This window comes from Arachis hypogaea, chromosome 2, assembly GCF_003086295.3.
Source record: "Arachis hypogaea cultivar Tifrunner chromosome 2, arahy.Tifrunner.gnm2.J5K5, whole genome shotgun sequence".
NCBI lineage: Eukaryota > Viridiplantae > Streptophyta > Magnoliopsida > Fabales > Fabaceae > Arachis > Arachis hypogaea.
In genome coordinates this window covers 102,440,211-102,582,039 of record NC_092037.1, presented here as the reverse complement: position 1 = coordinate 102,582,039, position 141,829 = coordinate 102,440,211, and the positions used below count along the sequence as shown (strand labels likewise).

The window sequence follows — 141,829 nt, the reverse complement described above, 5'->3', positions numbered from 1 at the left end:
TTTCTTTCCATACAACAAATAAAAGTGATTTTATCCAAAAAGTAAAATTATTATTCTTCAAAAAAGTGATATATATTCTTCAGCATGTGACCCTTTCCACCTTTCAAACAGATTCTTCCCAAGTGTGTGACCATTTCCATCAAGATTCATTGATGCTTAAGTGTTATTAAGCAATCATTTCTAACTGTATATACGATTAATAAATTATATTAGTTGTGCTATTTTTATTTTATATATTAATTTAATACCTACTTTTTATTATTAGAATAATAACAAATAACTTTATACTTCATCATCTAACAACAACTAAAAAAAAAAATAGAACCAATTACATAGAAAAAAAATAAACATTCTCAAAAAAACTAAAAAGTAAATCAATCAAATAGAAATTAGCTAGTTAGCAAATTATATTATTGTTGCTTTAATTTATATCCCTTGAAGTTAGAAAACAAATTCTTTTTGCATGATCAAACTAGATAGAAAGTTCAAAACAATTTTTTTTTCCTTAAAGAAAGAAAAATCTTAAATACCTTATCTCCCTTTTTTGAGAGAAGAGTATATATACAATTACAAAAGGACAATGCATATATCTTTTGATTTCCTTTAATTTATTCCCAAGTTTCCCACTGAATCCAAGTTCTTCCCTTGATGTTTGGTTAAGGAGCACTGTCTAGTGCTTATCAATTGGTGGAGAATAAAGTTCCCACATGAAACCTACTTTAATTTCTTTTCCAAAACCTTATAATATGGCATCCTCTAGTGTATATTTTTCTTATCCTAGTAGCCATTTATTTTGTCAATCATATCAAGATATGTAGCATTCAGAGTTTAATTTTACTATAATCTAAAAAGAAAAATGTTTGAGTAGTATACTTAAAAAAATTAATCCAAGTAATTAATTAATATAAGGGTAAAGTATACTTTCTGTCTTTGAAGTTTGGTAAAAAATTATCAAAAATATCCTTAAGTTTTATTTTGTTTCAATTTTATCTCAAAAGTTTTCAATTTGCATCAAATATATACTCGATGGCTAAATTTTCAAAAAATGTAAGACCAATATAACAATAATGTTTGAAAATTATGCTTGATTTGCTTGTATTGAGGGTTGTTCTTATGAAATTGTTGTTGAATTAATTTTACATTTTTTGAAAAATTAGCCGTCATGGATATATTTGATGCAAATCGAAAATTTTTTGGACAAAATTAAAACAAAATAAAATTTAGGAATATTTTTAAAACTTTTGTCAAATTTTAGAGATAAAAAATATACTTTATCCTTAATATAATTAATCTGTCTTAGTAAGATAAAACTTTATAATTGTTATATTAAAAAAATAAAAAAATTTAGGTGGATTTGATATTTGTTAGTCCATTATTAATATTAAGAAATAATACCCACCATCACATTCTTATAGAATTTGAAACCTTAGTTAAATCAATGTTATGTTGACACATACACAACTTGCAACACTAATACCTTAAATAAAAGATTATTAGATATGCATAATAGGGAGACAATGATAGATTTAAAAACTAAAGAATAATTAAGATGTCATTGTATGTGAATAGTAATAATACATAAAACAATAATGTTCTTTTTAAAAAAAATATATATATGTCTGGCCATAAAGACAAATAATACAGCATATAGTTGTGTGTAGAAATAATATATATTAGCCAACCCATGTGTACATAACATATATTATATGCATGGTTCCAAAATAGCCTAAGTTTCCTAAGAAGCAAAAAATGGTAGAAGCAGAGATGAGAAAAATGAAGAAGTTGAGCTACCAAATTGTAACTGGGAGGTGGTTCATGATCTTTGCCTCATGCTTAATCATGTCAGTTTCAGGAGCAACATACATGTTTGGTTTATACTCCAATGAAGTCAAATCCTCATTGGGATATGACCAATCTACCCTCAACTTGATTAGCTTCTTCAAGGACCTTGGTGCAAATCTTGGCATATTCTCAGGGCTTATCAATGAACTCACACCTCCATGGGTGATTCTCTCCATTGGTGCAGCCATGAACTTCTTTGGTTACTTCATGGTTTGGCTCTCTGTCACTGGCCACATTGCAATTCCCCACGTTTGGCAAATGTGCCTATACTTCTATATTGGTGCACAAATCCTTCCATTCTATATACTTTTCTATTTGTGTTCCATATGCATCAATTTATTCTCCAAAAAAAAAAATCAAACGTTTTAAATTTATCTTTGAAAGATACAGTTGTGAATCAAATGGATCATTTCATAAGTTAGATGATAAAACATAGCATAATTATTTTGCCACATATTATCATCTAATTTATTTTATGATACGTGAGATAAGTTTAAATTTTTGAGAATCAAATTGATAAATACCTAGTCTTTTAGGTAATGTTTGTTTTCAAGACTCATAATGAGATTTAGTACTATATTTAGTAGTTAGAAATTAAAACTAAAATTTCAATCTCAAAACTCAAAATTTCAATTTTGAGATTCAAAATTTTAGTACTTTTAAAAATTGAGGATATAGAGAACTTAAATTTTTTGAGATGAAAACTGAAATTTTAATTATATTTCTTCTCAAAAATACTCTTATTTAACCTTTTAAATTTTAAATTTGTTCTTTAATCTCTATATTTATCTTAATTAAACATAATACTGAGACATAACATAATCTAGTATACTTTATACCAGATATAATACAAAAATTTAATTTAGTCTCTGTCTCCTTTTCAAATGCAGCCTTAGGAACTATTTAGGATGCGTTTGTTTACAGGGACGGGAGACTAAGATAGGGACATAGAGTTGTATTTGACAAATAAGATATGAACAGAAATATTGTATTTAGAAACACTAAATTAGTGTATTTTGTGTCTATCCTAATAAAAAAGACATAAAAATACTAATAAGTGATACAACTTATTTTTTATTTTTATTTTATTAATTTTTTATAATTATATTTTTTATTATTATATATTTTTCTTAAATTTTTAAATAAAAAAATAAAAATAAATTAATTTTTATAATTTATTCTATTTTATCATTAAATAAAATACAAAAATACTAAATTCTATATCTTTATTTTTCATGTTCTAAGAAACAAATGTAGCCTTTACGACATTATTGTACCGTATTTAATATTGGTATTTGTATTTGTATTTGTGCGACATAGGAGCTAATTCGCAATCATTTGCCAACACTGGTGCATTGGTAACGTGTGTGAAAAGCTTCCCAAGAAGCCGAGGAAGTGTTATTGGGCTTCTAAAAGGCTATGTTGGACTAAGTGGTGCAATCTTCACTCAACTCTACCATGCTTTTTATGGTGATGATTCTAAGGCTCTCATCTTGCTCATTGGATATCTTCCTGCTGTTATAAGCTTCTTGTTTCTCCCCACGGTTCGAATCCTCGACATCGTTCCGCAACGGAAGGAGCTGAGAGTTTTCTACAAGCTTCTCTATATATCACTTGGTGTTGCTGCTTTTCTTATGCTGTTGATTGTGTTACAGAACAGGTTGAGTTTCAACAGGGTTCAGTACATTGTTGATGGCATCTTTGTTCTCTTGTTGCTCCTTCTTCCACTTGTTGTTGTCTTTAAAGAAGAACTTAACATCTTCAACAATCATAATAATAACATCAATCATGCTTCTTCTTCTTCTGATTTCAAAGTTGTCACACAAGTTCCATCTCCTGCTAGTGAATTGTCCCAACTAGAATCACAGTCACAGGTAGTGTTCAAATTTCAAGTGCAAGTAATTTAGTAATACTTTTGTTATGTGGATGTTATATATTAGTTAATATGTTCAGTATCTTATTAGATTGGTAAGTAATTTAATATAAAATTTAAGAGAAAATAAGTATGTGTTTAGTAGTTAAGACAAGACAATAATGTATAAACAAAAAGAAAAAAAATACTCTTTAACAGAAGAATAGAATATAAACAAGAACTTAGTTAACATCTGTTTTAAGGTCACATGATAAAATAAGTTTATCGTTAGTGATAAGTTTTAAATTTTTTTTATTTAATAAAAAAAATTAATATATAATTTTAACATATGTCCTCTTTAGAACACACTATAAATAACCATATAAATAATTTATTTTTTGAGTATTAAATATATTTTTATCTCTTTGTTCTTTTAGTGTTAGATATTATGTCTTAACTAGTAAATATGGTCTAAGATAATAAAAAATAATAGAAATTTTGTCTCTTTGTTAATGTTTAAATAGACAGATAAAAATTGGACAAATTATTGTGTTAAAATCTTTTCTTATCAAACATATTTGTGCCTCTCCTAGTATAAACAAAACCTTAATATTTTGTATCAAAATGCAATAGATTTTTTTTTATTTTTTCCTCTTAATTAATATTATAAAGTCTAATCTTTTATTATATAAATAAAATTTACACTTGGTAATATTAATTGAACAGGTAGCACCAAATTCAAATAGTGCCATTTCACATGGTGGAACTTCATGTCTAAGCAACATATTCAAACCCCCAAGCAGGGGAGAGGACTACACAATCTTGCAAGCACTTTTCAGCATTGACATGTTAATCCTCTTCATAGCAACAACATTTGGTGTTGGTGGAACATTAACAGCACTAGACAACTTGGGACAAATTGGTAAATCACTAGGTTATCCCAAAAAGAGCCTCACAACATTTGTATCCCTAGTTAGCATATGGAACTACCTCGGACGCGCCTCTTCAGGCTTCGCGTCCGAGGTATTCCTAAAAAAATACAAGTTCCCCCGGCCGTTGATGCTCTCACTTGTCATGCTTCTATCTTGCGTCGGCCACCTTCTAATCGCTCTTGGAATCCCAAATTCACTATACTTCGCCTCCGTGATCATCGGATTCTGCTTTGGAGCCATATGGCCATTAATGTTTGCAATCATATCCGAAATTTTCGGACTCAAGTACTACTCAACATTGTACAATTTTGGAGCTGTGGCTAGCCCTGTTGGATCATTCATACTAAATGTGAAAGTAACAGGCTCTTTGTATGATAAAGAAGCTTTGAAGCAATTGGAAATGAAAGGACTAGAAAGAAAAGTTGGACAAGACTTAACTTGTTTAGGAGTACAATGTTATAGGTTGCCATTTTTCATAATCACAGCATCAACATTAGTTGCTTGTTTAGTGTCATTTATTTTGGTCTTGAGGACTAGGGAATTCTATAAAGGTGACATTTATAAGAAGTTTAGGGTGGAAATTCAGACACATGAGGCAGAAATGGGAGCTTCAAAAGGTGAAAATCTTGCAGCCACTACCACAGCCAACATAGATGTGTCACATAATAAAGACAATGTAAAGTGAAAAAAAAAATTGTATGTATTCATAGTTTTCTTGATGTATGACTTATTATATGTTCATTTCATGTTGCTTTAATGAACTCGTATAGTAGAAGAATTAATACCCTTTGTTTTCTCTCTTATGTGCTTCTTTTCTTTTCTATGATGAACCAATTATCTAAATGTTAATGTTAGTAAGTGTGAGGAATGTTGAAATTAATTTCACATCAAAGAAAGCAATGAATAGTGAGGAATTTATAAAATAAGAAATTCATTAATTTACTACTTTAAGGTTTTAAATTGAATGTGGTGTCTTTTCATTTTATGTTCTCTCACTTTCTCCCCCTAAATTTTAGAGCTGTCTCCACATGATATAGATTTTAATATGATTATGCTACGGTGACTATGTAAATATTATTAAAATTAAAGTTACGTTTTTTTCTATATTTTAGTAACTTTTTTTTAACCAACACTTTTAAAATTGCATTGTTTAACAATAAAAAAGCATTACTTTAATTTTAGTAACATTTTTTGAAATACTATAATTATTATAGTCACCATAACATAGTCATATTAAAAGGATGGTATAGATATATTTCTCTTTATAGTATCTACTACTTTTTTTTGGATTGGTAATTTCAATTTTTTTTTGGGGGGTTATGGATAGGTATATATAGGTCTGAAACAGAGTAGGGTAAAGCCCAACTAAAGCCCAAGGCCCAAACCAAGGACCAACTTTTGTTTGTCTTTTTCACTAAGAAATATACAATGATTACTCTATAAAATAGGAACTATAGTCTATGGTAAAAACACAAAATGAAAAAAAAAATTGTGAACTATATACCTAACAATAAAAAATTACTATTTTAAAGAAGATGAAAAAAAAATTCCATTGACCTTATTATGATTTAGTATTTTCGATTTGAATAGAATTATTTTAGGCAACAAACACATAATATGATTCCAAGTTTCCAACTAAAACAACTAGAGAATAAGGGTAGTCATTATCTACATGCATAACAACCATAAGAATTAAAAAAAAAGTTATTTATGAATGGTTAACCTTTTCTTTTCTCTAGTTATTTGTTTAGCTAAAAATTAGTACTATAAATAAATAAAATCTAAATGCCACCGCATTTGCAGTTCATTCTCTGAAATCTAATGTGATTCCGTTGAATGCTTCATTAAAGTGCAAAACAACAAGTATATAAAGTTGAAATCTATATTAATCTAACAAATAATAATAATAATAATAATAATAATAATAATAATAATAATAATAATAATCTCTAGCTAGGTCCCTTGTTGACCCCTAAATAACACTAGCACAGTATCACCCTTTTTTATTTTCAAACCGACAAATATATACATTATGTACTATGCTTGATTTATTCATTACTATATATAATATCATATAATTATATAAGCCCTACATATGCATCATGCATGGCATGAAAATAAGAATATCTTGTGGCTAATATTCACCAACCAATTTTGTTTCAATATTTATGTTACCCTATTTGCCAACCCGACCAGTCAACCTAACAAGCTACTATGTATACTAGGTACTAAATCTATAAATAATTGGAGTTGACTAAATTTCTTGTTAAAATTTAGTCCACAAAAGGATGCAATAAGGAACAACAGCGATGGATGGATATGGATCGTTAAATTTGAAAGAGGAATGACTAATTAAATTTAAATGTTTTCATATCATATATATATATATATAAAGTATATATATGCACGGGGCTTCATCACTTTATTGATTTTCTTGTCACGTAAATTACATTACTCATCTTTCACCTTTTTTCCCCCTCAACTTATAAAATAAAGTTGGCTAAAGTTGGTTGTTTTTTTTATTATTATTTTCATGATTCAAATTTGAATAGACAAAAATATATAGATTAATCAATATTTATCCATGCTTTGGTCAAATTGTACATGGATCTAATCTTTATATAACACATCATCTCTTGAATCAAAAAGAGATAATGCTACATTAATCAATGGTGGCCCAACAGTTGATCAAATTTTATTAAGTACTAGGATTTTAAATGTACATAATAAAAATAAATGTGAAAATAATTAAGATGTTAAAGAATTTATTTTTTGGTAAATTATATTTCGGCTAAAATTTTTATGGACACGAATTAAAAAAATTAAAAATATATACTAAATATTTTTTAATTCTTTTTATATAAAATAATATATATGACATACCTTTATTATGAAAGAAAAAATAGCTTTTTCTTTGCCAAATTAGATATCCCCACTAAATACATCAATTAACTTGATATAAGACTTAGGAATTAACCTAGAGTTAGAACATTATATGTAGATATCATTTTCACACAAAAATTGACATTAGAACTTCTACTATATGAGTTCATAATGATAATAAAATCTAATGTTAAAAGACATAACTCAGTAAAACTTTTGGTATTTAAATTAGTATTTGTTTTTAGAGATTGAATTTGAAATTAAAAAATTGAAATTTAATATTATATTTAATAATTAAAAATTGAAACTAAAATTTTAAATATATTTTATTTAATAACTAAAAATATTTTTGTAAATATTTTTATTTTATTTTTATATTTATTTTAAATTAAATATAATACAAAAAAATACAATTTTTTTCATTCTCCTTTTAAATGAACCCTAAAATAACAGAAGACGTGGCAGCTAAGTAGTGAGTGATGTATACGACAACGTGTGCCACGTGGGCAAATCTTAATTCATTATTCTTCACTTACAAGCCACGTATTACACGGACCAACTTCAACTAACACTACCCATTACTCGACACTCTTGTGGCTTTCATTCATCTCATTCACTTTAGCAAATTCATCTCTAATCTTGTGACATTCTCCATTGTGATATATTTTGTGTTATGTATTTTAATGATGAATGTTACTAAGATATGAAAAGATAGTGTAGTATTTTCTAAAAATTAATTTGTATTGATTACAAGAAATGTTAGTATAAGTAGCATTTAAAAGCAATTAATTGATTACAACAAATCTTTAAATAAAATTAACAAAAAAAACATAGCGCTTCAGGAACTACCTTGTTTTTCTAAAATACATTCGTACTCAAATTTTAAAAAATGAGTAATTTATATTTTGAAAAAATAAATTTTTACAACTGGTATTAATGTAAATCCATAATTACTTACTTTTTCGTGAATATCGCAACCTTTCTCTAATCTCTTAATCTTAATTATCCTCACTTCACTCTCTTCTCTCTCTCTCCCTCTCTCTCTCTCTCTCTCTGACTCTTCTCTGCAGACATCACTGCGGCGCTTCCGCCGCCGGGAAACACCTCAGACCTATCACAGCTCCGGCGACCACATCTCCGATGATTCCCTACTCCGATCCCTAGCTCCCTTGATCTCCACAAGCACTTTCCACCGCTATCATTCTCCATCTCCATCTTCTACTTCGTCATCATCTTCTTAGCTTTATTTCAGATCCGTTCTCCTGGGATTCGCGATGCAAAAATCGAGGAATAACGACGCATTCATGGATTACAGAACCATCTTATGAGAATCTCTTTGCCGAATCCATCGAAATCCAAATCGGAGCAGCTACTGCTACCTGTGGTGGATCGCAATCCTTAGGGTTAGGGTTCCAGCTCAAATTTCCGGCAAAATGTTGAAGAAATTCATGGGAGGAGGGAACAAGAAGCCCTCCAAGTCCGACTCCGCCGATGCTATCGCCGGCACCGGCAACAATGTCGTCGTCAACCACGCCTCCCGTGGAGCTTTACCTGCGCCGGCGCCAAATTCCGCTGGAATACCGTCTGCTCCGCCTCCACCGTCTGGTGTCATGGAGGTCCTGCCGGCGTTCCGCGACGTTCCGGTGGGGGAACGGCAGAATCTGTTCCTCCGTAAGCTTCAGGTTTGTTGCTTCGTCCTCAACTTCTCCGACACGCTGAAGAACGTTAGAGAGAAGGAGATCAAGCGGCAAACGCTGATGGAGCTCGTTGAGTTCATCCAATCTGGCTGCGGAAAATTATCGGAGAATTGCCAAGAAGAAATGATTCGAATGATTTCGGTTAACATTTTCCGGTGCCTCCCTCCGGCGTCGTACGAGAACACCGGGCAAGAAGCCACCGACCCCGAGGAGGAGGAGCCTTCTATGGATCCCGCCTGGCCTCACTTGCAACTTGTTTACGAGCTTCTCCTGCGATACGTTGTTTCTTCAGACACCGATACGAAGGTTGCGAAACGGTACATTGATCACTCTTTCGTGTTGAAATTGCTTGATTTGTTTGACACAGAGGACCCTAGGGAGCGTGAGTATCTGAAAACTATACTTCACCGTATATATGGAAAATTCATGGTTCATAGACCGTTTATTAGGAAGGCGATTAATAATATATTCTATCGGTTTATATATGAGACTGAGAGGCATAGTGGAATTGGTGAGCTTTTGGAGATTCTTGGTAGTATTATTAATGGATTTGCGTTGCCAATGAAGGAGGAGCATAAGTTGTTCCTTGTGAGGGCTTTGTTGCCTTTGCATAAGCCTAAGTCGCTCGCCATGTACCAGCAGCAGTTGTCTTACTGCATTACTCAGTTTGTTGAGAAGGATTTCAAGCTTGCAGATACCGTTATTAGGGGCTTGCTCAAGTACTGGCCTGTTACCAATTGCCAGAAGGAGGTTCTCTTCCTTGGAGAACTCGAGGAAGTGCTCGAGGCCACGCAGCCTGCCGAGTTCCAGCGCTGCATGGTTCCCCTTTTTAGACAGATTTCCCGCTGCCTCAATAGCTCTCACTTTCAGGTTTGTGGAAATTTAAGTTTCTAGTTTTCATAGTGATATGTATGTTTATGTAGAATTGAATTCTGATAAAAAGAAATTGACGTGCTCTTCTAATCATGTATTACCACATAAGTGAAATTGTTGGATTCTTACCCTTGCTATCTTAAAAGTCAAGCAAACCAGATAATATATGATTAGTTGACAGTGTAAAACAATTTGCAGAGGTACCGTTTCATATGGTTATAGATTTGAAATGTTCAGCCTCTACTTCCTATGTAAAGATACATTTTCGTTTATGGCATATATAAGTTTCAGATGGAGTAGTATAAGTATCACTGTCAAGTGTCAACTGCTTAATTAGTAATATTCCATTGTCATATTCTTTTTCTGCTTCTCTTTGCATGCCTCCAAAGTTTATCTTGATTGAATCTGATTTTGATGAAGCTATGGACTTGTAGTTGAAGTTGCTTTTTATGCCTTTTGCATCTAGTAGTGATTCACTGTTTGATAAGAAAAAATACTTCTGTATCATGTTATCCATTGATATGTGAAAAAATATGCATGATCTAATATTTCACTTAATTGGAAGCCTTTAACACACAAAAATTTAAAAATAGAGGGCAAATATGCACATATGTATTCATGTCGATCTTTCTTCTTTTCCTTAATAGTTTTGCATTTTATCTTATAATACATTTGAATTAAGTTTTTTTATATGCTCCTTGACAATATTTCATTTACCTAGTGGAAATAAGGCTTTGTTGTTGTTTATTTATTTATCTGGGGGAGGGGTACTACAATTCAATATCCTTAATATTTTCCATTTGTTCAGCCTTTTAGCTTAACTGTTGCTTTGTTCCCTTATAAATGTAGATTATTAAGCTGCAGTATCAGGTGGATATATTTGTATGGAGATAGTTATGTTGAATGTTTTTATTGCATTTTCAAGAAGCAGAATTTTGTCGCTTGAAAAATGTTGAGAAATTTCGTTCTAACCAATTGATGTGAATATTACTAAGGCTTATGTAAATTTTGAATTTACACCATTGGCTGAATATTGGTTCTTTCTTCTTTTTGGCCTTAAATATCTCCCTTACATTAGCTAAAAGAATAAAGGAACTTAAAATTTCAAAATCTTGTAGTAAAAAGTGACCTTCAATCCAACAGTGGATCAAAATCACATTGAATGTTGTTCCCTTCGAAGTCTTTGCTTAGATACATTTGCAATGCAGGTTGCCGAGCGGGCTCTCTTTTTGTGGAATAATGAGCACATCGTGAGCTTAATTGCCCAAAACAGAGCCGTAATATTACCAATATTATTTCATGCACTTGAGAAAAATATATCGAGTCATTGGAACCAGGCTGTTCACGGGCTTACTATGAATGTTCGCAAGATGTTTTTGGAAATGGACGCTGAGTTGTTCGAACAATGTCAGAGACAACATGCAGAGAAAGAGGCTAACGCGAAAGATGTTGAAGAGCAGAGGGAACTAAATTGGAAGAGAATAGCAGATGCTGCCGCACAAAATGGGGTGGATGATATGGTCACAGATTAGCTTCCATAGATTACCACTGAAACTGCAAGTGTGAATTTAATAGGTGAAGAATGATGAGTACGCCACTCTCCATAATCGTGTCATAATTTATTGGTTTTTTTCTTTTATATACATATATATAATTTCCAGCCTAATTTTTTACCACGAATATCTTATATTTCTCTCTTTTGGGATAATCAGCATTTTGAAGAGAGCAGTCATTAATGTAACTTATTGGAAATTGTTAGCAATTTTTTTTGTTTACAAGTTCTAAGCAATGTCTGCAGATTAAGGATGTTTTGTGAAACACTTTCATGTATTTTTCTCCTTTTACAAAGAGAAATACGGAAAAGGTCTTTTCTTGTTCTTTTATTGTTACCATATTAATAACAAAATCTAGTGTTTTTGTTTTATTGCATTCAGATAGGACTTGATGATTGAAGGCATTATGCAGTAAATGATTGAAGCAACTATGTATCAAAAGCTAAAAGGTGATTGTAAATTTGTAACTGAAAGTTGCTTATTCTCATATGACACAAGAGGCACCTATGCCACGAGGTTGATGGCTGAAAAAAAAATGTACATATTCTAGTATGGATAGCTTTCTTTTACATTCCTTTGAATGAGAATAGTTAAGACATGAGTTCCAATGGATACGGATCATAATCTCCATATATTCTAATTATGGGTCGCAACTGTGAGGGCATATACAAATACAATTCACAATAATTGTCTTAAGAAAAAAAAAAAAAGAGTCATGCAATTATGTAGTTTAGGGTGGGTTGATCTTTCTCTCTTTTCAAGCACGCAATATAATCAATTTTGGACAGTAGTTAAAATAGACGAGTTTAACTGCTATGTATTCCTGATGACGTGTCAATGAGAAAATTACAAAAATAAAAATAGATATGTTGTTGTTGTTTAGAGTGATGACCACCATTAATCTGCTCCCACTTTTGCTTAATTTATTAACAATATATTATCTTTTCAAATCCTTGAATTAAAATATAAGAGGATAAATGCATTTTCTCCTCACGCATAGTTGGAGGAATATTATGAAATTAAACCAAATGATGATTAAGAGATTCTATTATGAAACTAAAATTGGGGATTATTAGATAAAGTTGCATATTTCAAGTCAAGTTGAAGAAAGAAAGGCTCTAAAAATGTACTGGTTAAAGGGATGTCCTAACTTTTAAGGCTCCTTTTCATTTAACAGTCAAAGAAAGATAAGCAAACTCAATAAACAATTGTTATAGTACTAATGTTATTAGGGGAGTAATTGTGTGAGATAACAAGCAGAGCATTGTAACAAGAACAGATACAAATGTGAAAGTATGTGAAGGTGGAAACAGCATTGCAGCCTTTGACATTTCATCAGTGAATTCTGGACCGTTTGTTGAAATATAACTGCCACCATCGTTGGGTCCTCTAGTCCACATGCCAAGGTTATTGTCCCTGCTCATTCACCAACCATGTTAATTAACCTCATTACATTTTCATATATGAACTGCATATCAATTTCTTAATAAGACTAGTTTATAATATTAATGTTAATACCTAGCCACACCAAGAACTCCAGCAGACATAGTAAGCAATGAAATGCGATCCGCAGACTTAGGCTCCACACTATAAGCCTTCTCATACTTAACCTCAGCACCTTCCCCTGATGGAACAAAGAATGCTCCATTCACCATCACATCCCCTTCTGACCTCCAATTCCACCCTGTCCACTCGCCTTCCCCGACATCCAACCGCTTTGTCACTTGCTTGGCAAATGAGTTGTCCGGAGCAGTGTATCGATTCCCCTGACTATTAATAGTAGGGGATCCACTGCCCCCGATTGCATACATCTGCCAAGCAGTGAAGTCGTTATTGACTATGTGAACATATCCTAGCCTGCAACGTGGCATGCGCTGGACGAGTTTTTCGCCGAAATGGTTAAAGGCAATGGTAACCTGCAACAAGGTTGGTGGCTAGATTGTAAGAAAAGAAAAATTTTCTTCTCAATAATTTTACAGAGAGTATGTTAAAAATGAGATGAAAGTTAACTACAAATGATTAATAACTACTCATATGTAGCAATTCATTCGCTAACAACAAATTCTTAAACGAAAATTTGATCCGTAACGGATTAGTTTTTAGTTTGCTTATCGGGAAAAACTGTAAAAAAAAAAAATAATAATATCACTAACTGAATATTTATGTGAGGATGCATAATTAAATTTTAAGGTGCATGTTTGTGAGGTTGGGCTTGGGCTCAAATTGGGTAATTGGGCCAGGACTGGATTACCTGCATGGCTGAGTCAGGTAAGTAGTGGTCACTATGGCCCAAGAGCATTACGTCATTGTGATGAGAAAAGTGGTTGTTGGACACAGTGATGGCAGTTGAGCCCATAACTGCATCAATAAGCCCATCCTTGCAACGAGATAGAGTGCAGTGATCGATCCAGATGTCATGCGATCCAAATATGGATATGCCATCACCGTCCGATTCAGTGCGGTATCCATAGTGCTCTGGACTCGATCGCACCATAGCATTACCTGTAAAGAAAAAGAGTTTAATAGTATTTCATTTGATAGGATTTGTATCTTTTATGGAAGAATTTAATTTTAATACAATACAGTCGTGCAATCACAGTCGTTCTTTTAGATGACCATTCACGCGATTCATATAAAAAATAATTATTTTTATTAATATAATATTATGTAATTGGATGCATGTAAAAAACGATTTATATTGACAGTGTATTAAAATTAATTTTTTTAAAAAAAATAATATACTTTTAAAAAATGTTTATCGGACTAAATATATAATATAATGTGTTTATTATTTTCAAAATAGACAAATATATTTTAATTTTATTAATATTCAAATAACTTAATGCCACTTGTGAAAGGACACCTTTGAAAAAAAAGAAAAAAAAAGGTAACAAACAAACACAATGATAAACCTCACTTTCCTAGCAGCACAATTCAAGAAAAAGGGAGGGAGAAGAAAATATTGGTACCAGTATTATATTATTTAGATTTTAAATTTCAAGATTCTACTTTACTTTCTAGGAGTGTTAATCTAGAGCTTGGGTATCCAAAGTGAGAGATTAATATTATTTAATTACTTAAATAAGTCTATTTAAAATATATAGAGACAAAGTTTATCAATTATATCTTTGTCCATATCTGACTTTATTCAAAAAGCGGAAAATAGGTTTGGTTACTGCTTTGAAATAAGAATCAAAGACGTTGAATTGTTGAGAATAAACACATATCTAAAGAAGAAAAAATAACTTAATATTGTCCTTTTTTTAGGAGATATTTTAAGGCTTTTTCTTTTATTAAAATAAAGAAAATAATACAAATTTTGACATAAACTTAATATTATGCTTATTTAAGGCAATATATTTTGAAAATTGATATTTGCATTTTTTCTATCATTTTTTATCAATTACTTTTAATACAAAAACAATTGTGAGAAAATGGAAAAAAGGTAATGCCTCATTTTTTTTTTCAAATTTCTTAATTTTTTTTTCTTTTAAGAAAAGGACAAATGCCAATGGTTTATTCGGACAAACAAAAAGGACATAAATCTACTGTCCATGATCTATCTCCGAAAATAATTAACCTAACCTAACCATAATATTTGAAATTAATTTCTTAATTACCTGAGGGGTGACAATGGTGAATGTGAATGTTATGTATGATAACATTGCTAATATATTGAAGAGTAATGCACCCTCCACCAACAATGTGCACATCAGCACCACGCCCATCAATGGTCTTGAAGCTATTGAAGATGAGTTCTTGTGAAAGCTTAATCATCATGTTACTAGGAAACACTATCCAAAGTGGCTCATTTTGAATCACGGCATATCTTAGGGTTCCGGGTTTAGGGTTTACAGCATCATTGTCTGACGAATCGGTTACTATGTAGAACTCGCCACCTTTTCCCCCCTTTGCGTTTTGACCGAACCCAATTGCGCAATCGGCTAGCCTTTGTCTGTTTTGGGCCCAATTTGGGTCACATTTCCAGCAATCATCAATGGGGTTCCCTGTTAGGCATGATGATGATGATGCTAACATCTCCCTTCTTGCTATTGAAGCATTAATCTTACTACAAAAATAAAGTGTCATAATATAAGATACTTTAGTTATATGACTCATCTTAATTACATTAGTATTTCTAATTATTCTAATGATAGAAAAGTGCTATTAATTTAGTGCATAAAAAATATTTATTTGAAATAATATATATGAGGAGAGTTATAAATGAACATTATTAGCAACACCTACATTTTATTGTGAGTGCATTATTACACTTGAATCTCTCCCCTTAGTAACTAGCAATAATAAACTCCAAGCCAAAAAGATAATTATTTCATAAAAAAGGGAAAATAAATTTAAAAAATAAACTAAAAAAAAGAAGAAATTGAGCATGTCCTGGATTATCAAGATCTAAGTTTAAGTAATGTTGGAAGATTGAAACAGAGAGAAAGTAGTAAGAAGTAGTACCTATGAAGTTGTGTAACAAGAGCTTCAGGGTTTGGATGTTGTCCTTGGAGTGTGAGATTCACCATTGTTGCTCTTCCATGATCCACAATAATGCATCCAAATAATACATATGTTATTGTTACCACAATGCACCTTCTTTGGAACATTATTCTTCTGCTTCTTTGGAAGAGTTTCACTCTCTCTCTCTCTCTCTCACTTAGGTGCATAAATGGAGAAGCTCCGTGATCATAGGGATTAGACATAAAATAAAAGTTTTCATAGTTTTTACAAGAACAAAAATCCCTACTCAGAAGTATATTGAAAATTCTTAATCGATTTTTAATCATTTATTTAATTGTTCTGAGTAATTTGAGTAATTTTTGTTACTGATTAAAATAAAATATATAGTTAGTGCACGTGGTTATTTATCAGAAAGTGAAAATTCAGATGCAGTCGACTTCACGTGAAATCAACTGCATCTGAGTTTCCACTTTATCAGAATCGCGGAAATCAATTATTTAGATGACTAAGGATCAATTAGAGATTTTTTAATATAATATTTGAAAATTTTGAAGAAAAAGAGTGTGTAACGAATTGTTTATTGTTTAAACCTTCTTCTTTAACATTTTGTGAAACAAGGTCTTTTATTTTTTTTATTTATTACATTAACTATAGGAGTATACATTGAGTTGTTCTAAATTTCTAACTAGAGTTAACCGTTAAATAAGGACACAAAAAGGTTAATATTAGGTTTTGAGAGTTGTGAGGACTCCAAGAAAGTTATGTATGGACAATGGACACATTACACAGTACAATGTTGTTGGTACCACCATAATGGATGGTGATGGTACTCCTCATACTGACAACTTTAATTTAATATTTGTTTTATAATAATAAAAAATTAATAATGGCTCCTATTTCTTTGACTTTTTGCTTATATGGAAATAAAAATAGTGATATATTTTAATATTGTAATTTTTTTTATTTTTTTATACTATAGAAAGTACACAAATCAGATGATCCGATTTTTGAATCTCAAAATTTTTTTATTTTTTTAACACAAATCAGACGATCTAATTTTTATACTTATCACAAATTAAATAGTTCAATTTCTATACCTCTAACAAATTAAACAGTCTGATTTTTACTTTTCTAATAAAATGATTCCACCTTTAAAAATAACACCCAAACAGTCCGTATTTAAAAAAAAAACATCATCACCACTCTAATATCAAAAACAAAAACTTCTATTTCTTTCACGAATGACTATTGAATATTGACTCTTAGCAATGAAAAAAGGTAGGTGAATTTCCAACATTCTTGATTCTTGCTTGCCCCTTCATTTAATTAACTTCCTTTTGACCTTTTGGACTTCCATTGCATCTTGTCACATGTTCACCTTCATTCTCAGGATATAATTCGATTTCAAACATTAAGTTAAAAGATAAACATTATCTTATAAAAATTATTAAGATTATTTTCTTAATAAGTGTAAAATTTGTGATAGATATTAGCAAATCATACTATGTAATATATTAGAATAATATAGAGTAAAGTATCTACTTTTTCTTTTTGTGACACCCGCAAATCCGTCACAAGATGAAAAAGTAACAAAAGGCATCGTTAAATGAAAATTATTAGTTAGAACTTAGAACCATATAATCTGCCATAAAATAAATAAAAGTAATCATGCTTGCATGCTTTTGCTTGGCATCCTCGACCTTTATTAATACTATATAAGTAAAATGTTGGGAGACAATTTAGGAATGTTGAAAACACGATATAATAATATGAACTAAAAACATAAGAAATTATTAAAATACTTTGCCACATGTTTACACGATTCCTGAAGTTATATAGAGCCGCAAACCCAACTTTAAATAACAAATGTATATGTATGTTTTATTCCATTGTAATTTTTAAAATGCATAAAGTACAAAGTTAAGTCACCAAAAAAAAACCTCAAAGTTAAATATCAAAGATGGGATAAATGATCTCTATTTTACTAACAATTAATGGTGGAAACAAAAATACATAGAAACAATAAAAACTTTACCCTAATTTCTAGAGCTTTTTTACTTGGTTCAATATGAAAATGGTGCAATCCATAACAGCAATTATGACTTTTATTTGAGACTGAATGGCACATGCAACCACTGCAAGAAATGTGACACTTTTTTTCCTATGGTGTCACCGATGTAATAGTACAGTGGCTCCACCACTTTGACCAATATCCTCACATACACTTTTTTCTCATTTGTTTAGCTAATAAAATGGAAAAGATTTCGAATATTCCTAAAACATGTAATTTTAATGGATTAATAGTCAAATTAATTCTTAAAAGATAAGACATTCTTTAAAAAAAATATTTTAGGGAGTTAATATTTTTATTAAAATCTGGTCAACACTTAACTAACAAAAAAAAGTGAATAATTTCACACCATTAAAAATACTAGAAAAAAGTTTGATAACAACAAATTTTCAGTCATAATTAGCCAAAATTTTCTATAATTTATTTCATTTATATCACTTAATAACAGTTTTATTTTTTATCCCACTCTCTTATCATTTCACTTATTATATTCTTATCAACTTCACTTATTATCATACCCCTTATTATTAGCATTCTTGTAATCAATACTTAATATTCTCGTTTATAATTTAATTTTTATATTTAACAATACATTAAATAATAATAATAATAATAATAATAATAATAATAATAATAGACGTGATAATATATATTAATTGAATTAATTATACTTGATTTTTTGTTTCCCTTAAAGCATTTAATATCAACCAGTGAAGATACGAAAAAATTATTAATTCTTTGTTTCTGTTCAAGCATTTATTTGCACTTGATTCTTTGTAATATATACCTTTTATTAATTTAATTATGATCATTCAAAAATCATGACTCTAATACCATTGCAGGCACAATAGTGTATAAGTCAAGGAATTTTACAAGAAATTACGTTTATCATTGCAAATAGTATGTCATTTGAATTCGACCTTAATATAGTACCTATGGTAGAAGGTGCTGATGAAAAATTTGAACAATAGACAGACTAAGCCGACGAAGTTGTTGTCAGTCAACCAATTTTCGAGAATATAAAAAACCACACTAGCTTTGATGAGGTATGGTAATAAACTGATTTAATTTTTTTTTGTGCTTTTATGTGCATTTATAATTATATTGTACTGACTAAGTTCATACACATAACATTCATACGTACATATACATAACATCCATAATTACATACAATTAACATCTAAAAATTAAATTTATATTTATTAGATATTGCATCCATACATATCATTTTTTAGTTATTGCATAAGTAAATATAAAGTTAACACAGATATTTTAAAATTTTATCATAATTGAATTTTTAAAAAAATATAAAATTCTTAAATTAATTTATTCAATTGATAAATTTACTCATAACATCTATAAATTCACACATAACATCCATAATTTCATGTTAATAACATCCATAATTTGTATTCATAATATTCATAATTTCATACCTATAATGTTTATAATTAATAAATTTTTATAATTAATATTATCAAATTTTAAACTATACGTCTTGTTGTATTTTTCAAATTATCTCATATGTACACTAAACTAATAGACCATAATTTTAATTATTTTAATATTTTTATTTAATATTCATATGTATGCTTATTTATAGATTTTAATATGACGAGTTAATAATTATTTTTAAAAAATTATTTTTTAATTTTTGTTTATATTTTATATTTTATTTTTTATTTTGTAATAGCCTATATGTAAAATATAAGTTGTATAGTAGAAGTTGTTAAAATTTTTTAATTTAAATTTCACATTTTTTTCAGATAATTATTGCATTTTAATGGATAATAATGTGATTGAGAGATGTTAGAGATTTGATTTGTAAGAAACTGAAATTGATTTTGGAAAAAACATTAATGACTCCAAACATGCAGCAAAATAGTAGGTGATAAGAAGGTGTAAATCACTTGCTTATTAGAAGAATATGAATTTTTATGTGATATTTCTATATTGTAATTAATTTTTGGCTATCTAATATCACCCAAAATACTAATGATGGCTAGTTGATGGCATCTCTAAAGGTTTTTCAATGAAATTGGTTCTTTAAAAATTATGAATTAATCATATATGTTTTTCAGTTACTCTACTCACAATTTTCGACAATGATTGATGATGTAAAATATTAACTGATAGCACATAACATGTTCAATTCAACGTTAACTAGAGGAGTGCTAGGGGCTAGCAAGTTTTGTGATTTGTATCCATCAATTAGTTATCATTTATGTTTTTAATGGTGTGAGATTTCATCTAATGATGTGGAATTACTCACTTTTCTTTTGCTGGTTAAATGCTGATCAGATTTTAATAAAAGTGCTGGCCCCTAGACTTTCTTTTAGAAAAATGAATAAATAAAATTTCATAAACATATTTGGTCAATATCTAATTATATATGCCAATGAGATTGTTCGGTTGGTCGGATACTGGACGATTCGGGTTGATACTTTGAGGAGATGGGGTATCGCCTAGTTCCGGGTCGCTTGGAAAGAAATGGACTAGCTGATGTTCCGAGCTCTTGTTGTGGAATGAGGGGGTCACCAGTAAAGACACTCCGACGCTCTAGTCAATGAAGTGTGCAGACGAAAAAGGGTGAATGGTATGTGACGTACCTTGGGGGAGGGTAGGACCCTCCTCATATATACCATGTCAGAGGTGGGCCCCCCAAAGGCAGAGCCCACCTTCCTCGAAGCTTCTTTTCACAGCTGTAATGGAAAGGACGCGTGTCTGGGTCGGTATTTGATCGTCTCGCACCTGACCATTCAGGTCGGGTGTTTCGTGGGTCGGGTCAGCCCATGTTATACGTGGACCAGACCGTAAAAGAATTATAACTCAAATGGTATAATCTTCCATTCTCACCTAAGAGGTTACAGATTCGAGTCTTCCTCAATAAAAATAAATAAATAAATAAAATATCTACTTAAACATATAAGTTATTATATATATATTATTAATTAACGTTTTATAACATCAATCTTTAAAAAATTATTTTAGAGAAGAATTAGAAAAATGTCTTATTTTCAAAGACATTTAATTTGGTTATTAATTGAAAATTTATCTAATGATTTTAATTAATATATATATATATATAATATTTTTTTATAATATGATTCCTACGACATTCATACACTTGCAGGACTCAACACATCTTCATAATATTTGTTTATTATTTTAATCTTGAAAGTCAGAATCTAAACACAATTTTAAAGTACTCATTAGTACAATAATTCATATAATCATATAAATATATATATTTAATTATCTATCAACATATAAATTTAACAACCCAAAACAACAAGTTACATCGCGGGCAAAATAAAATACCTCTTGATGTCATTGACCAAAAAATAATGATACCTTACGTCCTTAATTTTTTTATTTTTCTCGAAAACTCGATTAGTTCATTTGTTGACTTTTGATCCAATAGAGTATCCAGATCCTCAAAACCGAAAAAAAAAATTGTTTCTCTATTATAAGAAAAGCTCTAATTAAAGGAAAATAGTTACCTGATGAGTAACGTTTTGTAGTTTTGTCTAGAAATAAAAGGCGTGTGGGGGTTCCAACCTACCCTTATAATATTTTGTAAGACTTTCTTTACAAACAAACTTGTTTGCAACACAGCTTCACCATGGTCACAAATTTAGACCAATTCAAACTTTAGCCTAAACATTCTTTTTTTTTTTCTTTTGATAATGGAAAAATTAAAATTAAAATTAGAATCGAAGTTTTTTTCTCTTATGATAATGAGAATGGAATATGGTTTGTTAAGATAGAAAGCAATAGGAAATAAGACCAAATTAAATAAATGAATAATAATATGTTGCCTATTGCCATATGTCTTCAAAATGTTATTGATAAATGGTATGGTTGAACTTTATATTTATTATTTATTTTAAAGGACATAATGAAACAAAGAAGTAGGTGATGAGATGTATCTAGATATTTTTGTTATATAAAAAATGTGAGTAAATAGTCTTTTTGGTCTCTAATTATTTATTCGATAGATTTTGTACTCTCTAATAAATATAAATATTCAAATTGATTTTTATTTACTTTGATATCTGTACGTTTCAGTCTTTGTAACTAGTTTCGAGCAGATCACTTACTGATATGTCAGTCACTTGTTTGATCATCTTTTTTATTATTGTAGGGACCAATTACTGACACATCAGCAAGTGACCTGTTCGAAATTAATTGCAGAAACTGAAACGTACATATATCAAAATAAATAGAGACCAATTTAGATATTTATATTTGTTAGAGGATACAAAATTTATCGGACAAATGATTAAAAATCGAAAAGGACATTTATTAAAAAAAAATGCAAATTTTGTTTGTGAGTTACCTAAAATATTAGAATTTACTATTTTTTGAATTGGAGATTTTTGTAGTTTTTGGTCCAATTAGATAAAAGGTAAAAAGTGACCTGTAAAACATTTCAACGATTAAATCAAAATAAATATCAAAGATAGAGGTAGTGATGTGTCGATTTAGAGGTGCTGGAATTTTGGGCTTGAGATGAATAATTCACGCTTGGTGGTCGAATTATCATTGGGCCAATGAGATCGGAATTCGGGTCCATAACAAATTTCATAATAAAATTTTTCTATGGTTAAAAATACTACTTTTTCCGTTTCAAAATAAAATTCACTAGATACATTAATTTTTTAATGAACGGAAAAAAAGTAACAGTTATTTTAAAACCAGAAGATAAAAACTAATAATTAATTAATGTCCCGCGTTTTGTGTGTGTGTGAAAAAGCTATAACTCAAAATTAATTAATCTTAATGTACCCAATTTTCCATTTTATTTGCTCTACCTAACCCTCCACCCTTTCTTTTTAGATTTTCAAGACAGCCTGTATGTCCTTCCCTTTTCAGTTTAATGTTGTCATTTTTTTGATCATTTTGTTGGTTTAGGGTTAGAAAAAAACAGTAAAACACCATAGAAGCTTAGAAAATCTAGGATTCACACCAATTGGTGTAACAAAATTTCAACAATCTAGGAACTAGGAACCTTCCTAGTTTCCCTTGACCAAATCTCAAAACCAATCTAATTAAAGTCTCGCTTTTATATATATATATATATATATATATATATATATATATATATACACACACACACGCATTCCTTCCATTATGAGAATCATCACCCTCTTTCATCAATCCATCATCTACTTTTAATTAATTAATTAATTTATTCATAGTTTTCTTTTTCTCTAGCTAGTCCCAATAATCTTCATCAACATGATGATGAAGCACCAAAGCCGGATCAAAATTTCCCAACGAATTTTGCTAATACTAGTAACCGTCTTTCTCATCCATTCAACAAAAATTCGGACTTCAGCGGAGGAAGTTGGTAAGCACAATATCAATCAACTCCAAATTACTTGTTTTTTCTAAATAATTTGAGTGATGTTGTTGTATTTTTAATTAATTAATGATGTGTGTTTGTTTGTGTAGAGAATGAGAGAGAGTTTGATTACATAAAAGGGAGTGAGAAGGGTCCTTCACATTGGGGTGAATTGAATAAAGAATGGGAAGCATGCAAGAATGGAGAAATGCAATCTCCCATTGATTTGTCAAATAAAAGGGTGACTGTGGTTCCAAACTTGGGAGTTCTAAGGAAGAATTATAAACCTCACAATGCCACTCTTGTTAATAGAGGACATGATATTTCGGTAATTAATCATCGTTACTCATCTTAATCTTCTTTGTTTTTATTTGTTTGTTTAACTAAGTGTCGAATGATCGAATTTCATCGTGTATATATAACAATCTATTGGTCAGACTTTTAAATAGAGTTCAAATCGATGACAGATTAGTCTTCAATCTGTAAGATTTGGAGATATTGTAAAAACAGAAAAAATATCTAATATTAAGATATATTAATTATTAGTAATTGAATATGATGGTTATTGATAATATAAACAGTTGGACACAGCTAATAATAAGCTTGATTAAGATCTAAAATGTTTGTTTATGGTGCAGCTGAGATGGATTGGAGATGCAGGGTCAATAGACATCAATGGCACTCAATTATTTCTAAAACAATGTCATTGGCACTCACCTTCAGAACACACCATCAATGGCAGAAGGTTCAATATTTCTTCTCGAAAAATCTTTATTTACTTATATATTATTTTGTTGAGAAAAAATTTTAAACGGCTTTTGACAATTATCTCGAAAAACAATGAAGTCATTGACAAAAAAATATCCAACATAATTTTTGAGCTTTACTTTTATGAGACTGATTAGATCCTGTATAAAAAAAATTAATGTTGTTTTTTATTGGCACAAGGACTAATTAATTCCAAAAAAAAGATTAGAGACCAGGCTGGATATTTTTTTTGTCAAAAATCTCGTAATCCTTTCGAAATAATTATCAGGACCGGTCACTCTTATTTTGTCTAAATATTTTTTGTCAAAAAATATTAAAAAGAAACTATTCTTTTTTTTTTCTTTAATTAACATATTAGATTTTTTTTTTTGGTCATGGAAATTTTAGGTATGACATGGAGCTTCACATGGTTCATGAAAGCCCAGAGTCAAATGGAAAGACCAAGGTTGCTGTTGTTGGGCTTCTGTTCAAGATTGGAAGGCCCAACCCTATACTTTCTAAGGTAAGTCAACACAAAATAATTGCTCTTGATCCAGAAAAAAAAAAAAACTTTTCTTGTGAATCTTGTCTATATTTTATTAAATAAAAAATTGAAATTGATTTTGATTAATTAAATGTGGTTGAAACTATTATTTGTAGTTGTCAAATTACATAAAATCCTTAGTGGATAAAGAAGAAGAAAAGAACATAGGAGTGTTTGATCCTTCAGATATCAAATTTGGTGGCAAGAAATATTACAGATACATGGGTTCCCTCACTGTTCCTCCTTGTACTGAAGGTGTCATTTGGACCATTAACAAAAAGGTACCATTAATTATTCATCAAAACCCTATGATTGACATTATTATATGATTCTTTATCATGTGATTAATTTGAACACTTATTTATTTCCATGATTATTAGGTAGGAACTGTGTCTAGGGAGCAAATCAATTTACTAAGAGAGGCAGTCCATGATGTAAGTATTCTTATTGCACTATTAATGCAACCCAACCAATAAATAAATAAATAAATTAAATAGTTTAATTAAGTGTATTACTTTATATTTTTTTATGATTATAATATTTTTTTATATGCTCTTTTTATGGCAGCATGCAGAGAAGAATGCCAGACCTACACAGCCACTGAATGGAAGAGGAATCCAATTTTATAACCCAAAACGCAAGGAATAGATTCACTACGTAATTGATTTGTATAAACTATTGTTCATGTTGGCATATATATAATTACTGTTGTATTCAAGGGATTAATCATTCAATACATTACTTGTAGAATTTTTTTCCTATTTTATTATTAATATATAATACATAACAAGATATTGCAAAAAGATGTTATTTGATGAATTATGAATACTAATACGTTTCGAAAAAAAAAATAAGAAATACGACACATTTGAAATTTAAATCCAAAATTTTAAATTTTAAATTTATTAAAATCCTAAATCTTATTGATATACTCTAAAATATAATAATTGAAAAACTAAAATTCACTTAATATAAAACATAATTTATTTACATCAAATTTGACATATTTGCTAAAAGAAGTCCACTAAAAAATAATAAAAAATCTTAACAATGTGTTTAATTGACTGATTTACTAGCTCACAGTGGATTAAAAAATAAGAAACACCTCCTAAATTTTAGTAACAAAAAATTTTTACCCTTCAATTTCAAAGTTTAACCATCTCTTATCCACTACCAAACCCTAGTAGCGCCGGACCCCCTTTCCCCCCCCCCCCTAGCCCCAACAGTGCCATGACCCTCCCTCTAGCAACCCTAGCAGTGCTGTCACCCACCTCCAATAACGCCATGGCTTCTCCAATTAAAATAAGGGTTAAATACTTTTTTCGTCTTTAAGGTCTGGGAGGATGAAAATCAAAATTGTCCCCATCCTTTTTTTGTTATTAAAATTATCCTCAACGTTACAAAACGTTATAAAATCATCCTTTTATTCATAAACAATATTTTTTAGATAATTTTATCCTTGAACAAAAATAAAGAATTCTCTCTACCTTCACCACTGCCTCATCATCATCACCATGAACCACCATAACAACAAAATAAATCTGTCTCATCATAATCACCATCGTTACACATAAATCTAATCATGAAATAAATTAACAATCCAGCAACAACATAAATTAAAAAAAATTAAAAAGAAAGAACTCATGCATATGTTCTTCAAAAATTAAAAAAAATGAAAAAAAGGAAGAACGAAGAAGAGAGAAAGAGAGCCATAGTGTCTTCTCCTTTCATTTTTTGTCTCTGCCATTTACTTTCCACCATCAACACTCATCCCACCTCCATCACACCACTGCCTTAACCATTTCTTTTTTTACTGCAATAAAGTCATCACAAGTCTAACCTTAACTCTGTCCAAAATCAACAATAACAACACAGACAAAAAGAAAGTAAATCAAAGAAAAATATACAGAATAAAAAAAATTAAAAAAATAAAAGAATGAATAACAAATTGAAATCCACAAACAGTACCATGCCTTAGTCAAAATCTTTTCGTTTTTTCCTCTATTGGCATCCCCTTTCTGTTCGTAACAGCCCCCTTCCAGAGTCGATCCCTCATTTCTTAATCTCGTAACATTATTTTCAAAAAACGCTTCCAATTAATTCCACCGTGGAACTGTTTTCGACAGCTACCGCATTTTTAGGCAGAATGAAGACTGGATCGGTAACAACTCATCGACGTCTCCCTCCTCCACCGCGTCGTTCGCAATGCCGCCACCATCTGTTGCGGCTCCTCCTCCGACAGTAGCAATGATCGCCTATGGTTCAAGCTTTTGAAAAAGCTTCTATTAGATGAAGTCTCTTCATTTTGTGATTCTTTAATTTGTGTATGATTCAATCTTTGTTTCTATGATAATGGTGATGGTGATGGTGATGATAAGAAGATGAATAGGGTTAGTGGTGAGGGAGAGTAAGAGTTTGGGATAAAGAGAGAGAGAAAGAGATTCGGTTATAATGATGAAGGGAATTAGGAGTTAGGAGTTAGTGATGAGGAAGAGAAGGATACTGAAAGAAAGAGAGAGAGAAAGAAGCTTGGTTATGATGATGAAGTCAGAATGGGAGTTGAGGATTAGTGGGGGAGGAAAGGATTTTTTTAGAAGGCAAAATCGTCTTAAAATTATTATTTATTGACAAAAGGATGATTTTATAATATTTTGTAAGGTTGGAAATTGAAGGTTAGTGAAAAAAGAAAGGATTTTTTTAGAAGGCAAAATCATCTTAAAAATACTGTGTTTATGAAGACTTTCTCTTGCTAAATTCTTTTTTTTTTTGGTGAGTATAGTTACTAGTAGGGGTGTTTGCGGTGCGGTTTGGATCGATTTTGAGTAAAAAACTCATCCGATCCGAATACTAATTTTACTTGCGGTGCGGTTTGGATTGGATGATGTTTTTAAAAAAATCCGATCCGATCCGATCCAATTTCAAGCAATTTGGATTGGATTGGATTTGCGATTTTGTAAATTAAAAAAATTAAATACATATAACAAGTCTCAATATCAAATTTTAAATAATTAACAATGACATAACAAATCTTAATAATATCTTCAAAAACCAACGATAACATAACATAAAAATAAAATTATAGGTTAATTAAAATAAATAATAAATAACATTTTAAATATAAAATATTTATTAAATAATAATAATACATGAATAATATATAAATGTATAATAAATTAAACATGTTATAAATATAATTATAAATATAATAATTTAAATAGTTACTAGATTCTATTACATAAAAATAAAATTATAGGTTAATTAAAATAAATAATAAATAACATTTTAAATATAAAATATTTATTAAATAATAATAATACATGAATAATATATAAATGTATAATAAATTAAACATGTTATAAATATAATTATAAATATAATAATTTAAATAGTTACTAGACTCTATTACAAAATGAAAATGTGGCTGCTGGGATTCGAGCCCAGGTCTCCACGGCCACAACGTGGAATTCTTACCACTAAACTACAGCCACAACGTTGTTAATTCTTTGCAAACTATTGTTCTCATGTATCTTAATATATAACTCTTCATCACCCTTCTTTTGAATCTAACCAATAATTGACATGACTTCCTAATCATATTTACTGTTAATAATGGAATTAAAACTACCAAATATTTATTTGCACATAATTTTTCAAGTGTCTAAATTATATATTCAACAACAAAAAAAGAAGAAAAAAAAATTAAAGCTAGCAGTGAAGAGGTTGATACTTTTCTTTGAGACACTAATACGCGCCCCTCACAACCTCTCCATTCATATAACTTAATAAATTCCTTACGCTAAGAATCTCTCATTTTCTATCCAATGATCTTTTTTATTTGCATGCTCTATGTACTCTATATTACTATATTCTATATATTATATTATGCCACTATGGAACCCTAAAACCCATGCATGATGCATCAATATATAGATACATACCCATATTCCCCAGCTTTTTTTTTATTGTATTTTCTTGAATTAATTATTATTATTGTTGGTTCCTTGTTTAACAAATTATTTCTTTTAATAATATGGCTGGTTATTCCATTGTTATTAGGCTTATAGCTTTGCCACAACTTCAACACGGTTTGCTACTTAACTTATTATGTATATTTATTTATACTAATGGGTCAAGTTACTCTAAAATGAAAAATTAAAATTAGTAAAAAAAAAAAAAGTTTCAAATCATCTTTGAGCTACTAGATACCCAAAAATGTTATTTTGAATTAAAATAGTAAAATTTACCTATAATAATAAAGTTATAAAAATGAATGATAATTAATTTTTTATTTATTATTTTACAACTTTTTTCATTAAAAAAAAACTTTTTCCATATGAATATGGGTAATTTGATTTCATAAGAAGAAAAAAATGTAATAGATAATAGTAAAGACTTATATTAATCAAATTTTCAGCACATAAAATGTGCTTTTTACCAACACCAAATGATTGGGAACAATAATAAGACTATATGATATATGAATCATGAATCAAATCAATTGGTGATGTATATGCGGCGCAATTGTTGGAGTTTTGTCCAATTAAAATTAAAATGTGAATATAATTTGCAAAATATATAAGTAGTTGGGTCAACTTCACATGAATTCCCTCATTATAGCAAGTGTGTGAACTATATGAACATAACCACTAGCACTCTATTTATAATATTTAATTAACATAGCTACTATAACTATAATTAATAATACAACATAATCTCATGTCACAAGTCATAAGGATCATGTCCAACCCATAGTTTCCACACTTGGACTTTGTTAATTGTTAATTGGATTGGGTCCAAAATTAATCAAATTAAGCTGTACTAACTAATAGCTAGCTAGCTAGCTAGCTTGGTACCACAAGCCAAGTTAGTTAAAATTTAGTGATGAAAAATAAAACCAGCAAGAAAAGCAAAACCAAATTAAACTAGATAAAAATTAGTAAATGAACATTAAAAAAAAAAGGTTTAATTTTATTAGGAAGTTGAATATTCCGTGGTTCCAGGCTTGCAAAACCAACTCTTCAAAATAGTAGATAGTACCTTAGAGGAAAAGTAACAAGTTTGCTTCAAAAACCAACCGAATCTCAGTATAATTTTACTTAACAAAATTCTCACACATACTCATCAAATTTAATAATCCTTTTCTTTTTGGACACCTACCAATTAAATTCAAGTGTATATATGTTGCGTTTGTTTACAGAGACAGGACACTGAGATATGGACGACACAAAGACACAAAATCATATTTGACAGAGGAGATATGAATAGAAACAGTGTGTCCAGAAATATTGAATTAGTGTATTTTGTGTCCATCATAATAGGAAGGACACGGAGACACTAACAAGAGACACAACTTATTTTTCATTTTTTTATTATTTTTGTTAATTTTTTATAATTATATTTTTTTATTATTATATTTTTCATCTCAAATTTTTAGAATGAAAAAAATGAGAATAAATTAGATTTTCATAATTTGTTCTAGTTTATCACCAAACAAAATATAAGAACACAAAATTTTGTATCTCTATTTATCAATGTCTTATCCTATCCTGTTCTCGTAAACAAACGCAGCCATGTGATGTATGTAACTAAATTTACCCTATAAAAATAGTGCAAGCTAGGTTTCTATTCCCTTATACACACTACACATACAATTATTAACACAACTGTATAAGACACACTATTTTCTATATATATAACTTGCAAGGTTGGAAAAGCAAGTTTGGCAAAGCTAAAACCAGGGTTTATTCTTTATTCTCATGCAATTTGCATCCACTACTTCAAACTTGAAACCCTTAGCTTCCATATATTTATTAACATCCCACTCTCTCTTCCATATTCAACAACACCAACACCCTCTTTCTCCTATTCTTCTTCTTATTCTTCTTCAAATATAATTAATATTTGTGTGATCACTCACTATACAACAAGTTTCACACATCAACAAGATGGAGGAGGTTCAATTAGAGGAACAACAACATCAACTTCTTGTTAAAGGCAAACGAAGCAAGCGGCCGCGGCCGCCTTATTCGCCTTCGCCATCACCACCACCACCACTTGAATTTGCACCAATCATCCTCAAAAGAAACAACAACAACATGATGATGATGCCACCACCAACTACTAGTAATAGTGCAACTACTAGCACAACATTAGATGATGAAAACATGGCTTATTGTCTCATTCTATTGGCACAAGGACACCACCACCATCATCATCATCATAATAAAGCATCATCATCATCATCAGCACCATCATCACATCATGATGATCATCATGAGAAAAAGAATATCTACCAATGCAAGACGTGTAACAAATCATTCCCTTCATCTCAAGCACTTGGTGGACATAGAGCTAGCCACAAGAAATTATTATTACCAAACAACAAATCAAAGAGAAATAATAATAATGCTTATGACCATGATCATGAATTAGAGGACCTCAACACAACAACAACAACAACAAAAACAACAAGCACCATGCTCTCGTTGCAAGTATCATCATCAAATACCACAATAATAACAAAAAGAATTAGTACTAATAATAATAGTGCTAATAATAGTAGAAAATGCAAGCTACATGAATGTTCTATTTGTGGTGCTGGATTCTCATCCGGCCAAGCATTAGGGGGTCATATGAGAAGGCATAGAAATTTTGATGAAGGTGACAAAAACAAGAAACCAAGGAATCATTTTTTGAAGCTGGATTTGAATCTTCCAGCATCACCGGAAGATCATGATCAAAGAGAATCATCTAAGTTCCCATTTCAAATAAGGGAGAAAGTTATTGTCTTCTCTTCTTCTGCACCTTCTTTGGTGGATTGTCATTACTGAATTTATTAGTCAATTATTTTATTTTTTATCTATTATTCTTTTTTCATTCATTCAAATTGAATCCTTTTATTCAGTGTTAGTAGCTTATAATAAATGGCTTAGATTTTAAGTTTTCTTTGTTGACATGCTCTTTATTGTTAGTATTTAAGATTCATTATTCACCACTTTGTGTAGTTACTTTTTCTCTCTAAATATTTACCTTTTTGGATATCCCCAACATTTTTCGTTGACATCTAATTGTCAATCTAATCATGGTAATAGCTTTCACCAATAATAGGGATGTTCTTATATATAGTAAGAGTAATATTCTACTTCATATGAAATCACAAAAATATTATTCTACTAGATATAATTTCACTTTTGTGTTTAACACAAAGAATATTATTAGAAGTCTAATTAACTCAATCTAAACTAACTGAAATGGTAGGAATTTATTGAGGTTTTTCGTTTTTTTTATAACTCTAACTCATTATTCGAGATCACTAATTAAGGCAATTTTTTTTTAGTAAAAGTATTTGCAAGTAATAAAAGAAAATATATTTTTTCGGCCTATTAGATTAAAAGATATTATAAATAATTAAAAAAATATTTTTTATTTTTATAATATTTTTAATTTAATAAATCAGTAATTAATTTATTATAAATTTAAATTTTATTTAAAAATTTATTACTGATTAATAGATGCTGCAAGTATAAATTAAATTTTTTTTTTTTTGGACGGGACCCAGGCCAACAGACCAGCCCGGATCCATTACAGAGATCCATGCCCTACCCAAACCGACCCGTTAACTCTCTGACCCGATCCCTAATACCTAACTGAAACCCACCCTTGCCTCTTTCTCCTTCGTGATTTCTGCTCTGCAACTAGACGAGCAGGCTTCTGCATGTTGCTGACCACCCTTCCGAAGTGCCGTCAGTCCACCTTGTCTCCGCCGAAGCGACCAGGCATCAGCAACCGCTCCCCATTATCCCTCTTGTAACTCTCCCAGTCAATTATTGTGAGAAGCTCGATGCTGGCCTTTCCTTGTCAATGATTGTCTTCCTCAGGTCTCCAAGGAGCTAAACTGACCGGTGCATGGTTACTGGTGCACCCTGAGCCACTTTCGCGGGAGATTTACCAAGCTGAGCCACTTTCGTTCTGCCTTGTCCCCGTGGCAGGAACGGGATCGATTGCTCTTCTTCCCCTCAGCAGATGAAGGCATTCAAATTTCCCCACATCAATTCCTTTTGGAGTTTCAAGTGGTATCTCAGCGTCGCCACTTTCCTTACCCTAAACCTGGATTCCTTGGTCTCCATAGATCACTGCCGCCTTTGTCTTTCTCTGCCTCATGATCTCGTAACATATACTCCGTAACAGCGTCGTCTTGGGTTGCATGTGGATCTTCTGTCTCAGATCGTTGATGATCTGGTTGAAATCTGTCATACTTGCTCCATTAACAGGTTCAAACTTCACTTCGCCTAAATTCAATCTTCCTTACTGCTTTGTGATTCTGACTTCACATTTGAATCTCTTTTTTTATGATGCCTTGTATGTCAGCAGGTGGTTTAAAGCTCCAATTCGCTTGTAATGTTCCTGCTTCTGCTGCTTTAGCTACTGCATCTGCTAGACAATTTCCATTTCTGGGGGTCCAAGTTATACCTTTCTCAGGTAAACTCTCCATCAAAATTTGAATATCCTGGATTATAGCCATAGCCTCCCCTAAATCTGTCTTAGATTTAATTGATTGAATTAGCTTCAAATTATCCGATTCTACTAGAGTTCTGCCCATTTGTAGGTTGTTTACAATAATTAGCGCTTGCCTTATTGCCTGAGCTTCTGCCACAATACTAGATTTAGCTTGAATCTTTCCTGTAAAACCTAATATAATTTTTCCTTTGTAGTCTCTGATAACCACAGCTATTGCCCCCGTTCCGGTCTCCTTCCGAAAAGCTGCATCAACATTTGCTTTCAGCCAGTTTGCAGGAGGGGGTCTCCATTTCACCAGGTTGGTATTGTTCCTTTTTGCTTCTATTTTTTGTGTTTGCTGCTTTTCTGCTAGCTTCCAATATATTGCCTCTAGTGCTGCTGCCTTGTAAATAGTCCATGTAGGATTTACATCCTGTTTTTGGAATAGCTTGTTGTTCCTTGTTTTCCATATCTCCCACATTAGAAATCCCAGCTTGCTTATTCTCCTTTCCTGGTCCTCTCCCCCTGCTGCTCTCAACTTCTTTATGCATTCAACTATCCAATTCCCGATTGAGCTAACTGTCATAGCTGTTGGAGTACACTGACATTCCGCACCGAACCATGTCGCCCTAGCCCAATCACATAGTAGTAATGCGTGTTCTGCTGTCTCTGCACTTCTTAAGCATATCTGACAAACTGGATCTGGTACCAGCTTCCTCTTATATAAGTTCGAACCTACTGGTAATATATCATGACACGCTCTCCAAAGGAACATTTTGATCTTCTGCGGGACTTCCATCCTCCACACCTCCTTCCATATCTCCTTTTTATTATCACTTGTTGATGGACCCCTGTGTTTCATGTTCTGCTCTGCCTTTCTTGCCACGTAATATCCCGTTCTAACTGAGTAAATTCCATCCTCCCTCCATGGCCAATATAGGTTGTCTTCTTTGTTCATTACACTAACCGGGGTGCTGAGAATCTCTTTACTGATTTCTTGGGAGAATTCACTTTCAATCTTCCGTTTGTTCCATCCTTCCCCATTTACAATGAGATCCCTGACCCTCGAGTTATCTGTACTATTTTTGCTGAGAGGCCCGCTCCTCCCTGCGATCCAATTATCCCTCCAGATGCTAACTTTGGATCCATCTCCTATACTCCACTTTGCCCCTTCCTTTAATAGCTCTCTTCCATGTAAAATGCTTCTCCAGACCCATGATGCGCCCTTTCTACTCGTCGCTGTCCAGAAGTTGCCGTCCGGGAAATATATCGATTTCAAGATTTTTACCCAAATTGCATTCGGGTTCTTTAATGCTCTCCATGCTTGTTTTGCAAGGTAGGCTGTATTCTGTTTTTCAAGGTCTTTAAACCCCAAACCCCCTTCACCTTTACTATCAGTAATGCTGTCCCATTTCTTCCAATGGATGCCCCGTTCCTTCCCCGATGCTGCCCACCAGAATTTAGCAACTTTTGCGCAGATTCTTCTACAAAAACTCTTAGGAAGCTTTATGACATTCATGATGTATGATGGCATTGCCTGAATTACTGACTTTATTAGTGTTTCTTTGCCTGCTTGGTTCAACAATCTTTCCTTCCAACCCTCTAGTTTATTCATGATCTTCTCTTCAATCCATGCTAAAGCTTTGTTGTGAGATCTTCCCCATATGGCTGGTAACCCCAAGTATTTCCCTGGCGTGTCCCATGTTTTCATTCCTAAAATTTCTTCAATGTTGACCCTCGTTTGTATCGGCACTTGGCTACCAAAGGAAATTCCTGACTTATTCATGTTGATCCTTTGTCCGGATGCCTCCGTGTATTCGTTGAGCACAGTTATAATCTGATATATCTCCTCCTCATTCGCCTTTGCAAATATGATGCAATCATCTGCGAACAGCAAGTGAGTGAGTGCCGGAGCTGTTGGAGCTATCTTTAGACCTGTTATATTTCCTTTTGCTTTAGCCGCCTCCATTTGGATTGTGAATACCTCAGCTGCTAAAATAAACAAGTATAAATTAAATTTAAACCTCAGACAGTATATTATACTAGAAGAAGATAGGAAGTTTGATGGGCCCAATGGGCCGTTTAAAGGCCCAATATCGGTTAGCATTTCCAAAACAAAAATCTCACTGTTAGAAAATAGAGGCGCCGCCAAAAAGGGACAGGAAGAAGAAGAAGAAGAAGAAAGAGGAGGAGGAATAAGAAGAGAGAAAGGAATCAATGGCGGTTCCGGGGAGGCGCAACGGCATAAACGAAGATGACGAAGATAACAACCTTTTCGAAGAAGAAGGACTCATCGAACATGAATCCGACACTCCTCCTCACCTCCGTGACCTCTCCGCCGCCGCCCAGCTCGGCGACCTCTCCGCCCTCCGCATCGCCCTAGGTCCTCCTCTCTCTCTCTCTCTCACTCTCTTCAATTTTATGTTTTCTTTTATACTTTCCAAATTGTTCTTTTCTGCATGTATATTGAGCTGCCTTTGCTAAAGCTCAAACCCTATTTTCAGCTGAACTTGTATGAAATTATTGTTCGTAATTTTATTCGTTAAATTTTCTGCAAGTAAATTTTTGTGGCACCTGAATCTGAATCTGATACTAGCCTAAACCTCTCAAATTCATTGTAAGAAACTTGTTTGCGGGTATATATTAGTTTATGAAAGATGCTAAAAGCTTCACCTTGATCCTTAAGAGAAGCCAAAGTTTTGGTCATATCATTATTTTAGATTATGGTTTCTTCTTGAATAATGAAATTGAGAGAAAATGTGGTTGATTCTGCCACATATATGATTGCTTCCTTACTGTGTTTGGTTATTGACTATAGTTTAAAACCATGGGAGATGGGACCAATAATCATGGTTCCTTAGAGATTGAATTTTTTTTGTGGGGGGGGGGGGGGAGGTTTCACATTCTCCGCCGTGATTATATTGTGGCCATGAAGACATGCATGTTTACTGAAAGCTATTGCACCCTGTCTGCTATGGTTTTGCACTCTTTTTTCACTAGAACATAGGGTGTTCTTTCTGCTTAATTCTTACCCTTGTACTGCATGATTTCCAGATAACTTGCAAGGTAGTATCGATGAGCCAGTCGAGGATGGGGATACAGCATTACATTTGACCTGTTTGTATGGCCATTTGGAATGCGCCCAGGTTTGTTTCCATTGCTTATTATCACTTTCATATGCTCAAATTATGCAGCATGATTATTCCCATGGATACCGGATGATTGATCTTGCTTAACAAATTGCAGCTACTTCTAGATAGAGGAGCGAACTTGGAGGCCAACGATGAAGACGGTGCGCTTCCTTTGCACGATGCTTGTGCTGGAGGTAGTTTCCGCTCGCATCTCAAAGCTAAAATGAATGTTGTTGCACAATTTGTGATTTTTTTTTTCTTTTGCATGTCGATGATCATATCAGGATATACACAGATAGTCCAACTGCTATTGAACAGAGCTGGTGATGCAGAGATCATAAAAAGGATGCTGGAATCAGTTGATTCCGAGGGTGACACGGTGAGTATTTATCGATTTCATACTCAAATTTTCGTAGTCTCAAGCCACCTATAGATTGAGATTTTTCTGATTTTTATCCTTATGAACTTCACCTGATCTTTTTCTATCATCATGATCTTGTGATTGTGACTATTTTTTGCAGCCTCTTCATCATGCAGCAAGAGGTGAGCATGTTGATGTAATTAGGTTGTTGCTGTCTCATGGTGCTTCCCCCACCAAGCAAAACTTATATGGAAAGGTATGTAAATTTTAAAGGAATCTAATACATAATAATAAACCTTTTCTAGTTTTCATCAAATTCTGAGGATTGTTTTCTTTGGTAGTGCCCGCCAGAGTTACCTGATCCAGGCACAGATGCTAGGAGGCTGTTGGAATCTACCACCATTCCCATGGAAGCTTAATATGATAGCCTTAGTATTGTGATTGGTAGAAATATTCAGTTTTCTTTTTGCCAATTTTGCTTTAGGGCCAAAACATCTGGATTATTGTATACTAATTTTATATGGCTGTTGATTGACATTCAGAAATGATTTAACAGAGAATCACTTGTGATTAACGGCTAAATAATTACCTCTTTAATGGTTGTAACATAGGCTAAATCCCCTTAAACATAAGTCAAAGAAATAAATATATACACAAGCTATTAGGTATTATTGTTTCAAATTTTCATTAGTGAACTAGTGATAGATACAAGTAATTAAGCAGCCAAAAGACATTGGCAGCAATTAGAACAAACATTTCAAGAGCAACAACCACCACTTTGTTGGGATGCTTGAGGTTCCTGTTTTTGCTTGAGAATATTCCTTTTTACTGTGCTTGATCCTTCTTCCAGAAGACTAGGAGCATCCATTATCTATGATATGTTAAATGATTTATATTAGCTATAAGGTAACAATTTATCTACAATTTGAATTTCTTCTTCTTGTCCATTAAATAAAAAGAAAATTAAAGTGAAAAATCTACCTACCTTTAGTGCAAGCTCTTCAAAACAGCTTTCCACATTTTCTCTAGTTTTGGCACTACATTCAAAAAACAAACATCCCAACTCTTTAGCAAGAGCTGAACCCTCGTCTCTGCTCACAGCCCTTTCAGAAACCTAATCATAGAGAGATACAATTATACAAAGCATCAAAGAAAATTAATATACAATATACATAACATAAATATCATGGTATGTCTTCACTATATTCAAGAACAATATTAATTATAACACAAGAACTTACTCTGTCAACTTTATTTCCAACTAGTAACTTCACACAATCCTGATTAGTAGAATAGAGTTCTACCTCCTTGGACCATACTTCTGATAAATTTGTGAAGCTTTCTCTCCTGGTGACATCATAAACTGAAAACAAATATATATAGCAAAAGAATTCTATAACTGTAACAACAAATGTCATGAGGGATTTTGTTCCACAAAGAAGTTTCAATGCAATTTGCAAATAGCAAAGACATGTCTCTAGGAGAAAAAATTAAAACAATCACATTTACATAATTTAGCATACCAAGAATGATCCCTTGAGCTCCTCTATAGTAAGAACTTGTTAGTGTTCTAAACCTTTCCTGTCCAGCTACAATAGTTGTAATGTTACTATCAAAGGGGAAAAAAAAAGAGAAGAAAAAGAGCTTGGAAGCAAATGAATTGATTATAAATTTTACCGGTATCCCAAATTGTTAGTTTCAATCTCTTCCCACCAACTATGAGCTGTTTGATCTTAAAATCAACACCTTCATAACATAAAAACAAGGGAAATTAAATGAAATACAAATTAATATGAGAAATATGATAGAATAAGCATCAATTCTAAAATTTAATGACAAATGCAATGCAATACAAGGAACAAAATAGTAAAATAGTTATTAATAAACCATAAGACACTGTCTAAGGACACCTTCTATTTTTCTTGTTTCTTTCATAAAATTATAAAAACAGACAAAATAAAAAATAAAAACAAAATAAAAATACAAAAACAATTGCATCCTTAGTATATCTCAAATGAGAGAATTACCAATTGTGGGGGCAAGTTCTTCAGTAGAGTTAGAGATGAAGCTTAGAAGTAAGCTACTTTTTCCAACAGCTGAATCACCAATCAACAAGATCTTGAATGAGAGATCATAGCTACTACTGATTTGACCTGAAGATAAACTCATCATTCTCTCAAATAAACTCTGTGAATGATCTTATGATGCTGATAATGAAGTACCTCCTCCCTCCTCTTTCTCTAATGAATGATTCTATATATATAAATAAATAAATAAATAGAAAGTACAATGCCAAAGGAACCTATTTAAGTGAAGAAAGAAAGAAAGGGAGAGAAAAAGAAAGAAGAAAAGGTATCATACAGCAATGAATGATAAAGGCTCTTAGCAATATTAATTAGAATAGAAGTTTTTGTATGTTCTTTATTTGTAGTTTATGCATACTCTAATATAAACTAAGAATGTGTAACTACGAAAGTTTTGAGAACATGTATAAATTTGTTAAAATCATTCACATTTTTTTTTCAATTAAATGTCTAACATGATTTAAAGATGAAAAGTAAGAGTTGAAATATTATGGTGGAGATTACACTAGAAATTAAAGATGATAAAATATATAAATGTTTAACAAAGAATTTTAATGTTGTTTTATAAATGTTTAACAAAGAATTTTAATGTTGTTTGTTGTTTGGTATGAGAGAGTTGAGTGAGACAGAAGCCAAAAAAAAAAAAAGGCTAACTTTGCTTGAGTTCTATTCTATTCTTTTCTTTCTCTCCTTTCCTCTGTCTCAACTTTCTTTCTTTTTTCAGCTTAGAAATTATTCGAGCAAATGCATATTTTATTTTCTAATGATGTTATTTGCATCATTGCATATGAAAAGATAACTTGCATCATATAAACCATGAAAGTACTTGACTAATAATCACCATATATATGAATTATTATACATGGAATAAGTTAATTGGCTAATATTGTAAAATCAAGGTACAAAAATTAAAACAATATATAAAAAATTAGTTACTTCATACTTTTTAATAGAGATTTTATTTTATAATAAATCAACTATAGAGGAAATGGATCCTTGTATATTTGAAGGTCATTTGATCCTTAACATACACCTAACCAAACCCAAGATAAGATGCTTGGTGTTTAAAATAAACTTGCAATAATAATAATGCACATAGCCATCATGTAACACATAATTAATTCTAACTTTGAAGTTCCTAACTTTCTGCGATATTCTCCTTAATGCCGGGTTCTTGTCCTTAATTAAGTCATTAATAATTCTAATTTTAAAAGAATCAAACGAGAATGCTATGATAATTTATTTAAACAACGAGTTTGGTGAATAATTAGCTCATTCATCTGTTAAGTAGATGTCTGAGATCTGGAATTTGAATTTCATCTTGTGTATACAGTAACTTTTTAACCAACAACAGACCCTTAAATAAAACTCAAATTGCGGTGAATTAGTCGTTGGTTTGTTGGGTTGGAAAATACGTAAAAAAAAAATCATGGAGGATAAAAATGATCCAATATTATCCATTTCATGATTCAAGCTTCAAGGCATTAGATTTGAGTCACAAAGCTATCTATGAATACAATACCTATGTGGCCACCAACCATATAAAATTTATAGACAAAATGCACAAAAACAAAATATGTGACAATGTTCAAATTTTTGGACTAAACAAACAATGACTTGGTTGAAAATCAACCAGCTAGAGTTTCATTTGGTGGGAACACTTTCTGAATGAAGTCCAAGAAGCGACGGGAGTAGAATCCGGGATCAACGGCCGAGATTGAAATCGAATCGAACTGAATCGATTTGTAGGCATGTTCAATTTTCTTGGACATGTTGTAGTCCTGTAAAATGTCAATTATGCCCAGGTAGAGCACCACATCATAAGCTTCATGAAATGTTTGCATCTCTTCCTTTCCTGGAATTTGCTCTGCCCTTGCTGGCATGTTTACTCCTAACTGGATTTGTAGTCTGCTTAACAATCAATGGTGGTGTTTCAACAATTCTAGTTTAACCATATAGTCCTAACTGTTATGTGAATAGGCGTGACGTTGCGGCCGATTCGGCTGTGCAATGATGTTAGCTGGAGAACTATAATATGAAGTTATGAAGATTAGAAGGAACCATACCTTGCTGTGCCTGGAAGAAGCAGATCCACCTCCTCATCGCCGGCAGCCGAAGCGCGCAGTCGACTACCTCTGATGTGTGATCCTACAACAACACTGTTATCATCTGATCCCCTAGGGACCAAAACAAGGCTTTGGGGATAGCTTGATACTTCATCCTCTAGAGGATCTGTCAATTCAACATTTTGAATGTTTTCAAATAAACAATTTTAGTACAAACAAGAAGAATATGTTCATCAATTTAGTCCTCGAAAGATCAAACGGCTCAAATTGATCCCTGAAACATGCAATATTAGATGATGATGTGTCGCAAAATGATTATGCCATGTGTCATATCTAACTTATGAAAGGACCAATATGATTCAATTTGAGACATTTGATCTTTCGGGACTAAATTGACTCATGTTGATCTTTTGGGAACTATTTCAGGAACTATTTTGACTATTAACTAAAAGACAAAACTCAGATATATTAATCCTTTTTAACATATCATAACTTTCAAGATCACATCTCATACTAACCTTCCTCAGCAAGACTTGCTAATCCATCAGCAGTTATGCTACGGTTGTATGATGTGAGAGGACGGAGATGCTGTGGAGCTCGATAATGAACGCCGAGTAGAAGGCTGTAATCCATTATATGCTGTGCTTCCAAGAACTTGCTGTCGATCTCAATCTGCCTGCAGAATATTTTGAGAAGATAAAAAAAATGAATGAATGAATGAACATAGGTGCAACTTCTTTCCCTTACTTTAGCAAAGACTGGCGCCAAGAAGGTTCCAAATAGAAGCAGTAGTTGAGATCCAAATCTTTCAAAGTTGTATTCTCATCGATTTCTATCTTGTCCGAAGAGCGTCCGAGGGATGAACCTTTCAAATCGAATCTCCTATGGATCCTTAGCTCTGTACAAAACATATTTCCCATCACAACAAAGCGAAACTGCAGAAACAGACAGTTATATATAAATTTTAGCCTCTCTATTAAAGGAAATGTAGATAAAGGTTCAAATATTTGATGCATTTGGCAATTCAGATCACGATACCTTTTGACCACTCGAAGGTATAATCCGGTGCAGACCGAAGAATTTCGTGATGAGGGTATTATCGTATGACTTCACGTGATGATGATAGTCCGGAAGCATTCTTAGAAGAACCTACATACCAATTTTTGATAATGATGATATGATTATTATCTTTAAGGCCTAAAACTTGTGTATGTAAGCCTATGGAAAAATGGTAATTAACAAGATATAAGTAAAATAAGCATACCTTTACTTCAGATCTTCGAAGCGTCTTGATCATGAAACGATCATCCTGAGACAGGAAAAAGACACTACCACTTTTCCCCGGAGATGATAGTTCCCTCAGAGCATCATTTCCGCAAATCGACATCATATAGTCAGCAGCATCAATCTTGAACAACTCTCTCAAGTTTCTGCATAAATTTTGATAAATAATTACATGATTATGAGGTTATGCTGAATAATCATTCCATCTTAACTAGGCATTGTAATTTTGACATGGATATATGAGATCATATGCATACAATTCAGAGTGTAAGTTTCTTTTCTATAATCAACAGAAGATTATGAAAAAGTAAGAAACACTATGATAGTGGACCAAAAATTCAGTTCCTTGGAGAAGAATATAATTGAAATTCGGATGAAATAGAAATAATCATACAAAGTAGTGAAAGTACTACTAACCTGAACACCATTGGGCAATAATCTTTCCATTTGAAGTCATCAGATTGATGAGGAGGAGTTAGCTGAGAACCTTCTTTAGGAAAATTCATCCAAAAACTTGCTCTAGGACCGAAATCCGATGCTCGAACTTCTCGCCTCTGTATCGGGGTAATCTTTCCCACAGTATACCTAGAAATATTGAAGCCAAATTTTACATTACATATAGAAATCCACTGCAGATAATTTTAGAGTAAATAATTATTATAATTTGAAGAAGGGTCATGATTATGCATTGTACCTTATTCCAAGCTGCAGACTAAGCATCAGATCATAGCTCCGGTGACCTTTAATGATGGCTTCACCGGGTCTTTTAATCTCTCTGGCGAGCTTCTTCTGCAGCCGTTTTGCCCTTCTAGACAAATTCGAAAAGCTGTTATTTAAAACTACCTCACTTATTAATACACCTTGCATATACTCGCGCTCCAAAATGGGGATCTTTTCACTACCTTCCAATATAGAATCTGTTGAATCATGGGCTATTACTTTCTCAATAGACACCTCAAGACTCCATCGCCTTTCGAGAGAGATATTCTTGCTGCGCGATTGTTCAATGTTTAATAGACTCCCTTTGGCAAGCTTATCGGACGAAACAAGGCTAGAACTCTGATTATCACCACTGACCTTGACATTTCCCATATCAACCGAAGAAGCATGATGAATATGAGCCTGTTTCTGCCTCCTCAAATCCGGCAATAGTCCTCTTTTCCTCAAGGCATTCAGATAAACCTCTTGTGCCGACGGAAGACAGCTACCTTTCGGATAAAACGTTCCTTTGCCGTCTTTCAAACCTCTCGTCCAGGTCCCAACATAGCAGCCGCCGTCACTCCAAGTATAAACTCCAAGACCATGCATCATACCATCCAACCAGCTTCCTTCAAATGAGTCTCCATTGATCCATGTCAAAGTTCCTTTCCCTGACATTTTCCCACCTTTCATATTCCCTAAATACACATTCCCATTCGCCCAAGTATACTTCCCCGGCCCCTCCGGCGTTCCTTGGATCCAAGACCCTTCAAAGATGTCTCCATTAGGATAAACTTGATAACCAAGTCCATGCTTAAGATTCAATCGCCACCGCCCTTTGTAGGTAAGACTATCCGAACCAATATATGTTCCTGTACCATGGATATAGCCACCGGAGAATTCGCCCTCATAAACCGTGCCAGAAGGCCATTGTAACCTTCCATTTCCATTCCTCATCCCCCTTCTCCACTCACCATCATATACACATCCATCTGACCATACATACTTACCCCTACCCTCCGGCATGTTGCCGAGAAGGGACCCGGAATATGACTCTCCATTAGGAAGCAAGAGTTCCCCAACTCTAAACCCAACTATCTCAGATGAATGACCACTGCTTTCGCCGTTTCTCAATAAGGACGACACGTCTACCTCGGAAATGGCATCAAGAGACTTTGTTCTCTCTGCAGAGATAACTGCTCCATCCAAATTATCAACTGTGGCCACAGGGCCAGACATGCATAATTACCAGAAAAAGGAAAAACTTTTCCTTATTCAATCAAATTATTATAAGTTACCCTAATTCTCAACAGCTACAAGAAGAGATTGACCCTTGAAATTCTTTGCCCTTTTGACTAGTGAAGCGGAATCAGAAAAATGAAACAACATCAGAAAACTTGATACAGTACTATGAACTATTAAGCTCAATTTAAGAAGAGCACTTGAACATGGTTTAAAATTGCAACTGAATTTGCTAACACACACTCAACTTCAAATCTTCAATCCCAATAACAATAACAATAACAAAATTATCTGATCAGTTCCATGGCTTTGTTTCCATCAATAGCAACAACTCTGAATACCAATCTATATAGTCAAGCATATACATTCATAAATGAATAATTGAATTTATATAAGGATTAGTGATTGCACATTATCAAGAACAGGATATCAGTAATATCATCACTAACTACATAATAATACAGAAATACAATTGAATAAGAAAGTGAGAGAAGGAGAGAGAGTACCTTGAAAGTTGAAAGAGAAAAGGAATGAGAACAAAGTCACACAAAGTGATGAATGAATGAATGAAAGGCAAGGACAAAGAATAAGAAGAAGAAGAAGGAGTGGAAATAAAACAAACAAATAAATTAAAAAAAAAGACTTATTATTCTCTCTCTCTTAAGCTTTGGTTCCAAAGTATATGGTTTTGGATGACTCAGTCTTTTTCTTCCTTCTTCTCTCTTTCTGTGTCTTTGGAATGAAAAGAGAATAATGATAATAAACACAATAATAATAATAATAATAATAATAATAATAATAATAATAATAATAATAATAATAATAATAATAATAATAATATGAGAGAAGTAGTAACAAACAGTGTCCTTGATCGGATCTAGCTAACTCTTTACTCAACTTATCTTCTATTTGTCTTCTTTAGCCCCACAATATATGTTTAATTATTTAAATTTGTTTAAATATTTTATTTTGCAAGGAAGTTAATTACACTATCAATTCGATAAACAACTTAATTAAGTTTTTTTTGAAAAAATAGTTTAAACAATAAATAACTAAATTAAAAATAACTTATAAATAAGTTATTTTATATTTGGATATTAATTTTAAAAATATTTATTTTATAAAAATATGTTAAAAAATAGTAGTATTAGGAGAGAAGTCATTTTTTTAACTTCTCCATAAACTCCTAAATAGCTTCTTAGAAAGTCACAATTTGATTTTGAAAATTACACCAGATATTAATACTACTATTTTTTATAAGTTAAAAACTAAAAAAATTACTTTTTAAATTTTTCAAACGGCCTAATTTATTCTTATTTGTATTAGGTTAAATTGTAGTCCAAAATTAGTAAAATTTTATGTTAAAAAGTCTTATGATTAGGTCAAAATTTTGTCTAGATTGAAACAAGATATGATTAGAATTATCTAGATTCTATATATGGTTAATGAAGTTAGACTAATTAACTATACTTTGGAAAAAGTGAAGGTTTAAACCTTCTAAGAGTTACCACCTAGAATAAAGTTTTCAAACTATATATTATATATTTACTCTACATAGAAGAAATTAATGTAGGGCTCAAACTTCAAATGCTGAGATAAATAATAAATATCTTAGAAAAGTGAGATATTTACAAGCAATGTTGTTGAGTCAGAATGCAATTGGTATAGACATTAAAACATGGAAGGTTACCTAAGTCATAAGTGCAATAATATGATTCCTAAATAGCCATGTTGAGACAAAAGATCCCCAACCCCAACTAACTCAAAGACTACCCTTTGAATTTTGGATTTTGGTTTGCCTTTACTTAACTCTCAATTTTGAATTTTCATTCTTTCTTCTAAGTCTAATATTAATAATCTTCCAATGCCTAACTTTACCTTCCCCTCATACGACATACTATATATGTATACTATTAAATTCCCTCTTTGTTACGCTCTTGTACACCAATTATATAAATTTACATTAAGAACAATAATCACAAAAATATTTTTAGGGTGCAATTAGATTGTGTTTCTATTTTATATTTTTTTAGTATTTTTTAAGAATTTTATGAAAATAAAAATAATAAAATTACATTTCTTGTTAATTAATTTTTTATAAAAATTTTATTCGATTTGAGCAATTCTTTTTCACTTTTTTATTTAGAAAAATATACATAATCTATATTCTATCATGTGGTTTGCACCAATAAGATATCAATATTATTGTGAGAGTAAAATGTAGTGGTAAGAAAAAAAAAATTTTAATGGTGATAAATTATTTATGTATCAATAAAGTTAAAAAGAGTTTAATTAGGGCTTCTTAAATTTTTTGTCCAATAGTTTATAAATTCATCTACTACTACTATGTGTATCAAGCATGGGAAAATCTAGCAAGAGATTTATTTCTCTTGTTAATAAATATCTTCAATATGATAATCATAAATAGAGTTGAAAATGAAATCATGGGGACCATAGACATGGCAGGGCCAAGTAGTGGGCACTATATATATATGTTTGAAAAAAGTTATTCATTTTTTTCTTTTTGGTTCACTAGATATTCTTCACATTCAATAATATTAAATATTTTTTAATTAAATTTTATGTGTAATTTTTGTATTAAATTTATATATATAAGTTATACCCTATTACTACATATATAAATATTAAATTATTTCTTTTTTTTTAATAGATACGTAGAGAGAAAACAATATAAAACTACATGTTATTAACTATAAATAGAATTAAATGGAGATTCTTCATTTTTATATTACCATCTTAATGTATTTACTTTTTAACCATTAAGTCAATATCAATAATTATTCTAGTGTCAGATTTCTTTTTTCTTTTTTCATCCTTTTATATATACCGTTAGTTGGATCCTTTTTCCCCTGGAAAGGTACTTTCCATTTTCCATTCCCAGTAAATAAAACAAAAGTCTTTGTTTGGAATTTAACTTTATTCGGATATTTCACTCATGTGCCTGGATTCTCTTGCTGTCTCTTGCCATGTGTATGTAACTTTTAAATTCTCTAATAATTTCTTCATATATATATATATATATATATATATATATATATATATAGGGTTTATTTGGATGTTATTTTAAAATAAATTTTTTTTTAATAATTTTTTTAAAGATTTTTTATAAAAATAAAAATAATTTTATATTTGAATATCTCATATAATTTTTTTTATTTATCAATTATGTTTGGGTAAAATAAAATAAATTTATTTTTTGTTTATTTATTATATGAAAAATATCTTTTTTAATTTTTTTAAAAAAATATAAATTAACTTTTCAAAAAATATTTTTTATTTTTTTAGTACTTTTATTTTTATTATTAAAAATTTAGTAAATACATTAAAAAATAAAAAAATTGTTTTTATTAAAAAAAATTTATCGATTTAATGGTGGCCAAACAAATACATATTTTTCGTAGTTTCAGATAATTAATTATAACTATTAATTAATTAGAGTACTATATATATATATATATATATATATATATATATATATATGAATTGTTTTATTAAAACAATAATCATCCTTAATTATCTGTTATCTAAACTATAGTAAAGCCAACAAATAATTTTTGCCATAAAAAAAGCTTCTTCATAAAAGGGTATTTATATTCACTTTTTAAAAGCTTTATATTTGTGTGCTTTAATATTTATATATACAAAAAAGGTGTTTATTGCAATTGTTTCCTTGGTTGCAAACTAATAGTGCGTGCCATATGATGAATGAATAAACAAATGATTTGATTATACATACAGTGATAACTACGCAGAATCCACTTTCTAAGACAAAATAATAATTATTAATCAATTAAATTATTTATTTATTACTACATCAAAAGTGGGTAATCTTAGCTGTCCATTATTATTCTTCTTCTCCTTCTTCCAATTGTGACTCTTTTCTATACCTTCACGTTAATATACTATACTATTATAATTACTATATAGTTTATATGGTTTTAATGTAATGGTTTATGGGTCCTACAAAACTTAGAGTGACTATAACTTATATAAGATAGTACCTTATTATATATTTTTATATAGTTGTTAAAATGATCTGATACATAGATAGATCATGATGAAAGGTAAACACATGAAGATAATGTATTTTAATTAAAGAACCATTATTGCATGCATTTTTATTATAATAATATGTAAAAGACAATAATTTAAAAATTCAGTCTAAATGATTTAAATTTGTTTGTTTAAAATTTATTAATTATTATTAAAATAATTATGTAATTTTAAATATAATAAATATTTAATTACAGATATTATAAGTATAAAATTATAAATATTATATTATATAAAATAATTTTAAATATTACCTCCTGTAACATTATTTTTTTATTATTTGAGTTCCAAAGAACCTTCATATATAGAGGCTGCTTCTGCATGCTTTTGTACGAGTTTGATTCTAATTAAACATTTTCATGCCATAACTAAAATATATTATTATTAATTATTATACTATATGTATATTAAAATATAAAATATATATTAAAAATAAATTAAATAATACAACATATATTGTAAGGTTTCACATCGGTTGAGAAGGGGAACGAAGCATGCTTTATAAGGGTGTGGATATCTCTTCCTAGCATGACGCGTTTTGACGAGTGAGTGTGGGGGGCTTCGGCTAGCATCCCTATCGTTAAAGGCAAAACTGTGAGGCCTTGTGTGCCAAAACGGACAATATCGTGCTAGCGGGTTGTCTGAGCTGTTGTTAGAATATAATTATGATCAATTAAGATCAATTAGTATTATTTAGTATATCTGAATATTTATTATAGGAGATTACATCTTTATTATTACGATTCTCTTAGTACCTATAAATACCTTTTTATATTGTATCATTTCAGACAAGTTGAATAGAAAACTTGAATACACTCAATAATATACAAATCCTTTCTCCAGTTAAGTTTCTTGTTTCTAACATGGTATCAGAGCCATGGTATCCTCCTTGAAGAGGATATGTTATTTTCCTTGTGGTGAAATCACTGTAGTTTTTATTTTTTTGGGTAAAGTATATTTTTTGTCCCTGAAGTTTGATAAAAGTTTCAAAAATACCCATAAGTTTTATTTTGTTTCAATTTTGTCCCAGGAGTTTTCGATTTGCATCAAATATACCCCTAACGGCTAATTTTTCAAAAAATTTAAGACTAATTCAACAACAATTTCATAAGAACAACCATCAACACAAGCAAATCAAGCATAATTTTCATGCATTATTGTTAAATTGGTCTTAATTTTTTTGAAAAAATTTAGCCGGTAGGGGTATATTTGATGTAAATCGAAAACTTCTGGGACAAAATTGAAACAAAATAAAACTTAGGGATATTTTTGAAACTTTTGTTAAACTTCAGGGACAAAAAGTATACTTTACCCTTTTTATTCTATGTCATTCTTCTTTCCCTTTTGTCACTCCTTTAATGTTTTTTCACCTTACCCACTAGCCTATTTTGAGTTGAATGATCAAACACCATTGTGATCCGCTGCTTACCTATTCTCACGAAGAAATTATATATTTTTCGCTCTCTTTCAGCAGTTCCATCTGCGTTCTCTCGTGACAGTTGCATTCTCTCGTGGCAGTTCCGTCTGCATTCTCTCGTGACAGTTCTATCTGCGTTCTCTCGTGGCAGTCCCGTCAGCATTTTCTCGTGGCAGTTCCGTCTGCTTTCTCTCGTGGCAATTTCATCTGCGTTTCGTGTTTCCTTGTGGCAGTTCCGTCTGCATTTCCCTCAGATAGCGACAGTTCCGTCTGCACTTCCTTCAAACAAGCGGCAGTTCCGTCTACGCTTTCTTCAGACAAGCAGTCCGACAAGCGGCAGTTCCATCTGCGCTTTCTTCCGGCAGTTCCGTCTGCTACTTTATCAATTTATGCAGTTTTTTCTCTTTCTATCGTTGTTTTAAATAAGTTTCAAACTCAAGTTGTCACTTGAGTTTGAGGGAGGATGTTAGAATATAATTATGATCAATTAAGATCAATTAGTATTATTTAGTATATCTGAATATTTATTATAGGAGATTACATCTTTATTATTACGATTCTCTTAGTACCTATAAATACATTTTTATATTGTATCATTCCAGACAAGTTGAATAGAAAACTTAAATAGAAAACTTGAATAGAAAACTTGAATACACTCAATAATATACAAATCATTTTTCCTATTTAGTCTCTTGTTATATATTAACTAATTTTAATATATAAATAATATTTTTATATTATTAATTTAAAAAAATTATATATATATAGAACTCAGAATAAAAAACAAAAAATTAAAGGATTTGAACCCTTTCTTTACTTTAATTTTTATTCTAGTTTTGCATGGTTATTTAATTTTATTTCAAGCTTAATTTTGTATGTATTTTGAAAAAGATTCTCTTTATTCCCCTAATTGGTTATATATAGGAGTTTATTTTTCTTATATTTGTAAAAGTAACTAAATTTTTAAACTTATTTATTAAAAAAAATCTAAATACATTAATCCGATTATTAGATAACTATATAAATTTTGTTCACAAGCTCACAATCTCTCAATATATATATGATTCTTGAAACTTCAATTATTAAAAGTATTATTTTCATGATAAAGTAAAAGACAAGTTACTGAATTAAAATGATTTGGAATTAAATTTATCAGATTATAATTTTTTGAAACTACATATTTGATTAAAAAAATTTTATAATTATATAAATTGTTATAGGCACCACCAAATTTAAAATTAAATATAATTTGTTATTGGTAGCCACAGTTTTATAATTTATGTTCAAATAGAATTGAGCAGAAATTGTTATAGACTGTAATAGTTTGTGAAAAAGGCGCAATACACATAAGTTACTATTGATTATAGATAGAAGACCAACCAATAATATTTTTAACTCGATCCGGTCCAACTTTAACTATAAAATTAGGAATCAAGCGAGCTGAAGTAGTCATCCCAACTGCAATAGATGGAGGACTAACAAACGGACAAGCAGATGCAACTACAAGCATCGAAGTTGAGGCACCTACCCCCTAAATAGTCGACTGAGGATTCGACGTTGATGTTTCAGATCGAGCTGTCGACACCATCTTCCAACTTAGCAAACAACTCGTGTATTCTAACTTTCGGAAAACTTCGCCTACAATGAAACAAGACATGCATATTTTTATTGGACTATATCACAAATGTATCGTACGTCACACCGATTGACACAACAGTGGTAAAGATCTTGTAAAACAACTTTTTCACCCACTTTATCTCACACACCCCACTCTTTTTGCAATATGTTGATTTTTAATTAGACAACGTATTCGATGCTCGGATAAAGACGTTTAGTAGTTCCCTATTCGTAAATTTAACATCGTATCTTTTGTTTTTTTGAATTTTGCCATAACATGCACTAGAATTAGAAAACTCTCCTCACCATCCATATGTGAAGTAGATACTCTATATCTACTACTTTTCAATTGTCTTGGTTGGGTATATGTAGAGAATAATCCGATCCTAAGCATAAACTACTACTGCTTTCAGCAGTTTTTACCTTATTCCTTTTGAACATAAATTGCTATAGTCAATAGCGGTTTATGTACATTGCCCCTCCTTCAGAAATCACTACAAGTTATAATAGTTTTTTGCCAGCTCGATTTCAACGTAAATTACGATTATTAGTAGCAGATTACATTCAGTTTAAATCCGTTGATGTATGTAATAATTTTTATAGTTATACAAAAGTAACAAATAAATATGTAGTTTCAGAAAATTATAATTTAATAAAATTGATTTTTAATTATTTTAATTAAGTAATTTGTCCTAAAATAATTATAGTACTTAATTAATCCAATCTCATACTATTGGGTAAAAAATATTCTCCATAATATTCTTTTGCAGCGTAGTACCTCTTAATATTAAGTTAAGTTTGATTTTTAAGGTAATGATGAAAGTACAAAATATATTGTCATGTTCATACAATGAACACACATGAGATAATTTGTGCACACATAAGTCAGGTGGTCCTAAATTTCCAAAGTTTGATATAGTCAACTGAATCCAATCCAAGATTTTGTCCATGTCTTAATTTTGTTACTTTATTTATTTTATCTCTGTATTTTGTTCCTCAAAATCTTGGAATACATACTAATACAGTAGCTTAAAGAAAAATATAATATTTGAATTATGAAATATATAGGAGTTTAATTGATTCCAAATACTCTTGTAGGGTCAAAATAAAAAAAAAGTACATTATCTACAAAGCATGACAGAGATTTACTAACCAATAAAATTAAAACATTAGAGGTTTCTTTTACATATGTATAATCTATAGTCTGTTGGAGCCTTTAACTTGGATAATATGATCATTTTTTTTTATTTCAGTTGACATTTACACTATTCATTAGTAATTAATTCCAATCTCATGTCCAATAATATTTTATTAGTTTTGAAGAAGTTTGAACATAAAATTTATTATTTATTTCCGGACATAAAAAATGGACATCCGATGGGTAACAGAAAGTAATAGAAGGTGTGACAGTTTCGATAATATATGAAGTATTCAACTATCATACGAAATATATAGATTGAAGTATGGAACTATTTTTGTTTTCTTTTTTAAGTAAAACATTTGTTTTTATTAAATTAAAAGACAGTTTTGAAGGAAGTTTTTTCTTATAATCTTTAGAAACTTTTTTTGGGAGTGAGGAATAATTTATACCAAGAAAGAAGGGATTTTTTTTCAGGAATAAAAAAATTTATATTTTTCCAAACATTATTTTTAACTTTAATTTCCTAAATACGATTTTTTGTTTAGAGCAAGTTTGTCGCACTCTGGGCAAACTCTATAAAAATTATAGAGTTCGATTTACCCGGACAAATTCTCTTTAATTTTTTTGAATCCGGCGTTTTTAATCCATTTTAATCTATTATCATTATCTCTAAATAGTATATAGATCTACAAACAGTATACAGGAGTATACAAAAATATATAAACAACAAGCATGACTTCTTCAAATATTTTTTTAATTATAAATTAAAAAAATAAGTCATATTTAAAGACAAACTCTATAATTTTTATAGAGTTCGTCGGAAGTACGGCCAACTTGCTCAAAAAAATCGTATTTAAAGAATTAAAATTTAAAAATAGTGTTTGAGAAAATATGATTTTTTTTATTTCTGAAAAAATCCCAAGAAAGAATGTAAACAAAAACACACACCTTTTTTTTTTCTAGAGAAATTAAAATTATTGTAAAATAATTAAAAACTCTTATTTCTAGCTTTAGAGGGACCACTCGTTGGTATTTCAACATTTTTTGTTTATCAAAAATTGACATCAAGACTAGTTATAGCATGTGTCCATGCATTAATCTTCAACATTAAGAACGTTAGTATTATTGGTTATTCTCTTTTGAAAACTAAAGTTATCAATAAAATATCAGCCATATATATACTCGAGTTTCGCAATTGCATTATAATAATATTTACCATGCATATATATACACCGACAATAAAATGTTTTTGGGCCATATTTCGTGCTAACTTTTTGACGTCCAATTTTCAATATTTCTATGTTTAAGAAATATTTAATAAATGAAATTTTTTATTTTAGTATTAATTCTCTAAAAAATAATTAAAGAATAAATATAGAGAAAATATTTTTAATTAATAAATACTAATTAATTTCTTCATCATAAAATTAACTTTTTAATCATTATTTTATAGAAAACTTATAATTTAAAATCTATAATAAAAAATAATTGTAACTCCTTTTTTGTTTGAATTTCTGTACTTCTCTATTTGTTGAATTTTTTAAGCACGTGGACATATATGAATTTGGGGGTAGGAATATAAGGAAGACAAATGGAAGTGGCCAATTTTAGCTTTGCCAATGGCTCTCATCATATTCATATTATTCATATATATATTTTTTATGGCCATAATTTTGTGAAAGCTCAGTCCCACATTCATCATCTTCTTATGATGACTAATTATTGATTTTATTATATTATATTCCTTGATATGTCGGTAAATATTATTATTACTTTAATTTTAACAAGGCTTAGAGATAGTGACATTTAAAAGAAGGAGCAAAGTTTAGAGAAAGTGACATTAGTTAACTAATCAAAGTAACTTTTGTTTGGTAAAATTCCTAAAATTAAATATATATAAAAGTATGGAACTTTTTTTTTATCTTTGATATAATCAGGAAAATTTAGTGAAAACATAAACATATGATGTGTGTTGTGAATAAAAATAATATAAATGCTAAAAAATGAATTTTTTATGCCTTTCCCAAATCTAAAAAGCCTAAATTAAACTAAACAAAATTGTTTGTGATCTAGTTCTTCATTTATCATAAATTTATTTTTGAAAAAGCTTTTAAATTGGGAACAAAAACTACTTATGTAGTTTCCCAAAAATGCTCTTCTTAACCATTTTTGGGGATGAAGAGAATTTCTTTTTTATTTTTATATAAATTATTTCAAACATTTTGTTATTTGATGGTTATCTCTTTATTTGTCTTTATATTATTCGTCACAAAAGATTCCCTTGATGAAACTTCCACTATAAAACACAGCAATTTGATTAACACATTGTCTAATTGTCTTATTCTAATATATAATATGTAAGTTAAGGATTAGCATCCATCTCTCCAACACTCAATTAAAGTTTTGTTCATATAGATAGAAAAAAAAGTAACATTATTTTTTATAAAATAAAGTTAAATATGCTAGTATAGAAAATGAAAAGAGTATGTAGATGTCAACCTATTTATTAATAAAATACATATTATGTGTAAGACCCACTAAATGTTTAAGTGTTGAGGTCTCACTTTCTCACTTTTAGAGAAGCCTTATCTATCCCCTATAAATTAATATGGTTGGAGACATAGTTTTGAGTTTTCAGATGATGTCTAATGGAGTTTCCAATTCTCAAGATGTGACCTTAACCACACAAAATCTAGAGAGAAATGATGAAAGTGCAAAGCATATAATAAGCATCCATGTATTACATTTTTTTTCTTTGTTCAAGTACATTTTTTTTCTCGTGTATGGGCTCCGCAAGCAGAATTATGTGAAGAAAAATAATCGGCCCAATTAGGTATCCCAAAACAGATACAAACCAAAAAGTTTATCCAAAAAACTGAAAAAAAAACTAACCAAAATCATATTATAAGCCCAATTGGATTGTAGAATACCATATTTTGTGTGTTTATTTTAGGATAAATTTAAAATTTCAATCTTTACATGAAAATTGTTAGTTAAAAATTGTTAAATAATTTAGAATCTCGCTAGGCAGTCGATAGAATATTTGTACAATATATATAATGGGCTATTTATTTGACTCAATATGAATTAAAAAATAAACATCTAAAATAAAATACTACTAATTTCTCAAACACAATACATCCATACTATCCAGAATAACCATCGGATACCAGAAATAATAATCTAATATTCTACTGAATCGAACATCTCTAAATTTTCTTTGTACACATTATACAGATACTCTATTAGCTCCCTATACTTTCTCAATAATTTAATATATTTGACTAAATTATTATTTAACATTCCTTATTTATTAACTTTACATAAAAATATCTCCAGGTAAATATTTACCTTTATTTTATCTCATACACTAAATTGACCTACACTACTTTTGAAAAAGAAAACGAAAATCGTATTGTCCAAAAAAGAACGAGAACAAATAATAATACATTTCATTAAAAATATGAGTTCATTCATTCCAATCAAGATTACTTAAATATGAGTTGACAAATGAAATTATTACATTATATATTATAAGCATAACGACGAGCTCTATATATTAAGGATAACTTATTAGATAACCACGAGATAAACTAAATACTATGAACAAGACTAAGCAACCAAAATCTAAATCTAAATCATAACAAACATAAATTGTTATCCATTGCTTCAGTAGATGTGTATGAGTTTCTTGTAAGCATCTTTGTTGTTTGAGTAATGATCAATTTCAGCCTGCATATCATAAATTCACAAAATAAGTATCAAAAATTTTGTCGCTCCGAATTACTTACTCCGTTTCAAAATAAATGTTGCTCCGACCAAATTGATATATTGAAAAATCAATTTATTTGAATATAATTACATCGAAATAATTCAATTTTTCAATATATATATTTGGTCAGAGCGACATTCATTTTGAAAGTGAATAATCTAGAATTATGCAAGTCATACACATGGTGAAAACTCAGGTGCAGTCAATTTCACGTGAAGTTGATAACTGAGAGCCGTTAGATGATTTGACTAGATTTTCATCTAACGGCTCTCGACTATCAACTTCACGTGAAGTCGACTGCAGCTGGGTTTCCACCCATACACATACCTTTCGGACCGCTTTTATGGCAACCATCAAATTTTCGCCGATAAACTCCTTAAGCAAGTCATCCTTATGAAGAGCTTCCAAGGATTCAGAGAGTGATGTTGGCAATCTCTGAAGCTTTTCTGGATTTGGAATTGTATCTGTTTCATAAATGAAAATAACAACTTCATTATTTCCTATGAACTTTATACAAAATTGCAAACTGTTTGAAAAATCATATAAACTCTTATGTGTTGATACAAACAAGTACTATTCATGATCTTACCAACAGGTTCAGGAAGCGGAAGATGCCGGCGAAGACCGTCTATGCCGGCGGCAATTATGGCAGCCAATCCCAAGTGTGGATTTGCAGAGCCATCAAATGATTTCATCTCAAAGTTGCTTACAAGGCCATCAGGAGTTCCGGGCGGAGACGCGGCTCGCAATGGAGCTTCCTTATTGTCATTCCCCCAGCACAAGTATGCGCCGCTCCACGTGTTCGGTTGTAACCGATCATAACTGAAAAAACCAAGAACAATCTAAGACAGGTGAAAACTCACATGCGGTTGTCATGATGTAAAATTGATAGTTGACAACCGTTAGATAATAAATAGTTCTCAAATATCAACTCACATAAAGACAACTGCATACGAGTTTCCACTTCTAAAAAAATTCGAGTTTAATTTATATACATAGTACTGTACAGACATCTAATTAGGTATTGTCACACAGACAAAAGTCGCGACGCGACTTTTGCTTATGTATTAGTACCTGATTGGATGTCATTAACAAACTTGGTTTAAATGGGAAGAGCAACCTGTTAGGAATTGGAGCTACAAATGCCAGAATAGAAGGAAGATGATGCAAAACTCCAGCCATAAATTCTTTCCCTGTTGTTGATATGCCGTGCTTCGACGATTCATCCTTCGCCATAAACACATTTTTCCCATTTTGCCATAAGCTAAGATGCACATGGGATCCAGAACCCAAATCATCTAGCTTATACCTTCAATATAGACAAGAAAAACACATGTAATACACACTTTCAAATTGTTTCTTGAGACTCAAGTAAGATAGCAGTGTCTTAAAAAAGAAGAAGAATGATGAAACTTGGCTTACTTTGGTGCAAAAGTCGCGAGAAGGCCGTGCTTTCTTGCTATTGCACGGACAGCTTCGCGCGCGTAAATTAAGTTGTCAGCAGCTTTATTGCAAGTGGTGTATCCCAAAGCAATTTCAAATTGACCATTTCCAGCTTCAGCATGTAACTACAATTTTATAGAACAGAAAGGCTTGAAACTAGTCCTCAGAATATAGAGCTTTTCTAGAAAAATCAGATGATTTTCGAATAAAATCAAGCGAAGCTGTTACCATGTTATAGATTATTTCTTACCTGCTCTACTGAAATCCCCAAGGAATGAATAGCAGCAGAAATTTCGCGAAATATCTGGGAAGCAGCGTCGAATGCTGACGATGAGCAGTAATGACTCGAGTCAAATGGTAACCATTCTTCATTCCCTTCCCTGAATATAATTACACCTTTTTTTTTCATCTTCACATTTTAATTAATTTTCATGAAAATTTGTTCTGGTGATATGAATTATTACATACCTTGTTATGCTCTTTAAGAGATAAAACTCATTCTCAAATCCTGCTTTCATTTCCTGGAAAACACAAATCAAAATTGAACACCAAAGTACTTTGGTTTAAAGATATGAATTCGAATATCAGAATTTCGCAATCGCGACATACCAAGTTAAATTCGTCTTTCAGAATCTTCGAAACTCGTCTTAAGGCCTCTCTCGGGCAATATTCCCAGGCCGTTCCGGCTTTGATTTGCATATCACATAAAACCATTTCTTCATGCTCGCTCCTATCATCACATAAAAGAGTTGAATTACTTGCACCACAGGTTACTATAATGTAAGATGATAAAAAAATCAGCTTAAGAAAGATTATAAGTACCATGGAATTCTTAATTTAGTAGACAAATCAGGCATTAATCTTATTTCACCAACTGCAGTTAGACCTGACCCTTCAGCAGGTGCATCCATAAAAGAAACCATAGACATAATACAACGCGCTAAACCAACTCCATTCTTCGAAACAGCATCATCGAAACGCTTTTTAGGAACAACCTGAAACAAAATTTGACACCATATCAGGAATTCTAATAGCAGCTCATGTCATGATTCATGAATAACTGAAATTTGCTTTGATGGAACTTAAACTCACCCTGCATCTATGCTGCCCTGAACCATCAACGAATATGATACGAACCAGTGACGAATCAGACTCTAAGCTACTACTACTAGTATTCAACTTAGAAACCACATTGTATTCTGAACTAGCTAAACTATTAGTTGGACTAATCTTGTAAAATCGAATCGCATTTCGTGCAAATATATCTTTAGCAGCTTCCACAGCCTCAGGAATTGAGAGATCACCATCAATGCACGCGTCGCGCAGAACAGCGAAAACAACTTCACGAGACCACTTTGCACCTATGTTGCAAAATATTATTTCAACCACTTAATCTTACACTACAGAATATAAATTCTTCAAATTCAGGCATAGGAAAAGATGTTAACTAACCTAAGTAAAAGGTTTCTGGAAATGCATAGCCATCAGTGCTGAACATAACCTGCAATCCAAAAACTTAGTCTTGTGACACATTGAATTTCATGTCCTAAAGTTAAATAAATCATGATCTTGAAGTATAACAATATTCTTATTCTTGTCACCTTATTAATTGGAGCTAGCTCTAATAGCTCTTTCACTGAAGATATCATGCCATGTACACTAAGCTTTGGAATCGCCAACCCGAAATCAAGGTAAATCTGCAAAACAAGATTGTTATATCTAAATTTGAATCTGAAATACATATTCAGACTTACTAACATAATTCAACGAGTTGAGAAAAGGTTTGCCTGTGAGTAAACCGAAGCGAGATACGACGCTTCCCTTGAGAACGGATAGGATGCGTGTAAGATGACTATCCGAGACTTCAAGAATCTCTTGTCTTCAAGGACTGCACGTAGGTGAAGAGGATTGGACAGTCGCATATCCAAATCTTTATCCCCAAAACTAGTTAAGCAGACCAAAAATTTAGTACCAACAAATAATTTTCTGAAAGCTTTTCAGCTTTAGAAGTATACTAATTGCTAAAAGCCATGGATTACCCTGTGTGTATCTGCATTGGCAAGTCATAGGATTGAGCAACTTCTAGACTTTGCAAGAAGATATAATCGACGAAATTTTTGTTAGCTACGCGAACAGGCTTCCCAGCTAAAAAGTACAGAATATGGTTGATTAAGAACATACCAAAACAGAACATATTATAACCAATCTGCATACTCCACTAACCACTTAAATCCTGTTCGAGACCCTCTTCGGCCTCTATTGCTGTCACATTTGGATTGATTTCCAGGCCACTTCGGTATGCAGCTATGCTTTTGAATCCAAAGATCTCACCAGCAACTGTAACCATGCTGTTAAGGATCATAACTAAAACATTGGATGTGTTTATATACAGAAAGATTTATTTACATATAAAAGGATATGATTTCAACTTTGAGACAAATGCTTTTGTAAATGAATCCAATGTCCAAGAAGATCCATCTGTTAAACCCTTTAAGAGCACGAGATACAAATATTAGATAGAAATTCAAGAACATATAGCAGAATTCAGAAAATGTGAAATAGAACTATTAGAACTATCTACAAGTATCTTACTTCATCAAGGATTTCCTCGGCGACTCGTTCGATTCTTAAGATTCTACCAACAACAGGGGTAAAACTCCTATGCCATTCAAGATCATGCTTCTTGTCAAATTTTAGTCCATCATCAATGAGTAAGGTAGAGATTCCTGCGGCTTTGAAGCACGATGTGCTGATCGATTGTAATCCGGAGACTCTCCGGTGTTCTTCAATAGCTTCCAAAGATGACTCGGATCCATAGAGCTCAGCAATGTCTCTTAAACTTCTCTGATATTACATAATAATCTATTGTCAACAAATCATATCTTCTGTTCAAAATTACTGTCACTTTAACTAAATTAGTATATTGAAAAATCAATGTATCTAGACACAATTTCATCCTTATACATTCAGCTTCCAAGTGCTTATTATACATTTTAAGCACCACATAATAAATCAATTTGACAGAAAATTCTCAAGAATCAATTCTGTTTATCAATAGAAAAAGGAAAAATTTCATTTCTTCAACTTCATATCCTGTTTATCACTCATGATGAAATTGAAATGCATAACTCAGGCAAACTAAACTTCAATTTAGTAACATTTTATCTGCTTAATAATGCTGTAATTGCAGAACTTAATCCACCTAAAAAAGTGTTAGGTGGTCCACACTATACTACTAGTTTTTATAGGTTCATAAATAGATGAAACAGAAACACTATCATCAAACATAGCATATAAAAAATCATAAGCTAAGAAATAAATGAACATTAAGAGGAGTTAATTAATAGTTATGATGATATTGATATGGACCTTGAAGGAGAGAGAGTGTGGTGAGAAAGAAACAGCATCACCATAGGCTTCAGAGAAGGCATGGATGAAGGGGAAGTTAGAATCAATGGAAACTATGTTGTGGGCATGTGCATCAACCAGCTCCACCTCTTCCACCGTTCTTCTCAACTCACTAAAATCCATTCTTATTATTTCTTCTCAATCTCACTGATCTCTTCTTCTTCTTCTTCAACTCCTATAAGATGCTGAGTAGTCAACACTTTCTTCTATTGTCTCTGACTTTTCAATATGCTGTAATAATAATGTATTATGCAATATGCTTATATATAGTGTGTCCTTTCTTTTCTTCTTTTTCTAGATAAACACAAGAAAAGTATAGGGTATCAATATACTATATGCTAATTTATTATCAATAATAATTTATTATTATATTTTAAATACATATATAAAAAAATATGTTTAGAAAATATATATATAAAGATATTTTTATTAGATATAATTATAAAAAAAATATTTTTATTAGATACATTTATAAAGACATTTCTGTTAAATACAATCATAAATAAAAATTAATAGATGTTAATAGAGATATTGTTGATAACGTAACAAAATTGTTAAATTATATATACAAATTTTAAAAAATATAAACACAAATTATATTAATTTATATGTATAAATTTTAATAAATATACATGTAAATTATATTTTTTGTATATAAAATTTTTGTAAATTTAATATAAATTATTATTAACTAAATATTGACTAAAAATAATAATATTTGTTAATTATATTATATTTTTTATTAATAACTCTCTAGTGAGATATTTGATCTTTAATAAATTATAATTATCAAATTGGTTTTTAATTTTAATTTATTAGCCAAATTTAATATATTTTAATTTTTTTAAATCATTTTACAATACAAATATATTTAGACATTTTTAAAATTTTGTATTAATTTTTATATATAATACATTTTTTTAAAATTGATTTGAAATATTATTCTAATAAATATATGATAAGGTATGGTAATAATTTATATTTTATACATAGATGGTGCTTAGAACGTGGCGGTGACTGGTGAGCTAGAAATGTTACTTCAAAGTTCAGAATTCAGATTCGATTTTTGGATCACAATGGGTTTTGGAAGTCAACAAAAGCCATCTGATATGTTAGAAGTTTGATCAAAATTAAACTTTGAAAAAGTCGATCAAAATAAATAAATAAAAATAACTACGTTTTTTTATGATTATATAAATGATCATTCAATATATTGATATGTGATTAGATGACTCTTTAAATTCAATAAATAAATAAAAGAGGTTATTTTGATAAAGATATTAAAAATATTTTTTTTAAAGATGTTTATATGTGTCATGATATTATTTGATATTTTTATTAAATTAGTTAATAATTTATTTTTTTATAAATTAAAATAAAATCAGTTTATTATAGCAACAATAATAAATCCAGTTATTTACATTATAATTATTAGATCCAATTTGATTCGATTAATTTATACAATATAAACCGAATCATGTTTAAATTTTTTAATAGAAAGATAAATATATTCCTAATTTTTATTTTAAAGAAAAAACAAAACAATGATCCAATATATTATATAAATTAATCGATTCGATCGAATATAATAATAATTAGGTTTATTATTATTGGTATAAAAAATTAATTTAAAAAATAATCAATTCATTAATATGTCCAATAATAATATAATACATAAATATTTTTTTTAAAAAAATATTTTACACATCTTTGCTATAAATAAATAAATAAAGTGACTTTAAACTTTTGGTGGTTAGATTTTGGAGTAAGAAAACAAATAGATTTGCGTGAGAATACGTGTAATGATATGGACAGATATATAACTACGAAAAAAGAATGACAAAATCAAACAAATTTAGAATTTAATATTCATAGTGGAACAATAGATTGATAGAATATGAATAAAACTGAGATCTTCTCAACTCTTCTTTTGAAAACGTTTTCGTTTCCAAGAAAAAACGAGAAGAGACTAAAATATGCTAAGAATATTGTTAAAAAAAAAGGCTCATAATGGTGGATAACTCAATATATAGTAGTTAAATGAAATAGAAAAATAAATAAATAAATGATTTTGGGTTGTGGTAAGAAATAATAAATCAACCAAATAATAAGTGGCTGCTAACTTCAACCAATTATATATTACACAAGATTTAAAGTCACACCCTAATTAAACATTATTTAAGGTCATTCCCATTTTGTCAAACTTCAACCATGGCATATACCTTAACCGCCATTAACAAATATTTCTTATTTTTTATCATATATATTAATTTAATTTTAATATATTCACAGTATAATTATAATTATTTTTTATATAATTATTTATGTAAAAAATAATTATTTTTAATAATATAACGTTATGTAATTAGATGTAGTTTTATATTGATAGTCTATCAAAATTAAATTGGGTAAAGTATATATTTTATTCTAAAAATTTGGTAAAAATTTTAAAAATACTCTTAAGCTTTATTTTGTTTCAATTTTCTTTCAAATATTTTTGATTTACATCAAATATATTCTTCAACGGCTAAATTTTTAAAAAATTTAAGACCAATATAACAATAATGCATGAAAATTATGCTTGATTTTCTTGTATTGAGGGTTATTCTTATAAAATTATTGTTAAATTGGTCTTAAATTTTTTTAAAAATTATCCGTCAAGGATATATTTGATGTAAATTAAAAATTTTTAAATTAAAATTAAAACAAAATAAAAATTAGATCTATTTTAAAAAAATTTATCAAATTTTATGAATAAAAAATATATTTTATTTAATTATATATATATATATATATATATGATAAAAAAAATGGGACAAAAATGGAGGACAATAAAATCGATACCTTCTGGACCCTTTTATTTTGGAATGGTTTTTGTTTCCAACCTGTTTTTTCTTGTTTTATTGATTTATTTTGGTTGAAAAGAGACAATACAAAAGAGCAAGAGAAAACAGATAACAAACAATCATATTTTCTTCTGCCCTGTGGAGTGTGGACCATAATCCATAATAATTCTCCTAATAAATAATTAACATTGCGTGTCACCGTTTCTATGATAACCTTAAATAATAATATAAAAATATGTCCTTTTCTAATTCCATCTGTAAATATTTAAAATAATTAAAGAATATCCATAAGTGTTCTTATTTTGTTTATTTGGCTTGGACATAGCAACTAACAAGTGTTAGTTATTGTAATTCATCACCTAAGATGGAATAATTGGTTATTTTTTTATTTAAATAAATATTAGAAATTTAAATTTATTTTAATTAATGATAAATTTTTAAATTAAATTTAAATTTTTGATGGATTAATTTTTAATCTATTAAATTAAAAAATATCATAAATAACTAAAATAAATAAAATAGATTATAATAATTAATAAACAAATTAAAAACAAAACCTTAAACACATAATTACTTGAATGATAGTACAATCAATTATATTACATGTATATTAAATCAGTTATTATAATTAGTTATTAGTATAAAATATATATTAAAATATAATACACATTAAAAATAAATTAAATTATATATATTTATACATAAATATATTAATAGTTAGTTTTATTGTATAAATAATCTTTTTATATTATAATATGCATGTAAATTATTAAGAGGGTGTCATGTCCAGCTAATTTTTTTATATGAGGTTGACATGTGAGTTATGCTGAGTTATGGAGTATTAGAGGGATATACATTGTTGTGACGACGTTTAATTTTTGGTTTTAGTGGGAAGAAATTAGACCGTAATCCAATTTGTGTGAAGCAAAATTTTTTGTGTACTAAAATCAGACTCAAGATTCTCTGTACCGTCTGTCACGTGAAATCAGTACACAAATTAAACCTAAAATTTTCTGTACCATTTGTATTCTATTCGTCTGATTATAGTATCTTCAATCAAACAATTCAATTTATCTTGTGTAATTTTTAAGTAAAATATCATATACTTCCGTAATTCTAATATACATTAACCTTCTCTCCATATTAAAATTAAAAAGTTCGTCATGTCCCGTGATGAAAATGTACTGTGATAGTAACTTATTGCTCTGAGCCAATCTGTGTTTTATCTGGAACACTCAAAACAATTATTGCAACCTGCAACCTATACATTAAGGTGTCCCTACTATACTCTATCTCCATTCTTCTTTCTTCCGACAAATTAATTAGATGGACACCACATTTTTTTTTTGGTATATTAATATGCCTCATAGAACTTATAATTTTTTCTACTAATATATACTCTTAAAATAATCAACACGAAATTAATTTTTATAAGAAAAGAAAATTAGTATAATGTATTAATATTGGTTATTAGTGAGATTTATGTGTATGCAGTAATAACAACTTTTTGCAATTTGCAAAATACATATGAGATCAGTGAAAAGTTTTTTGCAATATGTAAAATTGGTTTTAAAAAAAAAATACTTTTTGTCAACTACGAAAAATCTTTCTTAATCAATGGTTATTTTTTACAATCTGCAAATTATGTGTAGGTGTTAGCATGTATTTTTTTTTTTTTTTGGTAAGTTGCAAAGAAGAGATAGATTCATATATAAAGATATTTTATCTAGTTAGACTATTTTGGTAAAAAAAAATACCAATTTTAATCCATAAAAAAATTGACCTAATATAGACATACATTTTTTTCTCTTAAAGAATTATAGACATTTTTTTACTCAAACCTAAGATACAATATTTTTTTTATTTTGATATTTTTTAACCTTATAAATTAAAGACTAATCCACGATAAATTTGAGCTCTATTTAAGAGTTTGTCGCTGATTAATAAGTTGTTGCATACACAAAAGAAAATATAGGAAGATGGGTTTAACTTTTCGGGAAAAAAAATAAACAAAAGAAAAAATATCAGAAGACGTGTCATTTTAGAAGTTTGATAATTTTTCAACATATGATGATGAAATCAATAAGAATGTGTCACTTCAAGCACACTTCAATTTATGGCGAGAATTGCGCTACCTAGTTAGAATACATTGAATTACCATCTACATATATATGCATGCATGCCAAACTCAATTAAATAACAAAAATAAAAATGATCTCCACAAATTAATATAAGTACTAATAATAAAATGATAATGATGATCTTCATTACTCTCTTTCATCATTTGTTGTAAATTTTAATTTTTAAACCAAAAATGATGAAATATATGTGGAAGCTTAGATTCAGTCGTCCAATCTTTTGTATAATAACTTTTCATTGAAAAAAAAAAAAAAACTCAGGTGAATTTCACATCTATAGATTGTGCCAAATCTACTAAATGGATTATTTTAGTTCTGATAAGAATTAAAAGATTCGGAATCATATATTCTTGTGATGAGAGATACTATTTTAATTTTTTCATTTATGTCAATTCTTGTTGTCTATATATTAGTATTATATTATGAGAAATTATCATAATAAATGGAAAAAAAATAATTTATTAATCAGTAATGTTAGGAAGATAAAAAAAAAAGTTAAAGCTTATCTTATTTAACATTCATTAATCATCACAACAATTAATAAAAATTAAATAAGACAAGTTATAATTATTTTTGGCTAATTTTCATTAGTTACCAAATATTTCGTTTATTAACAAAGACTATGGATGAATATAATTAGTAGCTAACTCCATCATGATATATAATATATTACCTTGAAAAGTCTCATATTAATAATTAAATGGCAATAAATTAAAGTTGAAGCTAACTTAACCATATTTTAATTAACCATTGCAAATTATCCTTCATTATTATTAGGTAATAATTTTCTGACCGTTAATTCAGCACAATAGAGATTTCTTATTTTCTTTTATTTAATTAAAATAGATTCAAACAACAAAGAAAGTTAAACGCACTACACATAAGAAGATTATGTGAGGAGAAAAAGTCTTTGTAATAAGCACAAACGAGTGACAAGATCAAAGGATAAAACTTGCCATATGTGTCAAGTAATTACATCTGGCGTTTTTCAATTTTCATAATAAAATAAAATCACGTCCTTTTACTAGTAAAATAAATTTGTTCTTTAATTTGGTCGTTCAATCAAGACTAAACTACATACCATGGGTTACATTTTGTGGTTCCATTATTAGTAATTCTTTGAAATATCTAAAAATAAAAATGCATCATTGTTCTTTATTATATAGCATCTCATTTATTAGTAATATTATATCTCCTAAAAATTTAAGCAGATAGAAAAAAACAAATAAATAATTATATTTTTAACACGTTTTTTTATATAAGAACTTCTTTTTTCGATTTAATTTGTATAAAATTTTGCATAATTTTTTTATTTATCTTATGTTAAATTTTATTTTGGAGTTATCAATAATGAAATTCTAGATTATTAGATTATAAAAATTCTAATATTATATCATGATATCACTTCTCTTAAAAAATTAAATTAATACTAAGAGAAGGCACATAAAAAATTATAAATCTAATTACTAGAACTTTTTGTTTTGAAATTAACTCATATATGAACATTTATGCTAGACATAGATATAATCAATTATATAATAACCTAAAAATACCATATATGAGGTGGTAAAAAAAAATCTATATATTATAATTTTATTGTAGGTATAATACATAATAAAAAATATAGGGTTGTTAAACGGGTCAGTACGTCGATTCATTTAGACGCATGACCCGCTTAAGTTCACGAGTTAAATAAGTTGGCCCGTTTAAACTTGTTTTATTCATTGTCTATAATTTCTCAATTCAATAAATTAAACGGACCAACCTGTTTATTCTTTTATTTTATTTTTTAAAAAATATTTTAACAAAAAAATATTATTTTTAAATAAAAAATTTTCAACAAATTGCTTTTTTATCGACGGGTTGGGTTTTCAATTCGATCATGAAAAATATTTTCCAGCCATATTTTTTTGAAAAAATTAAAAAAATTAAGTAAATCGTTTATTTAATCCGTCATTTTTTGAGTTAATTGAGTTCAGTCTTTTAACTCAAAATTTAAATAGATATAATTTTAGAAATAAAAGTGGGTTCGTTTTAATAGATAAATAAATTGATTTGACAAATTTGATCTATTTTAACAGTCTTAATAAGATATAATAATATCATAAATTTGATTTATGTAGCCAATTTTTTTTAATGAGATAAGATTTTATTGTTGTTGTCTAATTCATGACAATTTATTTTCATACACTAAAATATTTACTTATTACGTTTTTTGTACCTACCGTTGGTGATTCCAGTCATATATATACTTTTTTGGTGAGGTATATATATCAGTCAATATATTTATGAGAGAGTAATAATTAAGGACCATAAATTAAAGAAGAAGCACCCCAAGTCTAAAATAGACGTATATCATGTCACCATTATGATTGAAAAACAAAAAATGATTTGTATTTTATATATATTTCATTAACTATATATCATTTCGATTTTGGAATCAACTATATAACTTTGATAATGAATTACTACTGACTAGCATACAAAAATCCTAATAAAGACAACATAAATAATAAATACGTTACATGTTCATTTATACAATATTGAAAGAGTACGTAATACTTAAGTTAGTATCATCACATAAACCAAACAAGGTATAACACTATAATAAGATTTTATTATTATTGGAAATCACTATATATATTATTAATACAATGCAATCACAAAGGGATGTGATGATTATTAGTAGTATTATTTTTTTTTATCCTGTATAATAATTGTGTGCAGTTATTTTTTGTCAAGTATAACTAAGGCACAACAATTAGTTATTAAGATCTATCCCTTTCTAGCTACTCAAAGCTATAATATTTAAGGACAGAATGTAATGGTATAATTAGGCTTTCCAGAGCAAGTGAAAGTGCTCCTAAGATCATCATAAGCATAGCTATAAGCATCAGGACACTGTTGTTTGAAGAATTTAGAGTAGTTTGTTGGAGGGCAAGTTTTTTCAGTGTTGTGACTACCAGTGCAACAATACTCAGGTTTGCCAAAAGCTACACAAGCACTCTTGCAACCGACAACGTTTCCATTCGAGCCTTTCACTTGCAATTCACTCGGGCAAGCCCGGTTAATATTGGTCGGGCAACTCGAGGTCTTGCAAGTGCCTCTACCGCCTTGAGTGCTAACCGAAAGAGGTAGGTTAAATCCGTCCACATTACTAACATCGTAGAAGTCTTGTCCACCATTAGATGCTACAGTAATTTCTACTAGGGTTGCCGGTGTGGCTCCACCATTGCCATTACACGCGACTTGACCAGTACCACAGTCACCAGTGGCGCAAGTGAACCTTCCGCCGTTGTTGGAGCAACCAGTTCTACCCCAGAACCTACCAGACCATGAAGATGGAAGGTTCAAAGAATTGGTTGCTCCAGGTGCCAATGTAAAACCAGTTTGTGACAATTGCGCCTTTTGAGAACCAGTTAGGGTTCCTGGCCATACAGTATATTGACATTTGTTCTTGAAGGTAACCCTAGCTCCTTGTGCCACTTCAAAAAAAAAAAAAACAAAATTAAGAGTCATGGTTAATTCACATTATTTAGTCATGTACATATCTATAATCTTACAATAATATTAAGAAGACAATAATATAAAATTATCTTATTTAATTTAATATCTATATATAATATTTAAAGTTATATATTTATTACATCTAATACTATGTATTTATACAAATATAAAATAAGACAATTTTAAGTTGATTTAAGCTAATTTTTATTATTTTTCAAATATTTTTGATAATCTTGATGCTTGATCATGTGATAATTAAGAGGCACTAGTAGTCTAAAAGAAAATGTGATGAAAAAATACATGAAAATTAAACATACCACAAGCAAGGAATGCAAAACCAAGGAAGAAGAGAGCAATAACACGGGTGATGATGATCGCCATTGTTGGTGAAATTGGTGATTGATTTCTTCTTGTTATGTTGCTATGGTGTATGAAGTATGTGCTAATAACAATTAACATGCCTTGCTATTTATAGTAATTGAAGGTTGAATTTTCAATTTTGAGAAATTAATTAATATAATGCCATATTGATGACTATGAGTTAGTCCATGGCTGCTGCTGACCGCAATATATATATATATATATGTATAGAAATTAATTAATATAATGCCATATTTTCTTATTTTCAACATGGTTTTCTGGAAGAAGAAATCTTCGTGTTAATCTTTTATGACGTGTTGTAAATCTTTTTTTTCTCTCTCTCTCAAGTTTCTGTTGTTAGGTTTTTCTCCAATAATAGTTTTGGTTTGACATGCATAACTGAGTTTTTTTTTTCTTTCAATGAACTCATAAATAAAACTAAAGTCCGATTTGTTCGTTGTAACTTTTAATCTTTAAATTAAAGAATGACTAGATAAAAACAAAGTAATGAATATTAAATAGTTAGAATTTATTTTATTTATTATTTATTAAATAATTAATAAATATTAAATAAAATAATTAAGTTGTGATTAGTTTTTATTTTTTTTTGTTATTAAATATTTTCGGAAAAATAAGAGCAAATTAAAAGAGATTTCCTTTTTAAGACAATACATATTACATACACGTTACCACTTTTCCCGTAAATCTAGTTAAAAAATCTGGAGAAAACGTGACTACGTTCACAAGAGTAGATCAAGAACTATTAAAGAAAAAAACAACAACAACAAAAAGAGATAAAGACTCGTGAAGATAGGAGTTTCCGCGTATTATATTTTTTGAGCAGGAGGATGCTCACGTAAAGACACATCTAAAACATTTTTTATAAAGATACTTATGTCTCGTATTATTATTAGATATATTAATGAATTAGTTATTTTTAAAATTTTTAATAAATTAAAATAAAATTAATTTTTTATAATAATAATAATAAACTCAATTATTATTAGATTCGATCGAACCGATTAATTTTGTTGGATTATGTTTTTTTTTTATTTTTTTAAAACAAAAATCAATGATATATTTGTCTTTTTTATCAAAAAATTTAAACATAATTCGATTGTGTAAATTAATCGGATTAAATCGAATCTAATAATTATAATGTGAATAATTGAGTTTATTATTGTTACTATAATAAACTGATTTTATTCTGGTTTATTAAAAAAAAATTATTAACTAATTTAAAAAAAATGTCTAATAATATCATGATACATATAAACCTCTTTAAAAAAAATTTTAGTGTCTTTATCGAAATTGTCTTATTTTGAGAAACCAAAAAATTGGAAGAATTCGCATATTACTAATAAGAACACAAAGTATACAACGTATTAGATTATTAAAAAATACAAATATCATTTGCACCTTAAAATTAATTATTATATATTTGTATATAAATATATTTATAAATATTTTAATATATATTTTATTTTAATGACTGGTTTTTTTTTTTTTGGTGACTAATGACTGGTTTAGTATACATCTATCATGATATTATTAAAATTTTAGAAATTCAATTGTAAATAAATAAAGCCCCAACAAATATCTAAACCATGCATGTTATAGTCCAAGTAATTTAAAATAATTGATATAGGTTACTCTGCACGAACGACTTGTCGTTTATTTTTGGAATTAACTATGAATTGAGACACTGCTAATTAAACTATAAAGTATAAACCCCCTCAACCTTGGATATGCCGGTAATTATTAATTAAAAAAAAAACTACAAGTAGTATATGGACGAGATAAGTAAATTTGCAATAGGTGGTTATGTGAGTAATAAAAAGAACAAAATTATTTGCTATATGCGAAACTTTGCTGTTGAAAAATCATATATATATAGAAGAAGAAAAATTATATATCTTTTATTACATTTCATGACAAACACTATAACAATGCCATATATATAGCATGTGCTATGAATCTATTTATGCATTGATATATGCACTTATTTTTTCATAGCAAAATTATTGATTAATTAATATTAATGCCATATATATAATGTATGCATTAATTTAAGTTCATGGACAGAAGTTGATAGCATAATTAGGGCTTCCTGAACAAGTGAAAGTTCCTCTTTTGTCATCATAAGCATAGCTATAAGCATTAGGGCACTGGTTGCTAAAGAATTCGGAGTAGTTTGTCGCCGGACAAGTCGCCGGTGTGTTGTGATCGCCGGTGCAACAATACTCAGGAGTGCCAAATTCCACGCAAGCACTCTTGCAACCAATAACGCTTCCATCAGATCCCTTAAATTGCAATGCGGCCGGACAAGCAGCATTAATGTTAGCTGGACAACTCGCGACGTTACAGGTACCAGATCCACCCTGCGGGGTAATTGAAGAGGGAACATTGAATCCGTCAACGTTGCTAACATCATAGAAGTCTTGTCCACCGTTAGATGCAATGGTAAATTCCATTAGAGATGCTGGTGTGGCTTCGCCGGCTCCACTGCATTCAAGGTGGTTGCCACAGTCTGCAGTAGCACAAGAGAATACTCCGTTATTGTTGGAGCATCCTGTTCTAGCCCAAAACTTCCCGGACCATGGTGCTGGGACATCAACTGTTTTGGATTGGCCACTTGGCAATTCAAAACCGGTTGTTGATAGTTGAGCACTATTGGCATTGGCTTGTGATCCTGGCCACACTGTGTATGAACACTTGTTTGTAAGGGTTATTTGAGCTCCATGAGCAACTGAAAAAACAAATTATGTCAAGTTAATATTCATATATATCTGAATAAATAATATTATAGAAGATTTAATGCGAATAATGTCAATATTGGGTTTGATAATAATAATAATAATAATAATAATAATAATAATAATAATAATAATAATAATAATAATAATAATAATAATAATAATGTAATATATTCATAAAGATATATATTCGAAATTATTATTAGAAGAAATTAAATGATTGTCCAATGAATTATTATTTTGAAAAAGTCAGATGAACTTAAAAATATAATAAATTTTGGATGGATGTAGGATTCAATGCAATAAGTAATCTACTTTCAAGTTAAAATAAATAAATAAATGATTTAAGGATTAAGTACGATTTTGATTCTTAAGATATAGGTTAAAAAAAATTTTCGTCTCTAACTTTTTTTTTGCATATAAAATCGTTCCTAAGGTTTAAAACCAAGTTTTAAATTCATCTCTTTAACTTAAATATTAAAATTTTGGACTAAATTATCCATAATAAAAAAATTATAAAATAAAAAAAATAAAAAAAAGAGAGTGTTTCTGCTTCTGCGAAGGGAGAAGAGAAGAAATAAAGGGAGAAGGGAAGAAGAAGAAGAAACTGTCCATGATCAACTTCTGCTGCCACTTCTGCCACTACTTTCGTATGATTTTGATCCTTAAGGTAAGGACGATTTTGAAATCAAATTAAACCTTAGGAACGATTTTGTATGCAAAAAAAGATTGAGAACGAAAAAATTTTCGATCTATATTTTAGAGACCAAAATTGCATTTAACCCATAATTTAACTAGTCTGCCACAATATACATATATACTGCCATCCATCATTAACATCATGGATATAAAAATATTATTCTATATATAAAAATGAAGGTGGGATAACTTATAAGACACTACTACTCCAAATAAAATGTGATAACTAGAGAAATTATAAGAAAAATGGAAATGTTTGGTAAAAATTAAAAGCTGGCAAAATTTATTATTTTAAATTTTATTTAATGTATCATGTAATAACTAAATATTAAATAAAGTAAATTTGAATTGTCTAAACTTATTGTTTTTTGTTTTCCAAGTATGACGGCAAGACAAAATAAAAAATAAATTAAATAAAAGGAGATAAAATATGGAAGTTATTAATTAAGGTGGTTTGAATTTGATGAAAATATACCACAAAGGAAGAATGCAAAGCTTAGGGAGAGAACAACACGAGTAATCGCCATTATTGTTGTTAGCTTAGTGATCAAGAAAATATTATGAATGTGCCATTGCCATACAATGCTTATTACTATTTATAAGCTTTGAGGTTTGATTCTTCAACTATATTCATGGTTACGTGGTGCAATTTCATTGGATTGTAATTAATACACCGTGGCTCTAATGAATTGGTCCATATGGGGCTGCTATATATATGTAGAAATGTCCTTATGCCGTGATATACGGTGCAGATTTTTCTTGTTTTCTAACATAATTTTCTGAATCAGACAAATTAAAAGAACATTATGAAATTGGATATGTTAATCTTCTAATAAATATCTAAATTGCTTCCTCTACATTCATTCGTTGATTTATTACTTCTTTATTTTTATCTTATAAAAAGCTTATCATGTTAATTTCGAGATAAAATAGTTATTACTTATTTCACTATATAGCAACCACCTTCTGTATTTATATATTATGATGTGTTGACCAAGTCTTTCTACGTATAAAATGGTGCATAATAATAAGTTAATAAATGGATTATTTTTCTTCAACTTGCCGTTGTTACACGTAAATGTTTTATTCTAGGCTATCTAGCTACTAAACCTGAGGTGAAAAATCCACCGCGAAATTTCACACAAATAACAAATCTTTTCAATAAACTCATCAATTTCAAAATTTCCACGCATATGTGCCTAATAACTCCAATATTTAATCCGCACATGATAGAATGCCCAAAAATAAAAAATAAAAGTCTTAATAATTTTGTTGCCAAATTAGAGAATGTTCGTAATATGAAGAGTTAAAGTGTTATTTAAAATATATTAATTTACATTTTTATGATGTTTTAATTTAATATATTTTAATTTTGTTTATTTAATTATTAAATTGGGCCTTATCTGTATGGATTTTAGGGATTTCTTTGTTTTAACCTAATAAGAGGTTATAAATACCTCCTTAGCTATTGTAGTCGTAGTATAGAATGATTTAAAAGTTTCAAAACCCCTTTTTTGTTTTCGTGATGAAACTATGGTGTCGACAATTGAGGTTGAGGAGTCCATTTTTTGTTGCATCGGAGAATTGAGTAGAATGTTGAGGAATCCCTTCGATTCAATTCCCAAATTATGGTGTTGACAAGTTAGGTTGAGGAGTTTCTCTCTTGTTGTATCAATAAATTAGGTAGAAAGTAGAGTGATTTTCTTTATACTCAATTTCAATCTATCTTTTGTTTCTATTTCAATTATAATTTAATTTTTTTTATTAATTTCAATTATTGTCTTGTTTATCCTATTGTTTTTTTATCATTATTTCTTTATCATGAACTCAATTGAGTCTAATTTTGATATAATTCAAATTCATCCTTAAATGAACATCTTTTATTAAATAAAAATAGTACACTTTATGATTAATTAAAGAAATGTTAAATTTCTATTTATTATATTTTATATGAAAAAAAAAACATAAATTTCTCTTTATATATTTTTTATTCTTTTTCTTTTCTTTCTTTTTAATTTCTTTTCTCTTATTTCTAACAAAAGTAAAAAACTTAATTAGTCACAACACAATTATATATCCATGTTACGTTCCTCCCAAACTAATGTACATAAAATCAAGGACAGAACTTGAGAACATAACTAGGGTTTCCTGAGCAAGTAAAAGTTCCCCTCTTATCATCATAAGCATAGCTATAAGCATTAGGGCACTGTTGGCTGAAGAATTGAGAGTAGTTTGTTGGAGGGCAAGTTTGTGGTGTGTTATGATCACCATTGCAACAATATTCAGGTGTATTAAAAATCACACAAGCACTCTTGCAACCGACAACACTTTTATCAGAACCTTTAAATTGCAATTCAGCCGGACAAGCAGCATTAATGTTAACCGGACAACTCGCAGTGCCACAAGCACCGGAGCCACCTTGTGGGCTCATTGAAGAAGGAACATTAAATCCGTCCACATTACTAACATCGTAAAAATCTTGTGCACCATTATTATTTCCTGTAGTAATTTCTATTAGAGATGCTGGTGTGGCTTCGCGATTCTCCAGCACCACCACATTCAACGTGGTTACCACAGTCTGCGGTGGTGCAGGAGAATACTCCATTATTATTGGAGCATCCTGTTCTAGCCCAAAACTTTCCGGACCATCCGGACGGAAGTTCCAATGTGTTGGATGCTCCGGATGCTAATTCGAAACCAGTGGATGATAGTTGAGGACTAGTTGCACCAGATTGTGTTCCTGGCCATACAGTGTATGGACAATTGTTTGTGAATGTAATTTGTGCTCCTTGACCCACTGCATGCAAAGAGAAAACAAAGAAATTAAAATATTAAATAATATATTATGATATTTGTATCCATAATATGATATGATATATATGAACGTTACTTTTGATAACTACACTATTATCTTTTTATCTTGTATATATGAATATAATTTAAGACATATATATAAAGATTCTTAAATAATAATATTGGATCCAAAGAACAACATCATGTGATAAAGGAAACACAAGGAAATTTAATTTAAAGGAGAAGTAGGATGGAAAATGTTGTTGAAACTTGAAAACATAAATATACCACAAAGGAGGAATGCAAAGCTAAATAGAGAGAGAGAAACACGAATAGTTGACATTGTTAATAATGAAATTGGATTATATTTGTGCATTGCTATGCTTTGAGGCATATATATACATACAATAATAATGTTTAGAACATAAAAATAAAATCAGTTAAAATAATTTAAATTTACCTTATTTAATATTTATGAATTGTTGTTACAAGTAATTGTCGCTACAATTAATAAATATTAAATAAAAAAAATTTAAACAATTTTTTTCGGTAATATTAGAAAAACAAAAAAAAACTAAAATTTATCTTATTTAACATTTATTAATTGCTATACTAATTTATTTGAATATAATTACATCGAAATAATTCAATTTTTCAATATATATATTTGGTCAGAGCGACATTCATTTTGAAAGTGAATAATCTAGAATTATGCAAGTCATACACATGGTGAAAACTCAGGTGCAGTCAATTTCACGTGAAGTTGATAACTGAGAGCCGTTAGATGATTTGACTAGATTTTCATCTAACGGCTCTCGACTATCAACTTCACGTGAAGTCGACTGCAGCTGGGTTTCCACCCATACACATACCTTTCGGACCGCTTTTATGGCAACCATCAAATTTTCGCCGATAAACTCCTTAAGCAAGTCATCCTTATGAAGAGCTTCCAAGGATTCAGAGAGTGATGTTGGCAATCTCTGAAGCTTTTCTGGATTTGGAATTGTATCTGTTTCATAAATGAAAATAACAACTTCATTATTTCCTATGAACTTTATACAAAATTGCAAACTGTTTGAAAAATCATATAAACTCTTATGTGTTGATACAAACAAGTACTATTCATGATCTTACCAACAGGTTCAGGAAGCGGAAGATGCCGGCGAAGACCGTCTATGCCGGCGGCAATTATGGCAGCCAATCCCAAGTGTGGATTTGCAGAGCCATCAAATGATTTCATCTCAAAGTTGCTTACAAGGCCATCAGGAGTTCCGGGCGGAGACGCGGCTCGCAATGGAGCTTCCTTATTGTCATTCCCCCAGCACAAGTATGCGCCGCTCCACGTGTTCGGTTGTAACCGATCATAACTGAAAAAACCAAGAACAATCTAAGACAGGTGAAAACTCACATGCGGTTGTCATGATGTAAAATTGATAGTTGACAACCGTTAGATAATAAATAGTTCTCAAATATCAACTCACATAAAGACAACTGCATACGAGTTTCCACTTCTAAAAAAATTCGAGTTTAATTTATATACATAGTACTGTACAGACATCTAATTAGGTATTGTCACACAGACAAAAGTCGCGACGCGACTTTTGCTTATGTATTAGTACCTGATTGGATGTCATTAACAAACTTGGTTTAAATGGGAAGAGCAACCTGTTAGGAATTGGAGCTACAAATGCCAGAATAGAAGGAAGATGATGCAAAACTCCAGCCATAAATTCTTTCCCTGTTGTTGATATGCCGTGCTTCGACGATTCATCCTTCGCCATAAACACATTTTTCCCATTTTGCCATAAGCTAAGATGCACATGGGATCCAGAACCCAAATCATCTAGCTTATACCTTCAATATAGACAAGAAAAACACATGTAATACACACTTTCAAATTGTTTCTTGAGACTCAAGTAAGATAGCAGTGTCTTAAAAAAGAAGAAGAATGATGAAACTTGGCTTACTTTGGTGCAAAAGTCGCGAGAAGGCCGTGCTTTCTTGCTATTGCACGGACAGCTTCGCGCGCGTAAATTAAGTTGTCAGCAGCTTTATTGCAAGTGGTGTATCCCAAAGCAATTTCAAATTGACCATTTCCAGCTTCAGCATGTAACTACAATTTTATAGAACAGAAAGGCTTGAAACTAGTCCTCAGAATATAGAGCTTTTCTAGAAAAATCAGATGATTTTCGAATAAAATCAAGCGAAGCTGTTACCATGTTATAGATTATTTCTTACCTGCTCTACTGAAATCCCCAAGGAATGAATAGCAGCAGAAATTTCGCGAAATATCTGGGAAGCAGCGTCGAATGCTGACGATGAGCAGTAATGACTCGAGTCAAATGGTAACCATTCTTCATTCCCTTCCCTGAATATAATTACACCTTTTTTTTTCATCTTCACATTTTAATTAATTTTCATGAAAATTTGTTCTGGTGATATGAATTATTACATACCTTGTTATGCTCTTTAAGAGATAAAACTCATTCTCAAATCCTGCTTTCATTTCCTGGAAAACACAAATCAAAATTGAACACCAAAGTACTTTGGTTTAAAGATATGAATTCGAATATCAGAATTTCGCAATCGCGACATACCAAGTTAAATTCGTCTTTCAGAATCTTCGAAACTCGTCTTAAGGCCTCTCTCGGGCAATATTCCCAGGCCGTTCCGGCTTTGATTTGCATATCACATAAAACCATTTCTTCATGCTCGCTCCTATCATCACATAAAAGAGTTGAATTACTTGCACCACAGGTTACTATAATGTAAGATGATAAAAAAATCAGCTTAAGAAAGATTATAAGTACCATGGAATTCTTAATTTAGTAGACAAATCAGGCATTAATCTTATTTCACCAACTGCAGTTAGACCTGACCCTTCAGCAGGTGCATCCATAAAAGAAACCATAGACATAATACAACGCGCTAAACCAACTCCATTCTTCGAAACAGCATCATCGAAACGCTTTTTAGGAACAACCTGAAACAAAATTTGACACCATATCAGGAATTCTAATAGCAGCTCATGTCATGATTCATGAATAACTGAAATTTGCTTTGATGGAACTTAAACTCACCCTGCATCTATGCTGCCCTGAACCATCAACGAATATGATACGAACCAGTGACGAATCAGACTCTAAGCTACTACTACTAGTATTCAACTTAGAAACCACATTGTATTCTGAACTAGCTAAACTATTAGTTGGACTAATCTTGTAAAATCGAATCGCATTTCGTGCAAATATATCTTTAGCAGCTTCCACAGCCTCAGGAATTGAGAGATCACCATCAATGCACGCGTCGCGCAGAACAGCGAAAACAACTTCACGAGACCACTTTGCACCTATGTTGCAAAATATTATTTCAACCACTTAATCTTACACTACAGAATATAAATTCTTCAAATTCAGGCATAGGAAAAGATGTTAACTAACCTAAGTAAAAGGTTTCTGGAAATGCATAGCCATCAGTGCTGAACATAACCTGCAATCCAAAAACTTAGTCTTGTGACACATTGAATTTCATGTCCTAAAGTTAAATAAATCATGATCTTGAAGTATAACAATATTCTTATTCTTGTCACCTTATTAATTGGAGCTAGCTCTAATAGCTCTTTCACTGAAGATATCATGCCATGTACACTAAGCTTTGGAATCGCCAACCCGAAATCAAGGTAAATCTGCAAAACAAGATTGTTATATCTAAATTTGAATCTGAAATACATATTCAGACTTACTAACATAATTCAACGAGTTGAGAAAAGGTTTGCCTGTGAGTAAACCGAAGCGAGATACGACGCTTCCCTTGAGAACGGATAGGATGCGTGTAAGATGACTATCCGAGACTTCAAGAATCTCTTGTCTTCAAGGACTGCACGTAGGTGAAGAGGATTGGACAGTCGCATATCCAAATCTTTATCCCCAAAACTAGTTAAGCAGACCAAAAATTTAGTACCAACAAATAATTTTCTGAAAGCTTTTCAGCTTTAGAAGTATACTAATTGCTAAAAGCCATGGATTACCCTGTGTGTATCTGCATTGGCAAGTCATAGGATTGAGCAACTTCTAGACTTTGCAAGAAGATATAATCGACGAAATTTTTGTTAGCTACGCGAACAGGCTTCCCAGCTAAAAAGTACAGAATATGGTTGATTAAGAACATACCAAAACAGAACATATTATAACCAATCTGCATACTCCACTAACCACTTAAATCCTGTTCGAGACCCTCTTCGGCCTCTATTGCTGTCACATTTGGATTGATTTCCAGGCCACTTCGGTATGCAGCTATGCTTTTGAATCCAAAGATCTCACCAGCAACTGTAACCATGCTGTTAAGGATCATAACTAAAACATTGGATGTGTTTATATACAGAAAGATTTATTTACATATAAAAGGATATGATTTCAACTTTGAGACAAATGCTTTTGTAAATGAATCCAATGTCCAAGAAGATCCATCTGTTAAACCCTTTAAGAGCACGAGATACAAATATTAGATAGAAATTCAAGAACATATAGCAGAATTCAGAAAATGTGAAATAGAACTATTAGAACTATCTACAAGTATCTTACTTCATCAAGGATTTCCTCGGCGACTCGTTCGATTCTTAAGATTCTACCAACAACAGGGGTAAAACTCCTATGCCATTCAAGATCATGCTTCTTGTCAAATTTTAGTCCATCATCAATGAGTAAGGTAGAGATTCCTGCGGCTTTGAAGCACGATGTGCTGATCGATTGTAATCCGGAGACTCTCCGGTGTTCTTCAATAGCTTCCAAAGATGACTCGGATCCATAGAGCTCAGCAATGTCTCTTAAACTTCTCTGATATTACATAATAATCTATTGTCAACAAATCATATCTTCTGTTCAAAATTACTGTCACTTTAACTAAATTAGTATATTGAAAAATCAATGTATCTAGACACAATTTCATCCTTATACATTCAGCTTCCAAGTGCTTATTATACATTTTAAGCACCACATAATAAATCAATTTGACAGAAAATTCTCAAGAATCAATTCTGTTTATCAATAGAAAAAGGAAAAATTTCATTTCTTCAACTTCATATCCTGTTTATCACTCATGATGAAATTGAAATGCATAACTCAGGCAAACTAAACTTCAATTTAGTAACATTTTATCTGCTTAATAATGCTGTAATTGCAGAACTTAATCCACCTAAAAAAGTGTTAGGTGGTCCACACTATACTACTAGTTTTTATAGGTTCATAAATAGATGAAACAGAAACACTATCATCAAACATAGCATATAAAAAATCATAAGCTAAGAAATAAATGAACATTAAGAGGAGTTAATTAATAGTTATGATGATATTGATATGGACCTTGAAGGAGAGAGAGTGTGGTGAGAAAGAAACAGCATCACCATAGGCTTCAGAGAAGGCATGGATGAAGGGGAAGTTAGAATCAATGGAAACTATGTTGTGGGCATGTGCATCAACCAGCTCCACCTCTTCCACCGTTCTTCTCAACTCACTAAAATCCATTCTTATTATTTCTTCTCAATCTCACTGATCTCTTCTTCTTCTTCTTCAACTCCTATAAGATGCTGAGTAGTCAACACTTTCTTCTATTGTCTCTGACTTTTCAATATGCTGTAATAATAATGTATTATGCAATATGCTTATATATAGTGTGTCCTTTCTTTTCTTCTTTTTCTAGATAAACACAAGAAAAGTATAGGGTATCAATATACTATATGCTAATTTATTATCAATAATAATTTATTATTATATTTTAAATACATATATAAAAAAATATGTTTAGAAAATATATATATAAAGATATTTTTATTAGATATAATTATAAAAAAAATATTTTTATTAGATACATTTATAAAGACATTTCTGTTAAATACAATCATAAATAAAAATTAATAGATGTTAATAGAGATATTGTTGATAACGTAACAAAATTGTTAAATTATATATACAAATTTTAAAAAATATAAACACAAATTATATTAATTTATATGTATAAATTTTAATAAATATACATGTAAATTATATTTTTTGTATATAAAATTTTTGTAAATTTAATATAAATTATTATTAACTAAATATTGACTAAAAATAATAATATTTGTTAATTATATTATATTTTTTATTAATAACTCTCTAGTGAGATATTTGATCTTTAATAAATTATAATTATCAAATTGGTTTTTAATTTTAATTTATTAGCCAAATTTAATATATTTTAATTTTTTTAAATCATTTTACAATACAAATATATTTAGACATTTTTAAAATTTTGTATTAATTTTTATATATAATACATTTTTTTAAAATTGATTTGAAATATTATTCTAATAAATATATGATAAGGTATGGTAATAATTTATATTTTATACATAGATGGTGCTTAGAACGTGGCGGTGACTGGTGAGCTAGAAATGTTACTTCAAAGTTCAGAATTCAGATTCGATTTTTGGATCACAATGGGTTTTGGAAGTCAACAAAAGCCATCTGATATGTTAGAAGTTTGATCAAAATTAAACTTTGAAAAAGTCGATCAAAATAAATAAATAAAAATAACTACGTTTTTTTATGATTATATAAATGATCATTCAATATATTGATATGTGATTAGATGACTCTTTAAATTCAATAAATAAATAAAAGAGGTTATTTTGATAAAGATATTAAAAATATTTTTTTTAAAGATGTTTATATGTGTCATGATATTATTTGATATTTTTATTAAATTAGTTAATAATTTATTTTTTTATAAATTAAAATAAAATCAGTTTATTATAGCAACAATAATAAATCCAGTTATTTACATTATAATTATTAGATCCAATTTGATTCGATTAATTTATACAATATAAACCGAATCATGTTTAAATTTTTTAATAGAAAGATAAATATATTCCTAATTTTTATTTTAAAGAAAAAACAAAACAATGATCCAATATATTATATAAATTAATCGATTCGATCGAATATAATAATAATTAGGTTTATTATTATTGGTATAAAAAATTAATTTAAAAAATAATCAATTCATTAATATGTCCAATAATAATATAATACATAAATATTTTTTTTAAAAAAATATTTTACACATCTTTGCTATAAATAAATAAATAAAGTGACTTTAAACTTTTGGTGGTTAGATTTTGGAGTAAGAAAACAAATAGATTTGCGTGAGAATACGTGTAATGATATGGACAGATATATAACTACGAAAAAAGAATGACAAAATCAAACAAATTTAGAATTTAATATTCATAGTGGAACAATAGATTGATAGAATATGAATAAAACTGAGATCTTCTCAACTCTTCTTTTGAAAACGTTTTCGTTTCCAAGAAAAAACGAGAAGAGACTAAAATATGCTAAGAATATTGTTAAAAAAAAAGGCTCATAATGGTGGATAACTCAATATATAGTAGTTAAATGAAATAGAAAAATAAATAAATAAATGATTTTGGGTTGTGGTAAGAAATAATAAATCAACCAAATAATAAGTGGCTGCTAACTTCAACCAATTATATATTACACAAGATTTAAAGTCACACCCTAATTAAACATTATTTAAGGTCATTCCCATTTTGTCAAACTTCAACCATGGCATATACCTTAACCGCCATTAACAAATATTTCTTATTTTTTATCATATATATTAATTTAATTTTAATATATTCACAGTATAATTATAATTATTTTTTATATAATTATTTATGTAAAAAATAATTATTTTTAATAATATAACGTTATGTAATTAGATGTAGTTTTATATTGATAGTCTATCAAAATTAAATTGGGTAAAGTATATATTTTATTCTAAAAATTTGGTAAAAATTTTAAAAATACTCTTAAGCTTTATTTTGTTTCAATTTTCTTTCAAATATTTTTGATTTACATCAAATATATTCTTCAACGGCTAAATTTTTAAAAAATTTAAGACCAATATAACAATAATGCATGAAAATTATGCTTGATTTTCTTGTATTGAGGGTTATTCTTATAAAATTATTGTTAAATTGGTCTTAAATTTTTTTAAAAATTATCCGTCAAGGATATATTTGATGTAAATTAAAAATTTTTAAATTAAAATTAAAACAAAATAAAAATTAGATCTATTTTAAAAAAATTTATCAAATTTTATGAATAAAAAATATATTTTATTTAATTATATATATATATATATATATATGATAAAAAAAATGGGACAAAAATGGAGGACAATAAAATCGATACCTTCTGGACCCTTTTATTTTGGAATGGTTTTTGTTTCCAACCTGTTTTTTCTTGTTTTATTGATTTATTTTGGTTGAAAAGAGACAATACAAAAGAGCAAGAGAAAACAGATAACAAACAATCATATTTTCTTCTGCCCTGTGGAGTGTGGACCATAATCCATAATAATTCTCCTAATAAATAATTAACATTGCGTGTCACCGTTTCTATGATAACCTTAAATAATAATATAAAAATATGTCCTTTTCTAATTCCATCTGTAAATATTTAAAATAATTAAAGAATATCCATAAGTGTTCTTATTTTGTTTATTTGGCTTGGACATAGCAACTAACAAGTGTTAGTTATTGTAATTCATCACCTAAGATGGAATAATTGGTTATTTTTTTATTTAAATAAATATTAGAAATTTAAATTTATTTTAATTAATGATAAATTTTTAAATTAAATTTAAATTTTTGATGGATTAATTTTTAATCTATTAAATTAAAAAATATCATAAATAACTAAAATAAATAAAATAGATTATAATAATTAATAAACAAATTAAAAACAAAACCTTAAACACATAATTACTTGAATGATAGTACAATCAATTATATTACATGTATATTAAATCAGTTATTATAATTAGTTATTAGTATAAAATATATATTAAAATATAATACACATTAAAAATAAATTAAATTATATATATTTATACATAAATATATTAATAGTTAGTTTTATTGTATAAATAATCTTTTTATATTATAATATGCATGTAAATTATTAAGAGGGTGTCATGTCCAGCTAATTTTTTTATATGAGGTTGACATGTGAGTTATGCTGAGTTATGGAGTATTAGAGGGATATACATTGTTGTGACGACGTTTAATTTTTGGTTTTAGTGGGAAGAAATTAGACCGTAATCCAATTTGTGTGAAGCAAAATTTTTTGTGTACTAAAATCAGACTCAAGATTCTCTGTACCGTCTGTCACGTGAAATCAGTACACAAATTAAACCTAAAATTTTCTGTACCATTTGTATTCTATTCGTCTGATTATAGTATCTTCAATCAAACAATTCAATTTATCTTGTGTAATTTTTAAGTAAAATATCATATACTTCCGTAATTCTAATATACATTAACCTTCTCTCCATATTAAAATTAAAAAGTTCGTCATGTCCCGTGATGAAAATGTACTGTGATAGTAACTTATTGCTCTGAGCCAATCTGTGTTTTATCTGGAACACTCAAAACAATTATTGCAACCTGCAACCTATACATTAAGGTGTCCCTACTATACTCTATCTCCATTCTTCTTTCTTCCGACAAATTAATTAGATGGACACCACATTTTTTTTTTGGTATATTAATATGCCTCATAGAACTTATAATTTTTTCTACTAATATATACTCTTAAAATAATCAACACGAAATTAATTTTTATAAGAAAAGAAAATTAGTATAATGTATTAATATTGGTTATTAGTGAGATTTATGTGTATGCAGTAATAACAACTTTTTGCAATTTGCAAAATACATATGAGATCAGTGAAAAGTTTTTTGCAATATGTAAAATTGGTTTTAAAAAAAAAATACTTTTTGTCAACTACGAAAAATCTTTCTTAATCAATGGTTATTTTTTACAATCTGCAAATTATGTGTAGGTGTTAGCATGTATTTTTTTTTTTTTTTGGTAAGTTGCAAAGAAGAGATAGATTCATATATAAAGATATTTTATCTAGTTAGACTATTTTGGTAAAAAAAAATACCAATTTTAATCCATAAAAAAATTGACCTAATATAGACATACATTTTTTTCTCTTAAAGAATTATAGACATTTTTTTACTCAAACCTAAGATACAATATTTTTTTTATTTTGATATTTTTTAACCTTATAAATTAAAGACTAATCCACGATAAATTTGAGCTCTATTTAAGAGTTTGTCGCTGATTAATAAGTTGTTGCATACACAAAAGAAAATATAGGAAGATGGGTTTAACTTTTCGGGAAAAAAAATAAACAAAAGAAAAAATATCAGAAGACGTGTCATTTTAGAAGTTTGATAATTTTTCAACATATGATGATGAAATCAATAAGAATGTGTCACTTCAAGCACACTTCAATTTATGGCGAGAATTGCGCTACCTAGTTAGAATACATTGAATTACCATCTACATATATATGCATGCATGCCAAACTCAATTAAATAACAAAAATAAAAATGATCTCCACAAATTAATATAAGTACTAATAATAAAATGATAATGATGATCTTCATTACTCTCTTTCATCATTTGTTGTAAATTTTAATTTTTAAACCAAAAATGATGAAATATATGTGGAAGCTTAGATTCAGTCGTCCAATCTTTTGTATAATAACTTTTCATTGAAAAAAAAAAAAAAACTCAGGTGAATTTCACATCTATAGATTGTGCCAAATCTACTAAATGGATTATTTTAGTTCTGATAAGAATTAAAAGATTCGGAATCATATATTCTTGTGATGAGAGATACTATTTTAATTTTTTCATTTATGTCAATTCTTGTTGTCTATATATTAGTATTATATTATGAGAAATTATCATAATAAATGGAAAAAAAATAATTTATTAATCAGTAATGTTAGGAAGATAAAAAAAAAAGTTAAAGCTTATCTTATTTAACATTCATTAATCATCACAACAATTAATAAAAATTAAATAAGACAAGTTATAATTATTTTTGGCTAATTTTCATTAGTTACCAAATATTTCGTTTATTAACAAAGACTATGGATGAATATAATTAGTAGCTAACTCCATCATGATATATAATATATTACCTTGAAAAGTCTCATATTAATAATTAAATGGCAATAAATTAAAGTTGAAGCTAACTTAACCATATTTTAATTAACCATTGCAAATTATCCTTCATTATTATTAGGTAATAATTTTCTGACCGTTAATTCAGCACAATAGAGATTTCTTATTTTCTTTTATTTAATTAAAATAGATTCAAACAACAAAGAAAGTTAAACGCACTACACATAAGAAGATTATGTGAGGAGAAAAAGTCTTTGTAATAAGCACAAACGAGTGACAAGATCAAAGGATAAAACTTGCCATATGTGTCAAGTAATTACATCTGGCGTTTTTCAATTTTCATAATAAAATAAAATCACGTCCTTTTACTAGTAAAATAAATTTGTTCTTTAATTTGGTCGTTCAATCAAGACTAAACTACATACCATGGGTTACATTTTGTGGTTCCATTATTAGTAATTCTTTGAAATATCTAAAAATAAAAATGCATCATTGTTCTTTATTATATAGCATCTCATTTATTAGTAATATTATATCTCCTAAAAATTTAAGCAGATAGAAAAAAACAAATAAATAATTATATTTTTAACACGTTTTTTTATATAAGAACTTCTTTTTTCGATTTAATTTGTATAAAATTTTGCATAATTTTTTTATTTATCTTATGTTAAATTTTATTTTGGAGTTATCAATAATGAAATTCTAGATTATTAGATTATAAAAATTCTAATATTATATCATGATATCACTTCTCTTAAAAAATTAAATTAATACTAAGAGAAGGCACATAAAAAATTATAAATCTAATTACTAGAACTTTTTGTTTTGAAATTAACTCATATATGAACATTTATGCTAGACATAGATATAATCAATTATATAATAACCTAAAAATACCATATATGAGGTGGTAAAAAAAAATCTATATATTATAATTTTATTGTAGGTATAATACATAATAAAAAATATAGGGTTGTTAAACGGGTCAGTACGTCGATTCATTTAGACGCATGACCCGCTTAAGTTCACGAGTTAAATAAGTTGGCCCGTTTAAACTTGTTTTATTCATTGTCTATAATTTCTCAATTCAATAAATTAAACGGACCAACCTGTTTATTCTTTTATTTTATTTTTTAAAAAATATTTTAACAAAAAAATATTATTTTTAAATAAAAAATTTTCAACAAATTGCTTTTTTATCGACGGGTTGGGTTTTCAATTCGATCATGAAAAATATTTTCCAGCCATATTTTTTTGAAAAAATTAAAAAAATTAAGTAAATCGTTTATTTAATCCGTCATTTTTTGAGTTAATTGAGTTCAGTCTTTTAACTCAAAATTTAAATAGATATAATTTTAGAAATAAAAGTGGGTTCGTTTTAATAGATAAATAAATTGATTTGACAAATTTGATCTATTTTAACAGTCTTAATAAGATATAATAATATCATAAATTTGATTTATGTAGCCAATTTTTTTTAATGAGATAAGATTTTATTGTTGTTGTCTAATTCATGACAATTTATTTTCATACACTAAAATATTTACTTATTACGTTTTTTGTACCTACCGTTGGTGATTCCAGTCATATATATACTTTTTTGGTGAGGTATATATATCAGTCAATATATTTATGAGAGAGTAATAATTAAGGACCATAAATTAAAGAAGAAGCACCCCAAGTCTAAAATAGACGTATATCATGTCACCATTATGATTGAAAAACAAAAAATGATTTGTATTTTATATATATTTCATTAACTATATATCATTTCGATTTTGGAATCAACTATATAACTTTGATAATGAATTACTACTGACTAGCATACAAAAATCCTAATAAAGACAACATAAATAATAAATACGTTACATGTTCATTTATACAATATTGAAAGAGTACGTAATACTTAAGTTAGTATCATCACATAAACCAAACAAGGTATAACACTATAATAAGATTTTATTATTATTGGAAATCACTATATATATTATTAATACAATGCAATCACAAAGGGATGTGATGATTATTAGTAGTATTATTTTTTTTTATCCTGTATAATAATTGTGTGCAGTTATTTTTTGTCAAGTATAACTAAGGCACAACAATTAGTTATTAAGATCTATCCCTTTCTAGCTACTCAAAGCTATAATATTTAAGGACAGAATGTAATGGTATAATTAGGCTTTCCAGAGCAAGTGAAAGTGCTCCTAAGATCATCATAAGCATAGCTATAAGCATCAGGACACTGTTGTTTGAAGAATTTAGAGTAGTTTGTTGGAGGGCAAGTTTTTTCAGTGTTGTGACTACCAGTGCAACAATACTCAGGTTTGCCAAAAGCTACACAAGCACTCTTGCAACCGACAACGTTTCCATTCGAGCCTTTCACTTGCAATTCACTCGGGCAAGCCCGGTTAATATTGGTCGGGCAACTCGAGGTCTTGCAAGTGCCTCTACCGCCTTGAGTGCTAACCGAAAGAGGTAGGTTAAATCCGTCCACATTACTAACATCGTAGAAGTCTTGTCCACCATTAGATGCTACAGTAATTTCTACTAGGGTTGCCGGTGTGGCTCCACCATTGCCATTACACGCGACTTGACCAGTACCACAGTCACCAGTGGCGCAAGTGAACCTTCCGCCGTTGTTGGAGCAACCAGTTCTACCCCAGAACCTACCAGACCATGAAGATGGAAGGTTCAAAGAATTGGTTGCTCCAGGTGCCAATGTAAAACCAGTTTGTGACAATTGCGCCTTTTGAGAACCAGTTAGGGTTCCTGGCCATACAGTATATTGACATTTGTTCTTGAAGGTAACCCTAGCTCCTTGTGCCACTTCAAAAAAAAAAAAAACAAAATTAAGAGTCATGGTTAATTCACATTATTTAGTCATGTACATATCTATAATCTTACAATAATATTAAGAAGACAATAATATAAAATTATCTTATTTAATTTAATATCTATATATAATATTTAAAGTTATATATTTATTACATCTAATACTATGTATTTATACAAATATAAAATAAGACAATTTTAAGTTGATTTAAGCTAATTTTTATTATTTTTCAAATATTTTTGATAATCTTGATGCTTGATCATGTGATAATTAAGAGGCACTAGTAGTCTAAAAGAAAATGTGATGAAAAAATACATGAAAATTAAACATACCACAAGCAAGGAATGCAAAACCAAGGAAGAAGAGAGCAATAACACGGGTGATGATGATCGCCATTGTTGGTGAAATTGGTGATTGATTTCTTCTTGTTATGTTGCTATGGTGTATGAAGTATGTGCTAATAACAATTAACATGCCTTGCTATTTATAGTAATTGAAGGTTGAATTTTCAATTTTGAGAAATTAATTAATATAATGCCATATTGATGACTATGAGTTAGTCCATGGCTGCTGCTGACCGCAATATATATATATATATATGTATAGAAATTAATTAATATAATGCCATATTTTCTTATTTTCAACATGGTTTTCTGGAAGAAGAAATCTTCGTGTTAATCTTTTATGACGTGTTGTAAATCTTTTTTTTCTCTCTCTCTCAAGTTTCTGTTGTTAGGTTTTTCTCCAATAATAGTTTTGGTTTGACATGCATAACTGAGTTTTTTTTTTCTTTCAATGAACTCATAAATAAAACTAAAGTCCGATTTGTTCGTTGTAACTTTTAATCTTTAAATTAAAGAATGACTAGATAAAAACAAAGTAATGAATATTAAATAGTTAGAATTTATTTTATTTATTATTTATTAAATAATTAATAAATATTAAATAAAATAATTAAGTTGTGATTAGTTTTTATTTTTTTTTGTTATTAAATATTTTCGGAAAAATAAGAGCAAATTAAAAGAGATTTCCTTTTTAAGACAATACATATTACATACACGTTACCACTTTTCCCGTAAATCTAGTTAAAAAATCTGGAGAAAACGTGACTACGTTCACAAGAGTAGATCAAGAACTATTAAAGAAAAAAACAACAACAACAAAAAGAGATAAAGACTCGTGAAGATAGGAGTTTCCGCGTATTATATTTTTTGAGCAGGAGGATGCTCACGTAAAGACACATCTAAAACATTTTTTATAAAGATACTTATGTCTCGTATTATTATTAGATATATTAATGAATTAGTTATTTTTAAAATTTTTAATAAATTAAAATAAAATTAATTTTTTATAATAATAATAATAAACTCAATTATTATTAGATTCGATCGAACCGATTAATTTTGTTGGATTATGTTTTTTTTTTATTTTTTTAAAACAAAAATCAATGATATATTTGTCTTTTTTATCAAAAAATTTAAACATAATTCGATTGTGTAAATTAATCGGATTAAATCGAATCTAATAATTATAATGTGAATAATTGAGTTTATTATTGTTACTATAATAAACTGATTTTATTCTGGTTTATTAAAAAAAAATATTAACTAATTTAAAAAAAATGTCTAATAATATCATGATACATATAAACCTCTTTAAAAAAAATTTTAGTGTCTTTATCGAAATTGTCTTATTTTGAGAAACCAAAAAATTGGAAGAATTCGCATATTACTAATAAGAACACAAAGTATACAACGTATTAGATTATTAAAAAATACAAATATCATTTGCACCTTAAAATTAATTATTATATATTTGTATATAAATATATTTATAAATATTTTAATATATATTTTATTTTAATGACTGGTTTTTTTTTTTTTGGTGACTAATGACTGGTTTAGTATACATCTATCATGATATTATTAAAATTTTAGAAATTCAATTGTAAATAAATAAAGCCCCAACAAATATCTAAACCATGCATGTTATAGTCCAAGTAATTTAAAATAATTGATATAGGTTACTCTGCACGAACGACTTGTCGTTTATTTTTGGAATTAACTATGAATTGAGACACTGCTAATTAAACTATAAAGTATAAACCCCCTCAACCTTGGATATGCCGGTAATTATTAATTAAAAAAAAAACTACAAGTAGTATATGGACGAGATAAGTAAATTTGCAATAGGTGGTTATGTGAGTAATAAAAAGAACAAAATTATTTGCTATATGCGAAACTTTGCTGTTGAAAAATCATATATATATAGAAGAAGAAAAATTATATATCTTTTATTACATTTCATGACAAACACTATAACAATGCCATATATATAGCATGTGCTATGAATCTATTTATGCATTGATATATGCACTTATTTTTTCATAGCAAAATTATTGATTAATTAATATTAATGCCATATATATAATGTATGCATTAATTTAAGTTCATGGACAGAAGTTGATAGCATAATTAGGGCTTCCTGAACAAGTGAAAGTTCCTCTTTTGTCATCATAAGCATAGCTATAAGCATTAGGGCACTGGTTGCTAAAGAATTCGGAGTAGTTTGTCGCCGGACAAGTCGCCGGTGTGTTGTGATCGCCGGTGCAACAATACTCAGGAGTGCCAAATTCCACGCAAGCACTCTTGCAACCAATAACGCTTCCATCAGATCCCTTAAATTGCAATGCGGCCGGACAAGCAGCATTAATGTTAGCTGGACAACTCGCGACGTTACAGGTACCAGATCCACCCTGCGGGGTAATTGAAGAGGGAACATTGAATCCGTCAACGTTGCTAACATCATAGAAGTCTTGTCCACCGTTAGATGCAATGGTAAATTCCATTAGAGATGCTGGTGTGGCTTCGCCGGCTCCACTGCATTCAAGGTGGTTGCCACAGTCTGCAGTAGCACAAGAGAATACTCCGTTATTGTTGGAGCATCCTGTTCTAGCCCAAAACTTCCCGGACCATGGTGCTGGGACATCAACTGTTTTGGATTGGCCACTTGGCAATTCAAAACCGGTTGTTGATAGTTGAGCACTATTGGCATTGGCTTGTGATCCTGGCCACACTGTGTATGAACACTTGTTTGTAAGGGTTATTTGAGCTCCATGAGCAACTGAAAAAACAAATTATGTCAAGTTAATATTCATATATATCTGAATAAATAATATTATAGAAGATTTAATGCGAATAATGTCAATATTGGGTTTGATAATAATAATAATAATAATAATAATAATAATAATAATAATAATAATAATAATAATAATGTAATATATTCATAAAGATATATATTCGAAATTATTATTAGAAGAAATTAAATGATTGTCCAATGAATTATTATTTTGAAAAAGTCAGATGAACTTAAAAATATAATAAATTTTGGATGGATGTAGGATTCAATGCAATAAGTAATCTACTTTCAAGTTAAAATAAATAAATAAATGATTTAAGGATTAAGTACGATTTTGATTCTTAAGATATAGGTTAAAAAAAATTTTCGTCTCTAACTTTTTTTTTGCATATAAAATCGTTCCTAAGGTTTAAAACCAAGTTTTAAATTCATCTCTTTAACTTAAATATTAAAATTTTGGACTAAATTATCCATAATAAAAAAATTATAAAATAAAAAAAATAAAAAAAAGAGAGTGTTTCTGCTTCTGCGAAGGGAGAAGAGAAGAAATAAAGGGAGAAGGGAAGAAGAAGAAGAAACTGTCCATGATCAACTTCTGCTGCCACTTCTGCCACTACTTTCGTACGATTTTGATCCTTAAGGTAAGGACGATTTTGAAATCAAATTAAACCTTAGGAACGATTTTGTATGCAAAAAAAGATTGAGAACGAAAAAATTTTCGATCTATATTTTAGAGACCAAAATTGCATTTAACCCATAATTTAACTAGTCTGCCACAATATACATATATACTGCCATCCATCATTAACATCATGGATATAAAAATATTATTCTATATATAAAAATGAAGGTGGGATAACTTATAAGACACTACTACTCCAAATAAAATGTGATAACTAGAGAAATTATAAGAAAAATGGAAATGTTTGGTAAAAATTAAAAGCTGGCAAAATTTATTATTTTAAATTTTATTTAATGTATCATGTAATAACTAAATATTAAATAAAGTAAATTTGAATTGTCTAAACTTATTGTTTTTTGTTTTCCAAGTATGACGGCAAGACAAAATAAAAAATAAATTAAATAAAAGGAGATAAAATATGGAAGTTATTAATTAAGGTGGTTTGAATTTGATGAAAATATACCACAAAGGAAGAATGCAAAGCTTAGGGAGAGAACAACACGAGTAATCGCCATTATTGTTGTTAGCTTAGTGATCAAGAAAATATTATGAATGTGCCATTGCCATACAATGCTTATTACTATTTATAAGCTTTGAGGTTTGATTCTTCAACTATATTCATGGTTACGTGGTGCAATTTCATTGGATTGTAATTAATACACCGTGGCTCTAATGAATTGGTCCATATGGGGCTGCTATATATATGTAGAAATGTCCTTATGCCGTGATATACGGTGCAGATTTTTCTTGTTTTCTAACATAATTTTCTGAATCAGACAAATTAAAAGAACATTATGAAATTGGATATGTTAATCTTCTAATAAATATCTAAATTGCTTCCTCTACATTCATTCGTTGATTTATTACTTCTTTATTTTTATCTTATAAAAAGCTTATCATGTTAATTTCGAGATAAAATAGTTATTACTTATTTCACTATATAGCAACCACCTTCTGTATTTATATATTATGATGTGTTGACCAAGTCTTTCTACGTATAAAATGGTGCATAATAATAAGTTAATAAATGGATTATTTTTCTTCAACTTGCCGTTGTTACACGTAAATGTTTTATTCTAGGCTATCTAGCTACTAAACCTGAGGTGAAAAATCCACCGCGAAATTTCACACAAATAACAAATCTTTTCAATAAACTCATCAATTTCAAAATTTCCACGCATATGTGCCTAATAACTCCAATATTTAATCCGCACATGATAGAATGCCCAAAAATAAAAAATAAAAGTCTTAATAATTTTGTTGCCAAATTAGAGAATGTTCGTAATATGAAGAGTTAAAGTGTTATTTAAAATATATTAATTTACATTTTTATGATGTTTTAATTTAATATATTTTAATTTTGTTTATTTAATTATTAAATTGGGCCTTATCTGTATGGATTTTAGGGATTTCTTTGTTTTAACCTAATAAGAGGTTATAAATACCTCCTTAGCTATTGTAGTCGTAGTATAGAATGATTTAAAAGTTTCAAAACCCCTTTTTTGTTTTCGTGATGAAACTATGGTGTCGACAATTGAGGTTGAGGAGTCCATTTTTTGTTGCATCGGAGAATTGAGTAGAATGTTGAGGAATCCCTTCGATTCAATTCCCAAATTATGGTGTTGACAAGTTAGGTTGAGGAGTTTCTCTCTTGTTGTATCAATAAATTAGGTAGAAAGTAGAGTGATTTTCTTTATACTCAATTTCAATCTATCTTTTGTTTCTATTTCAATTATAATTTAATTTTTTTTATTAATTTCAATTATTGTCTTGTTTATCCTATTGTTTTTTTATCATTATTTCTTTATCATGAACTCAATTGAGTCTAATTTTGATATAATTCAAATTCATCCTTAAATGAACATCTTTTATTAAATAAAAATAGTACACTTTATGATTAATTAAAGAAATGTTAAATTTCTATTTATTATATTTTATATGAAAAAAAAAACATAAATTTCTCTTTATATATTTTTTATTCTTTTTCTTTTCTTTCTTTTTAATTTCTTTTCTCTTATTTCTAACAAAAGTAAAAAACTTAATTAGTCACAACACAATTATATATCCATGTTACGTTCCTCCCAAACTAATGTACATAAAATCAAGGACAGAACTTGAGAACATAACTAGGGTTTCCTGAGCAAGTAAAAGTTCCCCTCTTATCATCATAAGCATAGCTATAAGCATTAGGGCACTGTTGGCTGAAGAATTGAGAGTAGTTTGTTGGAGGGCAAGTTTGTGGTGTGTTATGATCACCATTGCAACAATATTCAGGTGTATTAAAAATCACACAAGCACTCTTGCAACCGACAACACTTTTATCAGAACCTTTAAATTGCAATTCAGCCGGACAAGCAGCATTAATGTTAACCGGACAACTCGCAGTGCCACAAGCACCGGAGCCACCTTGTGGGCTCATTGAAGAAGGAACATTAAATCCGTCCACATTACTAACATCGTAAAAATCTTGTGCACCATTATTATTTCCTGTAGTAATTTCTATTAGAGATGCTGGTGTGGCTTCTCCAGCACCACCACATTCAACGTGGTTACCACAGTCTGCGGTGGTGCAGGAGAATACTCCATTATTATTGGAGCATCCTGTTCTAGCCCAAAACTTTCCGGACCATCCGGACGGAAGTTCCAATGTGTTGGATGCTCCGGATGCTAATTCGAAACCAGTGGATGATAGTTGAGGACTAGTTGCACCAGATTGTGTTCCTGGCCATACAGTGTATGGACAATTGTTTGTGAATGTAATTTGTGCTCCTTGACCCACTGCATGCAAAGAGAAAACAAAGAAATTAAAATATTAAATAATATATTATGATATTTGTATCCATAATATGATATGATATATATGAACGTTACTTTTGATAACTACACTATTATCTTTTTATCTTGTATATATGAATATAATTTAAGACATATATATAAAGATTCTTAAATAATAATATTGGATCCAAAGAACAACATCATGTGATAAAGGAAACACAAGGAAATTTAATTTAAAGGAGAAGTAGGATGGAAAATGTTGTTGAAACTTGAAAACATAAATATACCACAAAGGAGGAATGCAAAGCTAAATAGAGAGAGAGAAACACGAATAGTTGACATTGTTAATAATGAAATTGGATTATATTTGTGCATTGCTATGCTTTGAGGCATATATATACATACAATAATAATGTTTAGAACATAAAAATAAAATCAGTTAAAATAATTTAAATTTACCTTATTTAATATTTATGAATTGTTGTTACAAGTAATTGTCGCTACAATTAATAAATATTAAATAAAAAAAATTTAAACAATTTTTTTCGGTAATATTAGAAAAACAAAAAAAAACTAAAATTTATCTTATTTAACATTTATTAATTGCTATACTAATTAATAAATATTAAATAAGATAAATTTTTAACTATTTTTAGTTAATTTAATTTGATTACCAAATATTTTTGTATTTTTTTAAAGATTAACCTTCAACTATATATGCATTGATAAATTGCATAATAATTATTAGTGGTATAAAATTGAAACTATATGTAGCTTTTGTTTATTAATTCAAGTTTATCTTATTGAGATCGATGTTTTTCATCACCATGCCTTAATTATAATGAATATATATAGTAACCTCATCATCATTGATGATATGATTTAGATATGGTCTTTACCCAATAATGTATCATGAAAAACATTCACTTTATGAAAATATTTGATGAAAAAAGTTAATTAAAAACTGTCAAATTTTATTACTTTTAATTTTATTTAATATTAAATAATAAATAAATATTAGATAAAATAGATTTAAGCTGTTTAAATTGATTATTTTTTGTCGTCTTAATATTTTGTGCAAACTAATAAGTGATATCTTACATTTATTATTCAAAATATCTTCATTGATATATGCCCATAAGTAGATCATCCGATCCGTAGAGATATCAACATAAATGTTCGTTTTGGATAAACCTAGCTAACGTGGAATTTTGAAATTTGGGGATAGGCAAATTTTTTTCTTAAGGAAAAAAAAAAAAATTAAGTTCTAGCGAAATAGCTAGTAGATCTTGCCAATAAATTCAACTTTACAATTTCATACGTGCCCAATATATATAATATAAGTTTGTTCAACTGGAATATGCCTTTGATTCGGTTCTTGTTGATTAATTCATGTCTTATGTTCATACGTTGAAAGCCACATATGCTAAATAAGTAGGTGTGTGTTTGGATTGTAGTTGGACAAACTGAAATTTGAATAAAAGTGATTTTATAAAATTGATTTTGGGTGTTAAAATGTTTGGCAACTTTTTCTGTGGCGTTTTTTCTCTGGTTATTCAATTTTAATTCATTGATGTTGTGTTGTTAAAATGTGAATGAATCCATTAAAATGTGTGTTAGATATTTAAAAGTTAGATCTACTTACTTTCTGTCCTGTTCTTGAAATTTTTTAATCTTTTCATTTTAAAAAGATTAATATTATATATATATATATATATATATATATTTTTAAAAAAAATATGTACATCAACGTAATTTTATACAGTAATTATCTCAAAGTACAATTAACCTACCATAATGAGTTTTAAAAAATTTATAAAAATGATCATTATCTGCTCACTCCTATTATTATCGGACAAAAATTATAACTTTCAGATGAACACATGTTTTTATAAAGAAAGATCTACGTCAATTCTACACATGAAGAATTTAAACAAATTTTACACCATAAAATTCACCTAAATAATAAGATTCAGAATTCCTGTAATTGTATTATTTATATTTATACCAGTGGATAATAATAACACGTATACATGTCTATTAATCAGAATTTTTAGTCGTTTATTATATGAAATTTTTAAATAGAAAAAAGTTATTATCCAAAGTAACTAAAAAGAATAAATATATTTTTTAATTAACTTTTTATGATGGTATTTTAGAAATAAAAGTTGAATATCAATTATTGGTATTTACTTCAATTATTGGTAATTCTTTATATATGAAATTCACTGATAATAATGGTCATATATTTATTAAAGAAATGAATAAAAAGTGTTTAGAGAGAATGTATGACTGAATGATTATTATAAATGGAATGAGTTAGAAAGAGTTAGTCAAAGGAAAGAAAGTAACAAGAAAAAGAAAAGAGAAGAATTAAACTTTATTAGATGAGACAAATCACTATTACAATCAACAAGTGTGATTGTGTTTTATTCACCAACATACACGCTAGAATGGTATATATCTATATAATATATGCACTTAATTTTTCACCAAGTGATGAAAAAATAAGGCATAACCATACTATTAATATATAGTGTCCCTCTTATTTAGGAATTAATTAAGCAAATTACAAATTTATGGACATAATTTGATAGCATAAGCAGTAGGTTTTGAACAAGTGAAAGTGCCCTTATTGTCATCATAAGCATAGCTATAAGCATTAGGGCATTGTTTGCTGAAGAATTGGGAGTAATTTGATGGAGGGCAAGTTTGTGATGTGTTATGTTGAGGCCCGGAGCAACAATATTTCGGCTTACCATAAGCCACACAAGCGCTCTTACAACCGACAACACTTCCATCAGAACTTTTAAATTGCAAGTCGTTCGGACAAGCAGCATTAATGTTGGCCGGACAACTTGCAACTTTACAAGTTCCGGTGCCACCTTGTGGTGTAATTGAAGAAGGAATGTTAAATCCATCAACATTGCTAACATCGTAAGTATCGTGATCACCGTTTGTGTCTACCGTAAATTCCATCAAAGATGCTGGTGTGGCTTCTCCAGCGCCACTGCATTCAACGTGGTTGCCACAGTCTGCAGTGGCGCAGGAGAACATTCCGTTATTGTTCGAACATCCTGTCCTGGCCCAAAACTTTCCGGACCATTTGGCCGGGACGTCGACGGAGTCGGATTTTTGGGATGACAATTCAAAACCAGTTTTTGATAGCTGTGGACTACCTTGGTTAGCTTGGGATCCTGGCCATACAGTGTATGGACAATTGTTTGTGATAGTAATTGGAATTCCTTCAATCACTGCATACAAAACAAAAATCAAGAGCTTGATATTAATACATTTATTTATTAATAATATACATAATAACTTAATATAATTAATAAGAAATAGTATTACATCAACAAAATAACTATTTTTTATAATATTTATTACATAAGTTTTCATATAAAAAAAATAAATGTTATTGAATGAATATGTAAAATTTTATGCACTAAAATTAAATTTCTTAATTTTAGTATATGGTTTATATGGCTTCCCTTTACTATATATCATTAAATAAATAGACCAATAATGTTGATAATATTAAACTTTTTTCCACCATATATAATTTATTTCATACAAAATTTGACAATAAAGACATCTTAACATAGACATATATCTAACATTATAGGCATGTAGAAATGAGACATATAGAAGGAAGAAAAAGATGCAAAATGTGATTGGAACTTTAAAACGTACCACAAACAAGGAATTGAAAGCTAACTAGGCAGAGAGCAACAACACGAATACTCGCCATTGTTGGTGAAATTAGTGAATGATTTTTGTTTCTTTCTAAAATAATGTTGCTATGGTAGCTAGCTAGTGAAGTACATGGTAACAATTAATGTGCATTAGTGTATATATAGGAATTGAGGCTTGAATCTTCAACTATGCATGTATGGTACGTGGTGCAATTTTGTTGCATGAATGCTATGATTTTGAGTAAGTCCAATGGCTGCTATTGACCGTTTTGTGTGTGGAATCGTCCTATTAATTATACGTTTCATCATTCCCATGGCGGTGTCAACTTTTTTTTGTTATTTTGTCAAATTTTCAAGATCAATTTTCTTTTCACGAAGACTATTCTTTTTGTCATCTCAATGAGGTGTTATGGTTTTATTTGTGTAGACCAAGGTTAACTTATCTATCACGATTCATAAACAGATAGATAATTATATTAGATATATGGTTTCTGTTGTTTAGGTTGGAATAAAATGCTTCTTACGCGTTCTTGACCAAATTTAATTCCAATTAAGGCTTTAAATTGGGCTTTTTTGTCACTTCTAATTGGGCCTTGATAATAGATATTGGATAAACAAAAATGGGATGGGCCTCCTCACGCTTCTGGTTAGTCTTTTTATTTTGGACCTCCTGGCCTCCAAATTAAAACCAACCAAAATAATAACAAAAAAAAAATATTTTGATTCTCCGTAATATCTCTCAATCTGGTTACCAATAAATAATCTGTCGCAGCTATTTAAGATCTTGCAATTGGCTAAGAAATTGCTTTATAGTTTAGGAAGAGTTTTATGTATACTGGAAATACTAGTGTTCCAGTTATTTTAACTGTTGATCTAAATTATAAAAAAGATATATAATATATATTAATTAAAATTAACGGTTAAAACAACTAGAATATCGGTATTTTCAGTACACTAATTTTTTTTCTATAGTTTATACATTAAAAAAATTTAAATCATGATACTTACTTAAATAAACAAGTGAGTTAATCATTTGATTAATTTAAATTATATTAAACTACTCTTTCACTTTAGTCCATGACATCAATAAAGAAGTCTCGTGGCTCACAAATTTAACCTAACAGAATACATAAATTCAATTACAATTTTAGTCTTTATTATCTTATCTTATTTTTTCTTTATCTTATCTTTAGTTGTTCTTATCTTATCTTTATTTGTTTTTATCTTTCATAGAAGAGTAAAGCTAGGGAACCAAAAGCATATCAGCCAAAACCAGCCAAATATCTTTGAATGAATTCAAAATCTCTACGAGTTAATATATATGGATGTTTCTTCTACTAAGTATCAGAATGTTTCTTTTTCATACTAAATGGATGTTCTTTTATATATTTTTCGAATTTTTTTGTATTGCAAATGTGAATATCCATTTCTTTAAGAATTTCATATTTTTTTTAAATTTTATAGATATTTAATTATTTTTGCTAAAATATAATTAGATGTTTCTTTTGTTAAGTATTAAGATGTTTTTTTTATATTAAATGAATGTTTTTTTGGTGCTGGACCTGTGTAGAAGCCCCACCCCTGAGAAGGCTGCGCTGGTGGCTACTGCACCCAACACACAGCAAGAGGGTCTTCACCAGCTAGAGGACCATGTGCTGCACAATCTTGATTGGGACTCCATCATGAAGGACCTTGGATTCCACGAAAACTCCAACCCATCCTTGTTCAAGACCACCCTCCCTAATGTCCCTGACTTCTCTCCTTCCTTCGACCCACACTTCGAATTCCCAGACATCCAAACCATATCCTACAACTACGCCAATGCCACTGCTACCCTCGACCGCCTCCTCCACGACACCTCCAATAATTCTTCCGCCACCGGCTTCGATTTCATAGAGGAGCTCATTCGTGCTACCGATTGCTTCGACACCAACCACCTCCACGTCGCTCACGTCATATTGGACCGACTCAATCAACGCCTCCGATTCCCTGTCGGTGCAAAGCCTCTCCAACGTGTCGCTTTCTACTTCAAGAAGAGGAGTGGGTCGCGGTGAGGAGGCGGAGAGGGTCTGATGGTGAGAGAGAGGTCTGTGTGTGATTGTTAGAAGTGGGTAGGTTAATGTGAAAGAGAAGAGGAAGGTATTTTTATGTTTTAATTAGGTTTACTTAAATTTTCTAAATTTTGAATTTAAAAAATTTAAAATTAATTATTAATATAAATTAATATGATTTTATTTAGTTTTTGGCTGATAACTTTTTGGTTGCATATACTTTTCCTTCATAGAATAATGTTCTATATATATTTAGTTTTACTCTCATAGTTTACAATTTAATTCAATCAATTAACAATCAATAAAATTTCTTTATCTATTCTTTTTCTATTCTTTCACAATTTTATTAAATTAATTATAAAAAGATTAATTTTAAATGGCCATATATAATAATAGATCATATAATTTATTTTCTGGTGACAGTAGGTGGTCGTATGGAGACCCACAAAACAGTAAATATATTTGATAAAATAATTTTTAAAATTTAAAAATATTATAACGACCATCTTTATGTTGCATTTCCTTGTTCGCTATATATTTCATTATTAATTTTCATATTTAATTGCTTTTTGCTATTGTTTCCATTCGGCATAGGATTGCTAAGTCACTTTCAGACAAGAAGCCTTGTATAAAATATGATTATATTCACTTACAAATATCATTTACAAAACTAGGGGTGCACATGGGACGGGTGAAATCGGGTTTGATGAGACTCAGATTCGATTCGAAATATACACCGGGTTTATTTATTAGACCCGAACTCGATCCTAGACTCGATGAAATCAATACACTTTCAGGTCACAATTATACCGGGTGAAAACCGGGACGTTAATACTACATTACGTTGATACCTTCTTGTAAGCTAGCATGTAAAAATATCCAAATTTCCAAGACTCCAACCATTATTTAACATGGTAAAATTCACTTAGAAAAATATAACAAGAATCAACCCTTCTTTAAAATTAAAGCATAACCACAATCAATACTAAAGCAAAACCACAATCAATACTAATATTGTCTAATAATATCAAATATATAAATCAATACAAATAACACAATAATATGCATTAGTCTAAAGTTTTATACGTTCTAAACATAAAACATTAACTTATAGTTTTATAATGACTAATACACAAAATATTAAGGTTTACAATACTTAAATTCCACATAAAAATAGTCATGATCCATCACTAATAACACAAAATATTAATTATGTATGATGATCGGGCCACCGGGTCGACTTCGGGTGACCCGAATTATAGCCCGGACCCGACTTGAAATAATGACCAGGTCTATTTTTGAGACCCTAACCCGGTCCTAAACTCGATGAAATCACACCAAATTAGCCCCTAAAGTGTTCGAGCCCGGGCCGGGTCTGTGCACCCCTATACAAAATCAGTTTCTGGGAAAACTAAAAAAAAAAGGATATTGATTTAAATTGTGAGATTCCTAAAACACCAATTTTTTTTTTTTTGTGAGATTCCTATGGTATATAAATATACAACTAGATGATTGGAAAAAGACAAAATGGACTAATGTGTGGCCTGTAATTATTGTAGGTTAGTTTATTACATAAAGGAGAATAAATAACCCAACTTAGGTTAGGTAAAGTTTCCTCAGATACCAACTACATAGTACATAGCAAGTAAATCTAACTAGCTTTGTAACAAATTATAGCTTTGTCACTCTCTTTCTCAAGTCTCAACACAACAAAAATGGCTTTAGAATCCCACAATATGAAGCATCAACTCCATTTTCTTTTAGTACCATATTTGTGTCCTGGTCACCTTATTCCCATGGTAGACATAGCAAGGCTACTAGTAAACCATGGAGCTTTTGTAACATTCGTCACCACGCCCCTTAACGTGAAACGTATCAAGCCACTGATTGACACTGTCAATGCATCAAAATTACGAATTCGGCTTATCCAATTCGAGATTCCAGTTCTCGAATTTGGATTGCCAGAAGGGTGTGAAAGCTTGGAGCTAGTTCCTTCGCGCGCCTTAATAAGAAGCTTCATGTTTGCTCTTAGCAAGTTGCAAACACCAATAGAAGAGTTGATTGAGGCAAGCCCAATAAGTTGCATTCTAGTTGACAAATTCAACTATTGGATGGAAAATGTTGCTATGAAGTTCCAAATCCCAAGGCTTATATTTGATGGCACAAGTTGCATGAATCTTCTATTGTTGCACAATTTGTTCAAGTCCAAGGTGTATGAGAATGTCCAAGAATCAAAGCCTATTGTGGTGCCTAATTTGCCACACAGAATTGAGTTAACAAAATCACAACTTCCATTGGAATTGAATCCTGAAGCAAAGGATCTCAGAGATCTTGATGAAAAGATTAGAACTTCACAAGAATCAGCATATGGGTATGTGATCAATAGCTTTGAGGAATTGGAACTAGACTATGTCAAAGAATACAAGAAGGTTAAAGGTAACAAAGTTTGGTGCATTGGTCCTGTTTCATTATCCTACAATAACAATGTTGGTCAAAGAGGTAACAAATCTAAAGTTGACCTAGATTCTTGTCTTAAATTTCTTGATTCATGGCCAACAAAATCAGTTGTTTATGTTTGTCTTGGATCACTCAACAACCTAGCACTTGCACAATTTCAAGAACTTGCTTTGGCATTGGAATCATGCAATTTTCCATTCATTTGGGTGATGAAAGAAGATGATTTATTTGATAGTGAATTTGAAGAAAGGACAAAGGAAAGAGGACTCATAATTCATGGTTGGGCCCCACAAGTGTTACTATTATCACACAATGCTATTGGTGTGTTTCTAACACATTGTGGTTGGAACTCAACCCTAGAAGCAATTTGTGCTGGTCTTCCAATGATAACTTGGCCTATGTTTGCTGACCAATTTTTCAATGAGAAATTGATTGTGCAAATATTGTGTATTGGTGAAGAATTAGGGAATGAAATTGCTATCCCTTTGGGTAAGCAAGAAAATTATGGTGCTAGTATTAAGAGGGAGAAAATTGTGGAGGCAATAGAGAAAGTGATTGGAGATGGAGCCAAGAAGGAAGAGAGAAGAGAAAGTGTTAGAAAGCTTGCTGAGTTGGCAAAGAAATCTATGGAAGTTGGAGGATCTTCTTATCTTAACATGAAGATGCTGCTTGATGACATGGAAACACTAACCTTTGGTAAACCATCAACACAATGAATACAACATTATTAGTTCCTACTTTTTCCATGTAATTTTTATGACTCTTAATAAGAATTTGTAGTTCACTTCTTAATGTTTTGTTGTCTAATAAGGAGTACTTATATGTTGTCACACATTTTTGTGTAAGGAACTAAGGAAGTTTTTGTAATATTTTTATCATCTTGTTTTTCTTGTTACTATCCAATTTTATAAATTTGGAGTGGGGTGGTTATTTCAATATTTAACTTTTTTTTTAAGATAATTTAAGGTGTTCTTTTTTTCTTTTTTTTTTTCCGTTTATATTAGCATGTTGAATTTTTAAAAAGGAACTGAGGCCCAATACTCTGACTAAGATACACAGCACTTTTAGGCCCAAAACAGGTTAGACGGATATAACAAAAATCATCACAAACAATGACAAAAAAAAGAAAGAATTACAAAGCAAAACACAAAAATTTCATTTAACACCCTTAGACCAAAAATAAAACCCCCCAGACTTAAATAACATATACATTTTAGCCCGTAATTTGTTTATTTTCTGCATGTGACTGTAACAAGCATTTATCTTGTCTAGTGCATGCAGTAATTTATTGGCCAGCGACAAATCCTTAAATAGAGTTCAGATTCGTAACAAATTAGTCTTTGATTTATCGGGTTGGGGGATACCGTGGATAAAAAAAAATTGATTCTATGTACAAAATAAGATACTAATGATAACACACAAATAATAAAGATATAAAAATTAATATTTTTATATTTTATTTAATGATAAATTAAATATAAAACTAAAATAAATAATAAATAATTTAATTTATCTTTATTTTTTTCGCACATAATTTAAAAAGAAAAATAAAATAATAAAAAATATAATTATAAAAGTTTAATGGTGATAATAAAAAAATGAGTATGTGTCTTTGTCTAATATTTCTATATGACAGGAAAAGTACAAATAAAATAAGTTGATATTTTAAGATATAATTTTTCTATTAATATCTTATTTGTCAAATATAATTTTATCTCTTTATAATATCTTAGTCTTTTGTAATTATAAATAAATGCAATCTAATATATAACAATGTATTAATGAAAATATAAAAAAGGTAACTAATATTTTTGTGTCAGATTTTTCTATCGATTTTACCTCTTAAATAATAATGCAATTAAAAGCATTGTTTTCAAAGGAAACAAAAATCTGCTTTATTTCCTTAACTTAAATTCTCCTAGATATTCTCATAAAAGGAAAGATAAGAAGAAATGATGAATTCATTGCATTTTTTTAGGTGAACGAATTCATTGTATATTCATATTAAAGTTTTCTTTTTCAATGATGTTACATGATTAAATTAATTTGATAATTAAATTTAACTACGTTAATCTAATAATTTATTGACATAATAAAAATCAATTGGAGAAGAAGGAGGAAATGTATAAAAAAAATATTTAGTTAAATTAAATTTTAAAAATAATTTGTTCATTTAATATTTTTCCTTATTTTTTTTAAAATTTAATCTATAAGACTCGAATTCAATACAATTAATTATTATAAAACAGACCATTTTAATTAACATCATATTAGTTGGTATAAAACAGTTTGATTTATCATTTGAAAAAAAAATGTTACAATTTAATTTATGAATATATCCCAAATACTACTATGAGTACAGATTGAAAGCAATTGGGAAAATTGATTAGAGAGAGCCAAAGAGTTATATAATCCATCATTCAAGTAAGAGTAAGATCACCATGTAAGTATGACAGTTCTAAATTTCAGGTTTATTTTTCTTTACTGTTTGGGAGTTTCTAACAGAACAAAAAATTTCATGATTTTCTCTTCATTGGAAATTTTCCTGTCCATTCTTCTATGCCTCCTTATTAGCTTGTTGAATAAAATTAGAAGAATTTCAATCATTTTTATAGTGAAACTTTAGTGTAAGGATATAACTAAGGTGATTTTATTGATTTCAATTTTTTTATTTTTTATTTGTTTACTAATTATCCAAGCCCCCTTATGATGAAGCAAAGAAATTAATCCCCTTTAAGCATGAAAGGTTAAGAAAATTGTTTGATTTGTGTGATGTGTTCTTACATTTTTGTTGTATGTTTTCACTAATAATTACAAAATTTATCATTATCAATTTTTTTTTTACTTTTTCACTAGCTGATATTTTCAAAAAAGAAAATTATAAATTCAAAAGGTTGTCAATTTCTCAACTTTTTTTAGATGATCTAATTCCAAATACAATAATTAATTTATATATATATATATATATATATATATATAATTTAAAAATTTTTATTTAAAAAAATACATATTTCAAGAGACTAATTATAAAAAGTGTAATTTAGTTGTTGTTAAAAATACCATTAATCTATACTAACAACAAAAATACCTCTAAATATTCAAAAAGATGATAATAGTATTTACTATTAGATGCAGAATTTACGATATATAAGTATAATAATTCGTACCATGCACGTGATAAGATTGAAATTATAATTTTAAGTTGTTGTATTAAAATTAATTTGAATTATAATTTTTTTAATTAATAACTGAATATATGCACAAAATTAAGCATCCTCTTTCATACAAAATTTGCTACTTTAATTTGCTTATTAAACTTATCTAACCAAGTAAATAAACTCTCTTCAATCTTTTGCTATTGTCACAGAAAATTGCAACAATGGTTTCATCAACACCACAAGTATGCAACAACAACAATAACCTTCACTTTGTATTCATCCCTTTAATGGCACCGGGTCACATTTTACCAATGGTGGACATGGCCAAATTATTGGCTAGGCGCAATGTTAAGGTAACCATAGTAACCACACCCCTCAATGCACTTCAATTCAAAGCTAGCTTGGATAGAGAGGTTCATCAAAATTCTTCAAAAATCCAAATACTTGTTGTGAAATTTCCAAATTCTGAAGCTGGAATCCCTCAAGGTTGTGAAAGCTTAGACACATTACCTTCAATGGATCTTAAGGAGAATTTCTTCTTAGCATTGAGTTTAATGCAAATGCCAATTGAAGATCTTATTGAAAAAAGTCTTGACCCTTTTCCAAGTTGCATAATCTATGACAAGAATATTCCATGTGTAGCTGAAATTGCAACAAAGTTTAATGTCCCTAGAATAATATTTGATGGGACTAATTGCTTCAATCTCTTGTGCAACCACAATTTGTATGCTTCTAAGGTATGTGACAAATTTTCTGATGATGATGATGATCAAGTTATTGTTGTTCCTGGATTGCCACATAGGATTGAGATGAGAAAATCACAGCTTCCAACATTGTTCAACCCTGGCACAAACCAAAATTTGATTAAGGTAAGAGAGAAAATTAGGGAAAGTGAAAAAGGAGCTTATGGGGTTGTAGTGAATAGTTTTGAAGAATTGGAATTAGAATATGTGAGAGATTATCAAAGGGTCATAGGTTGTACTAAAGTTTGGTGCCTTGGTCCTGTTTCATTGACAAATAAGGATGATTTGGATAAGGCTCAAAGAGGAAACAAGGAGTTTAGTAATGAAATTGAGAACAAATATGTGAAGTTTCTTGATTCATGGCCAAAAGGGTCTGTGATTTATGCTTGTTTAGGTAGCCTTAATAGGGTTTCACCAAAGCAATTGATTGAGATTGGTTTAGGATTGGAAATGACAAAAAGGCCCTTCATTTGGGTGTTAAGAGGAGCATATAGGAAGGATGAGATGGAGAAATGGCTAAGTGAAAATGGGTTTGAAGAAAGGGTCAAAGAGAGAGGGATTTTGATTAAGGGTTGGGCCCCACAAATCTTGATATTGTCACATAGTTCAATAGGTGCATTTTTGACACATTGTGGTTGGAACTCAACATTAGAAGGGATTTCTAGTGGTGTTCCTTTGATCACATTTCCTTTGTTTGCTGATCAATTCTACAATGAGAAGCTTGTGGTGCAAGTTATTGAGATTGGGGTGAGGATTGGTGTTGAAAATGCTGTGCATTTTGGTGATGAAGATAAATTTGGTGATGGTGTTCAAGTTACAAGGAAAAAGGTTGTGGATGCTATTGAGAATGTGATGGGAGAAGGTGAAGAGAAAGAGAAGAGAAGAGAAAGGGTTAAGGAGTATGCTGATTTGGCAAAGAATGCAATTGAAGAAGGTGGATCTTCTTACAACAACTTGTCTCTTCTAATTGAAGACATCCTCAATCATGTGTCAAAGGTTTTAATTAATTAATTAATTAAAACCTTATGAAGATACCATCAAGTGATGTTGCATTGGAAGCATTGAATGTTATTTTTTCCTTGTTTATTTGTGTTTCCTTTTCTTTTCTTTTCAAGTTTGAAACTCTAATACTAATAAAGTATTTGGTACTCAGTTTATGTACCTTTCTAAACAAATTAAGGTTGAAATCTTATTGAAAATAGAGAGGAATGCATATGTATATTGTGGTTGTGTTTCTCATAAAGATTGCATTATCCTATATATCCTATATACATATGGAGTAGTATTATAGGTTTTTTTTCCCCTAAAAATTCTTTAATCTTGAGTTCGAGTGAAAAAAAAAATATTTATATTCATTACCTTATTTTTTTACTAGGTCTTCATAGGACACACAAATTTTTTATGAAAAAAAAAAACAAAGGACACAAATTTTCTCTGTAAATTTTAATAAATATGTGTAAATTGTTTAGTACCAAAATTTTATAACAATAAAAAACACCTAATTGAATGAATATTTTTTTAAAATATTTAAATTTTTTTGTCATTTATGTCAAATTTATGACAATTAGTTAATATTAGGTTGTGTTTCTTATAGAGACAAGACACTGAGACAAAAATATAAAGATAAAAAATTGTGTTTGAAAGAAGATATATGGGCAAAGACAATATGTTCAGAGACACTGAACTAGTGTATTTTGTGTCGATCCTGATAAGAAGGACACAAAGACACTAACAAAAAATACAATTTATTTTTTATTTTTTTTATTATTCTTGTTAATTTTTCATAATTATATTTTTTATTATTATATTTTTTGTCTCAAATTTTTTAAATAAAAAATAAATTAAATTTTTATAATTTGTTCTAATTTATTAACAATCAGAATACAAAATACAAAATTTTATATTTCTAATTTTTTATTTTTTATATCGAATGTCTTATTTTATCTTATTTTATTTTAAAAAAAAAACAGCCTATTATATTTATGATTGTGAGACATTGACGTAAGATACACAAATGATTCGTTGAAGGCACATGTAACCGTCATTAATGTCACAAGTATCTACATTATTGATAATGACGTATTAATGTATATATGAAGATTGAAGAATTAGTCATAATGTCTTATCATCTCATCTCTATGTAATGAAACTTCTAGAGAATTGATCAAATTGTCTATTATAGTCCACCTTTTAAAATTGTTTTTTGTGACTTTATTTGTTTAATTTTAATTTGTAGAATATATTTTGAATTTTTTGTTATTTCAGTTCATATTTGGCGTCATATGGATTATATGTTATTTATAATTATATTAACAATGACAAAATATCTTGATTCATAATAAGCTGGTTTCATGGTCAATATAATTGTTCCGAAGCTTACTAGGAAGGAGAGTTACAACAACTAAAGTCATCTAATTAATCTATATATATATCTCCTATGCATATATACGAATGAATACTACTTACTATTTTCCAACAAACACTCCTTTCAAGTTTCAAGGAAGATGACTTAGCTTATCACTTGTTGGCTCAAGTGTGGAGAGTCCTCGATCATCGAAAAGATCTTGGGGAGGAATTAAGTGAGAGAATATAAGATGAAAAGACACCACATTCAACTTAAAACTTTAAGGCGTTAAGTTAATGAATCTCTCATCTTATAAATTCGTTACTCTTCATTGTTTTTTTTATGTGGGACTAACTTCAACACTCCTCACACTTGTAACACTAATGATGAACAAATAATATACGTAGTTTTGATGAAAATTTTAAAGTGTTTAACTACTTTTTAATATATTATATTAATAAGAAAGAAATTTAATTAATTTCTCTTAGTATAATATTGTACCTGTGTTCATATTCTCAAAGTCAAATAAAGAGTTGGTAGCTTTTACTTTTTTGACGTGAAAGTAAATATTGATAAAGATAACTTCAATTTTACATGCAAACGTAAACAGGGGGTTGATTCTCTGGACAATAGCTTAATTAAATAAGCACTTTCATATATAATTTTTTAAAATTTTGTATAGCGCACTATTTTGATAAGTATAGTTGGTGTAATCATGTGACACTTTTCATCTTTCATAAAGCTTTTAGAAAAGGAAAAAGGAAGGTAAAGTCTGTGTGACATGTTATCTCCTAAAAAACAGACACCTATATAGTCAACTTAATTTGAAATTCGATACTTTCGTGTAAATGATATTTGTCATCATCTAATAAAATTAATAATATTTTTGCGTATTAGGCATGAAATTTCTAGGCATTTTTACATATTCTTAAAAGTACTCCGTAATTTTGCTTTTGATAAGCAACTTCTTCAAGTCTATCTTTAATATTCTTTTTCCGACCAAATATTTTACTAACAATAATAATAATAATAATAATAATAATAATAATAATAATAATAATAATAATAATAATAATAATAATAATATATTATTATTATTATTAATAGTACAATGTTATCTGCTTCATGAAGAAGATACATATCAATAATTTAAGATCTAGATAAGTTCAAAAGTCACAAACAAAACAGGAAACAATGGCAACTACTACATAAAGAAATATAATAATAAAATAAATATTATGGTGATAATTAGGTGATAGTAACTAGTGACTTATAAAAGAAAAATATAAATAGATAATAAAAATATTAAATAATATAAATAATAAATATGTCAGATATTTAATTTAATATGTAGATAATTTTGTTTATTATTTTTAATTAGATGATTTTTTTTATTCGATTTATTTATGCATAGTTAATAATGACTGGATGTTCAATTTAGTAGGTATGCAGATAGTTATCTTAATATTAAAATTTATGAGATAATTTAAAAGCAGAGTATTTTTTTACTTTATTAAATCAATTCTAAAATTCATTATTCACATTATTTACAAAAATCATTATCTCCCGCTATTCTACCAACTTTTACCAATTCTTATTTATAACTGTATTTAATAAAAATATCTTTATAGATATATCTAATAAAAATATTTTTTTTATAATTATATTTAATAAAAATGTCTTTATAAATATAATTTTTAAATATATCTCTTTAATTATATGTTTAAAATATAATAATTAATTATTATTAATAATAAACTGATAAATAATATTTTCATACCCTATACTTTTTCATAAATAATAGTGGGCGCTGCATATCACATGAGAATTGAGAAAGAGAAATGTACATTTGCTCGTTTGTCACGCAACTTGTGACCAAATCAACGCGGATTCCACTATGAGATTTAGATTAACGATAAACTAATTTTTAATTTGTTGGATTAAAAATTACGGTAAAAGAGCTATAAAATAATGGTTAATATGGCACCATATCATATGGTGACTTAACTCTTATGAAAAACGCTAATTAAGGAGTTGATCCATTTTACTTATAAACGTCTTCATCTCATACATTGTTATGATTTGAGTTTGACTCTCATTTGTTATAATCTATAAAACGCTCCATGAAGCACGTATACCCTATTCTTGAAGAATTTAGTCTGATATATATGCATAATAATATTACCATGGCATTTCATGATTTTAATTACAAATGAAAAATTGTTATTATAGGGGGGTATAAAGAAAAAGGACACCACAATTGAATTAAATGTATACATGTGAAAACACTAATTAATACGAGTGATATCACATATTTGAATTATTCAAATTTGAAAGTCAAGGTCAATCCTTGGTGTGAGACATGACTAAGCCCAACAATATGGTTTATATTTAAATACCATGGCATACCATAGCATACGCCAAAAACCCAACCTAGTCACACCTAACACTTTTGCCTTTGGCCATGGCCTTGCACTTTGTGTTGGTTCCACTCTTTGCACAAGGTCACATGATTCCCATGATTGACATAGCAAAGATCTTGGCAAAGCAAAAAGGTGTGATTGTAACCTTAGTTACCACAGCAATGAATGCCTCAAGATTTGAGGACACAATTTTTAGAGCAAGATTTGAACAAGGCCTCCAAATCTATCCCTTGATAATCCCATTCCAATGCCAACAAGTTGGTCTACCATTTGCCTGTGAGAATCTAGATACCTTGCCATCAAGAAACCTTCTTAGGAGATTCTACAATGCACTTGACATGCTTCAAGAACCTTTGGAACACTACCTTCAAACTCATGATCATGCACCAAGTTGCATTATCTCCGATAAGTGCCTATCTTGGACTTCTATCACCGCCACAAGGTTCAAGATTCCAAGGCTTGTGTTCCATGGCATGTCATGTTTCTCATTGCTAAGCTCCTACAATATCAAGCTCCACAACTCACATGCTTTAGTCTCTAGTGACTTGGAGCGATTTGTGATACCGGGGCTTCCTCATATTCATCAGAATATTGAGATATCAAGGGCACAGCTTCCAGGAGCTTTTGTTGCGCTTCCGGATTTGGATGATTATAGGGACAAAATGCGCGAGGCGGAGATGTCTTCCCATGGTATTGTGATGAATAGTTTTGAGGAATTGGAAAAGGGTTGTATTGAGGAGTACCAAAGAGTGATGAACAAGAGGGTTTGGTGCATGGGACCAGTTTCCTTGATCAACAAGGCAAGTTTGGACATGTTTGAGAGAGGGAACAAACCTTCCATTGAAGAAAGCCAATGCTTGGAATGGCTAACATTGATGGAGCCAAGGTCAGTCATCTATGTATGCCTTGGTAGCTTGTGTAGGCTTGTAACATCACAATTGATAGAAATAGGGTTAGGTTTAGAAGCATCAAATAGGCCATTCATTTGGGTGGTAAAAAATGCTGATGAAAGTTCATCATTAGAGCTAGAAAAATGGTTAGAGGATGAGGGTTTTGAAAGAAGGGTCAAAGGGAGAGGACTTTTGATTAAGGGTTGGGCACCACAAATTATGATACTATCACACCCTTCAATTGGAGGCTTCTTAACTCATTGTGGTTGGAATTCAACAATTGAAGGTGTTTCGTTTGGGATACCATTGATAACTTGGCCTTTATTTGCTGAACAATTCTTGAATGAGAAGTTTGTTGTGGAAATTTTGAAGGTTGGAGTTAGAATAGGAGTTGAGGTTCCGGTAAGGTTTGGTGATGAAAAAAAATGTGGGATTTTGGTGACGAAAAATAGGGTTATGGAAGCTGTAGAGATGTGTATGGAGGGAGGTGAAGAAGGGAGAAAGAGAAGAGATAGGGCAATACAACTTGGAAAGATTGCAAGAAAGTCTTTAGAAGAAGGTGGTTCATCTGGCTTGAGCATTTCATGCTTAATTCAAGATATTAAGGACCATCAATCATCAAAAGGGGAGGCATAAGTTAAAAACTTCAAGTTTGTATATATTTGAGTCTACCGGTGATGATGTAGAGAGGGGTACTAAAAAGAGAATTGTAAGCGTCAACAACACATCGTTTGGCACCTTCGAAAAACAGCACCGTGGTTGACGGCAGCAGCAAGCGCATGCAACAAACAAAAAAGCACAAGCTCTTCATGTTGTGCCGCTTGAATTTCATTCCCAGTGGCAATTCCAGATCTGATTCTGATCAGTTGAAACTCACGTGCCATCTCTTCAATTTTTCATCTTCCCCTGTACACCTTTTTTCAATTTCCTCGATTTTGTTGTTGTGGGAACTTAAAATTTGTGGGGTAAAACCACTGAAATTTATTCCCTCTTAAGGTGGGTTTGATGCTTTGCCAATTTTTGTTTATTCATGCTTTTTAATGATGCATTAGAATGCTATACTAACTAAAACGCTTATCTAAAAATCTAAGACATGCTGTACTATTCTGCATAGCATCAGGAACTTGGTAAAAGCACTATTCTCAAGACTAATAGAGTAGCTTAGCTAAAACGTAAAACACGATAACGACAATATAAATGTTTAAACAAATGTTCAAAAATGGCTTAAAATACATGTACAGAACCAGCAGAATGAGTAATAGTAAACACAAAAGTTAGGGGGTTTCCCCTTCTTTCATGAATGACTTATGTTGTATTGAGACCTTTCAGGATCGGGTATTGACGATCCGACACGATGGAACCGGTTTTTCGAGCATAATTGTCCCTTTGAATGCCATCATCTGACCGAAGGTCTTCCTATAATTGCTAAGCTGCATCATAATTCATAAGGGTAAAGCTGAAATCATGTTTTTCCATTTAAGTTAAATTATTAGCCACAAAAACCAAGTGGCAAGGTATTGATCTAGCTCATAAATTATACAATGAAATATGTGTGTGTGTGTGTGTGTATATACCTGCTCAGGTTTCATCAGGCTAAACCCGAATTTATCGGTCCATATAGATATTGCTTCCTCAGCAGCTGGTAGAACAAAGTTCTTCACATTCAAGAAAGCCAGCAGCCTCTCAATGCAAGAGAACAGCGTTTGGAAATAACCCTATTTAGGACAAACCAATGTTATCATATCACAACCACCACCAGTTTTTTCTAGTTAATCCCACTACTCAAATCAGCATAATAGCAATAAGACTATCATTGCTGAACACATTCAAAACGAGCTTCCATTTTGTGAAACCATTCAAGTTACCTTTCCACGGTTCTTATAACACGTTGCAACTAAAGGGAGCTCTGCAACATCTCTCCCAAAAACTCGAAGCATAGCCGCAGATACCACACATGAACTTCAAGGACATTAGAGAAATGTAAACAGCACCGTTGAGCAAGCGTGAAATAATAAACAGAGAAAACCAGTTCTTACTTGACCATTAATAATGCACAATAAAATCCTCCAAAATCCTGAGTCTGTACACTCCTTCTGTAAGCAAAAGAGAGGAGGAGGAGGAGGAGGAGGAGGAGGAGGAGGGAGGGGCGGGGATGTTAGATGAGACAGAGAACAAAGAAGTTGAAGAGAAAAATGGAAAGCAGAACAAATGTTCTTTCTATAAGGAATTCCTTACCCATAAACCATGGCAGGAATAAGGTCACTTCCACTAACTGGATCAATAATAGCATCAAAACATTCCTGAAACATGCAAGTGATCTCTAAGTACCGTGGTCCAATAATTTGTATTAAACTATTATTGATCTTATGCAATTGGCAAATTCAAAGGGCAAAGGGGAGAGAGAAGAACCAAATCACAAGTGTTTTAAAATTCATTACACAAATACACACCCAAGTAACATGTTACACATGCAAATACACACACACAAACAGAATATAAAAGTCAGTAAAAAAAACATGCAGAATGGCATATACTGATATACATTTGAAGCCAACAAGCAAAAAGGCCATTACAACTGTCAGAAGCTTATCCACTCATGTCAGAAATGTTGGCACCAAACAAATTACATAAAATCATAAATGTTACCAATATATATGTCAATGCTGAAGATAAATATATTTTGAAACTACCGTAAAATTTAATTTATCTAAAAACGCGCCTTCAATTATCAGAAAGGCATAGTATGAACAAGTGTTAAAAAAATACAAAAAAGCAGCAGCTTGCCATTTGTTGGAACTTGGAAAAACAAAATATGATCATCGCTTTCATGCACTCGAGGCAAATAAGAAAGAAGATGGAAACAAGTCAGACGGACAATGACTTACGTGAAACATTGACACAGCCTGCAAAAGGAATGGCCTAGTTTCAGAGCTAGCAATTTTTCCATTAAGAAGTCTCCATCTTACATCAATCTCATTAGGTAGTCCTAAAAGTATTTCCTCTTGCTTCACCTTTATTACATCCAAGAGAGATTCCGGAAGTCTCTCAGCCCCCCTAACCAGGATGTTCTCCAAAATAGAATGTATCCTTGTGCAATCATCGCAGCAAATCCAAATCCCTTCTGGCAACTCCTGCCATTTGCGACATAAATGTTATTTCTGAAGAACAAGAGTGAGCTTAAATTTGCAAATAAATATAATGCAAAATATTGAATACCTTTAAAAATGCCATCTTATGATCCCTCAAACAACCAACATGGTATTCCTTTTCACACTACAACAAACAAGAAAATTAAGCAGAACCAAATCAATCCCTAGAGTTAGATATTTGCATCAATCATGACCCAAAATTAATAATCATTGAGCCATCTTCAAACAAGGGAACATGCTTGTACATCCTACCGCGGGGGGGGGGGGGGGGGGGGGGGGGGCGCTTCAATGCAATATCAAAGAATACAAAACAAAAAAGACAAAACCACATACCTGATCACAGAATATTATTGTGCGTGGACCAAATCCTGATCTGCTGAAGTCAGAACCTCTACAAACACAAAATTTCCCCTTTATAATATACAACTTGGGTGAATAGTTTATGATTAATTAACTTGAATAGAGAAGTTACAAACATGACAACAATGCTGATGTCAAGAAATTTGTTGTAAGAAGTGAAGCCCTTCGGCTTCATAGTTCTAAACTTCTAATCAATAAGATGTATAATATTACCCGCACAAAACACATCCACCCATCTCAGCATCGGTATCTTTTACTATCCGAATGCATCTGGCAATCTGTTCAATGGGACCAACTCCTTCAACCCTTTCTGCTGCCACAGCATGGACATTGTCCGCAACAAAACTTTCTCTTTGGAACATGTTTTGGCAAATTTGACAATACCAATTACCACGAGGAACACTTGATACTGATGCACATTCTGTACATTACCAATGCAACATTATAGTTCAGTTCGAAGATAATTATCTTCTAATTTATTAAACAAAGCAAATATTCTTCTCAACAGCCTCTTCCAATTTAGTAAATGAACAGACAATTATAGTAAAAAGAAGTGAGGAAAAAAATTTTGTTTGTTTATGACACTGCTGCAATTTCATCATATGCGAAGAACTTCAGATAAGGCATCAAGATAATAAAATGTAGTAGAAATTGGCAAAGGAGAGAAACACATTAAAAAAAGAAGAAACACAATAAATAAGCAAGCATTTCATTTGTTTCTTTTTCATAAATTTTGCATCTGACCTTTGTGAAACGACCTTGGGCATCCATCACAGAGCAGCAGGTTTCCCCCATCCCAACAGACAACGCATAGATCATCATTATACTTTGCAGTGTATTTCCGTTCTTTTAGTATAAACATTGCTAACTCATGGAGAGACATCCCATCTGAAGTGTAGATGTATGCATAACTGCCAAAAATATTCCACCCACATAGAAAACCATAGGTACAAGTACAACTGTACAAGAAAGCAAGCAATTCAAATAGCTTCTGAATATTACTCACGGTTTCCTTCGAGAAGCCCAACCTGCATGTACCTCAAATTGTGAGGGGCTGACCTGCACAACATTTTAAAATTGGACCTATTATTCTTGCAACTTAGGGATTCCTCAGCATTGAGCAGTGAGCAGTGCCCACATACAAGAAAAAGATAAGCTGCAATACCAGCGTGTTACAGCATCCACACACAATTCCAGAGCCCCTTTTGATGCCTACAAGCAATTTCTATTGACAAGAACATAACAGTTAAGATAGGATTAGACATAAATAACTTGAACATGAAACTCACATAAAAACAACCTGTCCACGTGCATAATAAGCTACTTTGGCTCCATCAGGCAATCCATTTTCTTCAAAAATTAATTTATGCAGTCGCTGATACCTTGAGAAGAATATATTGGATAAACATAGAATTACTATCATCACGAAAATATATAAAAGAAATAATAAAAAAAAAAACACTACAGCCATATATAACGCACAAAAATCTAGGGATGAGAGGGAGCTAACTTTTTGGCGATCTTCCACTGGCTCTTATTTTCTGAAGATAAACACGTCGAAGTTGAAGTAACTGGAAACATCGAAGTTGAAGTAGCTGGAGCAGTGTTTAATTTTACTGTCAGTTTATATGACCTGGTAATAACAAAATATTACAATAAAGAGGGGAAATGAGACTCTATTGTAAACATTTGAACTTACAAGAATGTCAACAAGATCAATGATTTTAAGAAATAAATCCATATATACAAACTTTGTTTTCCTCTTCCACAAACTCTTGTGGAATAGAATAGGATCTGAAGCACCCTTGGAAAAAGCTGAGCTGGCATCCCGTTTTGATGACCTTAATGATGCAATTAAAATAATGTAAGCCAAAAGAAAACACAAACCGTAACAAGAAAGCAAAACATACAACCTAAAAATTAGACAGGAGAAAGTTATTTTTGTGAAACCCATCATGCTTAATAACCACAGATTTTGGTTAAGGCAAAATTGTTGTGCAGAAACTTTACAAAATTTGCATCATATTTAAGATAAAAGAAATATTATGATACCAACTTTTCTCTTTTCTTCCAGCGTCTCTTAGTTTGTGAGGAATTACAGAGTTCAGAAGTGCTTGATGGACTGGGAAACAATACTGGTTTAGGAGACCTGAAATGTTGTGTAACAGTAATACAACGATGAAAGAAAAGATTGAGTAAGAAGTGGAAAAAGGAACCAGAAGCATTTCATTTCACCTTGAATGTGGTGTGAACATTTAGGACTGTGTCATTATCACACTTATCAACATAGATTGTGGGAGTGTTTGCAAGCAAATAACTATAGAACATCGATTTCATTTTGAATACCTGACTCTTTTGTCAACTCTTTTAATAGAATTTTTTTCAGATTTCCTTTCCTCCACACAAGATTGGCATAATAGCCCCACTCTTTCCACACTTGAAGAAGGGAAACACCCTATAATAACAACAACAGCGATAAAATAATATACCATCAAGAATAAATAGAACATAACTCGATAATGTTATCAGTAAATTTTACCCAAACAATTAAACAGGCCCCCTTTTCGGCTCAAGCAGGCCAAAATTATTATTCTTTTCTTCCAAGCCTAAAATCCTAAACCCTATTACATCTTAAATATAATAAGCAAATTGCACTCCAAATTTTTTAAATTCTAATACATTACATAACAAACGACAAAAATTTAAACCAAAATAATATTAAAACATAATAATTAGGGCAAACTTAAAGAGTTCAATACAAAACATAATAAACCAAATTTTCTCGTACTTGGTGTAAGAAGCATAATCCTTTTAGAGGAGTACCTTTCTTACAGAAGAGAGATTGGCTTCTATGAAGTATTGTAGTTTGTGTGTCTCTTTTTTGTTTGTTTGTCCTGGTTTGTCCTAGTCTTTGTGGCAAACATTTTTTTGTTTTCGAATAAGCAGCAAGGATATTTTTCCTCCACACCTTAAATATCATCCTCTTCTAGTTAATATTTCTTGTTTTATAAGGACGGATGGGGAAAAAAAGGGTGTAACCAAGTTGAACAATTTAAACAGTGCTAGTCAGGCCAATATTTCTAGAGCTCATATAAGTTAATTTTTGGGGGTAAATGGGTTGGTCCTATAGATTTGCTCATCTTAAGAGCCTATGATCAGTGAGGCAAACCTTAACAATAAAAATAACAACAAACGGTTAACAGCAAAGCAAAGCACTAACCTCTGCAACTTTTGCAGGTAAAGTATTTTTCTTCAGGTGGGGAACAAAGAAAATTTTGAACTGCCACCTCCAAAGCATGCAGGGGAACTGCTCTGCATGCTCTCAAAAGGTCAAGCAAGCTCTTCCCATTCTCAAGGCAAATATATTGTGCTGCTCTCTTGTATGTATTGCAAGCATGAATCTCGAATTGGGATGGAGGAATAATCTACACAGACAAAAGGAACAAGTAAACACAAATGAAAGGGAAGTCTCAACACTAAGAAACCATTGATTACCCATTATTCAAAATCAACTGATAACTCACCCTGCGTCCATTGCAAATACAGCATGAGCACAATATTCCCCCATCTTGAATTACACCCCGTAATCCGGAAGTTGAATCCTGTAATCATCAATTGAACCATATAACTCAGGGTAAAACTACGAGAGCTACACATCAAATAATCCAATAGACTAGGCGCCAGCAGCAAGGAGGAAAAAGAAAGGAAAATGAGGCAAGCCTGTTTATAAACTCGTAACGGGTAAGATTTTAATGTCGAAATTTAACAGCGTTTACAATATTATATACGTATGTGTTAGTATATTAGTCACCTTTTAGGTAATCTTTATCACCAAGTATAATAATATATTTTTGGAAAAAAAAAAAGCTTAAATAAGATTCTTCGATTTTCGGTTAAAGAGAGTTTCTTAAACAACTACATATAAACGAAAATTAATTACATGAAAAAATAATCGCGGTGGGTGAAAGATTAAACCTTTCATTGAATATGAGATCGATATCAAAGCATAAGTAACCATGAATCCATGATTCAACAATAGGGTCATTTAAGTAGGTTCATAATTTAAAAGTCTCGGAATGAGGTGGTCAAAAGAGTATGTAATAATGTCATCTGTTCTTTGTAACCCACTTCCCTCGATGGAACAAGATATTTTTTTGTTGTTAAATGGAATTGAAAAAAAAAGTTCAAAGTTTTTTTCTCTATATAATACTCAAACCAAAATAACCAGAAAAATATTTTTCTGATATTAATAATGGGTATCAAGTATCAACGAAGCACATATAGAGATATAAAGTAGCAGGTTTTCAAATAAAAGGACGAAAGGCCGAACGGGTCGTGTCATGTCAGACTATTATTTTCATATAAAAAGTACAGAAAAGATATCAGTTCTCAATATATTAATGTCTAATAATAACCTAGAAAAAACACCCTTTTCTTTAGACCTATAAAAAATAAAAGAATAAAAAACGAAAACATGCGAAATTCATGTAACAGTCGGTTACTTCCAAACAAAAGAGAGAAAAAGCATGCCTTAGGAGGCATGTACCGAAATTTATATCTATCTGTTACACATTTATGAATTTCTTTTCCTAAAATATCTATACCACGAGTATTCTAATTTTAGCTGGGTCAACTCACTGAATAATAAACAAACTCTCCCACGTTCATTCCTCCGTTTACAAACCTTGAACTCCAATCCGAGACATATCAACTAAACAAGTTAAGAAAAGAAAATGAGTGACTCATTTGCATGCATGCTCCTCACACTTGGTGAAAATAGATGCACAAAGCTTCCTCTCTCTGAAAAGGGAGAGACCATTCTCGAACTCAAACTCATAATTCATGCTTAATCTCAAACAACTCTTACTATTACATTATTTCTAGGCGGATAAATTTCGCAAAAGATTCATTCCACGTAAATCCGTTGACCTAACTTCTCCCAGTCTCAGTATCACTATTATTTTAATCTCGTCAATCCCTATTTTTATTAATTATTTTTACATTAAACAATAAACACAAAAAATAATTACAATTGATAATTATAGAATTTCTAAGAAGTAAATAATTATAATTCAAATCAAACTACCAACTCTCTTTATATAGAGAATACATAATATAACAAACTTCGTATGAAATTAATAATTAAAAACTGCCCGATAATTTCACCTGCCCGATAATTTCACCTATTTGACTAAACTATTACGATTTTGATCATTCAACTTCATACAATATAAAAGAGAGTTTATTTTGTACTCTATTATCGTTTAATTAAGCACACTTAGAGAATTTTGAAATGGTAGTAAGAGAGTCATCAACCAATTTAATTGCATGTCAATATAAAAAATCGTTAACGCATAATCAAAATTAATCTCTATAAAATTGAGACCGAAAAATGAAGGCTAACCTTCTTGCAACCCATGTAAAAAACGGGAACTCCATCGAGCAAACCAGTGTCGAAGAGCTCTTTAACGGTGACGGGCCTTCTGTTAACGACAACAACCTTCTCCGACGACTTCGTCTTGAAAACCACCGCTTTCTCTTCTTCTCCAACTTCACACTCATCCACCACCGTTTTCCACGTTGGCTTCCTATTCCTCTTCAACCTTCCCAAAACGACGTCGTTCTGAATCACCACCACCTCACTACTTTCCTCCTCCACCTTTACAATTCCATTTCTGCCCTCGGAACTTACCTTCTTCTCTTGCTCTTCGTCTTCTTCATGGAGATCCTTCGTCTTCCTTCGCGAGTACACAATGTAACCGTTCACAACCTCACCTCTATCGTTGTTGTTGTTGTTGTTGTTAGTGTTCTTCTTTGGAAGCATGACCTCGCTGCTGCAGAAGCTGCTATTGCTGCAGCTGTTGTTGTTGCTGAGTTCGGAATCGCGGCATGTTAGAGTTGTGGTTGTGGATTCGAACTCTGGTTTGGGAGATGGAGATTCCTCCATGGATCCGCAAAATCGAATCGATTGAAGTGAATCAGAAGACGAAGGAGGAAGGAATTGGGAAGTAAAGTAGTGACATGCGGTGGGAATTGGAATTTTAGGGTTTCAGGGAATCTCGATTTGGGGGTGAAGAACGAGTTAATTGACTCAGTGAGTCAGAGAAGTAAGTGAAAGCGAGCAGTGAGAAGCAGAGACGAAGAAAAGAAGATGGATCTACTTTCGGAGATGAGAATGCGGCTTTAAAAATTAAATATTAAATAATTTAAATCTAATTTTGAAGTACGTTTCCACATAAATACATAATAACTATTTTACCGGTATATAATAATATAAACAGTTAATTTATATCAGGTGAAAACTAAGTTACAGGCGATTTTACGTGAAGTTGATGTTTGAGAGCCGTTAGATAATTTAATTGATTTGACTAAATTTTCATTTAACGACTCTCAGATATCAATTTCACGTGAAGTCGACTTCACCTGAGTTTTCACCTTTATATTATCATATTAAATATATATTAAAATATTTAAAATAATAATTAATGTAGTAGTTAATTTTTTATATATAAAATATTTTTATCATATTATATGTATAAAAAAATTTAATTATTAGCATTAGTTATTTATAAATAATACATATTAATAGTAAAAATAATATATATTAAAATATGTAAAATAATGCATATATTTATTTATAAATACATAATAAATAATTTTTAATATATATATATATATATATATAATATTTTTGAAACAAATTTTATTATTTATAGTTATTTATACAATAGATAGACAAAAAACCAATTATTTTCTTTGATTATGAGTTAATATATAAAATATGATATCTAAGTAGATATATGTATAAATATTTTATTTACATCAATTCAATAATAGTATACATACATATCAAAATTGGATTCAGATCATTTGTACAAGAAAATCATTCTTTAACAAAAGTATTGACAATAATATAATATGTTAATAGAAATTATTATTTTCATAAATATTATTTATTGCAATTATTAAATTAACCGTTTCTATAATTTATTACCTTTTGTAATTTTTAAAATATATGAATTAGTTATTTGAAAGTTTCTTAAAATGTGAATAAATAGTTTTATTTATTTTTACTTATTATTAGGGCTTAATTGAATGAGATTTTATGAAAAGATTTTGTAAGTGAATTAAAAAAATAAAAAAATAAAAGTAAATTTTTATGAGTTTAATTTTGATGTATTATTAGTGTAAAATATTTTTAAATAATCATGTAACATCCGTTTTTTATGACTATTTACGCAATTAATGTGAAACGTGACATTACATAATTAGATGTACGTGTAAAATTATTTTACACTGAGAGTACATCAAAATTAAATTCATCTTATATTTAAAATATAAAATATCTTTTTATCTAACAATTATATTTAAATATAATAATATAAAAATATTTTTATTTGTTTATTATGTTAAAAACATCTTTTTTAAGTAAAAAAATTTTTTAAAATAATTAAATTATAATTTTTAATTATTTTTATTTTTTTAATATTTTTATTTTTAATACAAAAATTTTTTTAAACATACTAAAAAATAAAAAATAAATTTTTTATTAAAAAAATATCTTTTTCTAATAACAAAATAGTACTCAGAACAAATACTTGATATAAAATACACATTCAACTATTAAACATCACTCTTATTTTAGTTGGTGCAATGCATATATAACATTAAAACGCTATATAAGGTTGTGGGGAAGAGCATAAATATCTTTGAGTCCTTAACCAAAAAATAAAAATATAAAAATCTTTTGAGTCTATAAATCCACAAAATTAAAATTAATTTCATCAATTTTATTTGAAAATCATTAATAACTAAATAAAAAATAAAACTTAAATTTGAGATCATACAAAAATATTGGTGAATAACTTAATTTTAAATCCACAAAGTTAAAATTAATTCCATCAATTTTATTTGATGAATAACTTAATCAAATTTAAGTTTTAATAGAAGTATTTTAAAAATATTGGTTAAGATATTTAATATAAAAATTTGTTATTTAAAAATAACAAAAGTTAAAGTTTTCAATATTTTATAGTACATTTATTAAAAAATTAATTATTCTATCGTAAGTAATATCAACAAGTAACATAAGCAATGATTTTTTTTTATTTTCTTCTTTGGGTGTAGAAGTTTTTTGAAAATTAATACTAGGGGTGATCTCAATCTATGGTACATTGGTACTAGATCCAAATTAAAGTCGCGAGTAGTTGGATCAATAGGAAGAAATTTTTTGAAACCAACAGTTTAAATCCAAGTAGATTTGACTTAGATCATTATAATATAAAATATATTAACTAAACTAATAACAATAATAATTGCAGTATAATCATCTTTTCAATCTCAAGGGATCTTCGGTAATATATACATCAAGAAATCCTCAACATTTAGATTACGTCTTTACATTTTTCATTTTCATTATTGATAATTTTTAAGTAAATTGCAAAGTACTCTTTGAAAATAACCACTGGTATTAAAAAAATTCATAAAATTCATAACCTTTCATATTAAATTAGACGACGTTATTTTAATTTTGGTTCTAAATATTTGAAATTTGAAGAAGCAACATTATTTAGTCTTAAACTCTTAATGAACCACAAAACGTCTTAACTCACACATAAAAATGTGTGACTATTAAAATTAAACATTTAGTATCAAAATTAAAACAATGTTATTTTGTCTAGTTTAAAAGAAAAGTGTCAGGTCATTTATGGTATAAGAATTAACTTGATGAAAAGAGTATAAAAAGACTAATATAGTATAATTTTTTTAATTTTTTCGATCATTTATGATATAATTGGAATTTAGAAATCTTTTTCAATACAAGCAGTCAATGTGAAAAACTATTTTAAAGCTTAACTCTTTTGATTATAAGTGTAATTTTATTGATTTTAGAATATAAGAATAAGATAAGATGTAATTTTATTTTCCTTCTTGAAGAAATCAGTGAATCAGTAGAGACCAAATGGCAGAAATTAAATAGGAAGATGAAAAACGATGGAGTTTAATTTGGTAATCAAGCTAATTCAGTGAATTTCAAAAAGCCTAAATGCAATAATAGCCACACCAATTAGTCAATTACTACTAATACTATTACTTCACAGGGAATAGAGATGATTTAGTATATATTACCATTTTTCTTAGTGACATTTACATTAGAGCAACTCCAATGCTAAGAAATAGAGTTCCTCTTCTGACATATGGGGACTCAATTACCATTGGAGTAAAAAGGGAAAGAGGGCTCTTCACGGGGATCAAGGTTGAGAGTCCCTCTAAGTAGGGACTTGCAACAACCAATAAAATTATGCCATGTGGTAAGTTAATAAAAAAAATAAAAAATATATTAAATATATATTAAATACTTATATATCTATTTAATTAATTATTTATATTAATTATTTAATAATTAGTTATATTAAATTATAATTAATATAAATAATTATGTTAAATCAATATCAAATATTATTTATATTGTTATATTAAATCATAATTAATTAAATTTATTTTACATAAAAAATAAATTTAATTTTTATATATTATAAAATAATTTTTAGTTGAATTATTTATTTTTATTTATAAAATTTAAAATACTAATTAAATTTAAGTTATTTATTTTAATATTTTATAATATTGAATTATTTTGAATTTATAAATTTAAATAATATTATTAAAAAATAATAATTATTATATTAATTTTAATTACTTAATTAATTAATTAAGTGGGACCACAATAGGGATCAAAGTTAGTTCCTTCTAATGGAGAAGAGAGAGATTCATTGAGTTCCTATTTATTGGTTATGACGCAAAATCTGATGTGGAGTCACTTTTTATGACAAGTGGGCCATAAATAGGGATTGAGATGAGTTCCCTACTGGAGATGGTCTTATTAGGTGGGAAAATATTTCTTGAAAAAATGGTTGGAGTTTTAAATTTTTAATCAAGATTTTTTTCAAAATTTTAAGTAAAGAAATTTTGAATTTTGAATTTTTGATATTTTTAAAAATTAAATATACATTTCAATTCTTATTCATTTAAAATTTAAAAAATTAAAAATTCTAATTATTATTCATACTTGTTATATTCCTTTCCTCTAGTAATATTTTCTTAAAAGCAATATATAAATAGTTTAAAGGTTATACTAGATAACACTAAAATTAGTCACTAAAATCAATCACCAGTATAAAATATATACTAGAATATAAATAAATATTAAAACTAAATTAAACTACATATATATTTATACACAAATACATTAATAACTAATTTTAGTGTACAAATAGCATCTATTTCTCATAGTTTAATAATAAGCCATTGAAATTATTATATTACAATTTTAAAAACATAGTTATAATACACGGGCCCCTCCTATATGAATTTACTATCCTCATAATGAATATTGGCATTAATCATGCAAATTATCGTAAAATAAATAAGGAAGAGATAATAAAATAAAATATAAATAAAATATTACTATCAATATTTATCAATACTATTATACTATTATAAAGATAATATATTAATATTATATTAGTATTATATGAAGAGAGAAAGTAAATTAAAAAAGTGCTTTATTGTATAAGAAAAGAAAGAAAGAATATTTGTTGTTGATATTGCAGTGTGAAAAGTCTCGTACCATACCCTTTATTTATATATGTATGAGGTCTTTATTTTCAACATGCATTTAAGTCCATTTTCTCTTGAGAATGGACATCCACGTTGATCCTTATCACAACACTCACTTTTGGATGTCCATTTAGGATTGTTGCCTCATTAAAATTTTACTAAAGAAAAACCAGTGGGAAAAAAAACCTTAGTGAAGGAAAAAGAGTACAATATTCTTTATAATGGAGACTGCCTCATTAAAAACCTTATCAAGAAAAATCCAATGGAAAAAGAAACATGACCAAGGAAAAAAGAGTACAGTCTCCCCTCTTGACGACACCATTTAATGTCTCGAAATCGGCGCATCCCAATCTCATGTACCAATCTTTCAAAGGAGGATTTTGGGAGTGACTTTGTGAATAAATCTGTCAGATTGTCACTTGAGCGGATCTGTTGGACATCAATTGTCCATTGATTTTGAAGATCATGAGTGAAGAAGAATTTGGGAGAAATATGCTTTGTTCTATCACCTTTGATGTATCCGCCTTTAAGTTGAGCAATGCATGCTGTATTATCTTCAAACAGGACAGTTGGAGCTATCTTATGATCAATCAATCTACATGATGACAGAATATATTGAATCAGGCTCCTTAGCCAAAAACACTCGCGACTAGTTTCATGAATCGCTAGTATTTCAGCATGATTAGAGGAGGTTGCTGCTATCGTCTGTTTTGTGGACCTCCATGATATAGCTGTACCACCATATGTGAATAGGTATACTATTTGAGATCTCCCTTTATGTGGATCAGACAGCTATCCAGCATCTGCATACCCAACTAATTGTGACTTGGATCCATAGGGATAAAACAATCTCATATCAACCGTTCTATGAAGATATCGAAAGATCTGTTTGATTTCACTCCAATGTCTTCTGGTTGGAGAGGAACTATATCTTGTTAGTAAATTTATAGCAAATGATATATTGCGTCGCGTATTATTAGCAAGATACATTAGTGCTCCAATGACATTAAGATATGGTACTTTAGGACCAAGGATATCTTCATTTTCTTCTTTAGGACGGAATTGATCCTTCTCCACATCCAAAGATCTTACGATTATTGGGGTACTCAAGGGATGTGACTTATCCATATAAAATCTCTTCAAGATCTTTTCTGTGTATGTTGTTTGATGAATAAAAATTCCATTTTTTGTATGCTCGATCTACAGGCCGAGACAAAATTTAATCTTTCCAAGATCTTTCATCTCAAAATCTTCTTTTAGAGTTTTTATACTTGTTGGAATCTCTTCAAGAGTTCCAATGATATTTAAATCATCAACGTACACAGCAATTATAATGAATCCAGATGCAGTTTTCTTTATAAAAACACATGGACAGATATCATCATTCTTGACTCCATTTTTTGCCAGATACTCAATAAGGCGATTATACCACATTCGTCCAGATTGCTTTAGACCATATAAAGATCTTTGCAATTTGACTGAGTATAACCCTTGCGAATATTCATTGGATGGTTTAGATATCTTTAGTCCTTCAGGGACTTTCATATAGATATCCCGATCTAATGAGCCGTATAAATAGGCTGTTACCACATCCATTAAATGCATATGCAGTTTATGATATGCAGATAAACTGACCAAATAACGCAATGTTATCGCATCCACTACAGGAGAAAACGTTTCTTCATAATCTATACGGGGCCTTTGTGAAAAACATTGTGCCACAAGTTGGACTTTATAGCGCACAACTTCATTTTTTTCATTTCGTTTTCTCACAAATACCCATCGATATCCAACAGGTTTTACATCTTCAGGTGTACGGACTACAGGTCCAAAGACTTCACATTTTTCAAGTGAGTCTAATTCAGTCTTCATGGCTTCTTTCCATTTTGGCTAATCATTCATTTGTCGACATTCTTCGACTGATCTTGGCTCAAGATCCTTACTTTCATGCATGATTTTTAATGCCACATTATATGCAAATATTTCATTGACAATTGTCTTATTTCGGTCCCATTTCTCTCCTGTAAAGACATAATTTATCGAGATCTCGTCATTTTTATAATTTTCAGGTACCTGAACGTCTTTTGGCGTTAACACTATATCAGAATTTTGGGTAACTGCAGGTGTCTCTACTATGTCTTTTTCAACAGAAATATTATTTATCTCTTTTCTCTTTCGAGGATTTTTGTCTTTGGAACCGATAGGCCTGTCACGCTTCTAGCGTGAATTTGATTCAGTGGCTACTTGTCCTACTTGGACATCAATTCGAATTGGGACATTTTTCGCTGGTATATAAGATTTAGTTATCCTCTTTGTATCGGAAAATGCATCAGGCAATTCATTTGCTATTCTTTGCAAATGTATAATCTTTTGAACTTCCAGTTCACATTGCCCTGATCGAGGATCTAAATGCATCAACGATGATGCATTCCAGTTAAGTTCCTTTTCAGGAAGCTTATTCTCTCTCCCTAATGTTGGAAATTTTAATTCATCAAAATGACAATCCGCAAACCGGGCTTTAAATACATCTCCAGTTTGTATTTCAAGATACCTCACTATAGAGGGCGAATCATATCCAACATATATCCCCAATTTTCTTTGGGGTCCAATTTTGGTGCGATTAGGTGGTGCAACGGGAACATATATCGCACACCCAAATATTCTTAAATGGGAGACATTTGGCTGCTGGCCAAAAGCTAATTGCATAGGAGAGAACTGATGGTAACTCGTTGGCCTCAAACGAATAAGTGTTACAGCATGTAAAATAGCATGCCCCCAAACCGATGTAGGGAGATTTATTCTCATAAGTAAGGGTCTAGCAATTAATTGGAGGCATTTAATAAGTGATTCTGCTAACCCATTTTGTGTGTGAACATGAGCTACTGGATGTTCAACACTTATACCATTAGCCATACAATAAGCATCAAAAGCTTGGGAAGTAAATTCACCAGCATTATCAAGACGAATTGCTTTGATTGGATTTTCTGGAAATTGTTCTTTTAATCAAATAATTTGAACCAGTAATTTCGCAAACGCCAGGTTGCGAGAAGATAATAAGCACACATGTGATCATCTCGAAGATGTGTCTATTAAGACCATAAAATATCTAAAAGATCCACATGATGGATGAATAGGTCCACATATATCACCTTGAATCCTTTCTAGGAATTCAGGAGACTCAAATTCAATCTTTACTGGTGATTGCCATAAAATTAACTTTTTCTGAGAACATGCAGCACAACAAAATTCACTAATTTTAAGAATCTTCTGGTTCTTTTGTGAATGTCCATGAGAGTTTTTAATAATTCTCCTCATCATGGTTGTTCCCAGATGACCCGATCGGTCGTGCAAAGTTATGAAATCATTTTGGTTAGTAAACTTCTGGTTTACAATGGCATATGATTCAATTGCACTAATTTTGGTATAATATAACCCAGATGAAAGTGAGGGTAATTTTTCTAATATAATTTTCTTCTTTGAATCATGAGTTGTGATACATAAATACTCATGATTTTCCTCATTCATAGTCTCAATATGATATCCATTTCGACAAATATCTTTAAAACTCAACAAGTTTCTTCGAGATTTGGTAGATAACAGTGCATTATTTATTATGAATTTTGTTCCTCTGGGAAACAAAATTATAGCTCTTCCGGAGCCTTCAATCACATTGCCTGAGTCAATAATAGTATTAACATATTCTTCTTTTGGCACAAGATGGGTAAAATATATATCTTTTTTAGAATAGTGTGCGAACTTGCACTATCCGCAAGGCATACATCTTCATTACATATCCTTGCCATTCGCTTCAAAGACAAATAATAATAAAATGAATAGTATGTACAGTTAAATTGAATACTTGATCGGAATTATTTTTCTAAAAAATATTGTACATAAAAATAATGTCATATACTAACATTTTATTTTAAAACATGACATATTTAATGATTTCAAAATTCATAAACATTAATATTTTATTATTTATATACATCATATTTAAAACTTAAATACATAGAAAATAAAACTTAACAATATTATTTATTTACATGAATGCTTAACAATCTCATACATTAAACTATTTCATCATTGGTCAAATGACCAATATTTCCTTCAGGATCCTCAAAGAAATCAGATACATCATAATGAGTGGTGAAATTTTCAGCATCATTTGAAACGAAATTCGACTCTTTTTCCTAGTCGTCATTTTTCAAAAATACCTGGTAAAAATCGACTAAGTGCCTTGGGGTATGACAGGTACGTGACCAATGGTCATTTCCACCACAACGGAAACACTTATCCTCTGTTGATTTATTCTTCCCAATATTTCTTTCTTTATCTCACTTCTGGTGAGATCTTTCTTTTGAATATAATTTATTTTCCTTCCATAATTTTTCTTGTTATTAAAACATTGTCATTTACCTCTTCTGGAGTAATTTGCCGCATTTATTTCAGGAAATAGGACGGCGCGCGCTTCAAGATTTTTCAAGAGCAACTCATTGTTGCGTTCAGCAACAAGAAGGCAAGAAATTAACTCAAAATATTTTTTAAACCCTTTTTCTCGATACTGCTACTGCAGGAGCACATTCGAAGCATGGAAGGTTGAGAAAATTTTCTCCAACATATCATGGTCACTTATCTTTTCCCCACATAATTTTATTCGTAAAGTGATTCAAAACATTGCAGAATTATATTCATTTATAGATTTAAAATCTTGTAAACGCAAGTGCGTCTATTCATATCAAGCTTGAGGAAGTATTACCGTTTTTTTATGATTGTACCTTTCTTCAAGGTCTTTCTAAAGATCTGCAGAATCTTTTAATGTGAGATATTTATTTTTCAATTTTCCGTCAAGATGACGACGAAGAAAAATCATGGCTCTGGCTTTATCCTTCTGGGATGCATTATTTTCAGTCTTAATGGTATCTCCAAGATCTATTAAATCAAGATGAATTTCAGTATCTAATATCCATGATAAATAATTGTTTCCAGGCATTGAATTCAAGATGAGAGAGCTTCAACATAATGAAAATTTGTTAAGTCTTCCAAAAAATTTGATTAGAGCCTCGTGCTGGTAACGTTTTATAAAATAAATAAGGAAGAGATAATAAAATAAAATATAAATAAAATACTACTATCAATATTTACCAATACTATTATACTACTATAAAGATAATATATTAATATTATATTAGTATTATATGAAGAGAGAAAATAAATTAAAGAAGTGCTTTATTGTATAAAAAAACAGAGAGAGAATATTTGTTGTTGATATTGCTGTGTAAAAAGTCTCGTACCATATCCCCTATTTATACATGCATGGGATCTTTATTTTCAACATGCATTTAAGTCTATTTTCTCTCGAGAATGGACATCCACGTTGATCCTTATCACAACTCAAATAACTATAAAGTTCACAGAAAAATCCTATCAAATTCAGCCAAATAGATGAAAATCAACATTAATAAAAGGATAAGTAATGACACCAATGTCACAATGCATAACAATTAACAAATATGCAATCAACAAAAAAAAGTTATTGCATAGGACAATAATATCAAGTTGGTCCAATCAGGCCATAAAAGACATACTGAAAGCATAATCAGTAGTTCTGATTCTATTATATGGACATTGCAATGGATTTGTATGTACATTCCAATAGTTGTTATATATATCTATATCAACAAAATGTTATTGATAACTAAATTCATTGTTTGCATTCTCTTGCACATTATAAAACCTGGTGTTTGAATGTTATCAACTATGTAAACACAAGCATGTTAGAATGGTGGGACAAAATGCAAAATAGAGGTGAAGACAACTAGAGATGGTTCCAAAGGATATGCTGCTGCAAAAGAACATGTCCTGCAAATAAAAGAGCAAACAAAAGGGATAAGGTGAAGTTCAATGCAATGAAATAAATATTTAGCTCATTCACCAGATAAATGGATTCAAGAGGAATCACTAATGGATAGATAAATTCTATCATATAGTTCAGATTATAAGACTGCTTATTACACTGGTGAACCACTTTTTTTTTTGCTTCAATATTTCAAAATTACAGAAGAAAGAGTTTAGAAATCAGAGGCACAAGTTTAGAAATGCAAACTAGAAACAAAGTTCTAGGTGGGAGCTATTTGATGCCTTCTACAATTAGAGAATACAGGAAATGGAGAGCAGTGAACCCAATTTTAAAGGGAACAACGGTAATCAATATAATGTTCCTAATACTTACAATCATGCAAAATAAGCAGCTAATGTTTATTCTCAATTAAGCAGATGGGAATGTACAATTAAGCCGGTAATGTTTTTCACTATTAGCTTTGGCCATGCCATGCACATTGAATGGCTACGAAGAAAGGTGACTTTCCATCACTCATGTTAAAGACTTTACAAACAAATAAATTAATTAATAATGAAGCTAGATGTGGGTGATGCAGGTGCTTTGCTTAGGGATACAGGAAAGTTGGTTTAGAAGCACTTGTAAACCATTACACAATAATGATTTAATATCTAGCATTAGATGAAGTTTTTTTTATAAGATATCAGTGCTTTTATATATGACCAATGTTAAGGCCTAATTCATTTCAACAAGCACATGATGAAATGTTCCTCTTAGTGTTTCACAGTTTCACCTAACTTTAATCAATTAATTGTGCAACGTGATAAATTATTATCGCCATAATGGGGACTAGTGTTTTATCTCTAAAATAGAGATAGCTATATCTGATCTGAAACTCTCTTGCTCAACTCTATCATATCATATAGTAGATGGCAGCAACTGACATCAATTATTATAAATTATTCAATTAAACCTATTAATCATGCAACATGAGAAAAGAAGGGAATTATAGATAAGCTTAGCTTGTGGGAAGAGAGGTCTATTCATCATGTCAACTAATTAAGAGTGATTTTATACAACAACAAACAGTATGTTCTATCTTTTAGCCAAGCTACATACAAAACCAATTCTTTCTTCAAAAAAATTCAGGTTCAAAAAATTGTGAGCCTTAAAAGAAATAACCTTAAGAACTGCAGATATACAATTTAGAGGACAACTGCAAAGAAACATACCTCCCTAAGACATCTGCATGCTCAAAAAATTCATCTGCATCAGTATTCACTATTCATTACCGCATCAGATTTCTCCACTTGTCCTTCAAATCAATCTGACAAAACCATTGGAGTTGTACTAAATGCTTACATCAAGAAAGAAACAAGGCAAACCACTTTGGGGAATATATTACATACTGCTTTTCTATCTTGAAATATGTTACTGTAAAAACTCAGAATTGCTTTCCAGTTTCCTGAGCCAAACCTGTATAAGAAAATATGGTCAATAATGGAAACACAAAACCATTAACTAAATTGAATAGTTTTCGATTTCAAGTAAAACTAACAACCAAGACAGTTCACCCTGAAACCTTTTGATTTGACTAGTTTAGAAATAGCACATACTTTTCCACACCAATTCTTAGTGCGTCCTCTTCCATTGGAGACCATCTTCTTTGCTTCCTTCTTAGTTGCACTCCAGTAGGATTATCTTTTGAATTATCCCTCTGCAACGATAAATAAATAACTAATATACCAATGCAAAGATACAAAGAAGTACAAAGTGAATGCATAGACCATTAATAATAATAATAATAATAATAATAATAATAATAATAATAATAATAATAATAGAATCTAGCAACTATCTTATTGTGTAAAGACCAGTCCTTAATGGTCCACATTTGCAAAACCCAAAGTTTTCACTGCATCACATTTTTTCCCCTCATTGAAAAAAGTTACCTTGAAAAAAATACCACCCTCAAGATCTATGCTCCCAGATTAAAATAGTTGATAAAAACATTATTACCTTATACCTACGAGTAGTACTGTTCTTCTCCATCGAATTGGGGCTTTCATGAGCAGTGCTGTTCTGCTCCATCAAATTGGGGATTTCATGAGCACTGCCGTTCTGCTCCATCAAATTGGGGATTTCATGAGCAGTGCTGTTCTGCTCCATCAAATTGGGGATTTCTTGAGCAGTGCTGTTTTGCTCCATCAAATTGGAGCTTTCATGAGCAGTATTGTTCTCCTCCATTAAATTGGGACACTGAACTTGAACTCTACTATGATGAACAGAAGACTTCTTCTCATGATCGGCATTGTTAGGTTGAAAAAGAACAATAGCCCTGGAAGTATTTAAGTTGGGCACATCTACATCCACACTCATGTTTTCCATGGGTCCTTCTTGATTTGTACCTTTCTGTGCAAGTTTCAATCCAACAGCATCAGATACATTCAATGCCTCAGGAAGAGATTCCTCAGCTACTTTAACTTCAGCACTAAACTCGGTACCATTTTTGCTCCCTGAATGTTCTGTTCCCAATTCCTCAGCAATAGATTTATTAACTCCTCTATGGCATCTAAGAAATGCAGGGAGCTTGCGTTTAAGTTGAGGATCACCTTTCTGGCTTGCTAATGAGGACATAGTATAGTACACGTGTAAATAACAAAGAATAGGAGTAGGATAGCAACTCATTAGCAGAATTATAAATTGTATCAGTTGTCACTTGTTTTCAATAATGAGCAAACCCATCATTTGCTAAAAGAAAATTCAAACTTAAACTGACCATGCTTGAAAAGAGTCCTCTGGTATGTGGAAAGCAAGAGAGCAAAAGGTAAAAGCATAAACCAAGTAAAGGAAGCATTTTTTCCCATTCACATTTCACATTTAGTAACTTAGTACTTCAGCCAATAATAAGCCGCAAATTTCTTTTCTAGTGGAAATAGCATGTGGCTAAATTATTATTTCTAGAGTACTAATTAACCATGCATAACCTTAGTTAAACAAGCAATGAAAAAACAAATAACAAATACATTTTAGAAACTCTTGTTATCAGAGACTCAAAACTAGATAGGGTTAACACTATCCAGCACCAAAAATTTGAGCTTGAAACGCTAAAACATCTAACACTATTGTGCATTGTACACTAATAACCAAAAGACAGAAAATTTGTAAGCAACACATGCAACACAAAAAAGAAAGACCATTAACATCAAAATCCACCAAATAGAACATACCCTTTTCCCCCTTTGCAGGCTCCTGGGTTCCATCAACAGAACCTTCAGCTCTCTCCTCCAACTGTTCCTTCCCCTCATGTCCACCATTCAACCCCACACCCTCCATCAACAAAACACTACTTGCCGATTCTTTCTTCATGCCCTTAAATGTCATTTCCGCTAACGTGTCAAGAAAACAAGGTCCCATCGTTTCCCAAACTTTCTGCAGATAAACCCTAACCGCGGAAAACGCATCGTACCGCGTATTCAACTTCGCCAACCTCTGATAAATCTCGGTGTCAACAACTGCAGCCTCGATGTTCTCCATCCACTGTGCAAGCTCGTAAGAGAACAGCTTGCTCCGGCTATGTTCCAATTTCAGCACGCGCCCAAACCAGATACGCGCCATGGCGGCTAAGTACTCCTTGCTGGGAACGCCGTCGGAGGTGGCGGAGAGGTACTTGACTGTGCATTCGACGGCGATGGCGCAGTAGGCTGTGCGCATGAAATCGAGGAGCGGAACGGCGTCGTTTCCGTCAATGGCTTCAATTTCCTCGAGTACCTCAAGAGCCTCTTCGGTGATTGAGGCATTGGTGATTTCGGATTGGAGGATGCGGAGGAGGAGGGTTTTCTTAAGTTTGTTATCGGGTTTGGAGAGATTAAGGGACTTAAGGAAGTCGGCGACGACGGAGTCGGGGGCGGAACTCCGGAGTTGGAATTCCGCAAGCCACCGCGAAATGTCGGGGTCCATTTGGATTTGTAATACCAAAAAAGTTTTGATCTTTGTTTAAGAAAAATTGGGGAAGAACGAGACAATTAGGGCTTGGTTTTTACTTTTTACTCGCTAGTAGTAACCCCAACTTGTTAAGTACGTCAGTGAAAAAAAAGAGGATAAGCTTTTCCCAAAAATGATAATTGTCATTTTTTATTTTTAATACACTAATATTAGAAAATATTTAACCAACTTTGCTTAATTTAATAGTCAATTCACGGGAATGGATTTTTTCCAATGGAAAAAAAATTGAATGATATTCAGTGTTTAATTTTATCATTTACTGTTCTTTCTCTTCTATTTAATTTAATTTTAGATCCACTTATATAATTAAAAGTGAGAGATCACACTTTATTCTCTTAAGTGTTCAAAAAAATAGAAAAGATCTATTTCTATCAATTCACTCGTTAAACAATTTTAAACTCGCATCGTATCCAGTAACTTACGGATTCCATAAATTTTTAAATAAAATTTAAATTTAAAAATTAAAAAATAATATAAAATTATTCAATTATATTTATTATTTATAATTATTTATATAATTAATAAAAACTAATTATTTTTATTAATGTAATAATTATTTAATTGTTTAGGTATCTACAAAATTATTTTATACTAATAATATATTAAAATTAAAATCAAATAATAATAATAAAATGTAGATAAATATTGTGGTTAGAAAAAAATTATCTACTAAACTCTTTTTAGTTCTCATTGTATTTAGATATAAATTTTATCTATATTTATTTGTAATTGTCAATTTTAGTATTTTTTAAAAATAACAAATATCCATTAAAAAGTATGAAAATGCATATTTTATTTCATATTGTCTATATAATATGAAAATACATAAGATAAAGAAAAATGTTAGAGAACTAAAAAATTTTATTTTTTTAGTTAATAATTAGTTAATAATATTTTAAACTGTAAACTAAAAATATATTATTAAATTATTAAATAAAAAAATTAAATTAGTAATTAATATTATTAATAAAAAATAATAAATTCTATTGATTTTCTAAAATTCCTTTAAAAAAAATTTAGAAAAAATACTGGTAATATATCTATGTACATGCAATACGGCTATTGATTTTTCTTTTCCTTCAATAAAATTATGTATTGGCCAATGAATTATAGCTCAAATGACATATTCTTCTTATACTCATCTAAGAGATTGTGGGTCCGAATCTCCCTATCTTTAATAATCTAACGCTAACGAACTATAACTCAAACAACATAGTATAAAAAATAATTTAAAATAATTACTCATTCTTTTAATTATTTTTTAATTGTTAAATAAAAAATTAAATTTTTTATATTTTTAAGAAATTATACATATTTAAATTTTTACCTCTTTAAATGTTAGGAGAATAATTAATAAGAAGAATTATTTCAAATCATTATATAATACTTCACATCAGAATTAATGAGATACACTTTATATAAGAATGAATAAGATATTAAAAGTATATCTAATATATTAGATAAACACAGTATTATGCATTTTTAATCAAATAAAAGTAGATGCTATTAGAGTGATTATGTAAATAATAAGAACTAAACCAAACCGTAGCAGAATAACACATAATAATAAGATATTTAATCATTTCATAAAAAAAAAATTGAAAGAAAAAAGCCACCACACTTTGGCCATATAGAAGCCTATTCAACATAGATTACATTATTATTTGCTACCTACCAATACAGTAAAACTATACTATAAAGTTGATCATAGTGATAATAATAGTAGACATAGTCTAATTGAAATCACATACAGTCCAAATTAAGCAAGAACTACATGAAAAAAAAAAAAAAAAAAAAGAAGAAGAAGAGAGAACACACAATACATATTACATAATATAGTGAATTATTGATGGATCGATGTTGCTTTTCTCTCTGAAATCCTGAATTCACAAAAGAGAGTGAAGGGAGGTAGAGAGGGACTTGATGGAAAAATGCCAAAGGATTTGAAGTTGCCCTTTTCAGGAGAAGAAAATCATCCTTAATAAATTAAGGAGAGATTCTTACTCGGCAGTGATCTTTTAACTTATTATTCTTTTGGAATTTGCAAGTATACATATTTTATATATGTATATAAATTTATGGAATTTGGTATACTATTATACCAACTACTATTACTATTACCACCACCATTATCATTACCACCACCACGATATCTTCTAATCTGTCAGGTCGTCTTAGCTTTTTAGCTCGGCGCAAGCCCACCAAAATTTCGATGTTTCGCCCTATAAATACCATGATTAAAAAAAAAGTTTGAAAAAAAATATCTTTAACTCTAAACTCTAAATAATACAAACTTACTTTGCATGAAGAGAAGAGCATCATGGGGTATGGAGGACTTGGATGTTACTAGCTACATGTTTTTGGTGATGGTGGTGTAAGAGGGTTTGGGATTGTAGCTATGAATTGGATGTTATAGGACTTTGTGTATGTGCTTGTTTTTATGGTCAATAATGGCAATAAAGGAGTGAGAGGACCTTAAGTACTTATTGTGATGTTGTAGTGTGACAATTTTTGTTTTTTCAAAAAGAAAAATTTAAAAGGAGGTTCCTAATTTAGCATCTTCCAAAGGATATGCCTTTGTCACCTCCATAATATTGTTCCACATATGATACACACTTTTTCCATTCTCCTCCCATAAAGTGTCTTCTTTTTGCCTATACCTTGTGCTTTATTATAGTCTTGAACAAAATAAGCCATCCATCCCAAGAACTTTTTATTTTTAATATTGGAGTGGTAGTGGTGTTTTTTTTAAATGTGGATTGTTGGGGTGTTATACTCAAATATGGAATCGTTTAACTAGAGAAGCAGAAATCAGACCGTTCGATTTATTAGAGGTACATAAATCGAACTGTTTGATTTCTAGAGGTATACAAATCGGACCGTTCGATTTGTAGAGGTACAGAAATCAGACCGTCCGATTTGTGTTAAAAAAATTAAAAAATTTAAAGTATAGAAATCGTACCCTCCAATTTGTGTACTTTCCACAATTTTAAAAAATACTGAAAATTACAATATTAAAGTATATCACCACTTTTATTTCCATAACAAAAAAAAATTAACCCCATCCCAACGGTCTAAATGCAGTTTTTAAATTTTTAAATGTTTTTCATAAAGCTATCCATGTTTGATAATTTTGTAGCTGTGAAGAGGACATTATTCCCATATTAGAGACGAAGAAAAATTTACGTGCATATAAAAAATTAACTACTAAATTAATTATTAAATATTTATATATGAATATATATGTTATATGCTTATCTTATTTTTAATATATATTTTATATCTTTGTATATATTTTATTTTTATATAAATAACTGATTTAATAACTAATTTTTAATATATAATAGTTTGAGAATAAACAGTGAATATGCTGTAATTGAAAAGTATTTGAAAATGTTTCTAGTGGGATAGCATTATTATATAATCTTAGTCGACTTATGAGTTATATATATACTGATGCTTTTTATTTATATTGTACAC

At 29.9% G+C, this 141,829-nt stretch overlaps 21 protein-coding genes, 1 long non-coding RNA gene, 1 other non-coding gene and 1 pseudogene across 27 annotated transcripts; 8 read left to right on the top strand and 16 right to left on the bottom strand.

The window, feature by feature from the left end:
• The first annotated feature begins 774 nt into the window (after positions 1-774).
• Positions 775-5,412, top strand: LOC112759856 (protein NUCLEAR FUSION DEFECTIVE 4-like). The gene is made up of 3 exons (XM_025808073.2): positions 775-2,122; positions 3,163-3,716; positions 4,421-5,412. The coding sequence occupies exons 1-3, from the start codon at positions 1,750-1,752 to the stop codon at positions 5,309-5,311; spliced, it is 1,818 nt and encodes a 605-aa protein (XP_025663858.1). The 5' UTR covers positions 775-1,749; the 3' UTR covers positions 5,312-5,412.
• A 2,759-nt stretch (positions 5,413-8,171) lies between these two features.
• LOC112759814 (serine/threonine protein phosphatase 2A 57 kDa regulatory subunit B' beta isoform-like) lies at positions 8,172-12,272 on the top strand. 4 transcript variants are annotated; one of them, XR_003814787.2, is made up of 3 exons: positions 8,172-10,076; positions 11,288-11,668; positions 12,014-12,272. XR_003814787.2 is itself a non-coding variant. In XM_025808071.3 (3 exons), exons 1-2 carry the CDS (start codon positions 8,943-8,945, stop codon positions 11,609-11,611), a joined length of 1,458 nt encoding a protein of 485 aa, XP_025663856.1. In that variant the 5' UTR covers positions 8,172-8,942; the 3' UTR covers positions 11,612-11,654; positions 12,014-12,272. The 4 variants fall into 4 exon arrangements, 2 of the variants coding, with proteins under 2 accessions (XP_025663856.1, XP_025663855.1); XR_011867806.1 differs by having other exon boundaries at positions 11,991-12,272; XM_025808071.3 differs by having other exon boundaries at positions 11,288-11,654.
• A 502-nt stretch (positions 12,273-12,774) lies between these two features.
• Positions 12,775-16,372, bottom strand: LOC112759798 (probable pectate lyase 12). The gene is made up of 5 exons (XM_025808069.3): positions 16,100-16,372; positions 15,253-15,701; positions 13,884-14,134; positions 13,151-13,548; positions 12,775-13,048 (listed from the first exon to the last, which is right to left on the bottom strand). Exons 1-5 carry the CDS (start codon positions 16,339-16,341, stop codon positions 12,844-12,846), a joined length of 1,545 nt encoding a protein of 514 aa, XP_025663854.1. The 5' UTR covers positions 16,342-16,372; the 3' UTR covers positions 12,775-12,843.
• Positions 16,373-23,270: 6,898 nt separating this feature from the next.
• Positions 23,271-25,561, top strand: LOC112759840 (alpha carbonic anhydrase 7-like). The gene is made up of 7 exons (XM_025808072.2): positions 23,271-23,526; positions 23,631-23,848; positions 24,159-24,265; positions 24,676-24,790; positions 24,928-25,092; positions 25,192-25,245; positions 25,379-25,561. The coding sequence occupies exons 1-7, from the start codon at positions 23,415-23,417 to the stop codon at positions 25,457-25,459; spliced, it is 852 nt and encodes a 283-aa protein (XP_025663857.1). The 5' UTR covers positions 23,271-23,414; the 3' UTR covers positions 25,460-25,561.
• Positions 25,562-26,375: 814 nt separating this feature from the next.
• Positions 26,376-27,437, bottom strand: LOC112720613 (uncharacterized). Its single transcript, XR_003162289.2, has 2 exons — positions 26,780-27,437; positions 26,376-26,658 (listed from the first exon to the last, which is right to left on the bottom strand). It is a non-coding gene; the product is annotated as an uncharacterized lncRNA (long non-coding RNA).
• A 790-nt stretch (positions 27,438-28,227) lies between these two features.
• On the bottom strand, positions 28,228-28,299 carry TRNAH-GUG (transfer RNA histidin (anticodon GUG)). The gene has a single exon. It is a non-coding gene; the product is annotated as a tRNA-His (tRNA).
• Positions 28,300-30,466: 2,167 nt separating this feature from the next.
• Positions 30,467-31,822, top strand: LOC112759782 (zinc finger protein ZAT5-like). Its single transcript, XM_025808068.3, has one exon. It carries the CDS (start codon positions 30,757-30,759, stop codon positions 31,639-31,641), a length of 885 nt encoding a protein of 294 aa, XP_025663853.1. The 5' UTR covers positions 30,467-30,756; the 3' UTR covers positions 31,642-31,822.
• Positions 31,823-35,352: 3,530 nt separating this feature from the next.
• Positions 35,353-37,381, top strand: LOC112759766 (uncharacterized). Its single transcript, XM_025808067.3, has 6 exons — positions 35,353-35,690; positions 36,362-36,453; positions 36,554-36,632; positions 36,723-36,817; positions 36,960-37,055; positions 37,141-37,381. Exons 1-6 carry the CDS (start codon positions 35,525-35,527, stop codon positions 37,216-37,218), a joined length of 606 nt encoding a protein of 201 aa, XP_025663852.1. The 5' UTR covers positions 35,353-35,524; the 3' UTR covers positions 37,219-37,381.
• A 79-nt stretch (positions 37,382-37,460) lies between these two features.
• On the bottom strand, positions 37,461-39,460 carry LOC112759750 (ras-related protein RABC2a-like). Its single transcript, XM_025808066.3, has 6 exons — positions 38,827-39,460; positions 38,477-38,545; positions 38,323-38,388; positions 38,041-38,162; positions 37,785-37,913; positions 37,461-37,670 (listed from the first exon to the last, which is right to left on the bottom strand). Exons 1-6 carry the CDS (start codon positions 38,969-38,971, stop codon positions 37,557-37,559), a joined length of 645 nt encoding a protein of 214 aa, XP_025663851.1. The 5' UTR covers positions 38,972-39,460; the 3' UTR covers positions 37,461-37,556.
• An 855-nt stretch (positions 39,461-40,315) lies between these two features.
• Positions 40,316-44,947, bottom strand: LOC112759714 (phosphatidylinositol 4-phosphate 5-kinase 9-like). 2 transcript variants are annotated; one of them, XM_025808063.3, is made up of 9 exons: positions 44,681-44,947; positions 42,928-44,287; positions 42,651-42,818; positions 42,214-42,379; positions 41,988-42,098; positions 41,697-41,884; positions 41,468-41,625; positions 40,950-41,115; positions 40,316-40,791 (listed from the first exon to the last, which is right to left on the bottom strand). In XM_025808063.3, the coding sequence occupies exons 2-9, from the start codon at positions 44,169-44,171 to the stop codon at positions 40,512-40,514; spliced, it is 2,481 nt and encodes an 826-aa protein (XP_025663848.1). In that variant the 5' UTR covers positions 44,172-44,287; positions 44,681-44,947; the 3' UTR covers positions 40,316-40,511. The 2 variants fall into 2 exon arrangements, with proteins under 2 accessions (XP_025663848.1, XP_025663850.1); XM_025808065.3 differs by having other exon boundaries at positions 42,928-44,519; positions 44,681-44,921.
• A 10,908-nt stretch (positions 44,948-55,855) lies between these two features.
• LOC112759698 (protein fluG-like) lies at positions 55,856-61,294 on the bottom strand. Its single transcript, XM_072207298.1, has 18 exons — positions 61,008-61,294; positions 60,231-60,482; positions 60,060-60,126; positions 59,862-59,978; positions 59,678-59,783; positions 59,426-59,582; positions 59,240-59,335; positions 59,091-59,139; positions 58,731-58,999; positions 58,461-58,633; positions 58,248-58,368; positions 58,107-58,159; positions 57,889-58,018; positions 57,618-57,763; positions 57,316-57,504; positions 56,785-57,017; positions 56,523-56,659; positions 55,856-56,155 (listed from the first exon to the last, which is right to left on the bottom strand). The coding sequence occupies exons 1-18, from the start codon at positions 61,167-61,169 to the stop codon at positions 56,093-56,095; spliced, it is 2,520 nt and encodes an 839-aa protein (XP_072063399.1). The 5' UTR covers positions 61,170-61,294; the 3' UTR covers positions 55,856-56,092.
• A 7,333-nt stretch (positions 61,295-68,627) lies between these two features.
• LOC112759682 (thaumatin-like protein 1b) lies at positions 68,628-70,062 on the bottom strand. The gene is made up of 2 exons (XM_072222286.1): positions 69,855-70,062; positions 68,628-69,515 (listed from the first exon to the last, which is right to left on the bottom strand). Exons 1-2 carry the CDS (start codon positions 69,994-69,996, stop codon positions 68,839-68,841), a joined length of 819 nt encoding a protein of 272 aa, XP_072078387.1. The 5' UTR covers positions 69,997-70,062; the 3' UTR covers positions 68,628-68,838.
• A 1,727-nt stretch (positions 70,063-71,789) lies between these two features.
• LOC112759666 (thaumatin-like protein 1b) lies at positions 71,790-74,027 on the bottom strand. Its single transcript, XM_025808061.2, has 2 exons — positions 73,828-74,027; positions 71,790-72,646 (listed from the first exon to the last, which is right to left on the bottom strand). Exons 1-2 carry the CDS (start codon positions 73,877-73,879, stop codon positions 71,973-71,975), a joined length of 726 nt encoding a protein of 241 aa, XP_025663846.1. The 5' UTR covers positions 73,880-74,027; the 3' UTR covers positions 71,790-71,972.
• Positions 74,028-75,417: 1,390 nt separating this feature from the next.
• Positions 75,418-76,488, bottom strand: LOC112730061 (thaumatin-like protein 1b; annotated as a pseudogene).
• Positions 76,489-76,867: 379 nt separating this feature from the next.
• On the bottom strand, positions 76,868-81,789 carry LOC112759650 (protein fluG-like). The gene is made up of 17 exons (XM_072207295.1): positions 81,503-81,789; positions 80,726-80,977; positions 80,555-80,621; positions 80,357-80,473; positions 80,173-80,278; positions 79,921-80,077; positions 79,735-79,830; positions 79,586-79,634; positions 79,226-79,494; positions 78,956-79,128; positions 78,743-78,863; positions 78,602-78,654; positions 78,384-78,513; positions 78,113-78,258; positions 77,811-77,999; positions 77,280-77,512; positions 76,868-77,154 (listed from the first exon to the last, which is right to left on the bottom strand). The coding sequence occupies exons 1-17, from the start codon at positions 81,662-81,664 to the stop codon at positions 76,883-76,885; spliced, it is 2,592 nt and encodes an 863-aa protein (XP_072063396.1). The 5' UTR covers positions 81,665-81,789; the 3' UTR covers positions 76,868-76,882.
• A 7,333-nt stretch (positions 81,790-89,122) lies between these two features.
• LOC112759634 (thaumatin-like protein 1b) lies at positions 89,123-90,557 on the bottom strand. Its single transcript, XM_072222283.1, has 2 exons — positions 90,350-90,557; positions 89,123-90,010 (listed from the first exon to the last, which is right to left on the bottom strand). The coding sequence occupies exons 1-2, from the start codon at positions 90,489-90,491 to the stop codon at positions 89,334-89,336; spliced, it is 819 nt and encodes a 272-aa protein (XP_072078384.1). The 5' UTR covers positions 90,492-90,557; the 3' UTR covers positions 89,123-89,333.
• A 1,726-nt stretch (positions 90,558-92,283) lies between these two features.
• Positions 92,284-94,503, bottom strand: LOC112759618 (thaumatin-like protein 1b). The gene is made up of 2 exons (XM_025808059.2): positions 94,304-94,503; positions 92,284-93,140 (listed from the first exon to the last, which is right to left on the bottom strand). The coding sequence occupies exons 1-2, from the start codon at positions 94,353-94,355 to the stop codon at positions 92,467-92,469; spliced, it is 726 nt and encodes a 241-aa protein (XP_025663844.1). The 5' UTR covers positions 94,356-94,503; the 3' UTR covers positions 92,284-92,466.
• Positions 94,504-95,892: 1,389 nt separating this feature from the next.
• LOC112720604 (thaumatin-like protein 1b) lies at positions 95,893-96,957 on the bottom strand. The gene is made up of 2 exons (XM_025771599.2): positions 96,903-96,957; positions 95,893-96,618 (listed from the first exon to the last, which is right to left on the bottom strand). The coding sequence occupies exons 1-2, from the start codon at positions 96,955-96,957 to the stop codon at positions 95,942-95,944; spliced, it is 732 nt and encodes a 243-aa protein (XP_025627384.1). The 3' UTR covers positions 95,893-95,941.
• A 2,018-nt stretch (positions 96,958-98,975) lies between these two features.
• LOC112759602 (thaumatin-like protein 1b) lies at positions 98,976-100,553 on the bottom strand. The gene is made up of 2 exons (XM_025808058.3): positions 100,309-100,553; positions 98,976-99,869 (listed from the first exon to the last, which is right to left on the bottom strand). The coding sequence occupies exons 1-2, from the start codon at positions 100,364-100,366 to the stop codon at positions 99,193-99,195; spliced, it is 735 nt and encodes a 244-aa protein (XP_025663843.1). The 5' UTR covers positions 100,367-100,553; the 3' UTR covers positions 98,976-99,192.
• A 3,523-nt stretch (positions 100,554-104,076) lies between these two features.
• On the top strand, positions 104,077-105,534 carry LOC112730051 (UDP-glycosyltransferase 73E1-like). Its single transcript, XM_025780168.1, has one exon. It carries the CDS (start codon positions 104,077-104,079, stop codon positions 105,532-105,534), a length of 1,458 nt encoding a protein of 485 aa, XP_025635953.1.
• Positions 105,535-108,305: 2,771 nt separating this feature from the next.
• Positions 108,306-109,730, top strand: LOC112720596 (UDP-glycosyltransferase 73C4-like). Its single transcript, XM_025771588.3, has one exon. The coding sequence runs from the start codon at positions 108,492-108,494 to the stop codon at positions 109,728-109,730; it is 1,239 nt and encodes a 412-aa protein (XP_025627373.2). The 5' UTR covers positions 108,306-108,491.
• A 3,797-nt stretch (positions 109,731-113,527) lies between these two features.
• On the top strand, positions 113,528-115,393 carry LOC112759586 (UDP-glycosyltransferase 73D1-like). The gene has a single exon (XM_025808057.3). It carries the CDS (start codon positions 113,528-113,530, stop codon positions 115,010-115,012), a length of 1,485 nt encoding a protein of 494 aa, XP_025663842.1. The 3' UTR covers positions 115,013-115,393.
• Positions 115,394-115,450: 57 nt separating this feature from the next.
• Positions 115,451-124,107, bottom strand: LOC112759570 (uncharacterized). The gene is made up of 20 exons (XM_025808056.3): positions 123,290-124,107; positions 121,410-121,487; positions 121,106-121,310; positions 120,232-120,340; positions 119,942-120,034; positions 119,637-119,726; positions 119,396-119,518; positions 119,186-119,267; positions 119,051-119,110; positions 118,892-118,944; positions 118,630-118,796; positions 118,099-118,306; positions 117,859-117,916; positions 117,593-117,649; positions 117,262-117,507; positions 116,612-116,676; positions 116,413-116,469; positions 116,242-116,335; positions 115,951-116,091; positions 115,451-115,806 (listed from the first exon to the last, which is right to left on the bottom strand). Exons 1-20 carry the CDS (start codon positions 123,830-123,832, stop codon positions 115,702-115,704), a joined length of 2,634 nt encoding a protein of 877 aa, XP_025663841.1. The 5' UTR covers positions 123,833-124,107; the 3' UTR covers positions 115,451-115,701.
• Positions 124,108-134,093: 9,986 nt separating this feature from the next.
• LOC112759554 (uncharacterized) lies at positions 134,094-140,134 on the bottom strand. Its single transcript, XM_025808055.3, has 6 exons — positions 137,575-140,134; positions 136,364-136,968; positions 135,961-136,061; positions 135,754-135,820; positions 135,577-135,671; positions 134,094-134,367 (listed from the first exon to the last, which is right to left on the bottom strand). Exons 1-5 carry the CDS (start codon positions 138,302-138,304, stop codon positions 135,633-135,635), a joined length of 1,542 nt encoding a protein of 513 aa, XP_025663840.1. The 5' UTR covers positions 138,305-140,134; the 3' UTR covers positions 134,094-134,367; positions 135,577-135,632.
• Positions 140,135-141,829: the final 1,695 nt, after the last annotated feature.

Bases quoted from the DNA above. Each gene is read 5' to 3' on its own strand.
- LOC112759586 (XM_025808057.3), top strand. From the start codon at position 113,528: ATGGCCTTGCACTTTGTGTTGGTTCCACTCTTTGCACAAGGTCACATG.
- LOC112759840 (XM_025808072.2), top strand. From the start codon at position 23,415: ATGATGATGAAGCACCAAAGCCGGATCAAAATTTCCCAACGAATTTTG. The intron at 24,266-24,675 runs GTTCAATATTTC...TGGAAATTTTAG, and splicing joins CACACCATCAATGGCAGAAG to GTATGACATGGAGCTTCACA. The intron at 25,093-25,191 runs GTACCATTAATT...CATGATTATTAG, and splicing joins TTTGGACCATTAACAAAAAG to GTAGGAACTGTGTCTAGGGA.
- LOC112759666 (XM_025808061.2), bottom strand. From the start codon at position 73,879: ATGGCGATTACTCGTGTTGTTCTCTCCCTAAGCTTTGCATTCTTCCTT. The intron at 72,647-73,827 runs GTATATTTTCAT...TTGTTTTTTCAG, and splicing joins CTTTGCATTCTTCCTTTGTG to TTGCTCATGGAGCTCAAATA.
- LOC112759634 (XM_072222283.1), bottom strand. From the start codon at position 90,491: ATGTTAATTGTTATTAGCACATACTTCATACACCATAGCAACATAACA. The intron at 90,011-90,349 runs GTATGTTTAATT...TTTTTTTTGAAG, and splicing joins TTTTGCATTCCTTGCTTGTG to TGGCACAAGGAGCTAGGGTT.
- LOC112759798 (XM_025808069.3), bottom strand. From the start codon at position 16,341: ATGTCTAATCCCTATGATCACGGAGCTTCTCCATTTATGCACCTAAGT. The intron at 15,702-16,099 runs GTACTACTTCTT...TTATTTTTGTAG, and splicing joins CTTGTTACACAACTTCATAG to TAAGATTAATGCTTCAATAG. The intron at 13,049-13,150 runs GTATTAACATTA...GTGAATGAGCAG, and splicing joins GGAGTTCTTGGTGTGGCTAG to GGACAATAACCTTGGCATGT.
- LOC112759782 (XM_025808068.3), top strand. From the start codon at position 30,757: ATGGAGGAGGTTCAATTAGAGGAACAACAACATCAACTTCTTGTTAAA.
- LOC112759554 (XM_025808055.3), bottom strand. From the start codon at position 138,304: ATGGACCCCGACATTTCGCGGTGGCTTGCGGAATTCCAACTCCGGAGT. The intron at 135,821-135,960 runs GTATGTGCTATT...TTTCTTATACAG, and splicing joins CTAAGAATTGGTGTGGAAAA to GTTTGGCTCAGGAAACTGGA. The intron at 135,672-135,753 runs GTATGTAATATA...TGGTTTTGTCAG, and splicing joins TATTTCAAGATAGAAAAGCA to ATTGATTTGAAGGACAAGTG.
- LOC112759682 (XM_072222286.1), bottom strand. From the start codon at position 69,996: ATGTTAATTGTTATTAGCACATACTTCATACACCATAGCAACATAACA. The intron at 69,516-69,854 runs GTATGTTTAATT...TTTTTTTTGAAG, and splicing joins TTTTGCATTCCTTGCTTGTG to TGGCACAAGGAGCTAGGGTT.
- LOC112720596 (XM_025771588.3), top strand. From the start codon at position 108,492: ATGGATCTTAAGGAGAATTTCTTCTTAGCATTGAGTTTAATGCAAATG.
- LOC112759618 (XM_025808059.2), bottom strand. From the start codon at position 94,355: ATGGCGATTACTCGTGTTGTTCTCTCCCTAAGCTTTGCATTCTTCCTT. The intron at 93,141-94,303 runs GTATATTTTCAT...TTGTTTTTTCAG, and splicing joins CTTTGCATTCTTCCTTTGTG to TTGCTCATGGAGCTCAAATA.
- LOC112759602 (XM_025808058.3), bottom strand. From the start codon at position 100,366: ATGGCGAGTATTCGTGTTGTTGCTCTCTGCCTAGTTAGCTTTCAATTC. The intron at 99,870-100,308 runs GTACGTTTTAAA...TTTTGTATGCAG, and splicing joins CTTTCAATTCCTTGTTTGTG to TGATTGAAGGAATTCCAATT.
- LOC112759750 (XM_025808066.3), bottom strand. From the start codon at position 38,971: ATGATGAGTTTATCTTCAGGTCAAATCAGTAGTAGCTATGATCTCTCA. The intron at 37,914-38,040 runs GTAAGTTCTTGT...CTCTATGATTAG, and splicing joins TTGGAAATAAAGTTGACAGA to GTTTCTGAAAGGGCTGTGAG. The intron at 37,671-37,784 runs GTAGGTAGATTT...AACATATCATAG, and splicing joins TTGAAGAGCTTGCACTAAAG to ATAATGGATGCTCCTAGTCT.
- LOC112759714 (XM_025808063.3), bottom strand. From the start codon at position 44,171: ATGTCTGGCCCTGTGGCCACAGTTGATAATTTGGATGGAGCAGTTATC. The intron at 42,099-42,213 runs GTATGCTTATTT...ATTGGTATGTAG, and splicing joins TTCGAAGATCTGAAGTAAAG to GTTCTTCTAAGAATGCTTCC. The intron at 40,792-40,949 runs GTATGGTTCCTT...ATTGTTAAGCAG, and splicing joins CTTCTTCCAGGCACAGCAAG to ACTACAAATCCAGTTAGGAG.
- LOC112730051 (XM_025780168.1), top strand. From the start codon at position 104,077: ATGGCTTTAGAATCCCACAATATGAAGCATCAACTCCATTTTCTTTTA.
- LOC112759650 (XM_072207295.1), bottom strand. From the start codon at position 81,664: ATGGATTTTAGTGAGTTGAGAAGAACGGTGGAAGAGGTGGAGCTGGTT. The intron at 78,514-78,601 runs GTATGTAATAAT...AATTATATTCAG, and splicing joins CTCTTAAAGAGCATAACAAG to GGAAGGGAATGAAGAATGGT. The intron at 78,000-78,112 runs GTAAGCCAAGTT...TCTATATTGAAG, and splicing joins CTCGCGACTTTTGCACCAAA to GTATAAGCTAGATGATTTGG.
- LOC112720604 (XM_025771599.2), bottom strand. From the start codon at position 96,957: ATGTCAACTATTCGTGTTTCTCTCTCTCTATTTAGCTTTGCATTCCTC. The intron at 96,619-96,902 runs GTATATTTATGT...CTTTGCATGCAG, and splicing joins CTTTGCATTCCTCCTTTGTG to TGGGTCAAGGAGCACAAATT.
- LOC112759814 (XM_025808071.3), top strand. From the start codon at position 8,943: ATGTTGAAGAAATTCATGGGAGGAGGGAACAAGAAGCCCTCCAAGTCC. The intron at 10,077-11,287 runs GTTTGTGGAAAT...TTTGCAATGCAG, and splicing joins TCAATAGCTCTCACTTTCAG to GTTGCCGAGCGGGCTCTCTT.
- LOC112759856 (XM_025808073.2), top strand. From the start codon at position 1,750: ATGGTAGAAGCAGAGATGAGAAAAATGAAGAAGTTGAGCTACCAAATT. The intron at 2,123-3,162 runs GTGCACAAATCC...TGTGCGACATAG, and splicing joins GTGCCTATACTTCTATATTG to GAGCTAATTCGCAATCATTT. The intron at 3,717-4,420 runs GTAGTGTTCAAA...TTAATTGAACAG, and splicing joins AACTAGAATCACAGTCACAG to GTAGCACCAAATTCAAATAG.
- LOC112759570 (XM_025808056.3), bottom strand. From the start codon at position 123,832: ATGGAGGAATCTCCATCTCCCAAACCAGAGTTCGAATCCACAACCACA. The intron at 121,311-121,409 runs GTGAGTTATCAG...TTGTCTGTGTAG, and splicing joins GTATTTGCAATGGACGCAGG to ATTATTCCTCCATCCCAATT. The intron at 118,945-119,050 runs GTATTGCAGCTT...AATGTTGTGCAG, and splicing joins GTGGATGCTGTAACACGCTG to GTCAGCCCCTCACAATTTGA.
- LOC112759698 (XM_072207298.1), bottom strand. From the start codon at position 61,169: ATGGATTTTAGTGAGTTGAGAAGAACGGTGGAAGAGGTGGAGCTGGTT. The intron at 59,784-59,861 runs GTTAGTGGAGTA...TGTACTTTTTAG, and splicing joins TCTCGAACAGGATTTAAGTG to CTGGGAAGCCTGTTCGCGTA. The intron at 59,583-59,677 runs GTAATCCATGGC...CTGCTTAACTAG, and splicing joins CCAATGCAGATACACACAGG to TTTTGGGGATAAAGATTTGG.
- LOC112759766 (XM_025808067.3), top strand. From the start codon at position 35,525: ATGGCGGTTCCGGGGAGGCGCAACGGCATAAACGAAGATGACGAAGAT. The intron at 35,691-36,361 runs GTCCTCCTCTCT...CATGATTTCCAG, and splicing joins CGCCCTCCGCATCGCCCTAG to ATAACTTGCAAGGTAGTATC. The intron at 36,633-36,722 runs GTAGTTTCCGCT...TGATCATATCAG, and splicing joins GCACGATGCTTGTGCTGGAG to GATATACACAGATAGTCCAA.